At 25.1% G+C, this 126469-nt stretch overlaps 4 protein-coding genes across 6 annotated transcripts; 1 reads left to right on the forward strand and 3 right to left on the reverse strand.

Annotated features, from left to right (window-relative positions):
* Positions 1-9792: 9792 nt before the first annotated feature.
* Positions 9793-71257, forward strand: LOC112603892 (ly6/PLAUR domain-containing protein 6B-like). 2 transcript variants are annotated; one of them, XM_025352699.1, is made up of 5 exons: positions 9793-10096; positions 62023-62171; positions 65405-65488; positions 65543-65673; positions 70358-71257. In XM_025352699.1, exons 2-5 carry the CDS (start codon positions 62048-62050, stop codon positions 70568-70570), a joined length of 552 nt encoding a protein of 183 aa, XP_025208484.1. In that variant the 5' UTR covers positions 9793-10096; positions 62023-62047; the 3' UTR covers positions 70571-71257. The 2 variants fall into 2 exon arrangements, with proteins under 2 accessions (XP_025208484.1, XP_025208485.1); XM_025352700.1 differs by lacking the exon at positions 9793-10096 and adding an exon at positions 42414-42499.
* LOC112603891 (aminopeptidase N-like) lies at positions 14722-21782 on the reverse strand. The gene is made up of 12 exons (XM_025352698.1): positions 21319-21782; positions 21022-21177; positions 18703-18990; positions 18418-18598; positions 18082-18320; positions 17759-17942; positions 17357-17564; positions 17009-17286; positions 16726-16910; positions 16490-16660; positions 15703-15931; positions 14722-15089 (listed from the first exon to the last, which is right to left on the reverse strand). Exons 1-12 carry the CDS (start codon positions 21780-21782, stop codon positions 14763-14765), a joined length of 2910 nt encoding a protein of 969 aa, XP_025208483.1. The 3' UTR covers positions 14722-14762.
* An 8101-nt stretch (positions 71258-79358) lies between the features above and the next one.
* Positions 79359-108840, reverse strand: LOC112603894 (uncharacterized protein KIAA1109). Of its 2 annotated transcripts, XM_025352702.1 has the most exons (75): positions 108518-108840; positions 106666-106940; positions 106391-106534; positions 106119-106262; positions 105930-106030; positions 105707-105853; positions 105526-105649; positions 105365-105453; positions 104998-105096; positions 104810-104917; positions 103836-103973; positions 103622-103772; positions 103383-103538; positions 103012-103273; positions 102754-102943; positions 102578-102700; positions 102298-102498; positions 102046-102243; positions 101843-101962; positions 101363-101611; positions 99348-99520; positions 99128-99262; positions 98866-99057; positions 98627-98780; positions 97109-97254; positions 96772-97045; positions 96436-96680; positions 96250-96376; positions 96086-96187; positions 95747-96026; positions 95494-95682; positions 95318-95438; positions 94973-95249; positions 94603-94746; positions 93970-94177; positions 92713-92954; positions 92491-92641; positions 92309-92408; positions 92107-92235; positions 91864-92044; positions 91609-91767; positions 91412-91543; positions 90749-90887; positions 89580-90010; positions 89293-89509; positions 88727-88882; positions 88451-88665; positions 88200-88341; positions 87633-88136; positions 87147-87562; positions 86858-87070; positions 86658-86804; positions 86480-86597; positions 86288-86409; positions 86095-86223; positions 85728-85977; positions 85260-85585; positions 84905-85199; positions 84433-84832; positions 84225-84377; positions 83921-84145; positions 83705-83860; positions 83211-83644; positions 82915-83146; positions 82719-82840; positions 82461-82649; positions 82197-82380; positions 81897-82139; positions 81676-81833; positions 81167-81613; positions 80830-81096; positions 80562-80762; positions 80178-80494; positions 79968-80110; positions 79359-79860 (listed from the first exon to the last, which is right to left on the reverse strand). In XM_025352702.1, exons 2-75 carry the CDS (start codon positions 106907-106909, stop codon positions 79650-79652), a joined length of 14751 nt encoding a protein of 4916 aa, XP_025208487.1. In that variant the 5' UTR covers positions 106910-106940; positions 108518-108840; the 3' UTR covers positions 79359-79649. The 2 variants fall into 2 exon arrangements, with proteins under 2 accessions (XP_025208487.1, XP_025208488.1); XM_025352703.1 differs by lacking the exon at positions 108518-108840 and having other exon boundaries at positions 79650-79860; positions 90758-90887; positions 106666-106909.
* A 9562-nt stretch (positions 108841-118402) lies between these two features.
* Positions 118403-118940, reverse strand: LOC112603913 (bladder cancer-associated protein). The gene has a single exon (XM_025352734.1). The coding sequence runs from the start codon at positions 118801-118803 to the stop codon at positions 118561-118563; it is 243 nt and encodes an 80-aa protein (XP_025208519.1). The 5' UTR covers positions 118804-118940; the 3' UTR covers positions 118403-118560.
* Positions 118941-126469: the final 7529 nt, after the last annotated feature.

The following is a 126469-nucleotide window of genomic DNA, read 5'->3' on the forward strand; positions in this document are numbered from 1 at the left end:
AAAAATTAAAAATTCTTTAGAAAAATCAAAAAATTGATGGGAAATTTATAATCTCTTTGGGAAATATATAAAATCTCTGAAAAATATTAAACTCTTTAAGAATTTTATGAGATCTATGAAAAAAATTAAAAATCCTTCAAGAATTTCATAATCTCTTTGGAAAAAATTAAATATTCTTTGGGAAATATATAAAAGGTGATGGGACATAAGAGTTTGATGACCCGGGAGATGTCAATATTAGTATTGAAATACCTCTAAGAGGCCTTGGTGTATTACGAAATTGTTCTGAATGCGTCTTGTAGCTAGTAATATGGTATTTTTTTTCCTTATTAGACTTAAATGAGGGGTATGAGAAATGTTGTGTATGTCGGAGAATTATAATTTACATTCTTTAGCATATATTTTAAAATTTATAGCAAAAATTTTGTTCTTAGTAGTACCTAATCTGTACCTAAGTCAATTAATCATTGGTTAATATCATTAAACCTACTATTATATCATATATATGATTTTATGATTATACCTTTAGCTTCTTTGGTGAGCTTTTAGTTTGTTTTTATGTCACCTCTCCCTTTCTCCATAAGATATGTCATGATCCTCAAAAAACTATTAGCATACAAACTTTCATATTGCGCGTACAAATGCGTACAAATAAAGCGCAAAATATTTGCAAATAAAATTTTATATTTCTCAAATAAATGGAGGGCTGATAAGAGTGATAAAACGTCACGCCAACCCTCCCCCTCACCATCCTCGAAGGATTTTTGATATAACTTAGCCTCTTTGGTCATACAAATTCTGGGTCACTGTATTTGTACAAATGACATATTAAATTATAAAATAATAAAATTTCCATATTTTTAAAAAAGAGGCTAGTGTAACATACGAGTCTTGATTCTGTGTGACGACGATCGTACAACGTAAAAGTTACTGCAATTGACGCAGGAGTAGGGGTGGTTATAAAGATATGTGTGTACAGGTACGACAAAAAACTCGCGTCCCTACGCAAATACACAAAAAACTAAATATCTTTAAACACAATTTAATTAATAAATTTCAGAATTTTCTCATTAAATGGTTTAATTTGGACACCGAGCACTTACATAAAAAAAAAAAAAAAATCATGAAAATCGATCCATTAGAACTTAAGATATGATTTAAAAAAAAAATTGTCTTACGTTTTAATAATATATATAGACTATTATGCATACTCATGAATTTATTTAGCAATCGGGGTAATAATATAATTGTAATAATATAAATATATAATATTTCAACGTTATTCATTAACATGAATCAATAGTTAAAATCCAATTTAATGTTATCTAAAATTCTTAGCTTGCTATTTCAGTCAGTTATTATCAATGAATAAATATTAAATAACTGGTAAATATTAAATTGAATCTCAGTATAATTTAACTATTAACATCTAATTTTATTAAAACAATATAGCTTCAAACTATCACATATAAATCATACGCAGTCTATTAGGTAAATATTAGATGGACAAAGAAAATAATTACTAAATTTAGCTAAATATCCAAATTATTATGTTTTAATCATTATTTTGTCTAAGCCAAAATATTTTTTAAATCCAAGTGCTATTTATTAATTTTAACTTCGTGTCAATTACATAGGTAGACTCAAAATGTTAATTATAATGTATAATTATCATTATACATTTCTTAATATCTAATCATTGTTTTTGTGCTGTTTCTGAATTTATTTAAAAGAGGTAAACACAATATTATATAAAAATTAAAATATATGATTAATATAATAATCATAACGGTATTAAATATATTGCATATTAGTCCATAAAATGCAAATTATATAATTACAAATTTAATATTCACCATAATATGTCAAACACATTTATCAAACAGTTAAAAATTAGTTAGTTAGCAGGCATTCATTAAAATACAAACATAATAATGTCAATATTGTTTGGGTGAATTTTCTTTTCAATTTATTATTAACCAACTGTGAGTAGTTTTTTAATACAAAATAATGAAAGTTTTTTTCATTAATCCTGTATTAATGTTCTAAAGGTAAAAATGCAATATTGACAGTTTTGTTGTTTCAAAATCTATTATTTAAAATTTATTGCTATATAAATATACACATACTAAGGTTAACATGTCTCCCTATATTATGTTTATCCATATGTTTGAAAAATAAATCAATTAAAAGAAAAATTACTATAAATTAGTTTCACGATTTCAAAATAGACAACAATCTAAACGGTAGGTAACTACAATAATAGACTGTTGTCAAACTAATTTAAATGTTGACCTTGTTTCAGTATTTTGTTTGAAGTTTTTTCAATTTTTTTGCAATTATGATCGAATTTATGGTGTTTTATAAGTTGTAAGCAATTTATAATAATCAAATTTGTCGTTTTTGCTAATTTTTTTCTCTTATGTTTGACTTTTTGAAATATTTTAGTTTTTTTAAAAATATATTAAATATTAATAATATAGGTGATTGATTTCTCTCCATAAATAGTATTACCACATAGTACTATTTATTATTTTAATTTTAATGCATCATTTGTTACAAAGTTAAATTAGTTTACATTTTCTATATCGCGGTTGAATTATTTTCATTTATACATTTATGCAGGATAATTTTTTTTTAATAAACAACATTCATTAGTTCAAAATTTATAAACGTTTTTGAAAATATTTATTGTATTTAATTTTCAATTGAAATAAAACAAATTGTTTTAAATTTTTACGTAATATATTTTTAAGGTTTTTATTTAAACATAAAATGTATAACACACATTTTTTACGAAATTTTTACTGTGAATCAAACTAAATTTTATTTTGAAAATAAGCCTTAAACACAGAGAAAAAAGTTTGGAGCTTAATAAGTGTTCAATTTACCATATAACTTACAATTTTAGAAAATGTGAAACTAAATTTATTTATTTTAAAAACCATTCTAGAAGATTTTAAACTTTATACATTGTTTTTTTCTTTTAGTAGACATAACATTTATAATCACAAATAAAAATAAATTTCTCTCTTCACAATTTTATTTTAAATTTAAGATTAATAAATATCATCATAAAAACAAATATAATTTAAATAATACTAACCTTTATAAATAATATTTTTATTTTTTTTTTTAAGGGGTAGATGATACTTTAAAACACCACATATACTTATCAATGTACTATCTTTAAAAAAACAAAATTTTCATTTTTTTTTTGTCTATAAATCATTTATAGTTATGTTAACCATTACAATTATTTTATCTACATCATGTAAAATGAATTTCATAGTTATATGAGTTGTATTAAAACTACTGAAGTTCGGTGTTACAGAACTTGATTACAAACAATTATATTTTGAATGAGCAGACTGTTATTAGTGTTATTTATATTATTTTGTACCTTTTTTTTTTTTTAATTTCAATAAATTTGATGATTATTTCGTAAGCTTTCCAAACATATTAATAGAAAAACAATGAAAATTATTTTTTTTATACATTTCAACAATAAAAGTCATTTTTAATGAACTTTTTTTACGTTTAGATTTTTCTTTTATTTTTGTTAAACCATCCGCTTATCATTTTATGTTGATTTTATTTGTAAAAATTACACGCTATTTACAACAATGCTACTTTTTAATGATCACTTAATATTGATTTTAATTGTAATATGCAATTATGGGGAAATGCAAAAAAGTCTAATATAAACAAAATACAAACTTTCCAAATCTTAGTGCTTAGAAAATTATTAAATGTCCCTCCTTACGTATCTAATCATACTATTCATTCAGATTTAAAAACGCCCCTAGTGCACAATGAAGCAAAACGTTATTACAAACGTTTCCACCTCCACTTATTATATCACCCCAATCCGTTTGCTAGAAATCTTTCTACCCCAACAATCTCCGGAAACCCTCCAAGAAGGTTAAAACGTAAATGATGCCGTGACTTGCTGTTATATAAATTAAGTTCTAAATAAATAAGTGTATTAAAAAAAAATACAAAAATATACATTTACATATTTTAAAAAAACAAACGAAAGTGTCATTAATGGGTGGCTGCTCTCCTCAAACGTAACATGTACTATGTAATTTATTGTAAACTTTCATTATTATTAATATTAATATGTTTTGATACCTATTCTGTATCACATTTACTCATTGTGCCTAAAGTATAGATTATAAATTTTATACATAAAAAAAAAAATTATAATATACGCTTAGTCTTTGTATTATTTCAATTAAGGTTTATTACAATTTAATGGTTAAAAAAAATGTCTCTTTGACTTGAATTTAATTATTCTAGGTGGGTACTGCCTATACCTAAAGTGGACGTAAAAATTGCTAAAAAAAATACTTTATACTCGTATCATCTAAAAGAATTACATTTTATGTAATAAAAAAACTCGTTCACAGTTGTGCATAGTAAAGTATAAAATATAAAAATTACAAACTTCATAATATATTATATAAAATTATTTCTGATAGTATATTTACGAGTGTAATATATATTATACTTTATAGCACTTATTTGCTGTAGATATTTATAAAAATACAGTTTTAAAAATTAAATTTATAAAAAATATTTATAATATCAAAATATATTTAATAAATTCAAAATGAACGCACATATTATGCAAACAAATACATTTAAGATATAATTTTAATAAAATATATAGATTAAGTTTTTTATCAAAACCTTAAAATTTTTTTTTAGATGTTACTAGTTATAATAACATCAAATCCCTAGTAATTGGATTAAGTATTATATTCAATTAAAAACATTTATTTTTATAACAATTAAAATTAAAATAGTATTAACTAAGAAGTATGTGGTTAAGAATTTATTTTTACGTTTTTTTTTTTATTTTAAAATAATACTTAATATTAAATTTACATTTATTTTTAAATTATTAAAACTAAAATTAATTTTTTACGAAATTGATCAAATATTCAATTTGAAAATACAACAAAAATTAAATTAATTTTAATGCGTCTTTATTTTGAATATTTGAATTTAATAGGTATATATTAAAAAAAAAAAGTAAATAAAGTTTTTTTCTACAATTTCCTTACATCAACTAAATTTAAGAAATCCCATTATGTTCCTTTCAATTAGTGTCTACCTTTATGTAGATAGTTTTAAACTGAATTTTGTAATATACTACAAATTACAATATTCACATTAGATTTTTTAACACTTGTTTTTAATTGGTAATATTTGTGTGAAATATCTCAAATATCCTTGTTTTTTAAAACATTGTTTTATCTCCTCTTAACGTTGTAGGAGACATGGTATTAAATGACACATTTGTTTTGATTTGGTGGAGTTTATTTATTGTTTACCCTTCTTATATTCTTATAAGCCATTTTATCCCGTTGCTAGGTGATTGTTAACACGATATTCCGTGATAATATTATGTTTCATTGATAAAAGTATACTACTATAATATGAGGACTGATCAGGTAAATCGATTAACAATTAAATATATAAAATAAACAAATTATGTTTAGTTCATTAAACATTCATAAAAGTATTACATATTGTATAATTACAATAATTATATTTAATTAAACAGGAATTCGCTTATAAAATACCATACCAGCATAATATATATTTTTTAGATCATAAAATGAAAATCCAATATCGGTACTTATTTTAAATAAGACTGTAAATAATTGAATTCGTTTAATTTTTCATATATTTTATTCTATACCTACCTATTAATTATTTTTTTATAATACTTAACATCCCAGCAGTATGAATGAGATATTGCTAGTTTACTTTAATAAAAAATATTTTGGATGTTCAGCACATACTTTATCAGAATACACCTTTAATGGTACATCTACTAGTGAAATATAAGATTAATAATTTCTCTTTACAATACCAGCTCATATTACTTTTAAGGGTATATTAAGACAGTATACCTATCATTAGGTTTATGCGAGATGTTGTTAATTAATTACTCACTGCTCTTGCTATTATTTATTATGTACCTATGTACGTACTCTAATGTTATTGATGATAAGAAGTAAATTCAATTTTATGGCTGATGATTTATTTTTCATGTTTTAATATAATTTACTAGAATATTTTAACCTAGTGTATCCATATAGGTAAACAAATTATTAGTTTGTTACTATATTTATTGCATATAGTATACTTATTTATCACAATATTAAAGTGCCAAAAACAATAATATATTCAAAACGTCTTCACTACTTTGTATGAAATAAGTTAACCAATTTTTTTATAAATTGCAATATTAAATGACTAGGTATAGTATAACATATAATTTTTGAATTACACTAAACTAAAAAATTAGTACTATTAATTATAACTTATAAAGTTTTGATAAGCTATCAATTTAAAAATTTGAATAGAATGTAATATACTGTAAAAAAAAAAAAAAAAATGTGAATTACTCTAAATACTCTAATACATGCTTTAAAATTACTTAATTTAACAACAATTCAACATTATTAGAAAATTGTAATAAAATTACACTACTTATTAAGCTATTATACATAGAAATAATAATTATTTTTAGGAATAAAAAATCTATTATAGTATAAGTTCAAAATATTCATACCAAATTTAGATAAAAAAATGTGAAAATTTAGAGAATATTATCATAAATAAATAACAATTAATGTTCATAATTTTATAATGTTGTAGATGTTGTCATTTTTAAAAGTGTTTAAATATAAAATAGTAAATATAATCATCTCAAAACTTTTGAAATGTAAACAATACAATTTTAATCAGTACAAATTTAAACCATAATATTAACTTTGAAATTTAATAATTGTTAATTTAGTAAACTATTAAAAAATAATTAGTTATGTAACTCAAACACATATTGGTACATTTTTTAAACATGTTACATAAATAAGTTACAGTATTAATACAAAATGAATGTATTTAAATTAATAAACAATGGTATATAAAAAATTAATTAGGTAGATAATTCACACTTAACGCTTTGGTAAATTCATTATTCAGTTAATAGTAAATATCACCAACGTAAAAAAGAAATCAACAGAAATAAAACGTGTCATGAGAAAAATATCTGTGTATTAAAAGTCTTAAGACTAAAATCTTTATAATATTAATAATTACTAAAAAAAAAAACCTTTTCGTTAAAAATATATAAAAAGTTCAATAATTTAAATATATTAAATAAATTATAAAATTAAAAATAAAATATAATTAAGTAAGCGAGGCTAGTAAAACATATAAGCAATATTATAAAATTAAATTTGTAGATAATTTCGTAATTTAGCAATATGGATTTGTGAAAGAAATTACATTTTTATTTTATTTGAATTTAATTAAATATCATTGTATTACAAAACACTTTATACTTAAAGATGATAAAAATGTATAATCAATAATAATAAAAAACCAACTAAACAAGAATTAAGATAATATTTGTCTTTAATCCAAATTGCCTTATGGAATATATGTATACAATTTAATGCTCCACTTCTAGTATAATATTAAAGAATATAAATTTATGGAGATTATAGCTTGAGATAAATGTCTTAGATTTCAGGTATATTAATGTATTTATTACTACATTTAGATATATACGAGTAACTATAATCCATTAAAAATATATTATATATCTTCTTGAGAGTTAAGACAATAATATCGGTACATTATTAATTAAACTAACAGTTTTCATCATATATCTTTCACACGTCATAATGATAATAGATTTTAGTTTAACTATTAGGTACTTATATATTTCTAATATAATACCATCATAAAAATCAACTTCGAATTTTTTTGACTTATTTACAAGATTAAATTAAAATAACGTTATGAATTATAATTTAAGAATTAAGTTATTTATTCTGAGAATATTGGAATATTTTATTTTATGTATCAACATTTTTTCTAAAGTTGTGTAGGATATGTAATTTTTTTAATATATTTTTAAGAATTATACATAAATATTTTTTTATTTTGTTATATTTTTCTGTTATGTTAAATATAAAATAGCATTTGCGAGTTAGAAATATTATCCACCGTTGATAATACATATAGTAGTATTAAAGTTATTTAAAATATAATATCAACGAATTAGTTATTTGGTATGAAAATATAAATATTACATAAATTAATAATACTATTACTTATTATTAAGTTGTTAAAATAATTGTATAAAGAGGCTGCATATTTTTTACACGTATAATTTACAAGTATAATAGTTTAACATAAAATGTATTATATTTTAAAAAAGTCGTAATATTTTATTAGTACCTTTTACAATGTATTTCCGTACAACATCCTTAAAAAATTAATCTTAAAGAATTTGTTTTTTTTTTTTTTACTAAAACCTTTGCTTTCACTGTATTTTGAAAATTGCCAACTAAAGATATTTATGATATATTTTTTAAGAAAATAATATGCATATTACCATAATATAGACTATAGAGCATCTCTACCCATACTCAAATACTATCCCTCACTGTAATGATCGTATAAAACCATTGGATTTCTCTACAGTCATAAATTATAAAATCGGACAGGATACAGAAATTGTGTGTTTAGTACTTCGTCTTGTTGCTTGAAAAGTGTTATATTATTATTATTTTATATCAATGATAAATCAACACATTCAAATAATTGTCTGTCCCTAGATGAACTTAGTTTACTTAAGCATTACTTTTTATTTTTATATTTTAAATATTACCAAATTTTCAACATTGTAGTATTTATTTATTTGTTTAAAATTAATTTACAATAACAATTGAATAATAATACGTCTTTTAAATATTAAAATTAAGTAAGTTATAAATAAAAATAGAAAAAAAAATAATATTTTTATTATTATGAAAAATTTTAAATTCGATCTAGATCCAATTTTTAAATATAATGTATTATATACTACTTAAAAGTTTTGGAGTTTTTTATTACCTATACAAAGTGTTTTCCAAAAAAAAGCTACATTATTGCAATAAATAGTTTTTCTCCTCCTCAGAATTTCAAATTGAACATTCTCTCAAACGGATAATAAACTTTTTTATTTATAATGTTATATTTTTTACACTTAATTCTTAATATTTGAAAACAACACTACGGGGAATTTTAACGAAAAATCAACATTTAAATAATAAATGATATCACGTAACAAATATTTCCGGGAAATGTAGTACTTGTGATCAAAACAGAGGCGGAAGGATAAGGTGAACGCAAGAAAATGAAAGTTTTTGATGTATAGGATTTTCCGGACAAGTTAATATTTGGTATCAAGGTGGTGATGGTAACGGCGATGGATATATTTGGCGAACCGAGACAGCTGAAGTTTAACTTTTCAATATTTGCGTTGCTCCGTAGTCTTTCTTAAAAATAATAATAATATATAAATAATAATAAAACAATTTCGAAACCGCCGCAGAGTATAAGAGATGACAGCTAATCTCGTCTCAATTTATCTTCTGCTATAGGCTTAAAAGATCGGTTTGACCCAAAAAACATTCGGATCACGTGCGTATTATATTTGTGTGTGGATGTGTGTGTGGATGTGTGTGTGTACGGGAAAGGATGTGGTCCGTGGAGTAGTTGGTTGGCGGAGTGACGGCGGTGGTGGCAGTGGCGGAAAACCAAAACGAGTGGTGATAAGGTGCGGCCGCGGTAGATAGGTTCATGGTGCGGTAGCGGTTGGTGGTAGGTGACCGTGGCGGCGCACCGAGGGGGGTTGCGTCGCGGATGGCTAGCGAGGGTGTAGCGGTAAATTTCTCGCTTTTCCAGGGCTCCGTACATCGCAGTCGCCGACCACGTCCGCGTCAAAGCGGTCCTGTAGTGCGTTACAACCACCACGTTTGCGCATCCGCTGGAATAATATAATACTTGAGCGTAAGTATATATCATCAAAATATTATACGCTTTACAAGCGTATACGACAATAAAATTGTGGAAATCGTGACGAAATACTGGCTATACTAATACACACTGTGGACCGCGATCTGTCGTAGTATTTATCAAAAATTATTATTTTGCTGTCTGTCACAGCAGTCGTGTGTATTTTCGTCGTCGTCGTCCGACCGGAAACATCGACGGCCTCACAAAAATCAACGAAACAGTGAGTATAACAATCACAACATTATAACAACATAATCAAAATATGATAACATATTTTTACATTTCATAGAGCCTTTGAACAAAAAAATAATAGTTATTATTATAATATTAATTACACTCCAATACTACGTGAATTGTTTTCAATTTCTATGTACTATTATTTATTATTATATTTTAAAATCGAATTATGATATCGTTGTATACATAGATACTCGAAAATACAATAACTTTATAGTCACGTACTTATTATTATGTTAATAATATCATTATTACACTTAGTTGACGCGTGTTTTCTTAACTAGGTGAGTGATCATGATCATGATACTTACCCGGATCTATTATACCGACTAATTAATTATTATAATCGATGTATTTATGTTGGGTAAACATAAACGAGACGTCGTCACCGATAATGTTTGTCACGATGAACCTCTGTAATGTATGCATATAACGTAGCAGCGGCTTATCAAGTATCGACAAAACGCGTGTTTACACGTACAATACATATTATTATTATAATTATTATGTATGTAGGAATACACCGTACTTTCTCCGATATATGCAAATGGAATTTGAGTTTCGCAAATGATCACCTCTACCCCTATACTATCGATGGTTTTGAACTCATCACTGTTAGTGTTCTGCTTGCAATATTGTCTAATTAAACACCTTAACGTATATTCACCAAACCACGAATATGAAATACATTTTACAATATTGTGATCTAATTTTGTTATGATACACAGCCAAATAGGTAATAATACATAAAATATATTATAATAATAAATTGTTTACGTTTCGTGACAACAATAATAAATAATAATATCATTGTGTCCTACATTGTTGAATATTTTTCTTTCCGAGCGGCAAAATAGATTATTAAATTTTTTTTAAATAATTAATTGTTTTTTTTTTTTTTAATTTTGCGAAGTCGGGATATAACCGTTGTTATGAGTACTAAATCTCATTGTGTAAACGTTTAGAAAAATATTCCTTTATGTTGAATCCAGTTCGCTAAGATTTTGCGTCTCTGTTTGTTGCTTTTATCACTTTTGAGTAAAATATTTGTAATTTAAAAACACCGCAGATACCTAAATTCAATAAAAAAAAATTTTAAATCTGTACATATACCATTTTTATTCTATTTTAAGATTACTGTCTTTTAGGTTGTTATAATAATACGATATATGGAGAAGAACCAACAATAAATACATAAATATTATACTACTTATGTTAAATAAGTAAATAATATAATTTTATGTGTCATGGATGTAAAAAAAAAATTATAAAAATATGAAATAATTTCAATCAATATATTAAAAAATAATAAAAATAGGAGTATAAATAGATTATTATAAATTCAGTTAGAATATATTTTTTATATATAAATATTTTGTACATCTTCTTCCGTATCTAACACAAGCCAAAGATATTTTTATGAAGATAGATAATAGTCTACGATGAAAAAAAATGATTACAATACTTAATAATACCATAAAAATACATATGTTAAATATATCATAACTTTTATTTTTTTATATAATAATTCTTTATTATAATTTAAATAATTTTTTCTCTTTTTTTCGTATGCTGTCAAACATATTATTTCATCCTTATTTCAATGGTATAATTTCAATTTTAATGAATTGATAATTAATATTTCTAAAATAACAATAATTAACGCAAATGAACAAATAACGATAATTGATAAATTATTATGTAATTAACTTGAAGTTAAAAATTTAATATTATTATCCAACAGGTTTACAAAGTTTTTATTTACAATAGGTATATCTTATTAGATTATTTCTAAACTTTTAAGGAATATGGAAGAATTCTAAAAATCTCTAAATTATCAATATAAACATCATTCATTTTTTTTTTTTTTATAAAACAACAGAAAAAATGTCTTTAGAACTTGATGAATGCACAAGGACATTTTTTTTTAGTGTAAGTACACAATATAAATCAGGAATATAGCTGCTTTTGAAAGTATTGATTTACTACAAATCCCCTTGTAAGATCTTAATTTATTAGTTTTTGGAACATTTATAAAGACTAAAAGCACAGCTAAAAGAGATTATAAGCTAGTAGTAGTTATTATAAATACGTTAAAATGATAAAGTCCATTATAAATTATTAATGCTGGATACAGAATATTGTATTTTATAAATATAAACTATAGTCTATAATTTAAATTTTATTCACTATTCAAAAATGTTGTAACTATTTCATTATTAATTACCAGTAATCTACTAAATTGCAAAAATTATTAAAATGTATGATAATATTACAATATTACATTATTTTCATTTTACTTATATTTAGCCATTCAATGCATTCATGTTTTGTAATTTGACAAACCACAAACTTATAAATCACGGAAAAGCTGACTTCCGTATCCAGTGAAAATTCACAACGGCGTATGATCATAATATTGAATACTGTTACGTTGCATATTATTATATCTGCATAATAATATTACACAAGGTAGGTACTGGGAAACCGACCACACGACTGTGGTGTACCTATTTAGCCTGCACATAACGCCGTGTGATTATTATTTTATTAGCAAAATAAGTACAATATTATACATATCAGTATTTAATTAACACTAACTAAAATTAACTATGAATGGATATTACACAAGAAAATGTACTAAATGATTGTATTTAGTTTTTAAATATTGACATTTATAATGTACATCACTCCAATGAAAACGTAATTTGAATTTGATTGTTTAGGCGCAATTCGTACATGCCAATATGACATAATCAGTATGTCATTGAACCGTTCTTTTATAACACTCAGTTGCAACTATATTAATTAATCTGTATTTGATTTAATAGGAAAAACATCAATATGAATTTTATTTTTCTATCTAAATCGTACTTAGACAGACGTCACAAATATAACAAGTTAGATATTTTTCTACCAAATTAATTTTTAGTTATCTACAATATTCAAATTAAATGTTTCATTTATAAGTGATTTTTATTTTATTGTTTACTCATTTAAACTGAAATCAATAAAATAGTTACTAAATCATAGTATTATGAAATCATAGAGCGTTTTTTAAAAATACATGTTTTATAAAATACGTATAAAATTATTCAAATGCAAAAACTAGTTGTTTATACACCTAATAAAATTTTATTAGAACATATTAATCGTAGTTTTTTAATTTTTATTCAATATTGTATTTCATAGAAAGAGTTACTATTTTTCACTTTTTTCACAAATGTATTACCATTTTGTAAGTAATATATTTAAAAATTTTAATTGCTTTATACAGATTAAAAATCTTATAATATAGTATTAATTAAATTTATTGTGATATACATTTTAAAAAGACTTTAATAAAATACATAATATTAGCATTTACTATTCACTAAAATTTTGAGTTATAAAACGTATTTTAAATATTATAGTATTCTACTGTACAGGTATATTTTAATAAGATTAAATTTATTTGAAATATCATAAAACTAAAATTAATATTCATGGTTCTAAAAAACTGTTATCGAATAAAATGTATTGTGTCTTCAGTATTTCAAACACTCTGTTAAAAATAGTTGTGTTATATTATATAGTATCTACACACAAAATTAAAAATAATAAAAATATTTTTGAAAGAATTGATTTTTTTCCAATAAATTTACATAGCCAATCCACTATCATTAATAGTGGATTTTATATTGACGGAACAAAATTAACTTTATGAAAATATAAATACGCATTTCAAATTATTCATTTTAACCTCATCTTTAAATAAACATTCTATATATTTTAAATAATCGCTATTAATACATGAAGTATTTTACACTAGAACGGCCAATTGCTAAAAATATTGGGAGTAATATTATTGTGTTATATATTGCCTAAAATTAATAGTTATAGTTAGCTCGTAAAGGTTATAGGTTGAAAGATTTTCCATCAAACACAAGACGAAAACCGTTTTTCTTTATTCCTCAATTGCTTCTATTTCTATCAACTCAATTCATTGTTTATTTTTTTAAATAATATTATGTTCACTTTCAAGTATACTACAAGATTTTTTTTTAATCGAGTAGTGTAAGAGTTTATACTCGAAAAAACCATAATAAATATCAATATTTTTTTTAGTTAAGAGTACGTATTGAATATAAAAATTATAATTAATTAAAATCTGGAATGGTTTAGTACACACATATATTATTATATGTACTTTATAAAATATATACATTGAATAATAATTTTACTGCATTAATGTATGTTTGAAATTTGAATTGAATGATTAACCGTAGCATATGAATAAACGATTCTGAGCAGAGACAGGCCATCAGTCTTTACTAATTACATATGATTATTTATTAATAAAATAATTTATACAATAGCATATTTTTATATAATTATCATATTATAATTATTTATTTTACTATTAATAATAAAGTATGAATACTTATTAAAAATAGGAAATAATTTAAAATCAGTTTAAATTTATCGTAAAATTTAATAATACACGAAAACATTTCAAGAATTCATAATTTAATACCTATCACATTTATTAAATACAATTTCATCGACTGAAAATATTTAAAATGTTAGGTTTAAAAAATATTTATAATTATTATAAATATAATTTTTTTGTAATTTGTAATACAACTTTAGGATCATATAATTTAATTTTATAAAATCAACGTTTTAGTTAATAATGTTAAGATTATAAGTTGTACAATCACAAAACTACTATACGTGTTCAAAGTTGCACCAGACGGTTGTTGAGTCGTTACAGGAGAAATAGTAGTGCTTGAGCCAACTGGAATGACCGTCGCGGACTTTGATGTGGAGGTTTCTATCACGGTTTCCTTTATTCCATACTGAGTCGTCCATTCTCTAATTCCAACAGAATAACTATCAAACCATGCCAAATTGTGGTCGACCTTTTTGTATGATTCTTCAAACGACGATCGTACGGAAGCTCGAAGTGTTGAATTGTTCTTCAATTTTTTGATCTGAAAGTATAATAAAATAATTACCAGATTTATATGGTCTAAATTTATAGCTGTTTGTTATCAGAAATCTACTACCAACTGATATCTGTATTTTATCTACAACTAAGAGTTCAGAGTTAATAATTTTTCGTTATTCGATTCATCAGATAATAAGTTACATCATCTCATATATCAAGATCTCTTTTCTGTTAATTCTACCCGTTATGTATTAACCTGTGATATAATATATGCCTAACCATTAAAAACAGAAATACCTAGCCACTTAGTATTTTAATTATTTATTAATCGATATTTTGTCGCATCCGTTTACCTATTAACGAAATCACCGCGCAGGATGGACCATGTTAAGATGGTTAAAGAGAGAACATTAAATAAAATTAAATAATTCATGACAGATATACATAATACTGACTAAGTTTTTTTAATATTAATCAAGCTATTTATATTAGATTTCTGTAAGAATCGCTTAGACACATAATATCAGAAAATCTTGATTATATTTCTCGTCATTAACACAAGTTTGTCTGTTTTTAATACAAACCTACTTGCGGTGCATAATATTTCAGTACTGATGTTAGTCATGTACACATTTTTTATGATTTTTAAGACTCACTTTTTCGATCTCATCATTTTTTGTCATCTTAGAAGCAAGAGTAGAATAAATATATGTAACAATTTCTTCACCATTGGATAGTTGATCTAAAGTTTTGTTTATGTTGATTGACAAAAATTCATATAACACATCGAGACCCAATGAAGTCGCTGATATTGTAGATACGACAGATTTAATTCCGTTTTTCTTGATTGGTCCTTTGGGTCCGTCTAAAATATGGTTTATAAACCTAAAATCAAATCTCAAAATTAATTATTTACGTAGTTAAGAGAAAATATTAAAATAAAAAAAAAAATAATGTTAAAATAATGATACGGAACACAATTAAAGTTAAATCTTATTGATTTATGATTGCTACTCTAATATATGTCAATATTGAAAATCATTATTTTTTTTTTTTTAAGTGGCCAACCCTGCCGTATTCTAAACTAATATGTAAAAACTTTAAATGTAGTAAATATTAAATATTTTTTGTCATTTTAAAAGTGAAATAATTTATGAGTAATTAACACCAAGGACATTATTTTCGTTTTTCATTATGATTTACGTTAATATTGTTCTATACTCGTATAATCAAATATTCATAAAGAATGCAGAGTCAGGCGTATTAAAAGTAAATTTGACACATAAAACATGTGCATTATAGATTCAAGTAACAAATCATTGTAAAACGTCACTTGAAGTTATTAATACAAAACAGGGACTTTATTGAGACAGACAGTTTGAGGCATTAAATTTTTGTCACTCAAAGGTAAATGATATTGACGGCAATAAGTTAATAACGTACTCAGATAATTGTGTCCTGTTAGTAGAACATCCTAAAGCGAACTCAGCGGAAGATTTTTCTGAGATTGACTTTGTGTTGTTGTACAACGCAAACATCTTGTTAAATACCGATGGACCGTTGCTGTTCTTTACTCCGACGCAGAACGCCGCGTCCTTGATATCGGCCGGTATTCTGTGCGGTATAATAATTTAAGTTAGGTATTTAGACGATCAAAGTGCTAGTATAAAGTTACTGACTTCTCTCCTGCTTGCCATTTGTTGAAATATTCCTGTGCTTTTTCTGTACAATATTTGTTCTCCAACCTACACGCCCACTTGGAAAACGTTTCCCAAGCACTCAACACTTTATACTCAGCATTATTATTCGACACGAGATTTTCTAGCTTATTATATATGGTCCCAGCCAAGCTACTAACGTGAGACTGTACGCAAAAAGTTAAAATTTCTTATTTCATTAATACTCGTTTACTAATTTATTATCATTACACACACAAAGTTTATAATTTAAATACGTGCGTACCTTAAAGTCTGCGTATCCTTCGTCACTACGAGGCATGCGCTCTAACAAGTACGCGAAACCGTTCATCGCCGAATACCACGGCGTAATATTGTATTCGTTCCTCAGATATTTGGACAAGTGCAACGGAACTGAATAGTCTAGTTGGCCAGATTTTGCCAAATTGAACGCGTCGTCTATGAGCTGAGCGCGATTGAGCACATGGATATCGGCGGGTGTGTTGTTCAGCTGCTTTATCAGCGCCATCCAATTGTCCAAATCGTAGTTTACTCGGTACAAACCTGATCAATAGGCAAATAATTTTGATATCGATTATTTTTTTTGCTTTAAACGTGCCACATTAACACTTACCGATTGATTGTATGTTGAATATGTACCAATCTATATCTACGAGTATATCAGGAGTTGGTATAACGGTCAACGCCGATGTTTTGTTCGTCCAAATGGGCGGTTGAAAATAACTGAAATTTTTGTCCGCACTGGTGGTGAACGTGAGACCAATGTGCCATGCCGCCGTTTTGTTAACGATTCCATCGGTTTTATTAATGTAAAATTGGCTCTGTACAAAATTTAAAAAATAAATACAAATACAAAATTTGTCTACGTATAAATACATTATTATGGCGTAAATATATTTACGGGGTTGTTTTGTTTGAGCGAAACAGAATATTATCACTGTCGTATTGAGTTACAATCTGTGATTGAAACTTATTTTAAAATTATATAAAAATATAATGGTTTTTGCTTTATTACTTGAGTCGCTAAAAATGTATTTGTAGTTGCATTTCTAGTGATATTTAGAACCGGGTACCCTGATTGCAACGTCCAATTTGACATGAATTCATTGACTGTCAAATCATTTCCGAGGAAATAATCGGCTTCATATAAAACATTATCGAATGATGCAAACAAATCTGAAGGCTCTGCTACATTTTGACTATAAATATAATCGAACAATTTTAAAAATTATTATGTAATTAAATATTGATATATTATTATACAATAAAATACGCAACGAAATTTTTACAATCAAGAAAGTGGGTGTTGAAGTTAAATCGTATACAATTATTATTTACCTGAATGTGTTCAAATAATATTGAAGGGATGATTTAAATAGATCTTCAGTCACCAAGTACTTCAACATTCTCAGAACCGACGCCGCTTTACTATACGATATGATGTCAAACACGTTTTCGATCTCTTCGGGAGTGTTCACAGTCGCGGTTATTGGATGTCGAGGTGTCTGGTCGTATGCTAATGAATTCTGAAACGCTTCGACCACGAACAGTTCATCCATCGACCAACTGGTCCTCACCTATACCAATAATAACATCAGACGGAATTTAATCATTTCATTATACAACATAAACCAAAATTGTGGAATTATGAACCTTATATTAATTGTACATTACCATGCCGGTTGCGAAGTATTGGAAGTACCGTGCGAAACCTTCGTTCAGCCACAAATAGTCCCACCATTTGCAAGTTACCAAGTCACCGAACCATTGATGAGTGAACTCGTGTTGCACAACTGCTGACGACCGAATTTTCATGTTTGCTTTCGAATCACTTGACATCAACAGATAGCTCTCTCTGTGCAAAAACACGACATAATTATAAAAAAAATAAGAAGTGTTTAACGATAACGAGATAAATTGATAAGCGCCTTCGTCGATGTCGATTCAATTCCACTTTACCGGTAAGTATTGATTCCCCAATTTTCCATCGCTCCAGCCTGGAAATCGGGTATCGCCAACAGATCCATTTTAGGAAGCATGTAATCGATGTTCGTGTATTTTTCCAGTACTTTGAGGTGTTTTGGAGCTTCGGTTGCTATATATTCAGTTTGATCTTGCATTTCTTTATGTGTGTAAATTTTTATGTTTGAATTTTTTTTGTCTGGCACGAATTCACCTACGTAAATAGCCGTCAAGTAAGTAGACATCGCCGGAGTTTTACTAAAGTAAACCGTGTCGTTTTCTGGACTAAAATTCAAATAAGAGTAATTTTATTTTTTTTTATATAACTATAATTAAATTTAAAAACATTTACTGTTTAATATAATACTTTAAATTTTATCTTATCCAACAAAGTATATTTTTTTACTCATTCGTATATTATAGCAATGTTATAGTTTTTACTATATCTCTTAACAAATAAGTATTAGTATAAATATTACATGCAAACATCACGTCATCTCTTTTCAGTTTTTATTTTTGTTGTTACTTGTTATATAAGAACCTTTTAAACTTGTAAGGCTAACTAGACAACGTGAATCATATCAAAACTACAATACTTTAATTCTAATTAAAATTCAAAATAATTGTTGATGTTGTTCAGTAATGTTTGATGGCACTTAATAACTATTTATGTGTAATCTCGATAATTTGTTTGAGTATACATTTTTTTTATACAAATAATTGCTTGCTATAATATTTCATCATTACGTAAAATAAAGAAGTGCTACTCTTTGAAAATAATAGAATATTTTTATCAAAAGTGTCAACTAAAATCATTATATTGATTTAATTAAGACTGCTACAATGAATGACAATGAGTATTAATGTTTATTAATATGTTCGATTGACAAAAAAAAACATGAAAGCGTTTTTTTCTCTATGAACTGTTTACTTCTAGATGTACTGAGTACCGCAGCTAAATGTTTGAAGGCCTGTATGCAAGAGTTTAACCAGAGGTCTTTAACCAACTATTACCAAATTATTATAGTTTATAAATTAACTTTTGAACTATGCATATATAATATACAATAAATATACTGATTATTCTTTAATAAAAAGTAGAAAAAGTGACCAAAATATTTAAAAAATTGAGAAAAGTGCATTTTTATTTTGTAATAAAGTAAACTACACATTTTTTTTTAAATTGTCCTTAACTCTAGGAATCATCAATTTATTAAGTGAAACTCTTTAAATATAGCTATCATAAACTATGTTAATAGATTTTTTATCATGTTTTTATTTCTACATCAATAATTTCGCTTACTAAATAATAGGTAACTAAAATATTTTTTATATAAGTGTCCCATGAGGAGTTACCTATTACTTGCAGTAGAGGAGTGTAAACAAGACAAAAATTGATTTTTTCAATTTTTTAGAAACTAGAAAACTATTAAAAATCATGTGATTAATAAAAATTAAATTAAATTAAATTTTTTTTTTAAAACTATATTTTAATTCAAAATTGTTCGCTCTAATAATAGTAATAACAATAATAATAATTAAAATTTAAATCTGTTATATTTCTATTTTGTTTTTTTCAGTAATTACATTATAATAGTTATCATATTTTTATTATCTAGTAAGCATATAAGCAGTCAATAGATATTATTTATTCAATACATTCATGTATTACTCATAGAACACTTGAAAAACATACTGTTTTAGAGTAAATCGCATAAGCACCTATCTTTTACGTTTCTATGTGGCTTCCGCCTATCTTGCAAATAAATAATAAGTGTCTCGCATAGTAATAATTTATCTTTGTATTAAATTATTAAAACCATTAACTTTTTATAAATAATTATGACTGCAATGTAATATTATAGTATGCATAGGTGCTACATTAATTTTTCAAGTATATTCTTAGCGATTATTTGCAACAAAACTTCTAATTCTAAGAATATCGAAAAAATACATTTTCGAGCCATATAAAGTATTTAAAATATTTTTGTTGAATAATTCATTAATAAACAAAAGTGATATATTAGTATTTTATATATTCACGTACAGAATAATAGTCACTACATTATTAATTGTGTATTAAAAAAAAAAAATCGAAAAAATAATTTAAATTTGTAAACTCAACTGGTAAGATCATATTTTTGATATGTTCTTTCAAAAAACCCATTTTAATATTAATTGTAATTCAAAACATTAAATGCATCTTGAATGTAATAAAGGTCTATGTACTAAATTCATTTTTCATTTATACATTATGTAATAATACGTATATAATATGAAATATGCATTTGACATATATTTAAAAAGGATCCTTACCCACTCTCTACTTTCATGATAGGCATATTCGACAATGCCGTCAGACCCTTTCGTACCACCACTGATATGTTGAACGGAACCTTGTATTTGGGTTCATCGAAGCACGGGAACGCTCTTCTCGCGTACGTCGGTTCAAATTGCGTCACGGCCAACCACCTGTTGACAGACAGATTGAGTATAGACTTAAGTCAAAAAAAAAAAAAAAAATGAATTCCCGTTCAAAGTTTATTATTGTGTGATAATTTACTCGAAGAGTTTTCTCTTAAAAATCAAATTTCAACATTTAGAGGTGCTCACTTGATCAATCCGTTTTCAATGTATGAGCTTTTGTACAGACCGGTCATATCGTCTCGAATATATCCCTTGTAATTAATACTTAAGAGCAATATTTTATCCTTGGGTATACTATTTTGTAATCGAATTTCAAATTGTTCATTTTTTGTTAGGTTCACGTATTCTTTGATCGGCTCATTTCTGTAGGACCCGGAATTCATGTGTAACGAAGCCGACACGCCAGTCACGTTTAAATCCTTGAGGTTTAATGTTATCCTGTTAGTGATATCATTTATTTTTACCGTTATATTGGTCACACCCGTGACCGTCCAGTCACTCAAATTTGGAGCGAACCACAAGACATACGAAAGGGGACTTGTGTTTTCTGGCAACCGGAATACGTCCATCTTCTCGACAACAGGATCTCCTTGCCCATGAACCAGGGCGCACAGAAGCGCCGCTGATAGGACTACAACGAGTTTGAACATAATTACCGGCGACAACAATATCTATGATGGATTTTGCGTAACACACGTATTGACGACAGTAACGAATATCATGTAGGGAAATTTCTGATACGACTCGGCCGCGGCCTGAACGAATATGAACACAAACCATCGTCTCCCTAGTGTTGTTTCGTCACTGTATGTAGTAGTCTTTCTTATCTTATCTTTTCGAGTGTGGTGCGATAGCGATGTTTTAAGAGGATGTCGTACCCACAAGTGTAGTCTTCATCTTATAAACAGAAAACATATCAAATTAGCGTTCACCAGTTCAAATTTTATGTTATTATAGAATTTTAACATTGAATTGAAAATTAAAATTATTATTTGTATTTTCTTGTTGAATTTTTACGATATTTTAATTTTTAAACGAATTATGTATATATGTAAAACAGTAATAACTAAAAATGCTCATTATTTAATTAAGACTTAAAATATTGTAAAAAACCCATGAAATAATACAGTTAATGTCTTTGTATTTAAGTTTTATGAAAAGTAAATTTATCTTAAATTATAGCTAATCAAATACAAAATTATAAATGTTAGTATGCAATGCGTTAGTTAAATAAAGACGTTATACATACGTTTACGACGTCCTCCGACAATCCGATAAATTTAACTCAAAACCGCAAAAACGCGTTGATGATAATTACTAATACTAAGAGCTTGTCCTTGCAGTATGGCAGCTATGGAAAAGTGGGATAATTCTGTATAAGAGTCAGAATCATATGATACAATTTTCTCAACATTAAGTCACTAAACAAAAAAAATAATTTTTTCATGACCTTATTTAATAATTATTGTTATACTCACTTATCGATAACTATTAATCATATTCATAATACATTTTTGCTCAAGTATCCTATATCACCAAATACGTTTAATCATTAAACTCTTTTGATATTTTTATGTTAAATATAAACATGCTTAAATCATTTGAAATAAATACAAACTATTATAATTTAACAAAATTAAAGAATAGATAAATTTGCTATACTATTTAATAAAATATATAAGAATGTTGAAACTTGAAAATTCGTCGGACAATTTACGATATAATTTTTTTGCTATTATTAATTAAAATGATAAACAGATTTGATGCAAGCGTATTTGAAACATATTATCGTCGTTTATTTCAACCAATGGATCTATGCTCGAAATATTCTGATATTCTTGATATTTGGTAAAATATAATAAATTTAGTACCATCAAATCCACAAAAATTATGTTTTTAATTTTTGAAATATATTAATTTTGAACGTCCATTACTAATATTACTAATGAATAGAACTCGATAATTTTGAGTTAAATTTTTTAGAAAATTTACCATTCTATTTAGTATTTTATACTAAAATGCAAATACTGATGAAATTAAAAAAAAAAAAAAAGTTAGAAAGCAGTTAAATTAAGCAATTTTAAGAATTATTACAAGTAAATAAATCAAATATGATGTTTCAACTGTAATATTATAGTATGCAGAAATTAAATAGAAATATTATCTTAGAAACAATTTCTAAGAAATCCTAAAATACTAATATCTGACGATTTAATAACCTTCAGCTATATCGATGTTCTTTTATTTCGAATAAAGCACGTTTACTGATTAATTTTTAGTTTTTACTTGCCAAGTTTTGGTGTAATTACAAAATTAACTGAATAAAAAGAATTAAAAATTTTTATATTCCTAATAAATTTTAATTTTACTATATAAAATTGAGAATTTACTCTCATTATATTATTTAAAAAATTATAATATCAATGTAAAAATAAACACATATATCTATAAACATAATTTACAAAACTATTAATAAATAAAATATTATATCATAAACTTCGACACTTAAAATAAAAATTACTATAAATTTAAAAACATCAAAAAATTAATGTACATAAATTGACCAAAATCAACTATATTAGATTATTTTATTCACAAGTTCTTACAATTCTTTGACACATAATTCACACTAATTTTTAAGGTAAACTTTATATAATTTACATATTTTTTATAATGAACAAATAGTATATCATACTTATTATACTTTTTAGTTTTTATAATAAATGATTTGGTTTTTTTTTATGAAAAAATGCTTTTTAGATTGTTAGTGTAAGTAAATAATTCTTTAATGTGTATAAACAAACAGAAATATTTTAAATATTTTAAATTGTATAGTAATTTTAACTTTAAATTTTGTTCCTTTATTAGTTTTAAAAAATTATATTTACACAAAAATTAGTACGTTAAAGTTTAATCATTTTAAATTTAGATATATTTTATACTCATAATTACAAAAAATAGTTCTCAGTTTTAACGTACGTGTCTCTCTGTAACTTTTAGGCATAATCAAGTTAGCTTGTATTTTGTACAACTGTCTGTCTTACAAACGGCAATATTTTATCATGTATACATAAACGACGACAACTATACTTAATTATAAGCAAATTTACAAAATAAATAAATAATGTTATACTTCTAAAACTTTAATTTAAAATATCGTTTTAATGCAACGTGTATATAAAGGACTATTTTCTAAAATTACTTCCGGAGAATGAATAAACTTAAGACTCTTGTTTTCAAATTATTTATTTATTTAATTTTTTTTTTTTTTTGAGTTCTTTAATTTTATAATATACAAAACTTTTTATCTTAAACAAGACGTTTTGCAGGCTTGACTATTTTTGGTACAAAGCATTTTGATGATACTATTTAGAATCGTTTAATGTTCACAAAAGTTTAAAACAAGTAAATTTAAACATTCCATGTTTTAAATCGTCCAGGTCTTATATAGTTAAAACAGTTAAAATTGAATTTGTAAACGTTTAATACAATTATAAATAGATAAAAGGATACCTATAATGTATACAATTTTAGATGTAAATAACTACTATTAAGTTTATAATCTCTATGGAATGCGATTTTTTTCATCATAAAATATATGACTAAGTAGTAAGTACCTACTTAATACTCATATGATATCTAAAGCCTATTAATACAATATCAAAACTAATTTAAAATATTTCACGATTATTATTGTTTAAAACTATAGATAATTTTAAAATAACCATCATATGTATAACATTATAGTATAGTAATTATTATATAACTTACAACTAAAAAAAAATAAAATGTTTAATAGTTACCAATTCGCACAGATACACAACATATTAATACCTAGTACTATTATTTATTCGGTCAGACAATTGTACATGAATATAAGATGATTGATTTTTTATGATATTATTGATGCGTAAATGAATATAAACATCACATATAATATATATGTATATGAAGATCAAGATTTATACAGATTTTTAACGATGAAATTTTTTTTTTTTAATATCTTAGTTGTAAAAAAGTTTTTCAAAAACTTTTGTATTCCATGACATTAGATACCTAATTGGATGCAAATTGAACGTTTAATTTTTTTCAACAATATATTATATCCATTGACCATTATCAATGTCAGTTTAATCACGATTACTCGTCTTAGTTTTAATACATTTTTCTCAAAAAATTAAATAAAACTACTACTTTTCATCATAATATTTTTTTCTATTTGCTTATTTAAAAAAAAATTGTTTTTAAGAATAATCAACAATACTCAAGTAATATTTTATGTTAATTAATATTGTAAACAATAATATTGTTTTTATTATCTCTTTCTCAGTATCTTAATAACTAAAAAAATTCTCTATCCAATTCAAACAAAATTAAAAAATACTGATAATGGCCATTAATAATTAAAATTACTTTATTTCATAAAATAATTATAAATTGTAAAATAAAAAAATGTTATTTTCTTATTATAATATTATATTGATTAAATTCGGAATAAAATAATTACAAAAACAAAAATTAATTAAAAATAAAGCTTTTAATAAGATACAACTAAAATTAATACATAAAACTTATTTAACTATATTATGTATTTATATATATATTATACCATAACTTAAATATGTTAAGCAATATATTTTTTTTTTTATTTATGTCAAGTTATTTAATAACAATAACTATTTTTGCATTATAATATATTATAATCTACTTTATCTAACATTGTCGGTTAAAAAAAGAATAATTAAAATGTATGAAAATAAGAATATAGATCCATTTCACTTCTTTAAAGACGTAAAACTTTTAAGATAAATATTTAGATAACACAATTTAATGTTACCTACTCAAAGTTGGTATTTTTAATTGAGATGATTTAAATTTAAAAGTTTATTAAAAAATAAACCAATATTAATTAACATTAAAATACCACGTAATTTTTTTTTTAATATAATAATTACATTTATGAAAATATAATATACATTTAATTTGGCAAAATAATAGATTCTTTTCTAATAAATTATCATCAGTAATGTTGCATCAGTTGAATCAGAGTATCACTATTGTCTTATCTAAATTATAGCGTCACTCGTCAGTTGTGAATATGTATAAAACCACTTTAAGACTATAAATACGTGCAAATGAATTAGGTTATTATATTTGAATCAAAACATCATAAAATAATGGTATTATAGATAAACAAGTGATTTTTTTTCTAATATACTTCATTATTCTTGATAGTTTATAATATATGTTATGTTTAAGCATAGATGCTTATAGCGTTATAACTATTATAATTTATGATATCGAAAATATTCCACACTTGAATTTTATCGAATTATAAAATACTCAATAATCGTACATGGCATCGCCCGTAAAAAATTTAATTCTCGTGAATTTCCCTTTTTAAATTTTTTTAAATGTAAACTACCCGAATTTTCAAAATAATCATTTGAGATGATCTGATCAAATAAAAAATACAAATTTAAAGTTATATCAAATAATGATCTATTATTATAAAAATAACTTTTTTATTTTATGAAACAATCATAAAAACAAAAAATGTATTCGTTTTTCGTTAGTTTACAAATCCTTGTGTGACCTTCCTCCATTAAAACACTTATAATTAAAAAATTAACTTCATTGTGCATATCTTTGAGTATAATATGTATTAACTATGTACTAAATTTCAGAATTATGACTGCAATAGACTTGGTTGTCGCTTACACACACACTTAAAAATTTCAATTTATTATTATAGATATAGATCAATTATATCATACTACATTTTTGTAAATTAAAAAAATAACATTAATGAGTATAATGATAGTAATGACTATATCGATTAGGTAATCATGAATATATTTCCTATAAAATTAGACTATATATGATATAGACTAGAGAATAACATTAAGTTCCATTGTTTTTAAGCAATATTGCTTTTAACAATAATAATTCTTAGGTAATATCCCAATCCTTATTTGATAAAAATATTTATTGAATATGTTTTTTGAATTAGAAACGGATTTTCGTTGTAAATCGATTTATCTTCTCATTTATGACAATAAACTTCTTCCAAACTGCAATATGTCACAGATCATACATTTTTATGTAAAAAAACTGTCCATTGGATACATATATACAGTAAGTATACAATATATATCACGAAAATAAACCACTAGTTTTGATTTTTATAATATTGCTTATATTGTCTGTTAACACCTGACAAAGGATTGATGGCAATATACGAACATAAATATATTTGAAATAACGAAGATACGCATATTATAAAAGACCGCCGTGAAATAATATAACGTAACATAGTAAAAATCGTATCCGAACCATTAATAAATTATAAATTATATGTATTCATTAAAAAGATTTACTCACGTGTTCGACTTCAAGTTGGCAATGTCTTATATAAAACCAAGGAGGATAGAGATACAAAACACATCCGAAACAAATCACATATGTCTAACAATAATTAGTGTTTTCGGGGCTGAATGCCAAAATATCGGGCGTCAAAGCCACTTAGAAATATCGTTTATACATATATATATATGTATACACAAGTGTATGCCGACTTGGCGCAAAATACCGAACAATAAACATCGACGTTAATCGCGGTACCGGAGTCCAAACGAGGGTGTGATAGTCTTAGAAGTCTGCATGCAACTTTTTCTTCTTCTTCCGGTCTATTTTTTCTTCACCCCCATTCCACTGCATACTCCAACTCATACAAATACACACCGCACGCACTTGCGTGTCCTATCACACACGAAAATTTTTCTACGTTTCGATATTGCTGTAATATTCCTTGGAATTATTATGATACCGTCCTCGAGAATATGAAATCATCACCAACAATTCTTTTCATTTTGTTTTCTTGTATGCTTATATTTTTCTTTTTACTCTATTTCATGTTGGAACAAATGAACAACTCAGTTTTCATATAAAAGTAGCGCATAAAAAAGTCTTTGTATAATATATATATATATATATATATATATTAATGTGTGTGTGTGTGTGTACAAAAATAAAATATCAAGAAAACACAGTCTGAATGATAATAATAATAATATAATAGAACGAAAAAACTGGTAAAAAAAATAATATTTCGAAATTTTTAAAATATCAAACCATACCGTGGTTTCTGTGTTCTACTGCTACCATTACTGTCAAAAAGTTATTTACGGAATAATATAAACGACGACACTGTTTATTATTACAGGACGACCAACAACAATGACAAGAATGGATTCTTAACAATAGCGTACACCATACGCTTATGTATACAATTATAATATATCGTTATAATTCGCGTGTAAGTTACTAAACGGGTATGAAACAAACGGTTGATATCTTAGGATTTGTCAAAGTCAACCTGCGTTAGATTATGTAGTGAGGTCGATTGTCCCGGCGAATATGAATACAAATCGCAGAACGCCCGCCGATATGGTTTACCGAAACAATACGTCCCATAGGCATTGTTGATGAGCAGTAGCCGATCCCGAAGACGATTTTTCCTTTTTCTTTAACTCTACCGTAAGAAGAGTATGTATTACCCTGCTCGCCCCTCCCCCACCTCTCCAGTCTCTGAACTTTTAGTGAACAATACACCTGCCGAGAACAGTGATTGTGATTGTATTCGTTGAGAAAAATACAACTTGCACAGTATTTGTAGTGAATAATATTTTGGAGTTAATGATACACATCTATCTTTCAAAATGTTATAAGTACAATATGAAGTGATAGCTACCTACGTAAAAAGTAAAAAAAAACGTTTTTTTGCGCCTTAAATAGTAAATATACTTAATATGTAGGTACATTCAAAAAATAATGTGCCATTTTCTCCAAAATATTCTCTTCCGGGATTCATAATAAATGTCGTGGTCCCAAAAACGCACTTAAACGGTAATATCCAATTCGCATCAAAATGCTCTTAATAAATACTATATAATTTCGTAATTAATTGTGCAATAATCAACAACGATGGCAGTGACATAGAATAGTCTACTCGTATAAAATATTTACATGCAATTGGTAAATATACTTTAATTTTTCTCACAACGTCGTTAAAATATTTAATCTCTAAAAAAACACTGGTAAAACTTCCGACTTTAAAAGCCGTTTTTGTTGCGGTATTATGCACACGTTACTAAATACTTACCCGAACAGATGTTTATACGAGATCTGAACCTGATTATTCCGCGGTCGTCTGACCGCTGCCACGCTGATTAACTCGGAAACAAACTTATACATTAAACATTTACAAAAATATACGAGTTACAGATGTGTATTATTGTTTGTAATACTGATACTGTCATGTCCGAGTGCGTGTTGCGAGTGAGTTATTGTTATCTACAATTATTCGTTGCAAAGTACAATACTGTGCTTGTATATTTATTATACTTGGTTAACGATTCGAAGTACGCCGTCCTTGTTATATAAAGCTCGTCTTTGAAAAATGTACGTACAATCCCAATCGAAAGATCTCTGATGTCTGCATTCTATATAGTTTGTTTTTTTTTTATATATATATAAATGCAATTTCTTTCTGACGCGATTTTAATTTGTTCGTGCCACAATGTGGCTAAACGACGTTTTATGCACACCTCACCATTTCATGGATAACAAAACTTTAACTTTTTTCCGAAGTCTGTGCGTAATATCATATTCAAAAATATTAAGCTCCATAATATACGGTGATAAACATTATTTAAATTGTATAAAAACGAATTGTAGTGTGAAAAATTCTAAACCTGCGTAAAATCAAGATTAAAAAGGATAGACTGTGGCGCAAAAATAATGAATGGATGGTGATCACGCAATCTGTAGATGCGATATGCAAAATGATTACATTTCATAATTTAAAAAGATTTTTAAATAATACCTAGTGAATATTTTAATTATTTCACCCCTAATTACATTTATAAAACTGGCTTACATTAATATAACTATTATAATGTAGGCATTATAATTTATAATTATACCTAATATAATATTTAGCCATTATAAAAAACAACTATTATTCATTGTTATGAGGTTTAAGATTCTTAATTTGTTTTAATTAAATACATAATTTAAACGTAACTAGTTTGTACGTTTAAATTATACAATGTTGGTATTAGTTATATCATAATTAGTACCCATAATAAACAGTTTAATTATTTTTCTCCAAGCACATTAACATATTAATTTGTACAATATAGTGATAACATCAACAAAACAAAATTGTTAATGTCACGTTAATTACAATTAAAATGTAACTTTATATTTACTTACACTTAACAATTAAAATTCACATTCAAACGTTAAAAAAATCACTGATTTACAATTTATTAATGAAATGTAAAACACATGGTTTATTTATAAAATCTACTTTAAACATCAATTTCACACACGATTTCATGAACTTTAAATGAAAGGTGCTGTGTTTTTTTTAATAACTTACAATGAAAAAGTACCAATTTTAAAATATTATGTACAAAAAATATTTTTTATTTTTAAAAGAGCTGTTATTTTCATCACGTTAATACAAAAATGTATACATTAAAATATTTTTTAGATCATTATTATTTATTACTTTTATCATTTATATGTTTTTTTAAAGCAATTATTGTATTAAACTCACTTTAATAGGAATGCACGAGGGTTTAAGTTTGTATTCAATCATTATACTATCTACTACATTTAATATTTAAATATTCTTAGAAATTTGTAAATATTAATTTAATGATATAAAAATATAATTTACTTTATTGTTATATTGATCAAAATTCAACAAAGAAATAATGAAACATATAAACTCGTTAAATATCGTTTTCTTCGTCAGAGATGGTATTGATTTTTCATATTTTTTCTACTTTTTTTACAACTCAGCCACAATAATGTTCTCTATTCTAGTTTTTTCTATTAAAATATCGTTTGATTTTACTAATAATTTTATTTTATACATATTTGTTAAATTTTCTTGGATTATATTTTTAAAATTAAAAGCTCTATTTAAAGATTTATAAATTACATTTTTCATTTTCGCGGTTACTAATAATTTAAAATAGTGTTATAAAAATAAAAATAAATACTCCATTTTTCATCCAGTTTCAATAATATTAGATTTTTTTAATTCATAAAGATAATTTTTATGAAAAATAAAGTACAAAGACAATTAATTAAGATCATAATGATAATGAGACCATGAGTCTATTATAAAATGTATTTGGTATATATTATAACTGTTAAATGCGAAAAATACTATCTCTATAATTTAAAAAAAAATTTAATTATTATTAAATATTTATTATTTATTATTTATTAATTACTGTCATACATTTGTACCAGTAGTTTATCATAATTAATTGAAAATCAATAATTTTATTTTTATATTAAGTAATAAAAAAAAAATTCATCAAACAAAAGATAAAATATCTAAAAAAAGATAAAAATTCTCTATTCCTCATCTTTTTATTTTAGCTTTATAATTAAATAAGGAATTACCTCTTTACTTCATTAGTTTTACAACGCTCTAGTTCATTGGTTAAAAAGAAATTTCACACATTTAACATTGTTCTATAAAATAGTCATATCTTAAATTTACTATAAGAGATTTTTTTTGTGAACTTTAATATTAATCTTAACCTCCTCATAACACATTTTAACAATATTCAATACATTCCATTAATCGTTGTTCCAATTTTTTTTTTTAAATAAAAAAAAAAAAAATACTATACTATACTTATAATAAATTAATCTTTACTCAGAGTAGCTTTAAAAATGTGAAAGTTTATCAAATTTTACCACTGCGATTTTAAAATGTTAAATAATATAATATAATATATTATTATAGTAATTATCAATATAATATCATAAACATTACAATAATAACTACGTTTTTTTTTTATAAAATATCCAAACGACCGATTATAAGTTATTGATTATATAGTATGAAATGTTATTATCTACATCTAATTCTTTGACGTAAGATTAGCCAATAAGAGCTTGCCTAAGAAAAAACCAAAATAATAATAGAAAATCACACAAGAAATTAAAATTTTTACCCGTTATTCGTGTTAACAATAATGTTTTATACAAACATTATGATTTTTTTAGTTGTGTGCAATAATATGATAATTAAAAATAGTGAATTATCTTCAATAATACTTATACATCATGTTATTATTCGTCAATTATTCAATATAATCCAAGCTTCTAAGAAATCTTCAAGTACCCAGATGGTACATAGGAATACGTCAAAAAGGATGATTGAAGATTTACGACTGTTCAATATATTATTATGTATTTTATTTAAAATATTCAAAGATTTTGTATTCACAATAATCTTATGAATGATTGATATTTGTCTTCATTGTTATTGAAGATAAAAAAATAAACAATAAACATATATTCAAACGAAGAAAATCACAGTAACAGTGTAGGTAATACTTTATATTCAATCAAATGTACGACTTTCACACGAAAAATCAACTAATAAGACCAGATATACCTACGTCCTACATACATATTGTATAGTATGAAAAGTGCTACATTTCGTTTATTTCCCACGGGAATCTATATACATTTGTCTTTGTCTGTGTATAGATACGCTTTAGCAATGGCTATATAAAACAAATCAAAATTAGTTTATCCCTTGAGCACAATACTAAAATGAAATTTGATGGTATTTATCCAAACATCTAATAATTTAAATATTTATGAAACATTGATATGATAACTATTAAAAAATAAATATGTAGAAACAGTTGTTTTTTATTGAATTTGTAAATCTAATAAAAACAGAAAAAATATTTTCATTAAACTTAACAATTGTTTTTTAAACTAGATGTTTCACTTTTATAAATTATTCCAAGCTTTGTATAGTATTACCGGTTTTCCAGTAAACTGATACAATTACAGTATATAGGTATTTCAATTATATTGCTTCCATACTTTCTAAAACTGAATCAAATAATAAGCTGTAGTCAATCTTACAAGTATTTTTGATTTTGAAAGCAAACTAAAATTTGAAATTTAATTATTGAGTATTAAATTATAACAAAAAATTACGAACCTAAGATCTATTTTGGCATATGAGAAACTTGACGTACTTTGTTTAGATCTGAGTAATTTAGAATTTTAAGACTAATTTTTAGTTTAAATAAAGATATACATCGTTACTTTAAAATAAAATATTATACTAAGTAGACTTGATTAACTATTTGTTTTTGTGTTATAACTTTAAGTTAACGTCGTAATAATAAATGATCAAAATTGGTTTATTTAGGTAGTGACTAAGCACATTAAACCGATGTTCAACGTCAGTAAGATATGTATTTGTTAATTTCAATTTAAATCTAGAAAATAAGATAGATTTCGCGATTATATAGAATTATTCAACGAAAAAAACGTACAAAATTATAAAAGCATGCACAACTTCCGTCGTTTTTTTTTTTTTTTTTTTTAACAATATTGTTCATTAAAACTATTAGGTATAATTCGAAAATGTAATTTTAAAAAAGCAATTTATGAAATAGTCTCCACCTACACCTCTTTTAAATGATATCAATAAAGTCCCCTTGATGTTTATATTCTACCTAAGTACTATGATATATCAAATGCTTGTGAAAATTAATTTTTAATATAAATAAAATTTAAAAAAAGACGTAATACCTCGTTTCTTTATTCATTAACAAGTATAAAAAGCAATTTAAAATAAATAAGAATATACCTATCAAATCTAATACGTTCTAAAAAACAAAGGAGTTTAATAATATATTTTTAATTTACTTGCAAGACAATAAAATAAATGTATACCATGCGAATATTTGAATATAAATTCAATGTATATTAGAATAAAAGTTAACATAATATATTATAATTTTTAAATAAAAAAAAATGATTTAAATAAATAATATTATTTGCATTTATATGAAAATTATACGTGAAAATTCAATCTATATTATTATTTTAAAAAAAAAATGATTTATTTAATAAACAATATAAAATAATTAAAATTAATTATATCAATTTATTCTATAGATCTATACTATTTTCTTTTTAAAACTTTTAAATACTTAATTATGTATATTCATTAAAAGTTAATGAAAATAAATTTATTTGTTACAACTCTAAATACTTCCCAATTTTTTAATGCGATGTATAATATTCTAATATATATACACATAGTTTTATTTTATTTAATTAAATATTTATAATATTAATATTCTTAATTTTGTATAGAAGAATATAATGTGTTTTTCCTTATTTTCGGTTAATCGTTCAAGTTATTATGTGACTTTTGAGTAAACAGCCTGCAATGGTTAGAGTACTCCAAAAGTTTTATTTAGACCTACATAAAAATATAAATTGAAAAGTTTTATCAAGTCAGTACTTTGAAAAACACATTTTTCAGTTTCCACATTAGTGTTTTTAAGTGCAGATAAATGCAACCAATAAATTTATGAAGTAAAAATCTAATTAAAAAAAAAATGTCTATGTACCAGAGTTATAGTATGATAATTCAAAAATAATAATCTTAAATACTAATTGTGTAGGTATATATTATATTCACGCTAGAAATCGATGTATACTGTATAGTGTACATGTCACCTAATCACTATTGATTTTTACTTTAAAAAAATGTGTTATTTTTATGTCGATTAGAATTTTTTCTTTAAAAGTATCTTTTTTCTTTGGTATACTTGTATGATAAAGTATCAACGCCAAAAATCCAGTGTTCGGGTAAAACACTTAACATACATTTTTCTGTCTAAAAAATCCTACAACGTTATTTCATATTTTTAAACACAATATAAAAAGGCCTACTTAAGTTTTCATCAAAAATTGTATATCAAGCCGATAGTTGTTTTATCTGTTAATGTATACTACAGTTAGCTGAAAATTCTTTAATTTTTGGCATGTTACATTACATGCACTTTCAAAATATTTATTTTTCAAACTGGAACATTACTGTATGATTACTCGGACAAAATCTTTGTGTTAGTACTTGGCAATACCCCATGTTTCTGAAGTAATTCAGCAAAATCTTTTTTCTACATTTACAGGTAACTGCCAACTTTTAGAATGGTTGTAGTACAAGTTCTAAGGTTTTTTTTTATATAATGGAATTTAATAATTCTTAAATTAAACATTTTTATTTTTAAGTTAATAGATAATAAAAATAGCATAGTTTTTTTAACAAAACAGCATGATAGTCGATATAATTTGTAAATATATTTACATACCTATACAATTTTCTACGATATTCAGCTCTTAATCATTCAAAAAAGTCATTAACCATCTAAGTTAAGTCACTGACACACAAATTACACCAACAAAATTGAATTTTTATTGCTACAATAAAATGAAAGATATTCAAACAGATACAAAAAAAACACTGCGGACAATAAAAAATTTTATATTACAATTTACATTTAACAATTTAAGATTCTTATAAGTGTTATTCATAAGATTAATAACATAACATCGATTTATTTTTGTACTCAAAAAAATTATCATTAGCCCATAAATTAATAAAATCAATAATATACCAAACTTTGTTTTGGAATTCATACAAAATAAAAAATAAATAAATAATTGCAGTGAATCCAATATAAATGTGTCACATTATTATTTTACATAAAATGTAACCAAAAATATCAGCTAGAGATATTAAACATTACAACTTACATTTTTAAGTATCCATTTAATTATATAGAATACATAAATATTAAATAAGAATAATTTGTAATAAAAAATATGTAAAATATGTCAATAACAGATAACTTATTTCTAATCATCATAGAAATTATATCAAAATAATATCTAATTTATTAATATAACCTATTAGTTTTTTGAAATCCTGTCAAAAATGTTTGTATATTTTGTGTCATATAATATACTTCATAATTCGTTTGGACTTATTCGGTGATTGGTTGAGAAACACTGATTTAAAAAAAAATTAATCCCCCCCCCCCCCCCCAAAAAAAAACTTTTGTTTTCTACGCAATTTTTTTTATTTTTCTATTAATTTACTATTTATTACTAATTTGATTTGAACATTTTTTTTTTATTTAATTCACTAACAATCAATAATGTACAACACTAAATTACATAAACCATTTAAGTATTAAAAATATAATTTTAAATACGAATGAAATAAGAATGATAGTTTAAGCTCTAATATAAGTTAAGAAATTTTATCGAAATTACTAAGCTATTTTTAAAAAGATACATTATATTTATATGGACATTATAATTATGTATACTAATATAATATAATAAAATTGAATTCATCTGATTATTTGCAAAACATAATACCTACACTTATAAACGAAATACTTTTTTATTCATAACAAATGATGTTTAATGTCATCAAAATCGTATATATACAGTTAAATAAATAAAAAATAAAATAGCTTGTAACCTTATTTCTTTTTTTATATTAACCTCTAAATCGATAATTAGTTTCTCTGCTTTCAAGTGTTTTAGAATAATATTTTTTTAGATGATTATTACATCTTTAATTCACACAAACAATCATTATTTTGATAAGTAAATTGTTAAAATTATATCATGTTTAATTTAATAACTAAAATATGTAATTTAATTTAATAAATAATATGAATAGTGCAAAAAATGTTGATCATTGAGAAAATAAGATGGATGTTTCTAATGATGTATAAAAAAAGGAGGTATAATATAGATTAAAAATGGGTATTATAATAGACCCACTAATGGCCATTAGTAAAATGTTAGACTTATAAGAAACTATATTTATTCTGTTATAAAATATTATTGTATTTTCAAATATTATTATAATTTATAATATTTTAAGCTTTTACTAAAGGTAAGTCTCATTATGTACATCATATGTATTTATAAAAAGGTAAACGTATAATTAGTAAATTACATTTTAAAATTGTTTTATTTTCTGTACAATACATTTTGTGATGTAAGATAAATATTAAATACTTAGCACATTTAATTTAATATTCTGAAACAAAACTAAATGGTTGCTTTAAAAATAACAATAATACCCATAATAATTTGAAATCGAACGATTTTCTTTTGCCACAATATTCATTCAAAAATATTAAAATACTAAAAATAAAATGATGTTTTAAAGAAAATAGAAATGTTTAATAAGAAGAATATAATATAATGCATGTAATTTTATAGAGACATTTCTATACATATAACCCTGTATAAAAATTATTTTCAAAAAAAGCATTAAACCATGTATTTTCAACACACAATAATTTTTTTTTAAATTGCATATCATCCATACATTTCCGTTGTAGTTTTATATTGTCTTTTTTTTTACATGAGATATATAACAAGGATAGAAAAAAATAGATGTATAATAATATAGTATTTGATAAACAAATAAAATCATATGACAAAAAAAAAAAATCACACTAAAAGCTATACCAAACTGACAAAGAACTCTATATGTATATATATAAATGTAATTTATTTGATGTATTTGTATAATTTAGAAGTTGATCAAAGATAACCATAATACTTTGAACGTATGACCACAACTACAGCATGATATAATATACATAGTTTTGTACCAGCATGTAAAAGAATTAAGACTTATAGCTACCCACTTAATTTGATTTTTAACCAGATAATATTAAAATACTTACGTTTATTTTGACAGATAGTAATTTAAGCTTACAACAAATAAAATTTACTTGATTCATAAAAATAATTTAAATAATCTTTATAGAAGACCAGGATACGAGTATTCTAAAATGTTCACTCTTAAAGAACATGAAACTTTTATTGCAAAACTTAAGTGTGTCTAAAGGTTACTATTTTATGCTGCTTTAAAAACAATTATTACGTTATAAATACCTACTGTAAGTATTCGCAGTATATAAAACAAAATATAGCTGAAATTCTTTTATTTTATGACTAATATAATCTAAAGAATAGTAGTACATAAAAATAGCATTAGCCTCAAAAAGTCAATTCATACAGCATTTTTATATTTTTCTAAAACTAATAACAAAAACATTTTATCCTCCTTGAACATAAATCGAATAATTATATTTGGTTTGTACTTACATAATAATAAAAATAAATAATCTTAATTTATGTTGTTTGAGTTTCAAAAAAAATATAATTTACATTTATTTAAATAATTCAATGTGACTAAAATAAAAAAAGTAAAATTATTATTCGTACTACAATTATATATAATTAACTATAACTAGCAAATGTATTATATATACATAAATTAAATACATATTTATACACATATTGTATATCTCACATACATGTAGCGTAATTGTACATTTCGCGAAATGGACAAAGTTTATATCCATTTCGCAAAATGGAAACGCTTTTTTTCATCTCGAGTAATTCTGCTATGTCGACAACATTTCACGAAATGTATACCTAGACTACATATTATAGCGAAACTAACTTCGTCATATGGACGAACACTTAGCGTAACAATATTTATATTGTAATTTATATTTATATATTAATAAATAAATAATTATATTTGGAATTTAAAATATAATTTGTATTGCTTATTGTTGTATTTATTTATACAAAATTTACATTAACCAAGTAAACTGATTTCAGTATTGATGTTTGTTTATAATTAAAAGTTAATTGAATTTAATCATTAAACTGTAATTAAAAAATATTTTTGCTTATGGATAATGTAAAAAGCTTATTTTTAATTTTTATAAGATAAATAACTAATTTGTATAATTTCGACTAATAATTCTTTCATAGAATTTTTATTTGAAATAACATTAATTCATTAGAATAATATTTATAAGTTTATAAAAAAAAGTATACATATTTTATATACTACTAATAATCATGTGAAAAGTAATACTTAATTAGAAAACTATTTCAAATATTTAACAATCCGTAATTTAACAATTAATTATATTTTAACTTTATTTTAAATGACGACAATACTGCTTGAAATATTGTACAATTTTACAACTTACCAATTAATCAATAATATGGCAACTATATTTATAGTCTATAATTCAAATTACTGGATTATTGAATTATTATTGTGTATATTAACTTGGTGTTTATATTTTATCTCAATGAATTATTACATTTCACATTTAATAATCAATTTGAATCTAACCGTTTATTCAATTTATTTTTCATTTAATTCAAGAATGAATCAGTACTAAACATTTCTCATAAAAACATTTTTAATGGCTTTAATTAACATAATAAAGCATAATAAAAATTATTAATAAAAATATGAAATTATATTCAATGTTAAGGTTCTTTTAGCAATAGTATGTCGGACTGAAAATAGGAAATAAATTGTTTTTCTCCGGTAGTGTATAACATTTTAATTTCAAACGAGATTTTAGAAATAAATAGTTTCACAATATTTCAGGAGGCAGACATTTGTATTAGTCATATTTAATTATTTATTAACAGTCGATATTGTAACCAGATCCTTTATATCCATTATTTGTAATTATTGAGCTATCATAGTATTGTGTACTAGTAGCTATAAAAAAAAAGTAGCCAAATACATTCATAAGACTCTTTTATTGGGGGAAAAAAAAATTGTATAACTATTACGAGTATAATATATTTGGTGCTTGAGTTATAAAAAGCACTAATTTCAACTATGTATTATATTTCATTTGAGTTAAGTTGAGTGTATAAACATATTCAACTCTGTATAATGAGTAGAGAGAATGAAAAGAGTATGATGAATTATGGTAAGAAGCACAAATTGTAATTGATTAAGTTATTGCAGGGGTTATTGAAACAAGTTTTAGTTCTATTCAAGTGTATACAATATACATGTATAGTGTTTAAAATAAAATTTTAAAATTACCCAACAGAGAATTAAGAATTAAAGTATAAATACTTAATGATAAGCGTTAATATTAACAAGAGGAATTTAAAAAAAAAAAACATTCAAGTACAGTATCTAATCAATGTTCATAAACCAAATTAAAATAGGAAATATTATAACATCAAATAAACTTAAGTATCACAATAATGAAATCAAACATAAATTTTTCTTTATAGAAAACCTTGGATTTTTAACAAAAAAATATTAATTTATTTTTATTTAATTTTTCAGATATTATAAAATTAAACTCAAAACCCAATATTAGTTATATATAAATTATATAAGTTTTACTATACAATTTTATAACATCATCTTAACATATTATGTAAAAATAATTTTACCTTCCACCATATCATACACTATTTATTTCAATAGTTTTACCATTATTATTAGATTGATTAAAATTATCAAAATTAATTTGAATTGATAATACAAGAAAATTATATTTGTAGACTCATGTGATTATCTACGTATATATAAAAAAATAATTTTTATTCAATATTAATTAAATACTTATTAATACAAACATGTTAATACTAAACCTTACATTTTTACATTAAGTTGAATCCTTGTATCTTATTATAATTTAACACTCTTGTATAATTTAATTCTTATCTTATTGTTTAATATTCTGTTTGTTTCCATATTTTTATGAATTATGTAATAAATTATCATCTGTATCACTATGCGCTCTCTTCTATGTATCATGTAATTGGGTTATTTAACCTGTGTAACTATTTAAATAAATGAATAATATATTTAAGTTTTACCATAAATGGTTCTATACCAACACTTAATAGTACTTAGGTTGAATAATATAAAAGATAGTGACACAATTCCTAAAGACTATTTAAAACACTCGTCCACCATCGCTCACTTATGCACGTCTGCTAATTATTTAAAATCTTGAAGTATCTAGTAATAGATTTGAACAATAAATAAACGTTCTACAATAAAATTTGATTTATTATATTATCGTAACTATGATAGTTTTTAGTTTTTAGATTTGAGGTAGATAAGTGAATATAACAAACATTTTTTTCTAGGAAATTTAAATAGCATGTTATAATAAAAGTTATAGTTTTCATAAAACTAATTTTAAAAGAAATATAATAAATAATTAACTGTGCATTTTATTGAATTTTATATCAACATGACGTATTAAATTACAAAATACATAGTAAATAATATTTTAGATAAACTAAACATTTCTAATACTATTTATAATTTATTGTTTTGGGATTTAAAAAAATATAACTTCTAAAACACAACAGTTTTATTATATATCTAAAGAAGGGTCATTATAATTTATAAATATTAGAATATTAATTGAATATTTAAAACTATTATAGCACTTTATTAAGTTTATAAATTGTAAGCTCATATTTTTTTTTAAATATTTGTTTGTTTACAATTATATTTTATATTTGTTTTAATAATACATAACAATCCAAAATGTCAATATTAATATAAAAATAAATAAATATTCTAGATTATAGTTCATTGAATTTTCATATTTTTTTTTTTTTTTTTTAAATTGTGATAAAATAAATAATTAATAAAATAAATTTTGTCGTACCTGTTGTTTTTTCAATAGTTATCGTTTAATAATATATAATATGAATTTGTTATAACATTTTTTTTTAACATTCAGTACTTGTTTACGCATAAAATATCTAATCAGTAAATATAATGTATCTATGTACTCATATAAATTTTTAAAACGCTTTTGAATTTAACTACCAGAGTTGACAAAAAAAACATATGTTTTTTAAAATATCATTATAACAATAAATTATTATAAACTCAACATTTATTCCTGTTACCATTCAAAATCTAAAATATCAAATGTATTTTTAAATTTATATTTTAATCTTGACCTAATAAATAACTTAAATTATTTTTTAAATTTATTTTGTTTCTAGGTTTTTAATATAAGTACTTCTTGTTTTTAAATTTGTAATTTAAGTTCAAAAATAAAATTGAATACGAATTAAAATAATATATACATAAATACTATAGAGACTTATATTAAAAAAAATATTGTTTCTAAAGGTTCTCGTTCATCAAACAAACACACAGTGCTAAAAACTAATCAACGGTAAATATTTTAAGTATTTTATAACTTTCATTTTATTAAATTTTAATTTTCAGAATGCTTGTAAGAAATTATGAAAATATATAAATTATATACATTATAACAGTAGAGAATACTTGGCTTATATCAATACTGATGTATAAACTATACTTTATGAAAGATTATATAGACAGTAAAAGTAGGTTATACTAATAAGTGGGAATATTTAATGATAATTCTAATTTACAAGTACTTATCAAATTAATTCAAATATTCATATATCACAAACAAGTAAGCTCAAAATATTCGTAGTTTCAATAAAATCAATGCTATAGTATATCAGATACCATATTGTTAGTACATAACTCATCACGGCCACCTTCAAGCGCTACTTGTCAGTTCAATAATAAAGAAGGTTTTTACAACAGTGGGTAAGTGCTCGTAAATCTTAATTCGTGATATTATTAAACAATAAAATATTATATTATCGGTTACCTTTTTAATCGACTTAAGTAACCGAAAAGTACCATATTGTTAAAAATGTATCAACAACGACGAATACATTTAACAAATATTAAACACATGTATACAATTTACATCTTACCCTAATTTATAACTTTAGATATGTATCTAAACGAAAACGATTTAAATACTACTAATATTATAACATTGCACACGATAACGTGATATATATATATATATATATAATAGTAAATGAAAACATAATTATATTAAAATATTGAATGTTTGACAAAATCTAATTTCAAGACTGTTTGGTATTCATACTAATATATCTGGAAATATTAAAATGTATTGAAAGTAAAATAAATTATAAAAAAGAATTTTAAAAAGATTCAATATTTTCTTCGAGATTTGTAAAGTTTGTGAATAATTATTATATTAGTAAAAACTAAATTATTCTAAAAAGAGCTTTATCTTATCCCATCCATAAGTTTTCATATTATAATTTAAAAATTTAATTTTACAGATGTTATGAAATAATGATTGATTGGGGTAAAATCGGTTGTCATTGGCGCACTGAAAGACATGGGAGGCACCTTTCAAAATATTCTTCCCGATGTATGGCAGATGGATTTGTTGAAATTGGTTTTGATAAACGAGTTTGAATTTGTTTTCACAAGTTTAGATACGATTTTTCATATATGAACCATGTTTAGAACATTTTTTTTTTTTTTTTAAGGCAAATCGATAAACATATTTTGGTGACATTGCCATGGTATTAGTGGTTGTGGTTATGGTGATGGTAGTATCAACGCGTGTTCTATATTATATTATGGTTGAACTATAAATTAACGTGACCCGTGGATATATTATATACCTACCCGTTTTTTATTATTTTAAATTAGCCTGGAATGGAGGGACAAGTGAAAAAAGCTACGGCCGTATAAAAAAAATACAAATTGGGTGTGTACAATACAAAACGCGAGAAGAGTGCGCAGAAATTTCAATTCTATTGTTGTTCGTGATTTGAATGCATAGGTTTGTTTGAGCTCTACACTGGTGATGATTGCAATCGAAAACTTCCACAATCACCTAAAAGCGAGGATTATTTCTGCTGGCATCGCAGTCGTTTTCTAGAATTAACTTCAGAGAATGCTCGATTATTATTGTAAATACAGAAAAAAACATCGTTAACGAATCAAATCTATTATTATTTTTCTTTTTAATAAATAAATATTATGATCAGCGGCTTTAAGGTGAAAACCTATAGTTAAAAGACATTCAAAAATTTAATTTAATTAATTAATGCTAGAAAGGTTGACAAGAAATCAATTGTTAAATCTTTGTATCCTGATTAGATTTCTAAATATTTTTTTAATATTTTGTATATAATTCTGATTTTAAGCATAATATAAATAAAATGATACAAAAAAATAATACAATTATATTATATTTCAATCAATTTTATTCCTCTCCACATAGCTGAATTGTATATTCACAACAGCGTATGATTGAAAATTTATTATTTAGGTGTATTAAAAATAAAACAATAACTGGAAAAGTAGCTACAATGTAAATTAGATGTCGATACATCTCATCGTTAAATCACTTTAATGAATGTTTTAAATTTAAGTTCAATAACAAATCATTGCATTCAAAAACAACTTTGGTGTGATATAAAAAGCTTGAAATTCATCTAATTATATTTAAAATTATATTGTGTGTTGTAAATAATAATATTAAATGACAAAAAGTTTCATGATTCTGCAAATAATAATATAATAATATACGAACCTTGTATTTAATTCTTAAGCCTTATTTCTTAAGATTTAAAATTTTATGGATTTTTATCTAAAAAATAATTTCCAAATTTTTATGATTTTGAGGTATTTCTTTTAAAATTTAAACTTGTAATGGTTATAAAAACATTGAGACTTGGTTTAACTTTTGATGACTACCAAAAAAACTCGCGTAAGAATTTAAATATTATAGTTTTCATAATAAATGTACTTGAATTTAGCCTAAATATTATGAATATTTAAATTATATAAAATGAATACAATCAACACTCTATTCAGAATTTAAAAATTATTATTATTTTCTATGATTCATCAGTAAAATAAACTCAATTATATAGTGGTAAAATGTGAACAAAATAAAGTAAAAGTCGTATCGAAGCGTATTTACATCAAGTAAACCATATTAATTAAATACAAGTTCTTATAAAATTACAAGTTTTATTAAACATACAAAAAAATAATACATTATATTTGATATGTCATAAAAAATCCATGTGCATTATTGCGTGTACTTGTGTAAGTAGTTGTATCTACTATACTTATTATATTAATTTATGTCATACATCAACTACACAATAGCTCAATCTTCATAATATTTTTCAAATCTTAAGCCCCCTTCCTCGTGAAATTTTAGACCTACCTTAGTTATTAAAAATAATTATTTCACAATAAATTAAAATATAATGCTAAATTTTATTTCATCTCACCTTACTTACACAAAACTATTTTTTCGTTATCTTTGTACTATTTTATTTTTATTTAATTCTTGATGAATATTCCTGATTTTAATCTGAAATTAAGTAATATTAAACATTAAAATAAAATAAATATTTTGATATTGATATAGTATGAAATTTGTTGAAATTTGCATTGTTATTTCAAAATATGAATACAATAGTAAACTTATAGTGGTTGTCTGTTTCTACGTAGAAAATACTTAGCTTAACGAATAATAAAATTAAAAAAAAAAAAAAACAAACTAATAAACATACCAAACATCCTTTGTAAATACATTAAACGACAGTTGTTCAAGTGATTTCAGTTTTCGTTAGAGTAAACTTAAGTCATTCAAACTTTATGTAAAGTAAATAATTGAATAATCCTTGAAAATTCAAATAATTCTTTACTTATATAATGTGTTTATTATATTTAGTCCTGGTACTTTTAGCTTCAAAGAATATATTTTATGCGTAATTTAACTATTAATCATTGATTATAATTATATTTGTTTTAAATTATTTTCATTTAGATAAATATTTAAACAAAACAAAATATAAAATAAATGTTTATATTTTAGTTTACGATATAGCATTAATAAAAACTATAAAGTAATATAAACTTGAAAGTTAAAACCAATAGTTAAAATTTTAAGTAGTCCATTGTGTATATTATATAATGACAAACTATAACAATACTATATTCTATATAGATACTCAAATGTTTATTTTATAAAATATGTTATATTATAACAATTTTAATATATTAATAGGAATATAATATTCATTCCTCGGTGTTTAAAATTTGTTATTGTAGGTTTTTTTAATTTATACTTATATTTTACTGCACTTAAATACACATTAATAAATATTTTATATCTTATTAATATGAAATATGGTATAAGTATATAAGTAAACACGAAACGTAGAATTAAGTAAAATACAAATTTATTTTATACATACGATTAATTTCGTATAATTTATGGAGAATCACGAATATGGTAATTGTATTTGTATAAAACAATAACTTTTAAGTTTTGCATGTTTTTATTAAGTTAGCTTGAACGTGGATAAAATGTTGATAATATAATAATAGTATGAATTCAATATTTTTGAAAATACTATCTTAACAATAATAAATACTTATATATTCTTAATCTATATTAATTTATCTTATAAATTTAAAAAAATAATAATATCACGCAAGTCACATAAAATTTCAATCAAACATATAAAAATGTATAATACTACATTCTTTTTAGAATTTCGTGAGTTTGAAACAACTTACAAAAATAATTTTTTAACTATTTTTAAATGTATTTGCATATCAAATTAATTATTTTGATTAAAATTCACATTTGCATCATAACGTATAATGTATGCATAACATAGTGTATTCTAAGAACCATTAAACTTAAATTAAAGATAAAGTGTCTTCTTATCATATCAGTATTATTGTTATTATAATTTTTAAATATTTTTGGTTACGTTGCATAATTTTCAAATAAAAATTATTTAATTTGTTTATTAAACAAATTTAATCCATTCTATATCATATTTACCACTAATACACAATACGAAGAGTAATTAATGTATTATATTAAATATAACAATAATGATTACGGTAATAGATAAAATGTGAAACGTGTTTAGTATGTTTCTTATAAAATAAAATAGAGCATAACTTATAAGTCATGGCATTCAAAAAACATTTTATTTGAAGCTTAGTAAACTACATAATATGGCTATTTCAAAATTAGAAATAAAAATGCTTATTTTATTATTGAAAATTTTAAATACATTTTATAAAATACAATGGTGAATACTAAATAACTCATCAATAATACAATATGTATTAACATTTTAAATTTAAATACTTAATGTTACGAGTTAAATTTAAAAACTATATTAATATTAAACATATTGGTTATTATCTATTTAATTTTGAAATAATTTTCATAATATCTTTATATCTTTATCAGATAATAATATAATATTATGATTCGGTTTAGTAATGATATATCATTACGTTTAAAAAAGATTATGAGTAGAAGTTCAGTCAACAAACAGTGTTTTTCTTCTAACATTTTCAACGGTCGTCGGTAGTTTTTATTTATGTTCAGATATAGGTGCCTAGTATTGAGAACATCGAAAAATGATCCCATAAAATATCATGATAAAACCAAACCAATACATCTCAAACAGTTATAATATTTATTTTATAGGATTTAAAAATGTTTAACCATGAATATAAATAATAAATATTATTATACATTGGAATAACTATTTATTTTAAAAAGCGATAACAAAGTTGGTTTTTAATGTGGACCGTGACAAAGAATGCTTTTTATTTTTTTTTTTTTTTTATTCTATTTTATTATATTTTTGTGTGAATTTATTTTTCGGAGTTGAAGTGCTCAATATGTACTATTCATCAGAAATCGAGTCATTATTCCATTTTATTAATAGATAATGTTTCTAAATATAATAAAACCACTTAAAACTATTGAAGTATTTTTAAGTATTGTCAGAAAGTGCATTTTTAACCTTCATTCAAACAATTTTTTTCTTAATTTTATGAATCATTATTGATTTCTAATTATTTAATATCACAGTTCACTTCTATTCTGCACTGTAGTAAAGGGATTTAAGAAAAAATAGTATACGAGTATATTAAATAGTATCTATATACTGTTTTGTTTTGTTTAATTTTACAAACGGCTATTATAATGAAAAATATTTCCACTATATAGTCTTATTTAGTATATTTATAGTTATTTTATTTTATTCAATTTATTTAGATAAACACTGGTTTTTTGCCTATCAACTACTCGTAAACAGATAGAAAAATATGACTAAACAATGAATCTTTCAAACAGATACAAACAACGTGTTTGACATATTCAATTACATTAATTTTAACAGAAAAATATAAGCTTTAATAATTTATTCAAATATCTCATTTTTAATGAAAATATATTGTGACAAAGGTTACTAGTTACATTTGTAAATTACTGAATTTTTTTAACATTCAACATTATAACATTTGACATCTTAAGCATTTGAGCATAGAATTATTCATGTGAAACCGAGTAAAACCCGTGGGGTATACTTTTAAGACCTATACCTTCGTGAATATAGATGTGAAATACTTGTAGGTACACCAATTATATCATATCACATTTGATCCTTTTTTTTCACTGGGTACAATGTTTTTATGGTACTTACGTACTATGGATGGGCTCTGAATGGCCCGGTAGTGGCTCATAAATATTTTTGAAGAGCCAAAATATATTCTAGGTAGACGCGTAATATCAAGCCAATAACAAAACACCACAATTGCGCACTTATTTTACCTTTTCATATAAGACGATCACAACATGATTCACGAATCATGATTGCCAGCCGGCAACCATACAAAGCACTTAACCGAAATACATTTTAGTTTTCACAGAGTTACCTCTATCATCGTGTCAGTATTGTTTTTACTAATGTAAAGTTATAAACAAATGTTTATAGAGAAAAACCATAAATATCGTTAAAACGTTACACAAGAATTTCAAATCAAATGTATATTCAATCTTTTAATATGTATAAATCGATTTATTTGATAGCCATTATTATTTTATTGTAGTAAAAAGCTTATAAATATATGATTTATCCTGGTGGTTTTAGAAAGACTAGGGTTAGTCGGACTATTTTCACTGTTCCACCTGGCCTTTCCGCCTTTGAATTAAGCAACTATACACGTATTTGTCTATCATATATTATAAAATCGTTACCAATAAGCCAACATTTTAAAAATAGTTCACAAATAAATTGCATTTACAAGATTTATTTATTAAAAAAAAAAAAACAATTTTAGTTATAATTTTAGAATCTGGTTAAAATATGCATAATATTTATTGTATTTTACTGTAAAATTACTATTTTAAGGGATAGATTTTAACAGTAAAAGTTAATTTTAAGAGAAAAACTGCTACAGATGTGTGAATTTTTTCTTTGATGTATAAATTATATTCATAGTATTAACCATAAGGCGAAAGTTAACCATTTTTAATTTGAAATTATAATATTATAATACGCATATATATATAATATATAATATGTTAAAATTGTATTGTACCTATACAATACTATACACACCATATAATCTCATAAAAAAATTATTATTCATTTCTATTTTTGTCGTCACACCGGTTATTAGTGGTAAATTAATAATTCTTATGAATAATGACTGACGAAATAGAGTTCCACAATTTTATTATTGTTATCTAAATACAGAATATTATTGATCTAAATTATCCGTATTGAGTCAAATATTTAAGTCGGCATTCATATTTAACTTAATACTATACAATAATTATTCTTTTTAGTTCGTAAAATAGATGATAATCATCATTGTGCAAACTGCCAAGTAAGACAAGTATTTCAATAAGTAAAGCGTTTTCATGATCCCCAGACCACTTCCTCTCTACCACATGACACCTAATAAATAATGCAAATAAGTATATCAGTAAAATGTATTCTTGAAGGTTGAAGCTTTTACAACATCGATAACATAATATTGTTTTTATCATATTATTGTTATTTACTAATAATATTATGATAAACTACAAACTCCTAAACAATAATTGAAAATAATCAAATTATGTTAATAAAAAATATAAAACAAAATAATTTTTACATACTTAAAGTTATGTAATATAATAAATAATTTTAAAATGATAATTTTTCAGAAACGTAAGTGGCGTGAAAAATGTTACTCATTATAGTAATACATAATTTAATTATTTATTCGTTAATTAAAAATAGCTATATCAGTTGCATTTTAGCCAACGAAGAGTAATGTCAAAAATATAAAGGAAGCGCACATTTAATATTAAAAACATAGAATTGGAGATCAATTTAGAATAAAAAATATTTTAAAATTGTAATAAAATTTATCGAAATCATTAACAGTCATAATATGTAGATCGTAAGTAATATTACGTTAGTTAAATAATATGGAGGAATAGTCATAATAGTTTGCAAAGTTTTAATTTGATGAATTTTAAATAATTTGATTGGGCTCTTCACTAATACAATGTATGACCAAATAAATCTGATCACAGCTTTATGCAAAAAGTAGTTTATTTCCTTGATTTAATTTGAATTTTAAACTTTAAAAGATAATGAAAAATATCCAGTTTTAAGTTGGGTTTCTTCTAGGTTATACATTTATAAACAGTTATTCAAAGATATTTCTTTTTGTTTTGTATAGGAAGTATATTTGAAGTAATTAAGTGAAATTTCAAGACATTTCATCAAAAAAAAAATCAAAAATAATTTGAACTGATAAATTTTCGTTGATTTTTAATCACCATCAGTTTTTAGATCAAATTTTGATATAACGAAAAATTTTATATCTTAAAATGTTTGTTTAATGATTACTAGTAATAGGCTACCAATGTAAAACTTACTAATTTATCTTGATTGTGATCATAAATCACCTACAACAAATTTATAACTCTCTGTGAAATTATGTTATTTTTTATAAAGAATTTCATTATACGTGTTCTAAAAGGTTTATAAATAATGGAAAAAATCATGAACTTTATAATATTCTATACCCAATGTCTATGAATGGATAAATAAAAAATCATCACATGAATTTCGATTACTTTGAACCAACTAAAATCACACGTATATATTATATAAAGCTGGTTATGAAATATTATCATAAATAAAGCGGTAATACTACACACAGCAGATGTTTGAAAAAATCGTTGACATATTTTGACATAATTTATGGAATAACTTATTGTATTTAGTATTGATGTAATAACATTTTAGCGCATGAACATTATGTTTAACTACACAACTGTACATTGTGATGTCACTTTTTAGTAGTTAATGATTATATTATAAAGGCTTAACTATACAACTATACCTAAGAAATATTAGATAAATACCATGAGTGTACAATATGTTTTAATAAATTAATATTTTAAAGTAATAAATATGTATTGATAAAAATCATAAATAATAATAAACTTACATACTTTTGAATATTTTCGTGAAAAAAAGCCAAACATTTTTTATCTTTAATTTATATCACTTGAAATTAAATTGTAATAAACAATTCCCAATCTCAGCAATAAAAAAGTAATTTACTATTGTTAATAAAAAATCGATTTCAATACTTCTTATTATATACTGAAAAATTATTCAAAAGTTTCAAATTTATCAACTTTTACGAGAATTAGATTGTACTTCTCTTTTTGTCTCCTCGTTCACAACTAATACTTTTTTAACTAGACTTGAACTGTGATATTTGTTTCCATCTATTAAGTATAAATTAATTACAATTTACAATATGGTCCCAATTTTTTTATTTTAAAAAAGTGAAAATAAATAAAGTTTGTACTTACAAATATGATGTAAATACCAGCATGAACACTCATTTCTATAACTCTTCTGTCATAAGTAAGACGCTAGTATTTTATTATTATTATTATTATTATTATTATTATTATTATTATATCATTGGAATCTTTAACTTAAAAAATCTTGATACTTATTCACCACTTTTTACTACTATAGGACAAACATTTAAAAATTTTAAATTTTAAAGGTGTTTCTCGATCACATTTTGTGCCATAATTGGCATAGATATAGAAAAATAAAGTAATTTTTTCAAGTTTGCAAAACGTAAAAAAATTGGTTCTTTTATGTTTTATTCTAACTTCTAATATCTTATTAGAATTCGCTATTTTACTTAAAACTTTAAAACTTAAGTCATAAAAATTCTAAAAATTAATTTACTATTATACTAAACAATTCACTACACCTTCAAGAACCAGTGAATACTATTTTTATCTGCTCATTGTCAGTTAATTTTTCCCCATTAAATAAAAAACAATCATAAAAATGTGAAAACATTTTAAAAGCAAAAATTAAAATAATATGTTATTCAGTTTAAAAACTACATAACTGTACAACGCCAGTCTCCTGGCATAAAAATTGTATCAAATATTCACTACGAATCGTGATCGAAGACACTTGAACATCTCCAAATGGAATGGTTTATATTTTTGAAGCGCTGGGAATTTAATTTAAAAAAAATGCAAAATACTAATGTTAAATATATTTATTTACACGCCTTTTTGAGAAACTCTATACTTCTTGTACTTTATTAAAACTTATAGTCGTTCCGTTGTCTGAATAAAAATACACTTGAGCGATATTATAAGCACGCTCGCTGCAGCATACGTGTTTTGTAAGAATTTCTTTTTTGGTAGAACAATAGTTGGTAAATAAATATAAAACGGTTTGAAAAACAAAATAACAGTTAATAAATAGTATACGGACATAAATGGAGGGTGAATAAAAACGTGTACGGTCGAGCTTTAAACGGACAGGTGCAGCCGGGAAGCTTTAAGCGCCAATCACAATTCACAATACGCAGATTATTATCGATAGACCGGAATGATGGCAGTTTGTGATTTCAATCTCCGTTTGTATATATGTATGGATATCCACATAACACTTTCCCGCTATGTACAATAACATTAGGTCAAACTACCTGATGGAAGTATGAATCGAGTTTAAATGGAAAACACCGTGAATTCCTTTCCCTCTTGACCACCACCGATCACCTACCCAAATTTCTATTTTATGCACAACCGATTTAATAAACGTCGGATATAGATATAACTGCAATGAGGCGTATTGCGACATAAGGCAGCGTCACAGATGTAACTATAATATTATATTTATTGTACATTAAAACATAACACACAATGTCTTTTCAACGGATATTACCTATTATATTTGTGATACGAATAATACGACATTACTTCTACTATTAAAATATAACGTACAATAATGTGTACAAACCGTATATACATAATATATCTATATACTTTATAGGTATATACGTATAACACATACACATCGTAGCACATATTATCCGTATTATGAAGTCGTTAATATTTCAACAAGAACTAAAAAAACATCGTAAAATATTGATCAGACTCACGAAAACTATACATATTCTGCGTGAAATTTTTAAAGTAACCGTACACCATTTATCCCAAAGCAATAGAAGTACAACATTAAATTGGTGTGAGTATTAACAAAAAAATACATTTTGATTTCAAAAATTTAAAAGATTTGAGATTATTATTATTTTTATTTTATTTTTTCATTTTTTTATTGAATACAAAGTTTTTTTCAGACTGATAGTAACTTTATAAATGTGTATTTGTTGTGAAAAATGCATAGAAATATGAAATGGTAATTTTAAGACGAAAAGTACAATATGTGTATTTAAACTTGTTAAAATTTTGACAAAACATTTTTAAGTTTATTGAAAAATAATACAAAAAATACCCTAATTTTTATATTTTACATACAACCTTAAATATTATAAATAATTCGTGTAATTACTATACAACAATGTATAGGAGTAAAATATGTTTGATTAGTTATGATTAATTTATAAGCAATATTATTATTTTTTGTTAATATATCTCCTATTTTTCACAAAATAAATTTTAATATTGTATAAGTAGTAATAAAGGATTAGAATCGTAAAAATTAATTACATTGCACCGTGAAATGATTGAATCTAAGTCTTAACAGTAAAACTCCTAAATAGGTACAATCAATTTACGTTCGATAAGAAAGCGATTTTACTGTTATACAACGTCTAAAAGATTTATTCGTATGCATTTGGCCTTTTCTATCGAATTTTATACATCGGACATACTTAATACGGATTTGTACATTACTGGGATATTGATTATATAATAAATTATGTTTTTGGTTTATTTATTTTAAGACTCTTTATTTTATGACGAATTTGATTAAACGACGAAACAGTTTTACTAGCATTTGAATATTCTTAAAAATTATCATAAAATAGAAAAGAGTAAGCAAATGAGTTTTTTTTTTTTAATTTAAAAGAGTAAACTTTTTTTACATAATCTGTTAAACGTAATATTATAATTGATTATTTTCAATTTTTAAAACCTTTAAAACTCTATCATTGATCAATACTACCATCTATTTTTTTTTTTAAATAGTTTAAATATGCAATGAATAATTAATGGTATTCGATGTCTATCAATGAAAAAGATTTTTTATAATTTTGATAAGATAAAATTAATCAACTTAAATAATATTTTAAACTTATACATGAAAAATTTTAAATAATTTATACACTTCACTAATATTAAGTTTGTAATACAACAAGTAAGTAATAAATGATAAACAATCAATGAATTACTTACTTCTTAATAATTAAAATTTAAATATACAACTAGTATTATTAGATTGAAAAAACAAATATTATTTTCTATTTCTCAAATAATATTTACTTAGTATTTTTAGTAAGTAGCTAAAAATTGTCTGGAACTATACACGAATATCATTAAAAAGAAGAGGATAATATATACTTTAAATGATTACTTTAATCCATTAAAATATAAAGTAGTTAAATAGAACAAATATTTCTAATGGAGTTATACATATAATTTTTTTTTTTTTTAGTTTATGTTATTATACGATATTTATTGTATTTCCTTTATCTCTATATTTATTAAACCTAACGATTTTATACAAACTTTCGTTTCACCATAAAACCCTTTATCCTTATTCATTACATGAGAGGTTAAATACTTTATAGGTACACATTATTAATCATAAATTGAGGTAAAGAACTTTCATAATTTATACTACTTTGTTTTTACTATATTATCTATCTTATTTTTAATGTATATTGTATTTTAGTTTGATTAAATACTTTAGACATAATGAAAAAAAACCTAAAAAAAAGTACCTAAATTTAATATTTTACGCATTGTTTATAAGATTTATTTTTAAAAATTAATTTAAAGTCCAACAAGGTTTGAAATTATTAAATGAAAATTATACCTAATATTGTAATAGATGCAACATTTATTTATCAGTAGTAAGTTATAAAATTCGTATAATATAAAAACTATTTTAAATATCATTGACTTTTTTTATACAATTTTCTATAATATTCAATAAATTTACTTAGAAATTAATCTTTAAAATCGTCTCATTCGGCCATGTCATAATAATGATACAAAGACAATAAATTGATGCAAACATCAATAAATGAAAAAAGTAAAATTTTAACTTTCTAAAACGTTGACTGAAAATTAATGACTAAACATTGTTTTCAAATAAATTAAACATTTCAAGTATTTTTTAATATATGAATGAAACTTGGTTTAAAATCATAAAATATGGAACATTTCATTTGATTGATCAAACTATTCATTTTTTATATTTTATAATTATAAATTAATTGCATCAATCAAATTTCATTTGATTTAAAAAACCATAAAACTTTGTTTAATTGTAAGGTTTTTAGTATCGAAATAATCCAATAAAACCTATTGAAATGTAAAAAAAAATTATTATATTTACGGTAATAAATAAACTAAAATTATTATCTCTTAACACTCAAAAACATAACATTTTAAGCGCAAAATGATATAAACTCAAAAATTAAATAGCAGTCATTTGTTGAATACTACATTTGATGGATGATATTAGTGTTTTCAAAATGCCATTTTACTCTAACAGTTGATTTTTGCTTGTTTCTTTTGAAATGTAATGACGCTTAAAAAGATGAGTGGAAATATTTTAATATTTAGAAACTGAAAAAGTTGTTATGATGAAACTTTTCGAAGTACTTCTAGTGTATTTGTATTTTAGAGTGATAATTTGCTTGACACATATAAATTATTAACATAATAGACAACTAAAGTGTAAATTTTAATATGTGCAAAAATAAAGAAATACGTTATATTTTAAAGATACATTAGTTAGTTAACTGATATAATAGAACTAAACCTTGAAGATCATATTTTGTATAATATTTAAATAATTGATTATTCAACATTAAATATCACCATATCATAAAAAAACAATTAATAATAATAATATTTTTCATTTAGCAACAACCACAATTCATAGATACCTATAAAAATAGTATCATGAAAATAGATGAATTGCAAGCTCAATCAATAAGCAAAACATGCTTGTGACAGTTAAACTGAGTTATTGAAAAAAATAAATACTATAAGAAAAACAAAACTGACAAAATACTAAGACTTATTCAAACTGAATATTAAACGCGATTTACCTATATATTTTTTATTCTTTAAATATTTGTTTTTTATTCCTAATAAGTTACTAAAACAACTTACAATTTATTATTTATTATGGTAACTACAATTCTAATAATTAATTCTTGAATAAATTTTAAGGTTATAAGTATATAATCGTATTTTGTAAAATAAAAGATATCTTAAGTATATTGATGTTTATAATAATAATTGATGCAAGTATTGTAATTTTTAAAGCTAAAAAGGCGATTTTTAAAACCACTAACAATTTTTTACTATTGACTGTCCTAAGGACCAAATAGGTTTCATTTTTTACTATAAAAATGTTGAAGTTTAACATAAAAATAGAAATAAAAAAATAAAAACAAATATCCTTGTAAAATCAAAACATTTATTGTTCTATTAAAAACCTAAATTGTTAGATAAATTAACATTTTATATGATACGCAATTTAAATTACTAACAAAAAATATTCTAAATGTTTATAAATTTTAATGTATTATTTATTTTGGACGACGAATACTTTTTTTTTTAATAAAAATATTATAAATTAAATATTTATTATTTTATTACTCAGTTATATTATTGTATCAAATAAAAATTCTATATAAAAACAAATTATAAGATTAAGTACTTATTTGTGATTGATAATAAGAGGTAGATATACGTAATTAGGTAAACATCATTAAGTTTTACATTGAACATACTTTTAAAACAAATATGAGAATTAGGTGATTAACTGAGATAGGTGTCTGTATTTTTAAAGAAGTAGGTATTATATTATTTTGTTTGAAAAAGATAAGTGAAGGACGAATTGATTTTAATAATCGTGTTTTCTAACATTTCTTTACCCATTATTTTGAAAATTTTTCGTAATGATAAATCTGAAAGTTAGCTCCATAGAATTGTCTGTGTTTAATAATTATTCATAATCCATAAAAGTAGGTACTATCAAATAATATTTTTAACTATTTTACAAACTCAAAAATTTTTTTTTTTTAAATACTTATTTATTTTTATGAAATTAAAATATTTTAAAGAATTTTATGATGTCAATTTAACAACATATTTCTTTTTTATTACATCATATATAAGTATATTTAATATTTATCTAAATTTTACACTAAAATGACTTTTAAAATTATAACTTTTTTCATATTTCATAACTTTCTAGTTATAAATAAATATATTACGCAAAAATATAATATATGCATATATATAATAATAAATTAGTAGATCACTTATGTTGTATATGTAAATATCACCATACCCCTATTATCTTATTGGTCCATCAAATTTTAAGCAAACAAAACTTCACTTCATCAATTTTTTCACTTTATGAGCTATTGGGCAAAATACTAATTTTAAATTAGGCAAATTTAGCAACATGTCCTTGCTAAAGGTAATAATAAATTAATAATGACTATTTCTTTAATATATTAAGTTGTTTAAACATATGAAAAATCGTACGTAAAACACTAAATAAATACTTTCTTGGTAATTTTAGTTTTGAAATAGTCTATATTTACTTAAATTAAACAACTTGGCTATAAAATGAATAGAGTAGTAAATCCATAAAACTGTGTGATTGATATAAACAGATAATGTTACTAACATGTTTTTAAATATATATATATATAAATTAATGTTTGCACATCTATAAAATATTTATCTGACTGCAATAAAAATCGAACGGAAAACTAACTACACTAGAAATCGAATTGTTATATTCTGCAGTATTGTATATCAAAATATATTACTGAAAGATATAGTTTATTACAAAACAATATTTATTCATACACTTATTAGTTTAAAAGTAGATATAACTCACCAAAATATGCGTGTTGGTGTAGATACAAAATAGCACATATCGTATGTACCTAAATCTATTTGCATAATTCGTGCATGATTCTAAATAAAATCTAGGATAGCTAGTTTTAAAAATGAATAAAACTCCTATACTAAAATGTTCGCTTTTAATAGGAATTATTGAAGAAACAATTTAAAAAAAAATTTATTAGTGAACACTTAGATTTTGGAAACTATCAGTACATATAATATATTATCTATATATTATACTTTATAATTGGAATAGACACTTTAAAACTGTATTGACAATAACCGTCATTGCAGATATTTGTCTAGCATACGTCATCATAATATTAAAGTATACACAATATTGTCTGTCGTCTGGTAAAATGTTAGCAACACGTTCATGAATAATAAATAATAAATATTAAGTGTACAGCAAATTTTGCATCATAACAAAGGCTCGAGATTAGATTTTACACCTCTACGCGACAATAATTTAATGCACGCTACCTATACCTATACCTGTCTGTACGGGTTTACCTATATAATTGGGTTGAGGTTAGTAAAGATTTACATAATAAAACGATAAAACGGGAGGTGGCTTTAACGGGGCAATAAATAATTCACCGACAACAGATGACCCGATTAATACACAAAGTTTGAAACGTTTAAAGATGACCTGCAAGTCGGCCGGGAAGTGTGGGACAGATTAAAATGTTATGGCTATCATCGCATAATAAACAACAAAAGAAAAGCGACGACCATGTGTTTTCATTATCCCGACCTGGCGAACGCGTATGCTCGTATAGCAGAAACACGGTACTATGCCACAGTAGGTATTATTAATATTATAATCAGATACAATGCTCTCTTACAATACGCGATATTATACTGTACGCACTGAGATAACAGCTTTATATTGTTCTGTAGACATTTTCAACAATAAACCGAGCTTTTTAAATGGCGATGGCACCAACCCTCAAGAGTATGCTCCCGTAAATGTGTATGTACATTGCACACACTTACGTGTGTATCCGTACGCATAAGTTGTATACAAAAACCCGTCCTCTCGCGCGTGGTCAAAAGTTACCCTCTAAAGTCTAAGGTAATAACTAATAACGACGTGTAACTGTTAGCAAACTGTCGCCGAAATCCTTCCATTCACTTTTACTTCACATTATACCTTTAAATTATTGAGAAGTTAGTTTTCCTCGACGACCTATTATACAAGGAGGTTATTCTGCTGAAAACTTTTCAGCGATGGTGACAACAACGATAGTTAATCTTCACGAAACATTCAAGACCAAGACTTTCGTTTCGTATCCATAGCCCTTCGATAGGAAATGTTTGATTACATTAACAGAAAACAAATTTGAAAAAAATTGACGCGTCAGAAAATTTTTATTATCGTTGAAAAATATCAATATTTTCAAAATACAAAGATACCTATATCCAAATATTGCTCATTTTTCATAAATGTCTCTTCGTTACGTTATAAGAAAATAATACGTATTATAAATATATATATTTTTTTTAAATTCCATATCCTTAATAAATCATCATACATTTCATTTGGAAAGCAATAAAAATCCAAACAAAGCCGAGTTTATAACATGATTTATATTTCAATGTGAGTGTTTTAATAAAAAAAAATATATGAACTTTTGTCTGCATTATAAGTATAACAATAAAATTAATTTTATTTGAAATGAATTTCTTGTAACTTTCACAATATTTTGCATTGGATTTATTTTTAATGTAAAAGCCGACTAACATTCAAAAAATCACTTTTTATTCAACTAAATACGGTCTACGAGTATATAGTTTTAATTCGATAAAGGACGAAATTACTACTTTATTTTTTTTGAATACTTACTGTAGTTAGTTTTTACCAAAAAGCAAACACATATAAGTCAAGTATCTTTGGCTCTAAAAGCAATCAAAAATCATTACATTTGAAATCAATTCTTAGCTGTCCAAATATTTAAAATAGTCAAGGCATACGTTGATTGGCTTATAAGTATTTTACTTTTTAGAACTTTTCAAAATAGACTGACCTTTGAAAATGTTAAGTAGGTTTTATTTTTGTGTTTCATTTTATAATCTGAAGATATTTGACCAAAGTATGAAACTGTTTAAGCTTTTTAAGTAATATTTTAAAAATAAAAAAAGTGCACGTTATAAAATCAATAGCTTCTTTGGTACATGTTTTTTTTCGGAATTTACTTAATATAACCATATTTTATGAAATTAAACAAAAAAACAATGTCTATGAAAAGTGAAAACATTTATTAAATATAACTTTGTTAGAAAAATAGTATACTTAATAAACAATTAAACACTTCATTCAATTTTGGATCCATTAAAATGTTGGATACAACACTACAAGTCTATAGTCAACTAACTTATTAAGGAATTCTTGAAAAAAAATGCATAGTTTTCTACAATAATTCATTGCGTGTTTATTAATTATCATATCATCTAAGGATATGATAAAATTATTTAATTTTATAAAAAAAAAAAAATACTAATAGTTTCAACGTAATTCCCATTCTTATAAAAACAAAATAGCATACTTCTAATGACTTCCTTGTAGTTTTTTTTTTTTTTATTTCGTTATTCAAATAAAAATATTAATGTAGCCTGATGTTACGTGGTGGTTGACCTCAGTCACTAACATATTCTCTTAAGTCAAGCATGAGCCGATGTCGATAATTCTCGAATGAGAGACTACCACATTTCTTAGCGATGAATCAATGGCACACACATAAATGCACATGTCCCATAACTCTACAAAAAACTCTCAAACTTACCTATAGTATCCTCTCAAAGCTAATGCCCTTAGTTGCTAAAGCTTAAAAAACACAAAAATATTAACAAAGTTAAGTTATATATTTTAAATTTTAAAATATTATTTTATTTTGATTATTAAAATTGCCTACCATGGATCAGAGGTCACCAACGGCGACCAGTCAATGCATTTAATCTAACCTGCAGTCAAAAAACAAATATTTTTTATAGTAAATTAAACTAGGTTTTCATTAGTTTTCAATTTAGTTTTTAAAAGGTCATATCACTATATGGTTATAAGTATGTTTTTAAATATTTATAAAAATATACACAGATAATATATTTTGGTATAAAAAACAAAAAAATTTAACTACTTTTAAAACTATAAATTATAATGTTAAAATAAGTGTCTGAATGATATTTATTTGATATTTGAAAAAACAATATTTTTTTCCTAAAATAAATAACCTAACTACAACAATATTCTAGTGAATTGCATGATTAATTGAATGATATTGAGTTTAAACACTATCGCATGAATAATTCCAAACATTATGCGGACATAGCACTATGCCCAACGTATTGGTTATTGAACAATTTTAATTTAAAAGAGATAAATAAACACAAATATTTAGATAATACATTTTACTTATAAACTACATGATAATATATTTCATTATAACATTATTATTTTATTATTGAATTAATAAATGTGAATACATTTAATCAATAAAATTAGTTTTTAAACTTTTTTTTTATTTGATTTAAATAAAATATTAAACTAATACAGCATGCTTTAAATATCACTATTAGGACATCACTAGTGTAATAAGAAAATATAAAGCATTAAATTACATATTTTATATGGAACATTTATTTTGGTCGATAATCAGACCACTTATTTCAAACTATATTTTTAAAAATTTTTAACATATAATATATGGTTAAAAACGCATACTCGTTTTATCCGAAATTGTTTGTAATTTGTTTAACTACAAGCTTTTATTAATATCGAATCCATATTAATATGTTATGATCATTTAAATAATTAACTAATAAAATTTATAATATTAAATATACTTTATATTTTATAACTTTCAGAACACTTATTTCTATACAAAAAAACATTCGGATAAATTGATAAAAATATATGATTGAAAATCTAAATAAATACTTTACTTTAATTATGCTGAAAATCTAAAAATAATTTTCTTGATTGTTTTAGGTAATGTTTGGGGTCATACAGAGGTATGCCTCATGGTTGCCCGTGGATGGTACCACTATTTAGATGGGCCTTGTTATCTGGATGCGTAGCCAGACCGCTGAGTCCCGATACCAAAATGTCCGAAGTTTTCACACAAAACATGACAGAAGGTAATTCACTGGTAAACAATGTAAATCCATTTTGAAATATCTAGCTGTAGATAATGGCAGGTTATTAACAAAAAATTACAAACCCTAATCAAACATTCAAATAAGCATTCTCTAAAATCTGTCACACACTCACACTTAATCCGAGGAAAACACGATACACAACGCACAATGTGTAATGACAATTTTAAATCAATATATTTTTAACGAATCGCATAGAAAATTGTTTAACATAAAATTCAATAAAAAAAACCTTAAATATTTTTGACATCATAGGAATTATTATATTTTAATACACTGATAATTCTATATGCTTGTACAAACATACAACTTTTCCGGTAATTTATGTTTGATTTGATTGCTTTAAACAACTTAAATATTCCATTTAATTTTATGTTTATGCCGTAAAAAAATAAGCAATGATAATATGCGCACATGATTTACATGAAAAACATCACATAAGAAATGCATTAAATACACATTTGATTAGAGACATTAAAGCAATGCTTTATTTGTTTTAAATGTAACTTAACTTTTATGTATTTTGTACAGTATATTGTGTATTATTGTAATGATACACATTTTTTATATATTTTACAAGCTATAACACAAAATATATTTGTATACACCATAGTTTAAATGAACAAACATACTTTTAAAGATTTTAAGTCTTCATCATGTTGTTAACTTATTACCTTATTACATTACGCGAGAAGAAAGTAAATATACAAAAATAACAAATGCGCAAATATTTGTAAATTTAAACTATTTCTTTTTCAAAAAAAATACACATTTTTTACCATGCAACTTCTTTTAAATTCCAAACGACAGATATGTTAAACGAAACTTTTGAAAAGTCTTACTACCCTAAAAACTTTTTCCCAAAAACTTAAGTCAAAACATATGGTTGTCAAACCAATTCTCTCGCGACTAAGAATCTTAAGATGGAATACGGAATCCTACACAATGTTTTTACAATAATTTATTAAAATACGAGTATACAATAAATTTAAACAATTCATTAAACTTTTTTTTTAGACTCAAAAATAATTTAATGATTAAGATAAAATATTTTCAATATCATAATAGTTTTAAATCATAAAGTTTAATTTGAAACAAATTCTAAAATAAATACTTTTAGTTTGTATTTTCTTCAACTGGTGTACTCGAAAGACAATAAAAGCATAGTGAAAATATATGTAAACATTTTCTTAAAATTTATAATCAATTATCTGTTTTTAAAACAATAATAAAACATGAAATATTTATTATTTTATTAATTTTTTAATGAAAACAAAACCCATATAGAGTGTGTGTGACACATCTGTGAAGAATTATTTATATATAGTAAATCGATTTTTAAATTTATTTTGAGCTTTATTTCTTCATTTATAATGTAAAATAATAGGTTCATTTAGAAAAACTTTAAATTTTCTTAGTGTGATGGTATTCTTTATACCAATCAGCCCTCAAATACATCACGGTTAAAAACTAACAATACGTACTAGTATGATAAAATTTAATATAATAATATTTTTTCTAACATCAGAATTGATGTCTTATTTTACTTAGGGGCGCCATTTTAAGTTTTAAATAGAGATGTCGTCATTTAAAGCTAGCGAAATATTTTTTTCACCAGACTTCTTTTAGTATAAACTACAAAATTAAAGTTAAATATTTGATGCAGAATATTTAAGCAATTATTTAGCACTAATGGTGATAATAAAATAATAATTATAAGTAATAAGTAATAACTATCATTTACCAGTAAGATGTATGTATGTAAAATATGTAAAAAATCTTAGTTATTAAATAATACAACAATCAATAAATCAAATAAACTAAAAGTTAAATTTAAATAAGAGAAAATTCCTTTATTCTTAATTTTAGCAAACGTATCAACAGCCTTTTATTAAGTTTATTTGACTTGCTTCATGTTTCCAATATCTAGAGCTCGTCGAGTTGTCTCGTATTTGTTTTTATACAATAGGTATAAAAATTAAGATGTTTACTGGAAATTAGAAGAACCTGCCACGTCGGGCATCGCCAGCTATAATAAGTCCATTCTAAAAACATTCTTACCGATAATAGAATATTCTACACATTTTAATTTTAATATACTTAATAGTTAATAGTGTTAATAATTTAATTTCTACTTATAACAAATATGTTTTATTGTGTTATTCATACTTTTATATGAAATTAATAATTTTACTTCGGACCTTTAATTTACCAACCGGGCCAATTTCTCGGATTTTGTAAGCCCAAACCATATTAAGGTATAGGAAAAAAAATCGGCAAAAGACACCCCGCACCTCCCCCCACCACCACCACCATAATACGGCGCCCCTGGTAATACTGTCCATATTTAAATTCACAAATTGTTATATTTAAATGAACATAGAAAACTTTAAGCTTGCCAATTTAAATGCCATCAGTTATAAAAAATAAACTCTAAAAATATTTTTTTTTGCAGAACTTATAATGACTGTTTAAATCTATCAACAACTAAGTTAATGGTAAAAAATGCCACAATGATGCCAATATTTTTATTAATTATTTTCTTTTCAATTATTATTATAATTATTATGGTATATAATTTTTTCACGCTATATTTGATGGATCACATCGTTAGGTTTTCATAAAACATTCTATTAAAATACACTGTCAGATTTTTTTTTTTTAATTCTCAATTTATGCTTGAATTTTGATACTTTATGTACAAACAAGTAAACATCCTTCACACAGACTTAATTAATATGCTTTAACTATGAGGTTTATGCTTTACAATTAAATTTTGATGAGATAAAATAAACTTACAATAAACAGACTGTAGGTCATATTTTTTAAGATACTATCAAATTTACAAAACAAAATAAAACACATTTTATATATACTATGCATCTACCACATATTGTTTTCAAATCTAATTTAAATATAATTTGGCCAATTTGAGTCCTAGCCAATTACATACTATGAAATAGAATTGCAACATGCATTATATTAGGTTTATTATGTATACCGAGTTATAAAACATATACATCAGCTTCTCCGACCCGATGCACTTTATTTAAAGGCATACAATTACTAAATAAATAAATAGTGATAACAATAATATTGAATGTTCAATAATATTGTACAGAATACTGACTGATATTAAAGTAACTGATATGAAAAGATATATTATTTAAAGATCTTGTACTTACATATTTCATAGATTGCTTTAATTATTTCAGAAAATTTAACTTGCTACACTTGCGTAAACGTATCAGACAATTTGACATGCAACCAATATGCCATTGATAAACCATGTGCTCGAGGTATGTATCAGTTATAATTATAAACTTCAATGGAAATAATTTATGTGTTCGTAGATCTTGACTACTGCCAAACATTGCACATAATGGATTCGACTGGAACTAGTGTTATTGTGAACAAAAAATGTGCTAACCGAACAGAATGTCATCCGTCCACTGTCGGTTGTCTAAGCATTGACAGGCAGACTGTAAGTTAAACTACTATAATATATATTCTATCGAGTATTAGTTACGTATTATCAAATGCGTCAGCGTCGTTGGTATATTTTTTTACATCGTATACTTTTAAAAAATAAAATATTTAAGAATATACATGATATAGAATGTTTCCATAATTAATGTACTTAGGTGAGAAAAAGCCTATTAGTTCGTTAACACTTTTTTTATTATGTAATACTTAATAATAATCAAATATTTAAATTGTGTAATTTATCATTAGCATTGTGTCTTATTTAATTTATCATTAAATAAGACAAATTTTTGAATTTTTAAAGTGTTGGGAACAATTGAGAAAAATCGAACGATTTTCCTAGAATTTTGAATTTAACTGAAGAATTATTCTGTCAACAGTGGTGGATCTAAGTGACGTAGGAGGAGAGAAGATAATTCTCAATATCATTACAATTAATTATATTGATTTAGTAATTAGTAAGCTAAATACCCACCATACTAATGTAACAATTTTCTAATGAACTACCAATGTAAATGTTATCGTATCCTATTAATTTATTGATTAAAAACAGATATGGGTGAAGGAACAAATGGTTGGTAGGGTGGTAAATACTAAATACCAACTACTAAAAGCTAGTTATATTACGTATGCATTATGGTCAGTGACTTAAAATAATGCTTGTATATTGATAAAATAGTCATTACTTTCTTATATAAATATAACAGGTAAAAATAAACGATGGCAGTAGCATAAACAGCTGCTTTCGAATTGATCTCCATACCTGAAGATTGACATCTAAATCGATTACCGACATTTCAAGATACACATCCGGATTGGTTCCCGATAAAGACTTAAGAAAAAAACGAAATACGATTCAATATTTATTATTATAACATATTTTCCATGATTATAAACACATACAAAATATTTTATCATTTTGATAAAAACCATAATAAAATCAATAATCATTATCAATATTGACGGATATCTATGGTCGTTACTCGTTAGTCGATACGACATTCAGACATTCAGTAACGCGTCGCAATAACCACTAAGTGTGCATATAGTGATTGAATTATTACGGACCCTGTAATAACGCTAATAATTTATATCACAAGCCCTGTAATAATATTGAATATTTTATTGTAATACTTATACATTCCGGGACTATGTAATAATATCGATAATTTATAACACATGTATTCACATAACGAGGTGACACATGATCCGCGTAGCGAATGACACAGACAATGAAAGGCCAGAACGGATGGTTTGAGCATTGGATTATTTAATTAAGCAATTAAAACACAACTACACTCCGCGGACTTCTCAGAAAACATCGCTTCTGGGGAGAATACAAGAGCTATCACTTACTAAAACACTGATCACGAATCGAGGGTGCACGTGTCATTGTAAGTCACCACCTCGCCGCCAATTCTCATTATGTGAAAACCATTTATAAAGGCAACATGAGCCAGAGCTCATCAGACAGAGATATCCAAGACGCCTAAAGGCACATCGTAACACCACTCACTGTCTTGGTTATCAGTATTTCTGAGGCCAATCGTAACACCACTCACACTCTTGTCTTAGCAATAATTTCAGAGTCAGGTCGGAACACCGCTCACCAAGCATCTTGTACTTACATTAGTGTATTTTTATATTTTTATAAATTAAATAAAGATTTTTTATGTACTTAATATATCAGTATTATCATTTTCGCGTGGACATATGAATCGGCTTTGTTCAACGGAACGCAACATAATTTACGTTTTTGTTTGCGTTAAAAACTCCTAGAATATAGAATTTATTAACAGTGATAAAAATAAATAAATTAACGACTTATCGTATTAAAATGTTATAAATTTGGATTAAAAAAAAAAAATTAGTAGATGAAAATATTATGTCAGATAAAAACTGTGTTTATTGACGGTAGTTTTAAAAGTTGTCCAAAAAATGTTTACCAAGTTTTTCAATTTATGGTGTTAAAAATCACTACTATAACCTTCTAATTTTCTTTTTTCTTCAAATGAAACTTAGCAATACGTATACAAAAGCTTTTCGTTTAATTAAAAATTATTTAAGCTAGGATAAAATATATGCAGACTTTAAAATAACCATTCATATAACGATCTCTAAAGTATGACCTTTAGTTCAATTAAGAGGTTATCAATTTCACTTGGGCCAAGCATGGTTAAGGAAGATACAGGCATACAGAAATTAAATTAAGGCTTTCAAAGAAATTTAAAAATAACGATTTCGAAATAGGACAACATTAAAATTGTTTTTAGACGTATCCTTATTATCGCCCAAAAAAGTTAACGATTGAAATACTAATATGATTTTATGTCATTAAAACCTCGAAGAATTCTCTAAGATTATATATTAGAAAATTAAATTAAAAAAGATAACTCATATCCACCGACAATATAGATTGAATATACAAGTAGCATAGAACGGACAACTAATTACTGTGAATTATTTCACAAGTTCAATAGTTGCTTATCTATTCTGCACATCTGAACATCTTTTAATTCATCGATATACTAAAATAAATTAAAATTAAAACATATAGAACTGTGAAATACAAACAGATTACAGAATCTAAGTCTAAAAATAAGGAAATATTTAAAAACAGAAATAGACAAATATAAAAATAATGAAATTAATAGATTAAAATGTATACAAAATGTTGTTAATATTTTTTTACCTCACATAATACTTATAAAAAAAGAGAAATGTATGAATTAAAAAAAAAAAAAAGGATATTATGTTTATTCATGTTTATTGTATATTTTTTAATTAAAATAAAAATAACAAAAGCTGCAATTTTTAACAACCCAGGAACCAATTTGTAGGTACGTTTCGGAACTAATTCGAACGTTTCGGCATAAACCGTAGAGTACTATAAACGTAGATGAAAAACCGTTTGTGTTGATAAAAATTAATATGGTCTAGACATTCAGTGGGCGTTGAATGGAAACTAAGCGTGATACATTTGATTTAAAGAGACAAAAATAATAATAAATCGATGTAATGTCAAGAGATAAAATAAAATGGAAAGGTAAGATGTTGTGGATGGGATTTAAACATTAAATAGATGGCCGGAAGAAATACAAAAAAAAAAACTCCATTGTGATGTTTGTCCATTGTTCATTTTAATCAATCACTATTCACTATAATATACACTTCTTAAATTCTACATCAGATACATTTCGACTGTTGATACAATTTAACTAATAAAGTGCTACTAAAAATAATTTTACATATTCTTATCAATCAAGAATTCTTTTTTTTGATATTTAAAATTCACAATGTAAAACTGCTGCACTATAAACAAAGAATAAAAAAACAATAAACAACAATTAATGATGTATTATATATATATATTTATATTTTATATTACTTAATGTGAATATCTGTATTATCATGTATGAACTGTTATTACCTGACTAAACCTTTATAGGTACATTGAATTTAAATGTTATAAAATAATAAAGGTTAAGTAATCCTCTTAAACTCTATAAATTAACATGCTATATATTATTTACCTACCTATTTATTTATTGTTTAAGAACTTTTTATTTTAATAATAACTAATTTAAATTTAAAAAATATGATAGTTTATTTACGTACATAATAGGTAAGTAATAATAATAAACTGCAATATAATAAATGCTTAATTTAAAAAAAAAAAAGTAGGTACCTATAATTAAATTAAATAATTGATAAGGAAAAATTATTTAATATCCTCTTCTTTAAATTATATACATAAACCATAAGGTCCACAATATATTACCTATTTTAATATAAATACGAGTCTAAATTATTTTACAAAGTTTATGTTTAATAAAAATTTTCACAGTTGCCCATGTATATAATTATAATATTATGATTTCACCTTATTTTTGTCATCAATACGGCAATACCTTAATTCCATTAAAAGTATATCTATCTATATGCATATATATAATTTTTTCTTAAATAATCCAGTGAAAGTCTTATTTAAATTATGTTTTTTTACTCATTCAAAGAAGACATACAGGTACTATAACGTACTTTTTACATACAGGCGCTGTTAAAACTAATTTTCTCTATAAAATATAAATCTTACTGTACGTACATTATATACATATTTAAAATACCATAGATATAGGCAAAATCTGGGGGTTGTAAGATCTTGCACTTGAATGTTCTGCAAATTTAAGGTCAAACTATGTACGTAGTATCGTAGCACCGCGGACACGCCCGAAACATTTTTCATTTTATTATGATAGTTAGCACAGTTTTCCAACGTATAAGGGCGACACGCGTGACTATCGTCCATTGATCACCACTTGGTTAGTCAATGCTAGTTGTCGTTTTATTATTTATTTTAAATTAATTTAATGATGTGTATTTCGAACAAATATAAAAGTATCAGTAGCTTCATTTTGGTAAAAAACAATAAAAGGTACCTCAAGCGAACAAGTGATTTCGTATAGATATAGGTATTTTACTTTCTTCGAGTATAATTTGAAAAAAAATACTTGCGACCAAAGATTTTCCAGTTTTCCTGCAGTTAACATTCAACGAAATCACGCCTATGGCTAAAACCATCATTTCGCGATGTTAAAATGTGATAGCAATTATTTTATTTTAATCAAAATTTTGTGAACAATACATTTAAAAACTCATTAAACACAGTAATTTATTTACAGGTGTGCGTATCCTGCTGCGATGACATGTACTGCAACATGACCGTGCCAACAAACCAAACGAATGCAGTGGTAACGATCACCCGCAAACATCACACGAATCCTACGAAAGGGCCGAAAACAAAATCCGCTGGTGACATACCATGCACACAACTGACGTTCGCGTCATATTTATTATTGTTTCTTATGTTATTGACCACAATTTTACAATGCTAGATCGTTATAAGTTTATAAAAAAATATTATATCTTAACCGTTACCTCAATAATTATTATATTATATGTAGTTGAGTTTAGATTTAGCTGTGATATATGTATAGGTTATACACAAACACAATGAAAACAAACTTCAAACTTGTGTAGTTATTAATCATTTAAACTACGCTAAGTACACACTTGTGTATAGCCAATTCACAGTTGAACACCAACAGATAATACTCGTTGGAAACATTACGACCTTAAATGTAGGTGGGCAGAGCGAAATAGGACGATCAAAAATACATTATTTGAGAACTAAAAGTAATTTCTTGTTACTTGAATATCAAAGTTAAATCGTTGTAAAAACTTTTTAGAGCTTGTATTAATAAAAGAAATTATAAAAATAATGGATAGATTACGCTGCACAATATATCAAAGTACGGGTAAATTGTTTTATAAGAAAGGTTTGTAAGTCCCTTAGGAAACAAAGTAATCAATCGTTTTGACATTAGTTAAATTACCATATAAATATGCAATACAAAATAAATTAAGAAGAGATATATTTCATTAAGTGTTTATAAAAAAAAAAAAAAATACTCATAGAAACCCCATCCATAATGCTTTATTTTTCTCGCTCTGTCCATACTTATTCAATATGAACGAAAAATGCATCATTTTATTTACTTTTAAAATTAAAATATTTTTAATCCAACTACATTTTGTGTTTATTTTTTAACCTTCTTGTTACAACATAAAATAAACGATACTATATAATAAGCTTATCACTTTTTGTATTTATTTATTTTTAATATTTAAAATACCGCGTCGTATTCAAATATAAAAATACTAACCGAAATAAAACGAAAATAAAAATAAAAAAATTGGTTAATTTTGTTTAAATTACATCGATATTCATATTAATATACCTATAAATAATTCAACAATTGTAGTTAATCACTTAAACTAACAGTGATTACTTACAATCTAAAATTTAAAACGCACAACAAATCATCGCATTTAAAAAATAAAAACAATTTAATCTTCATATTTTTGAAAATTATTACTTGATGAGAAAATCCCGGGCTAGTAAGTCTATAAAATATTAAAATGTATAAAAAATTTTTAGTTTAGGTACCTAAACTCTAAACAGTAATCAAACAATTCCAATAATTGATAAAGACATAATTTTTATTATAACTTCAAAAGCTGTATTAGGTTTTTGTTAACAATATTATTCGATTGACATTATATGTAAGTTTTAACTTGAAACAGAATACTGCAAATATTCAAATCATTATATTAGAGTATATTAAAATATAATTGACAGGGAATAACGTTGTATACCTGAAAAAACAAATAGGATGAAACACCCTGTACACTGTACAGTATAATATATCAAAGAATGAGCGATTTAATAATAACTTATAACTATGATGATAATAGTGAATCATATAATTATTAATGTGGTATGCCTATCTGAAACATGCTTAGTATACGATTTAGTGCCCCTTAACTTTATAGGGTTATAAATAATAAAGCTAAATAGTTTCATTATGTAATTATTATATACCTTCAGTATATGTATTAAAAGCAGATTTTAGAAGCATACAAGAGTTATGTCACGTTTCTATAACTTGCAAGTTATAATATTAAATAATGAGGTGGACAGCGTCACAATAAAATGGTTGAAGTCCCAAGAGAATGTTGACCCAAGTCATACATGTGAATAACTGTGTATGAAATTATGGACATTGCTCAAGCAACTGTGTGACGCGAGAATTGATTTTTTCGACGTACTGAAATTCGGCCAGTACACAACATTGAACACAGTCATTATCATAAAGGAGCAGTATTTTGTTCGTTTGATTAAATTTTTAAAGATTAGGCCACAACGAATCGACACAATTATTATAATATGTTATGATTGAGCAAAATATATTTTTGGAGGTTTCTTCATTCTATAGTCAGTAAAAAAAAAACTTCCATACCAATGTAACGCAATAAAACATATTATTATGAAAAATCGAGTTTAACAATCATTTTTCCGGTATTATTAAACGAATTTAAATAATCTGAAATCGGTTTTTACGATACGGATTTGTGTTCAAAAATTTATTTCGACTCGTGTCATCGCCGCTGCCCGCTGCAGGCCGATGGTCATCGATCATGCGACGCGTACCTAATAAAACATAAGCCTGTTACGGATAAAAACAAAATTACCATCACTAGATAATAATTCATTTTACTACTGTCAATGTTTGTCTGCACAAAATTTAACCTTTATACTGGTATACTCCCGCGATATAGAAAACACAGTGGACAACAGTCTCTGCGGCGTACGTTGTACGGACGAAACGCGCGCTTTGACAGATCTGTCTACCTCTGCGTAATCAAATCGAACAAAAAACTTATATTGAATAGATGTTCGAAGAGTTCACGGCGAGGAATGAAAACGTCCGTAGGGGCCGCGAAATAATAATTCATCGACACGCATTACTAAAATATTAAATAGGTAATAGTAAAATAATATTAAAATTTACAATATTATCGAAAAAATGATGTGATCACAATAGGCACGTCGCACGGGGTTGTGGAATGTTGGCGGACTATATTTAGAATAATCACAGTGAGTATATAAGGTATACCTACGTAAATCTGTTAGATATTTCATGATTCATGTTTTTTATTTTTATTTTTAATGTTTCAAAAATAAATTATTATTTATCAGTCGGGACGTTTTAAATTGAAAATATCCTTCGATTTTTTTGTCACGTATATCGATATCGTAAGACAGAATACATTTATCAAAGGTCAACAGAAATCACCATTGAAACATATTTTACACTGTGAATATTATATCATGATAACATTATTATCACAACTTTATTATTATATTTTATACTAATTATTTAATAGATATCTTAGCCAGTATCTAAATGAAGTATTTAAATACAAATCGCTCCAAAATTATATTAATAAACTATTATTAATTTTCGATCTGATGTTTAAATTAATACATGCTTAAGAAAATTTGTACACAAATATATATCATAATTGGGTTAACATTATTGAATTTTAATTTATTAAAGTTAATTAATCTAAGTTCTTTTATTATAAATAATATTTCATATCGTATTATTACAATTAAAATGTTCGATGCACAAAGACACAATTCTCTCTTTTTTTTTATTGTTTAATTTTGATCGATTAAAAAAAAAGTTACATTAAATTTTGTTTTTTACTTATAAATAAACAAGATATATAATGTCGAAACATTTGAATATCTAATTAAAATACCCCATTAATTATTAATTATCAATAAATAATAATTTATTCTCTTGAATTGTTCAATATTTCCAGAAATGTTTACCAAGTTACGTTCCCGGAAATTGCTCAATTCTAATCTAGACATTAAATCCACGGATCGCCGTTCATACACAACGTTATAGTTATATTATAAAAACCGATGATAAAAAAATTAAACAACTTCAAAACCTTTTTTTTTAAATTTGTTTGTTGAATTAATTTGGGATAATCCTTCCGGTAGATCGACCATCACTGCATATAATCCTGTTTTACATTGACCTCACACGTAATCCTTCAGCAAACCCCGTTAATCGTTTCGGTGTGTGTGCGCGTGTGTAAGCACAATAAATCAAGAACATTATTAAAACATTATCTTTCATGAGTTTTTAAATTTAGTAACTGTAGATTTATACCTTATACTATTTATTATTAGTGATTTTATACTTAACTAGTTAGTTTACCTGCAAAACTGCAAATATCAGACACGTTTATCTATATACTATATAGTATCTAGTAAGTATACAGAGAACATTATGATGTATAGTATAAACGTAACTACTAACTTGATACACAAAAGTCTGCCTGAAACTTTCCAGAAAAAAAAAAGGTTCACGTTTTACTAAATAAAAATATTATATTGTATTATGTGGATCTGTTTTATTATGATTATATAAAAATAATAACAAGGTTGACATTCGAACAAAGTTATTTATTATTATCTAAAAATAAAAATATAGATAGGTATAGTTACCGACAGTGTGTTTGTAAAAATTCTATTCGGTTACTGAATTATTATTAACTCCCGTGTACAGACTGCAGATATTACTTTTCAACCATAAAAACTTCTAACATTATTTGCACCAAATTACTCTCGACCCAGTAAGCAGAGCACAAACACACACACACATATATAAATAAAGGGTATAAATCCACAGAGCTAAAAAAAAACCATCTGCCGTTCAATATTACATTATTCTATTATAAAATCACAATATTCTCATATGATTGTATATTTTATAGTTTGCAGCATGTACTTACTAGTTACTACGCACTTTTAATAATATTGAACTTTATGAAATCGTTAAACTAACACGAAACCGTTTTAAACGTGATATTTTTAAAATTCTGTAAGGTAAAGTTTAAAAGAGGTACCGTAAAAAAGAGAGGTATAATACTTAATATATTTTTGATTAATAATATTAATATAAATTGTAGAGTTATAAGTTATAACATTACAATACAAAAACCTAAATTCTTATTTATCAATTTATTTACAAGTAATTCAAGTGTTTAAAAACTTACATTTAATTTCCAAGTCTAAACTCTAAAGTATAAAAATAGAAAATTTAATGAATGTATTTTTAACTACCAAAAAAATTATTTTATAAACTTTTATTTGCTTTAACGTGTACAATAAATAAGGATAAAACAGAAAAAAACAAAAATACTTTTTTAAAAAATAATTATTAATAAATAAATTCCGTGCTTAGACAAAAATCTAGAATACAATTTGCATACGAGATACTACATTAATTAATGTAGGAAACTCCATATAATACTTTATTTTTAAACCAAAAATTTTTTGAAAAAAAATGTTAAGACATTATATTTTTTATTCTTTAAATCGACAATGTTAAACGATTAGTAAACTATTGCACAAATACGTATAAAAGCTACTTCAATGTTAAATTAGTTTGCGAATGATATTGGTTAATAGTACGTTAATAAAATAGTACAATAATACCTAACCAAATTGTATATGATTATGAAATATAAATGAAATTTGTTAAATAGTATGTTTAAATGATGTTCACAATTCCCCTGCAAATGAATGGGGATAAATGAATATTCTGAATGCTAATAAATGTAAACCTTTCTCAAAGGACTAAGTCCCAAGTGAACAGAATAATGTATTACAAAATTATTTACCCTACCACACTATAATACCTACTCAATTTATATAACATTATTAAAAATATACCAAATATCGATTAGAATAATTAATAGAGCTTTCAAAACCCAAAAAAAAAAAAATGTTATAATACAACCGAAAATTAGTCTTTTTAAATTATAACGAGAGACTAATAACATCGATAACATATATTAAATATTATTATAACTAGTTAAAAAAATAATTAAAATATAACCGAGAAAATCGCTATGATAATTAGTATGTTTCGCCTTTAGAATGTATCTCGTATCGGGTAACTCGATCTAATGAAGCGTAGATACAATATAGATTGACACGCGCAAAATTCTAGAAGAGAAATCTCTTTAGGGAACCAAATTACGAGGTCATCAAACTATTAAAATTAGTGAATTACAAAATCAGATACAAAAAGAAATATAATGACATTGCTGATAGACACGAAAAAGAAAATTATTTTAAAATTGTAAGTTAATGGTGACAGTTCATTACCTATGTGCCGGGTTGGCGACTTACTGCAGGATAATGGTGTAAACTACAGGTTTATGCGTTATAAATAAATTTAAAATTAGTCTAAAAATTTTACAAATTTTATTCTGAAAATAATAATTTACCTAATGACAGTCAAAAAATTTCAAGTTCTTGCGGATTAAAATTTAAAACAAATATAAATATCTTTTTATTTTTAGCGATTGACTAATTTCAGAAATTATATCTATAAATCATATTAATTTCTATATATCATTAAAATGTTATAAATGTTTTAGACTTTAAGCAATAAATTTGAAATGACGCATAATATGTTTATTGTTGTACCTATTACTCTTATTAGTCTTATTACAATTACTACATAGATACAACAATTTGAAAATCTGAAAATTTTATTATAACTCATGGTTGGATGTTACCTATCTAAGATACGATTATATCTTTAATTTCAATGAAGTACATTTATAGGAAGTATCGAGTATTTTGCACTTCAATAAATTAAAACAATACTTTTACGTTTTTCTTTTGTTTATTTTTTTTTTTTTTCTATAGATTAACAATTTTTATTAATAAGAATATTAGGTGTTTGGTACCTATTATTTTAGAGTTTTTAGACATAATAATTATTATATATTTTCATCTTTAATGTTGTTATATTATAAATACCTTAACCTGGTCCCATACGAGTGCACGACTACCACAAGTGCTCGTTGAAAATATTCGTCAATCGTGCTTTACCAGTCATACGAAAAATAGAAGATATTTAATCATAAAGCTTAACGATTATTTTCATTCGTTGTTTTAATTCTGTTGTACCAGTTTTTTACTTGGCCATAATACGCGCCAACAGCTTATTGAAAAACCTTAAAAAAACAGCGTGCTGCTTTCGTTTAAAACATGATAATAACATTATTAATGAATATGGAGAACAGAAACGACAGATGCGTCCCGCACAAAACCAGGAACAAGCTAGATTTGACACATTGACACCAAATACTTTTAGTCGTCTTTTACCCATTGATACCTTTCACTAAGGTAGGACTTAACTAGGACAATAAAGGTTAACCAAAACAGGATGCTTTAAGAATACGAATGAGAGCTTATTTATGATCTATAGCATCAAAAGCTTTGTTGAGGTTGGTATAAATTATATACGTCTACGATCCGACACTGACACAGAAAATAATCATAAATAAAGTTGCTAAACAAATATTACGAAAATAACACTCTGAACGATAACCGTGCCGATCTTTTATAAGGAAACAATTAATTTGAGGGTTAAATGGTATTTAAAATCAAGAATTTTAAAATTTTAAAAACATAGAATCAACTGACGAGACGTTACGCAGAGAAAATAAACAACAAAAAACGTCAAAATTAACTCCGGTTCCCTTTCACAACGAAAAAAAAAAAACGTCAAAATTCAAAATTAAATAATTAGCTAAATTAAAATAGGAATTCTCAAGTTGATCTACGTCAGTGTCGTTCCGCTAAGTCAAGGAAAAATAATTAGCAAAATATATATATATTAGTGGACTCGAATTCTTCAAATGAGATAACTTACAATTTAAAGACTTAACGCATAAGTGGTTGAATAGAAACTGATGTAAGAAGTTATAATTTTAATAAACTGGTTATATTTTTAAGAATTAAATTACAGACTACAGTAGAACCTCTATAATTCGTCACCTTCGGGACTGGGGGTGTGGTCGGAACGCGAAAAAAGTCAGATTATCAGAATATACAGAATATTTTTTTATTTACATATTATATACAAGATAATATCAGAAATGTATTATATTTTACATTACTTAGAAAAAAGCCAGTTATAGATTTTTGTCTAACAAATGACATTCTAGACTTAACTGCAATATTCCAAAATACGCACACCGATAGAAACGATACGAGAGAGGTCGGAGTACTAAAGCGGACAAGCGATAAGGGAAATATTAAACTAGCAATCAATTTTATATAATATCTTCTATAAAGTAGAAAATCCAAATTGTATTTTTAAATTACATAGTATTCATATCGATTATACTATTGTCGGATCAATCGGAACGGCGGACCAGCCGAGAGCGAATGAGAGGAGTTCTACTGTAATCTTTATTACATTTAGTATTTACAAATTTCTATCTAGTATCGCGGCACTCATTTTTAAGTTTTTTTTCCATTCCTATGTAATAAATGGTGAAAAGTAGTCCTTAAAAATATTTATTTTTTGAATAACAACAAAATAAATACCTAATAACTATAATCATTTTTTTTTTACTAAAATATCCCAATTTCTCAAAGTTTGAACTTCATATGTTTATCATAACATAGTGTACATAATATTTATTTTTGATATTTTTAAGATGTTTTAAGAATTTGTAAAGAACTTTGTATTGTATTCCTTAGTTATCTTCTCACAAACTAAAATTTTATCATATTTCAAAGCGAAAAAAAAAGAAGAAAATTATCATGTCAAAAAATAGTACCTAATATAAGTATTTTGTGCAAAATTCTAATAACTTCTAATAAACCTGTAAAAGGTAATATTTCATTGAATATTAATTTAAATTTAAAACTTAACTGATTTTAACAAATTTACCCAAACTAAATGATGAAAATTACATTTATATAATATTAATACCACAACTTTTCTTTATGAACATAATTCGTACATAAATCTAATAGATAAATAAATAAAAAATTAACATCAACGTATTGTAGATATTGTAATATAAAAAACGTTTAAAATATTAATTTATATAAACCTAATCTAGATAATTCCCTTTTAATTTTAATTTATGATATTTTCATCTAAATCGATGCAATCTAATAAGTAATAACCAATAGTTATGTGTAAAAATTACAGAATAGCAATTGAAACTATTCTATAATTTGTATTTAAATTTTTTTCATTATAAATTCTCACAACAAAATACCATAAAAATATACACATATATTCATTTTATTATTTTATTATGTATGTATAAATAACAAAATAAAATAAAAAATACATTTTAATAATTCATATACTAAACAATTTTTAAGAATTATCCAAATGTAAAAGAGGAAAGAAATATTTTATTATACAATAATTTTGTTTATAGATAATAATATGTTAATTATCTTAAATATTGTTAATTCAATGCAGCCTTTAATTTGCGCGTGAATAATAAAAAATATAACTAATCTTTGGTTTGTATAAAACACTTAGTAAATAACTGCCTTGACCATAATGAATAGGACAAAGACAAGCTTAAGTAGATAGAATCACTTTTCCTGTAAAAAATATAATATTATTTTTTCAGTATAATATTTTAATATGATAAAAGAATGCAATTGTCACATCCAATGGAATAATTTTATTTTAAATTTAATGTTTAGTCTTATATAGGATCATCCCTTCGGACAACATCTTCTTCTCGTGCTATTGCTATCATTCGTAACATAAGCACTGATAATACTTTGTCCAAAGGATCCATGAATCCTCTTTGCATCCATTTTGGTATGGTCGTTCGAGCATGTGAAAAACCAAGCTTTTGTAATATATAGTCTACGCCATAAGGCTCAATACTTTTACCTCCCCAAGACAACAATCTAAAATAAAAAAAATATTCAAAATTTATTTAAATATATTATTTTTTAAGTCATAAAACACATTGTCTTCTGTTAAAAATTATTTAAATATTGTTATTTTTCTATACCTGACAGTTGGTTCTAAATGCCAAGTGGTACAATTATAATCCCTCCAATCATTAGTAAATGATTGAGGCGATTCCATCGTAGGCTGACTAGTATTTCCAGTATTTGATGATTCTGGACTTTGAGGCCGATTAGTCATAGAAGACTAAATTAAAAAAATTAATTAATTAACAAAAAATAACAACAATAAACATTAACTCTCAAGAACTTACTACTTTATCTTTTTCTAATATATAAGACGTAATGAGATCATGTAGAAAGAAAAAAGCTTCTGCATCTACAGTAACAAAAATATGATCTTCAAACTCTGTTATAAAACTACACTCAACTATAGGTTTGATATCATATGGAGAAGGTAACTTGACAGGCTGTGTGTGGTTGCTTTTTAGATTCAATTGTAAAGTAGGTAATGCAAATATGACTTCACGCGTATGAGTTAAGTTCTCTTGAGGTTTTGGTGTACGTGAGCGTGGTGCTGACTCGGATGTATCTTGTTTCTCACGTTCTAAGCTTGGGAAACGGTCAACTTCTACATATTTTGAATAAAATATTTTATTAAGTTTAATAGTTATAAAACAGTAATACAAAATATTTACCATCTATTTCACTTAATGCAAAGGCATAATTAAACCATTCTTGGATAGTTTTAAATTGAGGTGGAAAAAGGACATTACGACTAAACTTACACACAGTTGCCATACTGTGTTGTGGCCGTACAGTACCCTCCATACCCAAGCTAAAAGTGAGATTTTGTACTATATTTATGTCCAAGTCATCTCTACATAATGGTCCAGAATCTATGTATATAAAATAAAAATACAATTTAGATGAAAATTCTTATAAATAATACTTGAAACCTCATACCTTCAAAATTAAACACTTCATGAGCTTCAGTAGCAAATGATATACATGGTTCTTTTAAGGAAAATAATGCCCATGACTTTGATTTAAAATTAATGCCATGAAAGCATGCTAAAGATATATTGACACCATGTAAATCCATTTTTCCACCTAAAACAGTACCCCAATGTGGCAAAGGGTACTTTAATGTGGATAATCTTAATCCAGAAACTGCTTCTAATGCACGTTGCCAATGTCGATGGTGATGTTTACATTCATCTGAACTTATATCTAAAAATAATTATAGTAAACAAAAATTAATTAAATAAAAGTCATTTTAAACTTATATAATAGTACATACTATCTGGACTTGAAGTTGAGATCAATAAACGTCTTCTCACTGTTTTCTTTTTTGAACTTTTCTCATTGTTAATTGATTCTCTGTGGTCTTGTAGACTTGAAAAAACTCGTTTGCTGGATTTAAACTGCTGTGAGAAGAATTCTTCCAATTTATAGAACATTTTCATTATATCTGAGGATGTGCTTTTAGATATCATCATCTGTAATTGATCCCAACCAAGATCACCATGCATAAACACGATTCCTGGACGTTTGCTAGAGTCATGTATACTATCAGTTGATATGGTTTTATTCAACACCTTCCATTCATCCTTTAAAACCACTTCAAGTGAGCTAACTCTAGACATTAATACTGCTGTGCCCATATAATCTAAACGAAGTTCAAGGGCTGATAATTTTAAACCAAGAGTATGACGAGGCTCTGAACCAGGATCTTCTCTAATCAAAACTATAAACAATAAAAACATAAAAAAATATTAAAAGAAAAATATAATTTGTACCAAAGCATACCATATGTGTTAATTTTATTCAATTCGATTGTGCCACCGACAATACCGCCTTTAGCATCAAGTCCGGAACCACCAAGACCTAATCCAATGTACATGTTTTTATGACCAGTACTTCCAATTGATAATCGGCCTTCGGAATGAAATTGTTTAGATAACCAACTGAACAAATATTATAATTACAAATTGTAATACCAAAATAATTAATGAAATGAATATCCTTACGTAACATTTCCCATTACATTTCCCATATTCATATGTACATTAAGTCTTTTAAAATTTACTGCAAATATCACTAATGTTTCCCATGCAGCTGCACCAACACTACTAGATTTTTGGTCTGGACTTGAATCATGGCTCGAGTTATTTTTTTTCTTCTCTAAAGGCAAGTGTTTATCACCTTTAATATTCAAGTGAAGTTTATCACGAGAAGGTTTCACTTTAGTATCAGTTACAAAATTTCCATACCTAAAAAAAAAAAAAACAATTTAACAAACATTCAATATTAATTTTTTATTAACTAACGAATCTTCAGCATCCACGTTATTACTGTGGTCACTATACACGCTGCTTGGAACAGTTCTGGTAAGATCACCTAAGAAAAGTCTGCGCACAATGCTACGTCTATACCAAGCACGGGGAAATGCTAAAATTTCAGTCAACCGCCTCATATCATATTTGAATGAAGCAGATCCTATATCAACAATGGCTAAAAAAATATTAAAATTGTTAGTTTGTTAAAAAAAAATAAAAAATAATAATTAAACAGACAAAAAAAAAAATACTCACTAGAAAATCTAATAGTGGCATGACTTTGATCGGATGTGGTCTTAGGGCCAGGCACAGATTCAAAATTAAGCTTCCTACTTCTGGATAAATGAAATTTAATAAATTCAACATTAACACTTAAAGAATCTTTGCGTTCGCCGTCAGCTAATGGTGACCATGTATGAGTATGAGGCTCTTTAAGATTGGCTGCTATGAAAAAGTAACAATACATATAAATATGTAGAATATGTATATATTTTAAATTAATAGTTTATTTACATGATTTTTTCCCTCCATATGGATGAAAAATATACATAGAAAAGTCTGCCATTACTCCAGTGATACTTAAACCTCCAACTGCAACTGGTAGACTATTGGAATCTTCATAATAATCTTCAAGTCTAATAATCAAAGATGTGCAAGAAAAAATGAATTAATAAATATTTAATAATAAATAAATTAATTTGTATATTACTCATTAGAAGAATCAGTTCTCTTAGAAGAAAATACAATATCCAATGATGGCAACTTCAGCATACACTCAACTCTTGATACTGGCAAACATGAAAATCGAAATGTTGATGTTTGAACATGAAGATAAACAATTACATCCACAGGAAATGAAGTATAAGCATATTGTCCAGGTGTCAAATATGGTGCAAACAAATCATCATCATTGTCAGTAGTAAACATTGTATCAAATGTACCTACAAAAAAAGAAAGATAACATTTTTTCATTTTATTATAAAAATAAAAATATGAAAAAAATACCTGTATCGGCAAACTGTTGTGCTGGTATAGGAGCTAAAGTTTGCTCTAGGAATTCGAGTATATGTGGTGATATAATAGTCTCTTCTGGTATGCTCTGGAGTGTAGCCCAACAATAAAGACTGGCTTTTTTTGTACTTGTTTTTCTACTAATTACTCCACTTGAATCAATTGAGTACATGAGGGATTGACCTTCGTCAGACACCATTTTTGATGCGTAATGTACTTTGAAATCCAGTCCAGGAATATGAAATATAGTTAGTTCAGATAACTGAGATAATGTATTGGTGACTGTCTGGTGATGTCTTAATCGAGAACTTGATGTACTATTTGCACCTAATTTATCTTTATAAGAACGCCTAGGTAAATTTGGACTTCCAGGTACATATTCAAATACACCACCAGAAGAACTACGCTCTTTTTTCATTCTAGACATCCTTAAAAATAAATCAAAGTCACTAAATGTTTTAAAAATTAATAATTCTTAAAATACTTACAATTTGATTTCATCTTCTTTAACAGAATCTTTAGTATGTAATACACATTTTCCACTGTTAATGAAAACTTTTACATCTAATTCAAAATCAATATTTGGTTCTTGTGGTTTTTGAGTAGCGCCCGACACAAATAATGGATTAACCAAAAAGTCATCCCTATCAAAACAATATTGGATTTGATGAATAAATATAACTTCAAAGTTCAAAAACAATTACCTTGAATCCATATGTCTACTATAATCTGTGTTTGGCCAACTATCATCACCTTCTGTAGTTAAACTTTGTTCGGAACTAGCACTAGGTAATGAACTTTGTCGGAATATTTCTTTAGTGTTACTGAATGTTACATGACCCGGGTGTGTCACTCTGAAAGATGTTGAACGTTGTGGTCCAGCTTGAGGAGAATTTTCCACACTACTCAAACTAGTTACTTCGTCAGGACTTAACACATTTATTATTTATTAAATTTTTAATATATTGAATTAATTGGTTTGAATACAATTTTTAAATATTACTTTACCTTTGAGTTTCTTTAAATTCTGATACTTCTTGTGTAGGTGAAACAATAAATGACTTTGACCTATATGTAGAACTTTTGTTACTAAGTCCAAATTTACCTTTTAAACTAGATTTGCCTTTTACGCTTTGTCTTCTTAGTTTCTGAATCATATCTCTAAAAGTCGAATTGCTTAACATTAAATGCTAATGAATTTTAAACCAAATCTTACCTTCTGAATCCTTTGAAAACCATTGCTTCTAATTCTCGTAAACGCTTTACTTCATGTTCAATAGTCCCTTGAGATGCTCCCAATGAACGTAAATCATTTATAGCTTTAGCTTGTTCATACATTTCTTTCTCAATTATCTTTGATCTAGTCTTAGCACTCATAGTGGGATCAATGGCTAAAGATGCTAATATATCACCTTCCATATTTGATTTGTGTCTAATAATATCACTGTCTTGAGATATAGGGTCACTATCTGATAATGGATCATCAGTATCTTGTACTCCAGTCAAAGCAGTTAAAGTATGTCCTAATGCACTAAGCTGTTTTCCTATATTTACATCTAAATGCATGTCAACACCTTCCATTTGCCATTTTACATTTAAGAACCATTTTGCATTTTCTATAATACATAATTAAATTAATTTAGCAGTAAAAATATTTATTATGATATTAACTATAAAAACCTACATACCTGTAACAGAGTCTAATTTTTGAGAAGTTGTACGACTACATACTTCATATGTTCCTTCTGACACTATGCACAAATTCATGGCAGTGGACACAAGTTCATTAGTTATATCAGGCTTCCAATCATCGAGAGATGAATCAAAATCATCAGCAAATCTCAAACATAGGCCAATGAAACGACCCTTACTGACAAGAGACCCAGAACTACATGCTGATATACTAGTTGATTCTAGTGTAACAACCACTGCAGAACATGACTCAAAGTCCATAAAAATCGACCGATTTAAACCCCATGTTGTCTTAAAAATAAATTATAAAATTAAAATTTTAAAATGTAATTTATAAACATAAATACATACCTGGGGAAGTGGATTTAAAGGCACACAAATACCCATATCCTCAACAGTTAATTGTAAGAAAATAGTACCCAAATTTGGTGATACTGGTATTTTATCAGATGGTAATTTTTCTATTAATGGTTGAGTAGCTGTCAAAACCTCTTTATTTAAACTTGCCCTTTGTTCATTCCAATATTCGTATGCATTTTTATAGTTTAACCATACTAATATTGCCTTATCTACAGCCAAGGGTTGAATATAGATTAAAGGTCTTCGTAGTGTAATGAGTATTACTTCTTTGTCTTCGCCTTCACCAACCATTTCTCCTTGGAAAGCATTCCGTAACTCTAAAAATTAAAAAATATATTAAGGAGTGTATATTAAAAATATTAAATTTTATAAATTAAAAAGTTAATTTAATTAAAATTATTAGAATATAATTATATAATTGTTTCATATACAAAATGTAAATATAATTGCAACTTTTACCTATTCTTGTTTTGAAAAAAGCAAAACTTTGAAATTCAGGATCAGCCTCTTCAAACAATGGGTTCCGTATTACCTGACCAAGTGATAGATTTACATCAATATGGGCTTTAACAAAAATTTTAACTTGTTCAGATGTTTGATAAGATGAGCCTGATACATTTTGTACTCTATTTGATAGCTGAAAGTCTGCTGAACCTGTTTCCAATCGAACAGCACAATTTGTTGGGGTAGTAGCTGTAAGTTCTATACGCTACAATCATAAATATATTAATATAAACAAATTACTTTAGCTTTCAATTTTAAACTATTTAGTTTAACAATTTTAAAATTATTACAAATATTATATCAAAAACGTAAAAAAATTTACCCTCATTTTCACAGTCAATGAAAATAATATTCTTTTGACAGGAGAAGAACGATTAGTGTCATTATCTTCTAACCATATAGGTACAGGTTTTTCACCTCCGTATACTTTTTGAACAACTTCATTAACTTCCTACAAATATAATGTGTTAGATATTTAAATAATATAAATTACAGTTAATAATAAAATAACTAACTTTCATGAATACTTTTTGAACAAACACTAAATGGTTTAACAAATCTGTTGTAAGCGATTGTTCAAATACACCAATATCAGCCACAGCACTCAAATAATTTCCTTGACGTAGTACAGCACCGTCTTACAAATAAAAAAATTAATTTATTGAAATAAAATATCTATGTATAATTTTAAGTTTTAAAAACCTTACCTGTTCCAGAAAATTGATTTTCCCCAGTTTTTAAGCCTCCATCAAGTATATATTCAGCTGATACATGTACTTTTGGAAGTTCTATACTAGCTTCTGATGGTAAATTTGTCTCAGTCACCTATTTATTTTAAAATGCAATGTAAATAATGTACATTTTATAATAATTTAAAATTCAAACCGGGATTTTAGTTGAAAATGATAAAGTATGTTGAGGCAAATCAATTATAAATTTTGCTTTATTTCCTGTATATCCAGTGCTGGTAACTTGGTCCATTTTATATTGTGCTCTTAAAGAAGGCAATAAAGCAGCAGTGACAGTTAAACACTGAGAAAAAAAATAAATAAATAATAATCACAGTCCTAATTTACTTATATTACTTGAATGACGGCAGTGAAATGCATAACTAATGGCTGTAGCAAAACATTAGGTTCAAGAACAGGAACCTTATTAATTTCTTCTTTATGCATTCTCTGCACCATAGGACTTTGTTGGGCTGTCACACTTGGTAGTCCCATAGATCCTTGTGCATCACTTTCATCGATTGTAGGGACACGCCCCATTCGACTAGATGTTCGAGCCACACGAAGTTCCTTTATAATAATAATTACCATAGTATTGTTAAAAAGAAAATTATGATGTATTAATTAATACTAATTGATAGTTTACTTGTAAGGTAGATGAAAGTTGCTTGCTTCCTCTTGTCATCATTCCATGTAGGGCAACAGGATGTTGAGGAATATCAATATTTACAACACCAATTGTTAGTAAACCAGAATTTTGATCCTTTGTTCGACGACTCATACTTGAATATAAAGTCTGTGATTTACCCACAGTAACCTTAACAACAGTCTGTTGATTAGGCGCCACACCTTCTAAGAGTACTATCATAGTACGACCAATATGTCCAGTCAAAGAACACTCTAAACTTGGAGGACGTGTTTTCTTTCGAAAAGTTGAACTAGTATGTAAATTAGTAATCTCTGCTTCTAATTTCAAGCCACTTAATGTAGCCAATAGTCTAGTTCGATGAATACGAACTACAACAAATACCATAAGTCTTGTACGTTCTTCTTTTGCTATTCCTATAATATATGATTACAAATTTATAATTACAAGAAAATTAAAAACGTCATAAATAAAAAAATTATTTACGCTGATTTAGATGTGAAACAGGTGGTACTGGAGTACTTGTAGACCCGTCTTTATCAATATCATCACAAGATTTGGCCTCTGAAAGAATATCATATTTTCTAGTACCCTTGTATCCTTCTGATACATCTACACCAAATGATATCCTCTGTGTCACAGTTTTAGTTTCAGGCATCGTAGCGTATAATTCTAATAAATGGTAAACAGTCTTCCAACATCTAGGTGTCATTGACACAATATTGGAATCCACCTCATCAATAGGTTTCATTGGTGTGATGCGTTCAAATTCTGATAAGCTTGGAGTTAAACATTCGCTTACTAATGGAGTTTCACTCAAATTCATATAGCCTTTAACGCTTTTACCAGTTGATCTTAGTTTTTGTGCTAATGTTTGGTGTTTTGAACGTATTGATGGAGAAGGTGATACAATTGGTTTCAATTCGCTTGTTGAACGAGGCAAAAATCGTTTAATAGGTGGTGGTGTGGGAACTGGTACTTCTGATTGATCTAAAATATTCAACCAACCTATAACTAAATGTATTTTAGATGAAATAAAAAATATGTATTTACCTGATTGTGATGCTGATGGCTTAGCATTAGTACGTGTAACATATGGATGAGGCTGTTGTTCACGAAGCTCTATTTGTGTATCTTTTACATTTTGGTACATATTAGTTATTTGATTAAGAAGTCTTAACAAAGGCATATTAACCTACAAATTTAATTTATATAGTTAGAGAATAGGAATACATAGAAACAAAATCAGAGATATATATTGTATGAGTATAAGTATTATATATAATATTATCTATACATCTCACCTGTTGAGAAATATATCTAACAGAAACACAAATATTAAATGAGGTATTTGAATGTTTCTTTAACTGGCCTCGTGATAAGTATAACATATTGCGTCTTTGTCGTCGAATATCATCAACAACTGTCATATCAGCTGATCGGCGTACATCACATTCAATACTAACACGATCACATAAAAATGCAGGTACTTCAGGTAATAAATCTAACCATGGAGTTTCTAAAATATATAATTAACATTTTATGATAAGTATAAAGATCTAATGAGTCTAATCATATACCTGATTTTGATTTGTTTTTAAAGGTTTTTGATTTCTTTCCTGTTTCCGAAACTTTTCCATACTCACTGACAACAATGTCTATACGCATTGTTTCAAGACTTCCAACAAGTGATAAATTAGACCCCCAAGAGTCAAGTGCAGCCATACCATTATTACCTATATTATAATGCAAAATTAATGTAAATTGTATTACATAACAAATTTATGATAAAATATAAGTGTACAGAAGACAAAACTGTTATTTTTTTATAGAATAATATCTAAAAATCTCTAAATGGTTTTAAACTTTGAGAATTAAAAATGTTTGTAGTTAAATTTAATTTAACATCGAAAGGAAAAAAAAATATAACTATAGTAGAGAAAGAGATATAATTATAATTAATACAAATATGAAAAAAATATAGAATAATAAGTTCCATTAACAATTAAATGTGTTTAATTTAATCACCGTATAACTTATATTTTCTTTAAATGTTTTGCTGCTATTCAATATTATGTTTGAGTAATAAAAACATTTTTTTTATTATTATTAATTAGTAAACTAAACATAATTAACACAAAATTACTTGAATTAGGGTTAACCATTTGTTGAGGCATAACTCCAAGACTAGATAATAATGGTTCAAAAATGAGGTGTGCGTCCAATAATCGTAGTGAATCATATTTAGGAAAAATATTAAAACGTAATGAATCTGATTCTGCAAAATCAGCTGATGATTGATTATCAGATGTAAGAGGTACATTTTTTGATTCAGATATACGTAATGGTCTTTTACGTAGCCGCTGAAAAATAAAAATATATTATATAATTAGATAAATAACTAAATAATTACTTCATCATAAATCTACAAACCCAATTTCGTATTTTTTTAGCTTTAACCAATCTATTAGATACTCGAGGTTCAGGGTTAATAAAATCTTGTTTGGCCATCCAAGTATAAAGATCTTCATTTCGATCTGATTTTTGAGGAGACATGTTTATAGCTTCAACACTTCCAGCTAAATTTTCACCATCTACTGGAACCTGATAGTTATTGTCACCTAATGGAACTTCAACGATATTTTTGTATGTATGCTGCACTGTATCATCTAATATTGGAAACATCACACTAGCTCTAGATGAAGCTGGCATTTGTGTAGGCAACAGTGATTTATTGTTTTTCGGTTGATCACAAGAAGAATTATGAGAACTAATTGCAACACTGTCATTTGGCTGATCTATCACACCAGTCGGAGAAAATGGATCATAATAATGAGACTCGTTACCATAATTTCCTTTTGGCCCTATTATAATAAATAATGAGGTATCATAATGTATTTTTAATTTTAATTTCAGCGATTAATTACCAAAGCTTTAAACATAATAATTAGTAAATAAAATCCAATTTAAAACAATAAGTTTAAAAAAAAATAACAGAATATAATAAATAAATCAATGCTAATTAAAAGAAAAATACAAAACAAAAAACTGCAGGATGAACATTGGTCATCTATTATCTTAAAATATGTAATAAATTAATCATCTACAATGACCAATAAAACTAAAATAAAATGTATTTAAAATCTTAGTGGATTACTATTGACTAAAAATATAGTGATCTTATTATTATTATTATTTTTATTTTATTAAACATGCACTTATTATTTCAAATCAGTTTTTATATTATATATATAAGTTGTACTGAATCTATCATTAGACATAGCACTAAATATATAACAATTATATTAAAAATATTAGTATTTTTAGCAAGTATAAGCTGTTACAAAATTATAAACAAATTTATTTTATTTTTTAAATATTATTGATATGATACACTATATTTTTTAATTAGAATTAAAGAAATAAAAGATAATTACCAATACATAAAAACATGAAACCAAATAAGTTCACTCCAAGATATTTCATTTAAAATAATAAATATAAAAAGTGGCATGCAAGAATGTATAAATTTATACTATTTATAATTTATACCAAATAAAAAATTATTTTATTTTGTATAATATTAAATTTTTAACATTTACATGTCGTACCACATTTGTTTGTATGCGATTTGAGTACCCGTTGTAATGTAGACACATGCGAATGACGTTCACTAGTCAGCAGCATAGCACACTCGTCCGTTATTCCTTCTCCGCCTTCTTCCCCAGAAGCCTCCCCATCCTTTAGCATATGACCAAAAAATACATATTTACAAATGATACCCAAGGCAAAAAATTACAAATAATCATGATTATATCCATAAAATATACAATAAACATGTAATTACAAATTATTATTACATTATTAATGTGTAACTATTATTAATATTAGCAAACCATAAAGCACCCTTAGAATAACACTAATAGTGACAATGAATAACGTATTACACAATGAGGCACCTAATGAACCATGTAAAGCATTACACCAAGTGATTGTATGTTTTTTTTTTTTTTTAATAATGATAATCAAATATTTGGATACTAATTTTTGCTTACATATAAATAAATCGGGATTGTATGATGTATTTGCACTTCGATGTGAATTTAAATAGCCACAATCATAAAACACCTGTTTTAGAAAAGGATACTAATTTGAAATTTTATTTTTACTAGTAAATTATCCCAAGTATATCTGAACTACATTTGTTTTTAATATTTTTAATTAAAAAATAAAAAATAATAATAACTGGTCAATAAAGAACATACCTCTTCAGCATCTGAAACTGCAAAAGTTACATTTAATGGTTTTAAGTTATGATGTCGACTTTTAAAATTATGTTCAAGTAATAATGGGGTATATAAGATATTTTTCCACTGACGACTCAAAACAATTACACCCTGTAAAATATTTAAATTTAATTAATTTAATTCTTTAAAATTGTAAATTCTTAAAATAAATTTACTTGTCTTAAAATTGATAAATTAGGCAAAAATGGATCTTTTAAGTTAATATCAATGGCTACATCACTTTGGAGAAGATATTTTTGCAATATATTACACAGTTGACATGAAGGATCTTCCTGTAGAGTTTTAGCCAAAGGTGTAGTATGTCTATAACGACTCTATAAAATAAATGTAATTAAAATTTGAATTATTTATTATGTTATCACTTATTATTGATTATTATATAATCAAAACTGTAATAGAAATAAATATACTTTAAGAGGTATATGAAGACTTTGAACATCTAATGCCTCAGCCATTAAACAAGTTACAACAGCTGTACATCGTCTATATCTAGTACGTAGCATTTGCACAAGACGCATTGCAAAACGATTACTAGGATTCATCCATGCATTAATAGCTGGTGATGCTGTACTGAGTAAATTCCAGTCATGTCTACATATATGATAAAATTAAAAACATATTATTCCAATTAACTGAGATAAAATAACATATACCTTGTATAATCTATTTTACGAGTAATTGGTGTTAATGGAGGCGCAGCAAAGTTAAACCAAACTTGACATACTTCCATGACACAAGATGATGCATTCTTATCAATTCCTACTTTTGCAATTGTATTATCACTACACAAAAGCCCAATTCAATTAGGAACATAATATAATTCTTTTATATATTAAGTAAAATATAGAAACTTACGCTGTATCTTCATTATTAATAAACGTTTCTGAGGGAGTTTTAATTTGCTTAGGTGTAGCCATTGGTGTTGATCCACCACCTACATCTTGTTTGCTAGAGGCTAAGAACAATAAAAATTAATTCATTTTCATTCAATTATAATGAATAAAAATATATAATTAGATCACTATCATAATATTTACTATTTGCTTTAGATTCTATATTATCTTCATTTTTAGGTCGAATTTCAGAATGAGACATTTTCCCAACTGTGGATTCAGGCACTGGTGAAGGTGATGGAAGATCTCTAATTTCTCGATCATTCTCTTTCTCAAAGTTAGATCTTTTTACAACCTAATTATAAACAATTGAACATAATTATAATTAACATATTTAACATTAGATTCATTATACAAAATACAAACTTTAAAAGCAATGCCTTCAAAACCACATTCCATCATAATAAATCCCATTTTTTCATCCGAAATATTTGTGAGCACTATTTCATCATTATCGCTGTTTACACTGTTCTGAATCTCTGTAGATTTTCCTTTAGAACAAGTCTTAAACATTACTTTTGAACAATGAGCGGGTATAGCTGTTATAACTGCTTCTTTCAATATTGAACACTCATTATGCAGTCTACGCAGTTGAGCATGTGCCCTATCTATAAATAAATAATAAATAAAACATTAAAATATTTAGTAACTATTCGATTCATTCTATTCTATACTTCTATACAACATCAAATGATAACACATATTATTTAGTCTAACATTATATTTAAAATAAACAAATATCTATACTGATACCAAGCCTATGTGCAAGGCCCCCTTCCCCTCCCCCCAATTACCAAAAAAATATAAATAATGTTTTATATTTTTGATTGATTATATTAAATATTTTATAATCTTATTTGTAATAATGCATAACATAATGAAATTTGACAAAAAAGAAAATTAGATAAAAATTATTTGAAACACCTTTTAAGCTTTCAACATTTGTAATGCAGATGTATTTCTAAACGTTCATAAAATATTAAATGTAATACCAATTTTGCTTACGATTATAGGAACTATAGGATCACTTTAAAGAACTGGCATCATTGAACATATATTGTGATATAAAAATGGATATTAAATGAACATTGAATTAATTCTTTTCTACCCCTTGTTAGGTAAATTTTTTACAACAATGATTAATATTTTATAAAATTGATAAAAAATAACATGTTTAATATACTTATAAATTTAATAATAAATATAAATATATAATACTAATTACTAATTATTGATATATCTATTTTAAACATATTTACCCCTCCCCCTCACCATTATAAAATCCTACACATAGGCTTAAGTGATACTATTAACAGTTAAACATGATCGTAGAAACAGATTAAATATATATCAAGTATATTTAATCTAGGGTAGAAATAAATAATATAGAATAAATCACTGAACAAACTAAGCTTACAGTACCAATCAGAAATAAAATCTATGGATGGTAATCTAATGTCCTATACATTCTATGTTAAATTCTCAGTATTAATTAGTTTTGAAATATGATAGAAACAAAGATTTGGATTTTATTGACATTTGTTATTAATTAATTAAATTAATATCATAATAAAAAATTATTATTATTATCACTTTTCTATTTAAATAAAAACAAATAATTACTTATGTGCAGTGTGATAACAGTTTCTTCTTGCTGTTTTTCAGAAGTCTCAATATAAACTGGTTCACCATGGGTACTCTCTGGATCAACTTCAGATGTAATATTCAATCCAAGTAAAAATGCTTTTCCAGCAGCTCTACTTAAAACACCTTTCTTTTGACCACTTGGTGCTACAGCTGGTGGATGATATGTTTGTACAATTTCTCTTGCCTTTAAATAGAAATCATATAAATTTAAAACATGATGAAAAAAAACTAATTTAACAATAATAAATATTAAGTATTGGAAAATTAGAATGGAGAGTTTTTAATTTTAGTAAAATATTATAGTATTAATAAATATGCTTTTCAATAGATAATTCTATCAAATTATTTGTCATAAAAGTAAAGTAATAGATTAAATATTTTTGAATACATTTCACACCACAATAATTCAAAACCAAACCTAACATGGGACCAATATACATTTCTTTTAAAAATACATGAAATATCTTGAAATTATTCAAATAGTTATACCAACTTTTCAATAAAAATCTTTTGAAACAATTATGGATTGAACTCTTCAATACTTATTCATTTTATTATTAAATATATTATACAAAATGCAAAATATTTATTTACCTATTGAATACTAACCTGTTTACTAAAATGAAACTTAGTAGTAAGTTCTTCAAGACATATGGCTAATAATGATACACATGTCAAATCTCTAATATTATCTAGTGCTGAAAAAGATATAACTTCTTCAACAATAGATGCTTGTAATACACAAATGTTAATCTGAAATTCATTAAAAATATTTAAGAGTATTTTAATTATCAGTTAATTATAAAGTTAAAAAACAGATAACATTTTTTAAACATATTAATTCAATATTTAAAGAACTCTTTTTAATAATATTGATTAAAAACTAAATTATCAACAATCAAAAATGTTTTTAAACAATTTATAGGATCTATTAAATCACATAAATTATATTCAAACAGTATAAAATTTGTAGACATACTTTAGGTAAAATGACAGTTCCTTGAATTTGAGAAGCAATAAATTCTTCATAAACACGGTTTGGTTGTTGTAAATCAGGTTGAGCATCTTTATTTAAATTTGGTTTTACTCTTTCCACAGTACTCCTTTTACTTCCTCCACCCTGCATTTGACTTAAATATTTATCACGTTTAAGTATATTAGCGGCTTCAACACGACTAATACAACTGGAATGTAAATGATTTAAGACGGTGAGCGGATGAAGATTACTAAATGTTGGAATTAAACTATCAACAAATCTGTGAAGTAAAAAAACATTTTAAATATTTTTCAAAATAAATTAAGTAGTTTGAAATATTTTAAGCACTTTTGTAGTGATTCTAAGGCTAATGGTGTGATCATTAAATCAATATCTCCTTTGAGTTTGATCACAACTGTGGTTCTTGTTCCAGTTTCACTTCGTAAAGATACCATTTCTTCTTCACAATCTAAAAAATATATATTATTTAACAATAATAAATGCAATACTGTATATGAACATACCAATTTCAAATGTTTCTTTTGCATTCTGAGTAAAATCAAACTGTGATTGATCCCATGTATATTTCTTTGAAGGTTGTGTTTGTACATTAAGTGGACTAGGTTCTTTTTCTGTGAAATCTGTTCTAGACACCATCTTTAAGCTTGTAAAGCCTTCAGCTGTAGTTTCAAATTTAGGTAAATACCTACTACCTATAATATATTTAAGTATAAAATAGTAATAACAAATTAATTAATTCAATTAAATAAAGCTTACCAATAAATACAAGTCGATCATCTATTGTATGCTGATAAATTGGAACAGTAAACACATCAGATCCTGCTGGTAATGATGTCTGAGACCAATTACTACAACTTATTTGTGATAAATGATTCGTATAAGTGGTAAGTAATAATGGAGAATCAACAATAGGCTTATTTATATGCATGTGCAAATTTATAAGTGCCAAGTCTTCTTGAGATGATACCGCAGACATAAAAGATGTACTAGATATTGAGCGGGAATCAGATGAATCTATAATTCCGTCATCATGTTCCTAAAAAGGTATTATAATAATTTATTTACATTTAATAACAATTTTTAATAAGAATATACATTATCAATTAAATTATGTTTAGATTTCAATAATGGATTTTGATTGACTTCTCTAGTCATGTCCACAGCAAGTAATGTTTTTTCATCGTCAGCTAAATCACACTACACATAAAATAGTATTAATTAAATAAATGAATTTGACTAAAACTTGGTATTGTTTTTACTTCTAATGTGTCTATATTTAATATAGTATGATCTTGATGATCTATTGCTGCGTCATCAGAAACAGTAATATTACTTAATAATGCTGGACTACTGGGTATGATGGTGGTTTCACTTCCAAAATGATTCCTTAAACATGTCATACATAAAATATAGACATTTAAACTTTTTTGCATTAAAATACTTACTTAATAAAAGATTCATTTTGACCAATTCCACTGCTATTTAAAGAACTTTTTAGTGAAGAGCATCTAGCTGATCCCAATGTAATTCTATCATTACTATTGAGATTACTAGTTAAAGTAAGATCTTCTTCAGCCGAAAAAAATACTTCAGATGGATTATCACTAGTTATAGATAATGTTCGTGAATACGGATGTTTTGAACTAGTTTGGTGCAAAGAATGTATGGAATCAGCATTGGCTGCACTGATCTAAACACAAAATAGAAAAATTAAGCCCAATTTGGTATTTTAAAAATACCAGTCACTTCACCAGCCATTTGGGACAGATGAAAATACGTACTGAATTATTCTGGGCACTTGTAACTAGTGCATTATATTGTAGAGCTGTTGTGTTAAAATAGTCAACAGCAAGTCTAGAATCTGAAACACTATATTTTGGACAAGCACCATTGTCTACAGCTAATGTGTTTTCAGGCACACTCAATATGGACCTAGTAGTATTAAACCTGTGAGGTGATGGTGGTCGTGAATCCATTTTAAGTACAGGGATTGGACTGGCATCAATTAGGCGTGAATACGGCACTTCTCGACTTATTGTTTGTACTCCATTTAGTCTAGAAAATGGTAATAAGAGATATTTTGCAATTGATATTGCTGAAAAATAGATCCAAACAAACCTGCTGGCAGCAGAAGAATAAGAGAAACGTCTAGATAATGGGTGTGTGGGTAAAGGAGAAGGTATGTCTTCACTGTCTATTGTGTATGGCATATTTGTCGGGGCATTAGAACTGTTCTTGCTTCCCTCAGACTGATCTTGGTATACCTATCAGGAACCGATTATACATTTTAAACAAAAATTACATATTTGATTTTCTTAAACAGATAGTTATTTGTTGTTTTTTTATTATTATTTCTTAGATAATATGTAACATTCATGTAGCATAGTTTATTAAAGCAGAAATAAAATGGGATGTTTTAAGTCCCAAATAGCTGGATTTTTAAAAACACAAGCATTTAATTAATAAAAAAAATGTATTAAAAACATTTTTTTTTTTATTTATATTTTTTAAAGTATAGAAATAAATTGAATAATTGTATATAATATGTATAATAATTAATAAGTAATAGGTAAATAATAAGTGTTGCATATTCAGCATTTATGTATACCACATGTTGTGTTTATATTAATAATAATTATAAGTATCATGTTACATGATCAGTGGGGACTAAGTACTATTTATCGGTCTTTAGTAAGTAGATACATTTAATATAAAGTCATTAAAATTTAGAGAGTTAATAATAAAGGACTATAAAATATGTTTGTTATAATTCATATTAATACTACACAACAATAAATAATAAAATTATGAAAATTAAATTATTTAAATGCTGTCAATTTATATTACAAACATGATTGTTATTAAATTTTAAATTGACATAAACTTTTAAAATTAAATTTACTTAGAATTAAAACATGTTAAAAAAAAAAAAAAAAAATTGTATTAAGAAAATAAATATGGTGCAAATATCAAAATATCATAGTTTGAGAATATCCTCACTGCAATTTATGGTATACTTTAAAAACCAATATTAATAACAGAAAATGGTGTCTAAAAGAAAATTGTTAAGAAGTTATTAAACACCTTTTTACTCTACATAATTTTTTATATAGTAGATACATTTAATATAGTTGACACATGTTTTAATTTATGTAATCTAACTCATAAATTAATGTCTAGTAGTTTATCGATAACAGTGATTGAATAATAAGAAAATATTCCTAGTATATATATGTAGTGTTAACTCAAAAATATAAATAAATATAAAAGACATTTTTAATTTTTTAGGTGCGACTAGAATGTATTTCTGACAAAAACTCAAAAATACTTCTAAATATTTTAAAATTTGAGTTCTATATATTTTATTAAATAAGCAAATATTTACAGACAAAATTTTCACTTTAAATGGCATAAAAATACATTTCTTTCAATAACCGAAATAACTAAACATTACAGAGAATGCCATTATTATTTAGAAATATTTAAGATAATTTTAGTTATTATATTATATTTTTGATAAAAATAAATCTTAACAAAATTGATAATTCTAAAAAACCAGAACTAAATTAGTAAACTAATAAACATAAATCATAAGCTTTTAATCTTATTTTAAACAAAATGTAAACTATTTTTTACCTTATTTACAAGACGAATGTTTGGCCATTGCGGCACTGGATGATCATGTATAACAACACCACTACCAATATTGTACGGTGGTGTATGAAATATTAATTGACAATCATGTAAAATACTTTGGCCAAATCCTGGATCTTTTCCACTTTCATTCACTCTACAAAATAATAATTTAAAAAGTGAACAATAACCTATAACTTAAAACTGTATACTTTAAATAAAAATAATAAAAATGTATAAACCTTAAAGCTGCTATATTGATGCCATCTTGAATATCATTTTTAGATGGTTTAAAAAAACGTTGGCCATTTTGATTACGCCCAAAAAAGGCACATCCACCAACACAACCACATTTTCCGGTCACAAGAGATCTACTGTCACTAGGCCACAAAAACCATAATCGTTTGTAACGATCATCGTGCAGTTTAAGATATCTATACAATATTAACGAAAAAATATAAATAAATAGATATATAATATATAATTTAAATACTTGAAACATACTTATGTTGAACAAGATGTAAGTTTTTATCAGAGTCAGATAAAGAAGAAGCCAACTCAAGTATAAAAGGACCTAATGATGCAGAACCAATTTCTAGCCACATTTCCTGAATTTCATTAGAGGTACCACTAATATTTCTAAAAATATAAATCATTCAATGAATCAATATGCTTTAAAAATAAGTAAATTCTTAGAATAAAAAAAATTAAATACATATTATACCTTTGCTGAGATCGATTACTTCCAGTAGTGTTTGTGTTACTATTAAGTCCGAGTGTATTTTGTGCACCAGCACAAATAAATTGTTTGAGTTTAACAGCTGGAATAACCAGTGTAATACCAGACTTGAGATGATTACTATGTAAATTACAATGTGATAGTCGTAACGGGGAAGCCTAAAAAAATATAATAATTATAATAATAAGTTAATTAAATACATTATTTTCATTTACATCATATATTATATTGCTTAATAGAAAAACAAATGCAATGTTTAATACATTCAAATAAAAGTAAAACATAATGATGTTTTAATAATCTAATATATAAAAATCTCGTGTCACAAAGTTTGGTAACAAACTCCTCCGAAACGGCTGGACCGATTTTCATGAAATCTTTTGTGTATATTAAGTAGGTCTCAGAGAGTGATGTAAACTTTTTTTCATACCCCTAGGTGTAAAGGGTGGCTCACCACAAATATTTATAACAACTGTTGGATATCGGCGATGGAAAATAAAAAAATAAAAAATAAAATATAAAAATAATAAATAAAATAAGATACAACAGTTGTTGCCAAGGAACTATATGCAATAAATACGCGGTTGTTTAATATTATGAAAAAAGATGGAAATGTAATCTACATAAATAATTGTACATAAGTACATAGAGCATTTACATCCAATTCATTCCTTCGTCTAGCATTCGAGTATGGGCCCAATATTAAATATTACGCTCATTCGAAAGTAGAGATTGGTGCTATGGACTGTTATTGGTGCTAGGAATGTCCGTATTGTAATGCGTGTAAGTTCAAAAATGAGCCAGCCGATATGTGTTGCGTGTCAGGAAAAGTGCAACTACCGGAAATTGAAACACCACCTGACATTGAACGGTTTACTTATCGGTACGGATCCAGATTCTAACCTGTTCCTGAAGTCAATTCGAACATTCAATTCATGTTTCCAAATGACATCGTTCGGAGCAACAGAAATAATTAAAAATAATGCTACAAATGGTCAACAATTTAATTCAACATTCAAAATCAAAGGCCAAGTTAATCATAGAGTGGGTTCATTGCTACAAATGCCAAACGAACCACATACATTTTTACAAATTTACTTTATGGGCGGTGAGGATATTTGGTGTTTTGTTATTTTTATGGGCCGTCATCATTCACAATGCTCCATTCATCTCAGTCATATACCAGTATACGAAATTCCCTCTCACTTACAATAATTTAATTATTTTTTATTAGAATACCAAAATATTCATTAGATATAATTAATATGGCAAAACAACGTTTGCCGGGTCAGCTTGTTCTTTATATTATTTTACATTATAAATAATATTAATAACATATTTTTGAAAATTAGATCATTAATATTATAAAAATAAATACATAAGATAAAATCAAAAAGTGTTGTTTATAAACTAGTAAAATTTATATTATATTACTATAGTGATACATAAAATGTATCTTATTGCATTAGAACCTTAGTTATTTAAATAAATGTAGATAAAAATATTAAATTTCAAATAAAAAATAAAAATATATTTATTTTTTATTTATTACATGGAATTTTTTTTTATATCAAATACAAATTTTGAAAAATGTAGTTGTTTAAATAACAAAGTAAAATTAGTTTATTTTAATATGTTTAACTATTCTGTTAATCTATTCTAATAATGCTTAATAATCAATTTTGATTTGCTAATTTAGTGATAGTGACCCATTAAAAATTAGTAGATTTATTAATAGTTTTGATTGAACAAACTTAAAAACATGGGTGGTATGTAATATCAATATAAATTATGCATGTAAGCTGTAGTTTACGTATTCTTAGTATAATTTATATTCAAAACCCATCAATCATTATAATATAATATTAAACTAATTTTTAAATATTAAATACCTACTTATCAAATTATCTTAAAATAAATTTTTTCAATCATTTTTAAGTTCATTAATTGTAATTATAATTAAAAACTTAAATATATATAATCATCATTGAATATATTACCCATAAATTAATAGCTGTGCCAGACTCAACTAGATAAATATCAATAGCATCAATAGCTACACGAGTCATTCGGTATTTTATCTCATCAGCCGTGGGACATCTATAACAGACCTGTGGATCATTATGAGGACATGTTGATGGAGGTGAACCGTGATGACATTCTAATGGTAAATGAGCTGGTTTGAGCTGATTTTCCGAATCAAACATGAGTAAAAACATAGTCTCTAAACCAGTCACTACATGAAACAACTGGAAAATTTATTATTATTATTATTATTATTATTATTATTATTATAAATTATACACATCCAAAATTAAGATACAAACAAAAACAAGTACAGAAAAGCATTATTTGCAAGCAGATTTAGTTTATTTATAGATAATATATATATAAAATGTAAAAAAAAACTTTATTAAGTATTGAAATAATTACTTTTTTGAAACTATGAAAAATTAAATAATGTATAATACAAATCTTACTTGAGGCGCAGTAGCTTTACCGCTAAGCTTTCCCAATTGAATTTCTAATAACCAAGCATATTCTAATGTGTCTTGGTTAAGATTCCTTTCAGCATCACTAAACATAGCATGACCTCGAATCTAAATAAAAACATATATAATATTAATTATCAATACATTTAGTAAAAGTTAAGTATTTATAAATTATTAATTATTGTGCATACTTGTAAAGCAGAAAGCATTAAATGTCCTTGATTTAAATGATGATCTTTTACTGGTCGATTTCCTAATTTATCACTAGATATAAGTAAACTAGGTGATAACAATAATTGTAACTGAGTGTCCCTATAAGATTTTTTCATTTCCAATCCGAAACGTTCAATTATTATTACTGGACAAGGAGGATCATTATCATTACAATTCTGAAATGATACACAATGTTACATTCTATAATAAAAATATTTTATTCAACTTACTTTAATAAGATGGGCCTGTAAATCATGCATAGTAATAGAAATAACTACTTCCAATGGTCTATATTCTCGTGGATCTACTTGAATTTTTATATCTGATAAAGAATTACTATCTTGATCAATAACTTTATCTGTATTTGCATTTTTTGGGTTTAATTTATCATTCATGTCTGTAAAAATTTGATCTTCACCAAATATGCTTTCCTAAACCACAATATAAATTAATGTTTTACAATTAAAACACTATAAAAATATAAGTTATTAATAAATAAAAATAATTTACCTTCAAATGAAAGAAATGCCTAAGCCAAGATCCGTACAAAAACATAATTGATGAACCAATTTCTAACTCTAAACTGACTTTATCAGCTGGTAGTGTAGTTGGGTCAAATTTTTGTCCTTCATCCTATTAAAATTTAATTTAAATGTATTTGTTTTGATAAAAAATATTATACTTACTAGAGTCCAGTGAATAGGAACATTTTGTGTTTTATGATGTTGCATTCTCATTGGTGAAAGCAATTTTTCTTCTTTTTCAGGTGTAGTTATGTCAGCTTGAGGTGGTGGTCCATACATTGGCATTGGATGATAAATAAAATTAATTGATAAAGCAACAATTGGCATGGTCCAACAATCTACCCATCCAAGACTAAATTAAAATTTTTAAATATTATTACAATAACATATTTTGGATTTATTAAAAAAATTTTCCTATACCTTTTTTGACAAACATTTCTCCATTTACGTCCATTATCATCTAGTTTTGACTTATATACTTTTCCATCACGTCCAAGTAATTTAGCATTCTGATTTAATGACAGTAAAACACTTCGGCTAGTATAAACTTCTGGTAAATACATAGATAAATCTATACTTTCACCTTGAATCCAAAATCGAAGAGGTAATGTATCAGGTAAAAACTCCGTAAATGGAAGATCGAATGAAAAATCAAATAAATCACCACTAGCCGCAATAAGAGCTATATATCACCATAAAATGGTAAATAAAATTAGAAAAATTTTAATTATATTGTAGCTATTTTCACATATTTCAATAAAAAACTATTAGATATTATAAATTATAATTACCATTTTCTTGATTTTGAGATGAACAATCAATCCAATTATATTCATTACTAATAGTTATTAATTCAAATTCTTTCATAAGAACTGAAAATTTCCATGTATATGGCACAAAATGTAAAATATCTGGCCTACTTTTACTGGCCCAATCATTTATCATTTCTATTTATAAAAAAAAAAAATTGAATAATTTAAAAATATTTGAAAATTGAATAGGTAACAATAATTATTAATTTAAGACTTACCTTGAAAAAAACCTTTGTGAGCATAAGTAAACCATCCTGTTGCTTTACAACCAGTTAAATTAAACAACCATTCTTGATGATCATTCCACTGAATTGGATAATGGCAATGAGCAGTAAATTCTAATGTTTCAGACTCTAATAAGCTGCGAAACTTTAAACACAATTACATTAAATAAACAATACAAATTGAATATATAAAAATAAAATATTTTACTTGTAAACTTGTAGTAGCTTCTAAATGAAGTAGCTGACCAGTAATTTTGGTAGTATAACCATCATGTGCTACCAGCCACGGTAAGGTAATTTCCATATATGAACCAGGTCCAACATTAATATGAATCGCATTAGTTTCCTAAAAATAAAGTTATGGTATTGATTAACATATATACATATATATATATATATTCCATAAAGCAGTGGCGTAGCCAGGATTTTTGTTTGGGGGGGGGGCTGATCAATTTTTTACATAGCTGTAGTTTACTTAGGTTCTTCCATAATTTGAACATGCAGATGCTGAAGTTGTTTTATTTTAAATTTTTGTTTCTATAACTTTTAACATATATTGATTTAATATACTTGTATACTTTAAATACTTTGGATATTTTATTTTAATAGTAATATACAATAATTTTTAAATTTTTTTAAAATTTCAGGAGGGGGGGACTACAGCCCCCTCAGCCCTCCCCCTGGCTAAGCCACTGCCATAAAGTAATTCATGTTTAAAAATATTCATTTCATTGCCATTTTTAATCGGTGGGAATATGCATAAAAATAAACTAAAATAATATTGAATTGATCAGACAAGATTAATAAATGTCTATTTGAACTCGATATTAATTACATTATTCAAAATAACTGGACATTATTGAAGTTTTCACACTAGTTTTGTAAATCGAAAGCCAAGTAAAAAATAAGTTTCAAATTTTATTTTAGAAATTAAATTCATAATACATTTCATGATTATAATTGTTTCCTACTGTTAATAAAATTTTGGTATTCTAGAAGTTCTTTAGTATTTATTATAAGGTGAATCCCAGTAAAATGTGACTAGAGATTAATTTCCATTAAATTAATACTATTCATACAAAGTAATTTTTTTGTTCTTTTGTAGAATAAATAAATAATAGTAAGTGTGATTAATTAACAATAAATAAATCATAATTAAAATAATTGAGACACAAAGCTTACTTTATTTTTAGAAAACAAAATGTCAATAGTAGACTCATATAGTGTATTTAGACGAATGTCAAATGCTTGTACTTGACGTTTTTCACCAGGTAATGGTGGATCACTAACCTAAAATATAATATACATCAAAATAAATGGTTTAATTTTAATTTTAGATAAATGAGGAAAATGAGAGAATTTATATTAACCTTAAGGGCCTGATAATCTTGAGGAAAGAACAACTTAAATAAATGTTCTCTTTGTCGGTCTGCCCAAGGACCATAACTGAAGTCTGTTCCTTTGCCACACTAAAAAAAATATTATTAATTATTAAAAAATTATATGGTTTAATATGTTAAATTAAAATATTTACGTTAAATAATAATCAATTAACTGCTATAAAAATAAAAACATGAACAAATATAAAATTATAAGTTATACCTTGACATATCTTTAGTGAATTATGAGACAAACTAGATAAAATGTGCACAAAACCCGACAATATCTCAGTTTGTTACCATAATATCTTGTTATTTTAAAATAAAATATCAAATCTTAAGTTGCAATTGGAAATACCTTTATGTCAATTCCCCAAATGGGTGGAGCAGATTCAACTATATCTCCATTTGCTAATTGTAACATTTCAGGTTCTTCAGGTACAACCCCTATAAAATGTATAAATATAAATTTTGTAACTAATAATTAATAATTTAAGATATTTTTATAAAATATTTTACCTGGTTCGTCCATGTAGTAATAAAGTTCTATATTATTTGATGAAAATACAACAAAACCAGCACCCATGTATCGAGGAGGATCATCTGCCATGCCAGTATATTTAGGACTTGGTGCTAATATCACCTATAATATTAAATGTAATTTTACATTCATAATTTATGTAATATAAAAATATTTTACTTTAAAATTTTCTGCTTTGCATTTAACAAAATGCATAAAATGGTCCAATTTTGAAGCAGCTGGTTTAGTAGAGTATACAAAATGGGCTTCTTCGACATTGACTAGTAAAGTGGTAGGTATAAGTCGATTCCCAAACACTACTCGACCCTTCATTTTAAATTATAACATTTATAATAAAATTACAAAAAAAATGTAATGAAATAAAACAAATAATGAAACTTACAGATGACACTTCCATTTTTATCACTGGTATAAGGTCTCTCCAACTTTTGCCAAGCACTGCTTCTTGTTTTTTATCTTTATTATTTTTCGCTTCCTCTTCTTCTAAAAATTATAACTATAATAAGTATCATTTATATAAATAAAATTAACTAATAGCTAATAATAAATAATTTCTTTATTTTGTACTCACTGACATTTAATTCATCCCAAGGAATAATTGACGGATCTAAATTGAATACTTTTTCTAAATTACTATACATTTTACAACGGTTATATACATGGAGTTCAAACCCATTTAACATAACGGACAACCTAGTATCAGAATGTGACAAATCTAAAAATATAAATACAAAAATCTAATAACATAGTTAGGTACCTAAATAATAAATAAATATTTCAATATAAAATAATAGACTAATCCTTAAAATATTAATATAAATAATTATTAAAAGATTTGCCAACCTTCTGATACATCTTTAGGAACATAAGATCGCCACCAACGAAATATCAACCAGCCATCTTGTACTCTAATGGTATAATCTTCAGTGATATAAATAATATCTCTGAACATAATTTTACCAGAAAGAGCACAAACTGTAAAAGAACCTGGAAAATATTTTGTTTTAAATTAATTATAACACTAAAATAATTTTTAACTTATTTCAAAATATTTAATTTGAGCAAATAATGAAATAAAACTAAATTTCAAATAATAAATATAAAATATAAACATTTACCTATACTAAGATATCCTTTAGTAGCATAGAACCGAGTCAAAAGTCTAGTGACAATATATGCTGTCACTCTAGAATTATAGTAAGTAATATAAATTACCCACACCATTCCAGATATCAGTGAAAACAACATCCAGGCAAAATTACTGTCCATTTTAATGTCGTCAAGATGAACATCGGTCAAATTCCATGAAGAATCCTCCATACGATTGGCCGGTTGATACAAAAGTATTGTTTCTTTATCCATTTTGAAGTTATTTAGCCAATATACTTTACATCTATAATCAAAAAGATTTTAAACTTAAAAAAATTACAGGAACTATAAAGATATAAGTATGTTAAGAAATATTATTAACCATTTTAAATCATTAATCATTTACAATCTAGTAAACAAAAAATTATACTCATAACATTTTTTTTTTCATCAAAAATAAAAATAATAAATATTAATTTGAAGGATTATTAGTATAAGATATTATTTATGTTTAACCTTCATACATTAAAATGGTATGATTAAAAAAATTTTAAGTACCTACCGTATAGTTATAAAGTAGCCAGTATATACCTAAATAAATGTAATTACTAATTAACAACTTCTTAATAACATTTCACATGCAAATAAAATGTAATAAACATTTTTTTTTTTATTATTATTAAAGATTCTTAATTGAGTTACCTATAAGAAATAGAAAATTACTAATATCATAAATAATACTGGAATCAAATTAAAGTACACCTAATCATTAATCTGTCAACAATTAAATTAGTCACTATTGTAATAATAACATATTATTTTAATCTAAATAGTAAATTAAATTAATAGTTTGATAAGCATGTAGCTAATAAATATATTTCTATAGTTGTATATTTTTTAGTTGTAAATTTTATATTTTATTTTTTTTAAATTTTACTAAAAATAAAATATGATTTTTCTTTATAAATTAAAATATGATTAAAAATTTATACTTATTTACTATCTATAGAAAAACCACAATAAATTTATTGTCCTTGTCTGTCTCTCTCACTAATAGAATATTATTTTTTTACTTTATTTAGAAAATATAAATCCCATTTTCTAGGATAATATTAAACAAAACTAATGATTAGAATGTTTATTTTTTTTTATGAAATAAAACTAGTTATAAATACCCACTTTATAAAATTAGAATTATTTAATTGTTTGAATAATAATATTTAAATAATATTACGTACATACTGATGATTTTCTAACATTACATAGGTAAACTCAATTGATACAATAAAGTTTGATTAATCCTGTATTAACTTGCCAAACAACTGTTGAATTGGTATATCTGACAATAAAAATTGAAGAATTTAAATGTTACAAATCTGTCTTATTTTGATGAAATACTACAATGTAACATCTTGTTTGACAAAATATGTTAGTCTAAAAAACATTTTAATGTGATAATCTGGCAGTAACTATAAGACACTAGTATTAACTGACAATATAATAAATAACTAAAATACATATATTTATAGTTTAGCTACTTCGCCACACTGATTTATGTAAAAACAATTTTTTTTTTTTTAAGGACTATAACAATCGAGAAAAACAAGTTGTACTGTATATAAGGACATTTGAGTTACCTATTTCATCAAACCTGATATTAAACGTTTTGAAAATTACTATAAAAACAAGACAAACCAGAATTCTAAAAACCCTTATTCATGGGAGAACTATATAGTCCGTAAAATGTAACAGCAGCATTAGTAGTAGTGACAATAACAGTGGTTAGTAGTTACTAGTTATCCTTGCGGCGCACAGGCACAACAAGTGGCGATTCCACAACGCGCGCGAGTGTACACGGCAAAAACGTTACCGGAAACAAACCTTCAAAAAGGTCCAATACTTTCGTCACCGGAAGGACGAGAATTCTGTGGAGGTGCAGACTTGAACGCACTCGGACAGTATCATAGTATTATGATGATGTTGGTCACATAATGACAATAAAATTGTTGCGTTTGTAATTATTGGTACGCGTTTCATACGACTGAGGAAAAACGGATATTCGGCCAGATGAAAACCATCGTATAGTAATTTGTAAAATATAAACAATAAATTAAAATATCGTCGGACGAGAAATCGCGGAGCTCGTCGGGAACACTTATCCAACGGCCAACAGCAGCTCGTCGGGATTGTCGACGGTGTTTTGAACGAGATTGTGTAGTGAATAGTGACGAGTGATTAAAACAAGACACGCCCCTTTCAGTCGATAACAAGCCGCCGAATCGAGGGACCTCTCCCCACCAACTGACATAACTAAAAAGCATACGCACAACAGCTTTCCTATCACACCACCGTCAATGATTCCCAAAGTCGGCACTCCGCACCGCCATCCCCCCCCCCCACACACACACACACGAATAGTCTGCGTCACTGAACTATTATATACGTTCGAGTGTCTAACTGTAGAATAATTCAGATAATCAGATGATATTTAATGATAATAAATTAAAAATTACATTATAGCCAATATAAGTAATAAACATACTAGGTATTCTAGATACTGTCTGTAAACCGCATGACACGGCAAAATGCCTTTCCATAATAATATTTTAATAATATATAATCTCATCTCGATTACATCTAAGGGTAGGTAAAAATGTAAAATGTAAATAGTCATGAATTAAAATATAGCAATATGTAGGTACCTTGGTACTTTAATTCATGATAGATAAGAACGCGTACCTATTTGAGGGGTTTACGACTCGCGTGACTGTACATGAAAATTAAAATAGCTTTTGCAATCGATTTTGTACCTCGTTTTTGAAATGTGATGCTTTATAGGCTATAGTAAATATACCTACACATGCCAAGACATTTGAATAATATACTTACACACATATACTTACATGCTTCAATGCTTGTGTCTAAATAGGTTAATATAACAATCGTTATTATGATGTGAATACATTATACAAGCAATATAAGTATAAGCATTAGAATTAACAGCATAGTATGCATATAAAGTATATTATATAATATAACTATGTTATAACTTATCTACCTACCTATTACACAAAAGGAATAGTCCAAGACCTATGTAGTAATGGCAACGCGTCAGGGTTAGATAATTGTCTCTTAACTGTGAAGGATGTAGGTGGGTAAGTAGATACCTAGAGGATACTGAGAAAGTATTTAGTAATTTAAGTATTTTTTATTCACGAGATAATATTATTTAAGTTTAAATTAGAATTTCGAGAATAATTTATTTTTTACATAACTTTTAATACTAAACTATTACAGTTTGACAATTAAATTGATAATAATTAATACCAATATTTAATGACACAGTAAAAGCCATTATTATCAATATCAATAATAATATCGATATAGATTCAGAATCGGTTGTTATCAAGACTCATTTTTAGATTCACAAAAAAACAAAAAGACTTAAAGAACTAAGCAGAAGTTTATAGAATAAAAATATAAATTCAGAAATCAAGTTTTTTGACACACAAACATTTTATCATCTATAATTCAAGAAAAAAGTTAAAAAGCTAAAAAAAATATAATACCTAAAAAAGGTTATAAAAATATAATAGCACAAAAAGAGCCTAAATTTAAAAATGATAGTGTCTGGAGAATATTAAAATTAAAAAAATATTTGGTGAAAAATGTAAGTCTTTACTGAGAAACCAAGTTGATAATTTAAAACATTTTTACTGCTTTAAAAGGTGGAAACAGACTAAAACAGAACATACACAAAATCGATACATTCAACGCTCCACTCAAAATCGGAAACTGACAAATTCTTAAACATTTTTAAATTCAGTACCTATCTACCTTAAATCGCATATTTTGAGGAAAAAAATGTTTAAATTAGAATGAGTATATAGATACTTATTACTACATTTACCTATACTTAAATGTATAATTATGTTTTAAAATTAATATTGATGTAATAGTCTCTATGGCAACTTGTCTAGCTATAGCATTAATAATATAAATACTTACATACATAATGAATGCGTAAATAGGTAGTCGAAAGCTATTGAAATATTCATTATTTGATTTTTTTTTTTTTTTTAATGATTAAGACTTTAAAAGATAACAATATTTATAATTTAAACGATTATTCAAAATGATTTCTATTAAAGTAAGTATAATAAAAATTTTCTAGGGAATCGTGTTATGCTGTGTGCTCCCCCTACGGTGGGTACTATATGCAAATAAAATATGCGAGTAGTGCAACTGAAATTTTCTTGTCTCATTAACAAAAAAATTTAACATCACTACTGATCCATAGTTATACATAATAGGTACATATTATGACACATCAAAACCTAGTATATATAACTGTATCATTTATAAAAGCGCGTCATAGTTTATAATTAATATATTACCTATAATCCATAACGCCCTCACATAAATCTGTAAGAGGAAGTTAAAATTGTTAAAATTCTTTGCTTAAAATTATTGTTTCCTCACATACTCTTTATCTATAAAAATTTATTTAATTTATTATATTAAAACTTACTAGGTACAAAGCAGAAGCTATCATTCTGATTTTTAGAAATTATTTTGAAAATAATGACAGTCCTTTACAGAAAATAAGAAAATATTTTTCGGTTAAAATATACTTATTACTTAGAAAATATTTTGTTTTATTAAGTAAACTTTTCTACGCTGAACATTTTCGACAATATTTACAAAAAAAAAAAAATATCATAATTACCTATCTATTTAAATGTTTTTAGAGGGCTTTAATAAATACTTGAAGGGACTAAGTCCTCTAAATCCCTCCTCTATTACCACAAATGATTTTACCAACCTACCTACTTATACTTTATACTCTATATCGTTAATATAAGTAATTTTGATATATCTATACTAAAATTTTATAAGTTAATAATGTTTGGAAGGTATTGCAATTTGTAATATTAAAGTATAAAACAAATATGTATTTAATCGCTGAAAGTATACTGAAAGGCAAAAACCGTGTTAAATTAATATATAGAATGTTGTACCTATATATTATTATTTAGGTAATGTTTTCGAACTGATGTGTGTGTTTATCCGCCCATCATAAAAAGAACAACAATAAAACACCAACACTGAATAAACAAGTAGGTACACAACAGTCAAAAATATATTATGATAATCTACATGATATTAATATTATATATATATATATATATATATTGCACTACTATTGCAGTATTAATAGTATTTTACAATATGATATTTTGTATAGGTAGGTACCTAGATAAGCACTTATTATTGTAAAATTGTATGTAGGTACTCAACAATTCCATTATTAATGTTACAATTAATAATGTAATTACTCTCCCACTAAACTCGTATTATTAAAGTTAATAACAAAATGTTCTTTATTATTATTTTTTTCTGTTAAAAAATAATATAATAATAATTTTTCTGTTAAAATGTTAACAAATTGTATCTACTTACAGAATACGCTATAATCTCGTGGTAAAAAAAAAAAAGTTAAATTCGTAGTTATAGTTATAAATATAATTTACAATTTATTGATATATATATATCCATTATTCAAGTATATAAATTCTACTGTTGAGTTAACATTAAACAAAAATTAACCGTTAAAATATGTATTATAAAATAACATAGTTAATGAGTACATAATATATTAGGAAATAAAAATAAATTGTGAAGTAAAAATACTTAGATAAGTTGTCTTTTAGTTTATCTACTATGCTGTTAGCAGTGATGCAAACAAAATTGCCAATTTAGATATCTAGGTAGTAGGTAGGTTCTTATTGGCTACTAGGTGTACACTTTTTAGCTACAACCTACAGTATTATCTATTATCTACACTAACAATATATTATACCTACCAATTTTAAGTAGCGACTCATCAGTTAATACTATTAAATTATAAATATTATGCACATTTTAACTATGGAAATGATTATTATATTTAAACTATATTAATCATACGTTTAATATAACCTACAAATATACCTATTACCTATAATTACACTATTATTGTAAAATTAGAAAAAACGAATATCCTGCTTAAAATATAATTTTTTTAAATTGTATTAACTTATACATATGTCATGCATATACCCACCTTATATAGTTATATCACTCATACATAATATTTATGCATTTTTATCATACAGTCTATATTGACTATTTTTAAAATTAAAGTACCTATATATAAATATACATACGCAATACTTTGAGTATATCTATTAAGTACTATTACAGTTGGTACAGTACCTACCTATATGAAGGCACAAACATATTATTTAGATTCGATTTATAAAAATAAATATTTTACATTAAACTTCAATAAAACTTTACATACTTATATTTCTATAATTCTATATACCTAGTCAAACCGCTAATATCTTCATTGTATGCTAATTTATATTGACTATGTATAACTATTATTATTAAACTATACTTTGTAAAAAAAAAAAAAAAATGATAAAGCTAAGTAAATATATTATACATTTATATATTATCTGATTATCAAATAATATATTGTAATACATATACATGGTTACAGTAAAATCTGTCTTATACAGAGCCTTAATAAGACGGAATCCTGTTCTGAGTGGAAATTTATCATGGTCCCGTCAGATTTTTATAATTTAACTTAGGATTAAACCCTTAATAAAACGGAACTTGTCTAACGTAAAACGGAAAGCTTTTTTTGGTCCTGTAAATCATATTATATACAATATACCTTTAACAAACGGAAAAACATATTATAAAATGAATAAAAATATTTTTGATACCCACATTTATTTTGTTATTAAACAATTATTAAGGTCTGCAGCAATATTAATACGCGTCGATAGATAACTACATTTTATCTTGAATCTATATCATCAGTGCTCAATACTCATTATTGTCACACTGTATAGGTTATTCGTATATTCGTAGTTTTTCTGTCTTTCGTCTTGTCTTACTTATTCTCACAATGTCTTCAAATATTTGTTTAATTTTAAATGAAATAATGAAAGTTATAAAAAAAAGTTGTTAAAAGAAAAAAATGAACAAAACCTTTACACGAATTTTGGAATTTTTAATTGTATTTTAATCTGCTAACTTTATTTTATTATATTATTATTTGATTAATACCCATTAAATATTATGTTCTTCAAATTTTGGAATTGAAATTTATTATTATTTTGAAATATCTAATTAATACATAATTAAGTAATTATTTAACAAGAATTAGAATTTATTATAGCCTATGATATTTATTAATTGTCAACATTTTAATTATTATTATTGGCGGAAAATTTTACAACCTTAAATCTTAATCATGCAGAATATTTTAACTCTATACCTAGCACGGAATTTCTCTTTTTATTCAGTTACATGGAAACCCGCTCAAAACGGAAATTTTTATTGGTCCCATGCAATTTCGTACAGGACGGATTTTAATGTAATAAATTCAAAATAATAATTGATAACATGTACAAGACAGCAATCATTATGTCGTTCATAAATTATGACTTATATCTATTATAAATTATAACCGTCTAAACTTTTAACTTTTCTACTGTCTTGCAAATTAGCAATACATTAATCACTTTATGTATAGTATATTAGTATGTATAATTATAGTTTGTTTGTTATTTATCAAAAACTATGATTAGCTACATAAATCTATGATTTATTTATTTAAACTTATAAATAGGATATATCTAGTTGGTTATTGTAGGTATAGGTACAGCAATAGTGTATTATAATGCAATATAATAGTATGCACAAGCTAGGTTACTAGGTACCTATTGACGTACTTGATATTAGTAATAACTAATAAATAACTAATAATGTAGAAATATAGTATTAAGTAAAAAAAGTAATAATTATACATCATATTTTTATACACATGCATGGTTGTTAATTTAGTTTATAGGTAAATCAAAAGTATTACAAACAATTTTACAATTTTAAAATATTAATGACTCATTACTACCTATTATTAGTAATTTACGTTCTTACCTCCCTACATATGAATTAATAATTCATTTACAATTTTTTTATTTTTACTAATATCAATAATATTATCTATTAATATAATTAGGTAACAGAAAAATTAACTATACGAAACGTCTTAGGAATGCTAATCTAGGTGACAAAGGTTTGGAAATGGTCAACAATTCAACACCAAAGAAGAATGGGAAACTGTCCTATAGTTGGAATTTGCTGATATGGTCATGATGGTGAAGGAAGAAGTGTAAAAAAGGTTGAGTAAAGTAATATGTAGTGTAAGTTTTTGTTGTATTTTGGAATAAAAGTTAAAAAGCTAGTCATTTTTTATTGTATAATATTTTGTTCAGAATAAATTTGAAATAAATTGTACTTAGAACCCTTAAGCAATTAATTAATTAATTTAATAAACTACAATTTACCAGTAATGTTCTTGCAATTAACTTTGGGGGTTGTTCATACAATAAACATTAAAAAAGATCATGCCAAGGTCATGTTAGTTTAGGACAGTGATGTCCCAACAACTTTTTATGGGGAACTTATAGGCCACCAGAGGTCAACATAAAATCCTTCCCGCTGCAATTTATATATTAAATGCTTATATATTATTTATACTTCAAAAGTGGTCAGTTAAAAAAGCTTAATTATATGAATAAAAAATTAAACAAAACCGTTTGTGATGAATGGATTACATATTTTTAGCTCATTCTAAAGAGGACTACAATATTTAAATAAGTTGACCTAGCGGCTAGCGCTGTAATAATACCTATATCATGATAAATGACAATATTCGTATTTTGCTATTTTAGAGCATTTCTATTCAAGAACAATAGACAATACCTTTACAGCTTTACTTCCATTTCAAATAATAGCTACTTCATGCCCCATTGTAATAAATGGTAAAAAATTTCAGGCAAATTTAAAAAAAAAAGTATTATTCACCATTAGCATAACTGTTATTAGGTACTTATATAATTTTCCAGTTAAAATTTTAATTCGTAGTACCTATAAACTAAAAAAAAAAGTAATTAAAATAAACGTTAGTATCATATTTTATTATCAATTATTCATATTTTAGAATGTTTTAGTCTCACTAATTACTATAATGTCTGTATGGCTATATACTTTAAATTAATTAGCTAGAGACAGCTTTACTCAACATTTTTTTAAAATTTGGGTTATTGCCAGTTGCTACATAGATGTACCTACCTATATAGGTATCATGAATATATTATTTTAAATTTATATTCTGGAAATTGTTTACAAACATACCTATGTCATAAGAGTAAAAATAAATGTATCCGTGACTACTGTTTATTATTTACTCCAAGAAAAAATTGAATGTACTTTACAAAAAAAGTATTTTGCATGAAAAATTTGGTAAGAGTAATTTTGAGTAAACGACTATTCCCAGGTTTAGGCGTGAATCCAGGAATATTTTTTTGGACGGGCCGTAAATTTAACCACACAAGATAATATAATAAAATTATGATTTAATTAAGAATAATTTTTATTTAGTCATAAATATATCAATAAATAGTCCAGTACTAATGATAGTAAAAAAAAAAAAAAAATAAAATAAAAAATATTGAAATACAGTTACGTGGAAAAATGTAATCTCCTTAACTTATCACGTACAAATTTATTTAAAACTTCGTCTAGATTTTGTATTAACTCTTCATTGCTTTGCTATTAAAATAAAATATAGGTATTTAATTAGGTATGCCTTAATAAATAGCTAAAAAAATAAAATAAAGCCAACCTATTTGGTTAATATACTAATAAAAATTCAAAAATAACAACTTGAATGGCAATATTCAAAATTAAAATTAGGTATTGTTTTTAAGAATTTTGGGTGAGCCCGGGCCTACCCTCTGGAATCGAGCCTGCCCAGGCTACTCGTAAAATAATTTAATTTAATTTAAAAATAAAATGTTTTTAACACGTACCAAAAACATAAAACTTTGGTTTATAAATTTTGAATAAAAATGTTTGAATATTTTCTACGGACTAAAATCGTATACGATTATGTTATGCTTATCATTATCATAATGGTAAATGCATAGTTATTATTAATAGGTATTGATATGTTATGTACAAATAATTTTTCTTTTTACGGACCTTTTATATAAATGTAAACATTTTATATGCATAGGTATTAGTTATTACTGAAACTCAACCTTAACAGTAATCAGGAATTATGATATTTTTTAATTATTTAACCTAACCGGCAATAGCACGGATTTAATATGAATTAACTAAAATTATTAACATTTCTTAAAAAAATGTAGGTAATTAAATAAAAATAATTCAAATGGGTTTAAAACTTGATATTTTGCAGAGACTGTTGATTGTTCTTTATTAAGTACTTTGAAGTTTGAACACACTGCACAGTTCAAAGATTATAAATACATTTTTATTATCAGTTTTAAATGAATTATAGGTAGATAGGTACTAAGAAAAAACTATTGCATATTTTTATACCAGCTACTTACATGTTATGTAAGTAGGGTACCTATCACACTTATATTATCATAATTGTTAATGCATTACACAACAAGATTTTACTTGTAGGCATCAGTTATATTCATAAACATTAAAATAATGAAATACAAATAAGTAAAAAAAAAAAATGATATAGGTAACATTTTAGCATTAATGCATCATACTATAATTAAAAAAAGAATGCATTTTATTTTTATATTTATAACCTTTTAAGAAATATAATTTCACTACCAGATTTTTCATCAAAAAATATTTTTATAGATTTCAGTTTTTGTTCAAGACGCTTTAAACACCATTCATTTATCAAACTTCATTAAAAAACATTAGAATACTTTTTTTTTTTGATTTTAAATATAGGTACTAAATGTCTTAATATAGTAATGAAAAACTAATATTAATTTAAAATTAACTAATATACTTTATAATATATTGATTAAAGTTAAAGATCTCTTGAAGATAGCTTGAATATTTCTAACATGATCGTCCAAAAAATTAAAAGAAAAACAAATCCAAAAAATGTATTAGCAACTGATTTTGTTTTGTGTTTAATAACTTACCATTTATGAAATGACTAATTATTAAAAAATATATATCAAATATCATAATTATTGTAGGTGCTTAATAGTAAGTTGATTCTGTACAATTGTTCTCTTTAAATACAATTGCAAAATTTCTTTTTCTAAACTATAAACCATTATCACATTAGCTAAATTGTATTTACTTTAGATAATAGATATCATTTTGACATCAAACAAGTCATTTATTAAGAACTAAACATTTTATAATATTAAACTGGTTATTTTTTATATTTAAATAATTACCTATAAATTGAACTATCTAAATAAAAATCATAAATCATACATTTTGATAATTAATTGTTTACATAAGTATTTGAAATTTAATAGTTTATTCTATTGTAGCTAACTAAAATATGAAAATTTATTTTTTAGAAAAAAATTATATTTATATTTAAATATGTAAATACCTTTTTACCGAGTTTCTTACAACTTAATATGTTATAAGTTATAACTTATAACACTAATCTGTCCCTTTTGTAAGCTACATAATGTTCAGTTTATTGATGGTAAAAGGATTATACTTATATATTGAGCTTATCAACTGCAAATTTAGTACATCAGTTATTTTGAAAATAAAACAAATACTTAAAAAAATATTTAAAATGATATATACAAGTCTATATTTCAATAAATCAAACAGTAAAAAGTGCCAAAATCCACTTATTACTAGCTACACAAACAAAATGTGGCAAGATATTTGAGTTGTACATTTATTTTTTACATAAACTTAATTTTGGTTAACTTAAGTAATTGATTTCATAAGAAAAAAAAAATATGAAAAAAATAATTAAAATAAATAAATATTCCTAAACACTTGAGTATGGTACATGAGCTGCTTTCAACGTCTTCTCCTTAACCGTTATCACACTGCACGGAATCACAGTTGCTGCTGAAGAATATACAATTGCCATACCCACTATAACATATCAGGAACACTGCTACTAGGAACACTATGCTGCATATGGTACATGGCTTCCGTTCCAAAAAGAATCCTGTCAAGTATAAAACCATGAACATGACATGAGTCTGCAATAGCGCAGGATTCAGTGGTTTTGGTATGAGCAACACGGGTATCAACCATTGAAGACAGTACATGCTGGATTTGTGCGTATATTGAAGCTACGACAGTACGAAACTGAAGTATAAGACTAAGATTAATTGAAACAAAGAAATTAAATATTTGTTTAAGAAGATGTTTATTGTTTAATGAAAATAATAATTTTTAATTTTTTATAATAATAATTGATAACGTGATCGAGATAATATTCATGATTAGGCCATTGATTTTTCAGTGTCTCCTAAATGGCTAAATATGAGTTTAATTTTTTGTTTCATATTTAATCCACAAGAGAGAAGCACGCAATATTTTCAAAAGATAATAATATCATTAAACGTATGAAGAAAATACACATTTGTATTTATCATACTATAAGACTTTAGAAGTTATTCGATAACATAAATCACAACTTAAATTCATAAATGAAAAAATATTAAGTACAAATATACCGATAAGATTTATTGTGACAGTATCAATAAATTTAAGTATTTAATAATATTGTTACGTAGGTTAGGACATTGTTATGTAATCCTATCTTCAAAATGAGATTGAATAGCTCGAATTACTAATGAATATAGTTAGGGGGAGGCTTAGGTTAGGTTAGGTTAGATTTTGTTTTGATTGTAAATAAATAATTTATTTTTAAAGTAGGTACTTATATTAATTAAACCCTCATATTCTGAAAGAAAAAAGATTGTATTGATTTTATAAGCTTTTTATTTAAATTATTATATAGGTAAGATCTAGTTTCAGCAGGTTCCATATTTTAGAATTTTACATTTATTTAATAAATCAATATAATACACATGATTGATTATTGTTCTATATTTTTTCACTCATAAGACAATTATCAGCTATGTTAAGGAGATATTAATAGTTATTGTAATTTAAAAATTAGTCAAATGAATGTGAAAAATTTTTAAGCATGAAAAATTTATAAAAAATTAAAACTTTTTTATTTATTCATGAAAAATGTACTGTCAATGCAGTACAATAAGTAAAAAATAAAAATCTTAATATACCTATACCGGCTATACTTTGTCTAAACAATAAATTAACAATTATTTATACCTTTTACATAAAGATGAAGGAGATTTCAAGTCATGTAATAAAAAAAAAAATATTTATATAAGGCTTATATATAACACTTAACCATGCTTTCAACACTTTACAGCTAGTTACCACAATATTTTATTATAAATATTATATAAAAATATGGTATCTTTTAGAAGTCTTTAGTTCTAGTTAAACCCTGATAAGGAAGACCCTAGGGCACGGTTCTAAGTTCAATTATTTTAAGAGCTCATCTTTTTCCTCAAAATATTTTTTTATGCACACGTTCAAAATAAATTTCGAAAAATAAACTAAACATTTTTCTTAATGTTATGAAAAATTTCTAAATGATGAATTTACAGTAAATTTATGTTTGATAAATTATATTATCTATATTATGAATTGTTATATTTAAATTTCTTAATTCTTGGTTGTCGAATTAAAATAAAATATGTTTTATGTGCATTTTATCGTATGATTAAGTTAAAAATTATCCTGTAAATAAATTAACGAACACTAACCTAGTTAATGATTTTGATAGGTAAGTAGGTACATTGATTTATTCTATAACAATAATAATGTTTCTTTTAATGTACTTTTATCTCAACATAATATTTAATTATTAATTAATGTTAGGTGTTTTTAACCTTTTCGCATGAGCTAACAATATTTTTCATCAGTAGCTAATGCTGGAAATATAATTTATTTCTACGGTGGTTGTGACGTGTTTGTATATGATCTCTGTTAAAAAAAATTATAATTGTGTATTATATACAATGGTATACTATAATACTAAATAGTTGTTTTGCTAATATATTTTTTTTTTCTAATAGTAAAAATTATAAAATTGTATACAATCGTAAAAAATGATAGGTTAAAATTTGTTTGGAGTAAGAATAAGTATGAGTTTAAGCATAGAATATCGAAAGAGAGGCCCAGTAGGTATCTGGTACTTTAAAACCCGATTGTCTTTAATTCTGACTTAGTCATCGTTCATCACCATAGGCGTAGGGTGGTCAAATTTTTTTTTTTGACGGTGGGGAGGCCGGAGGGGAAGGCTGTAGCCCTCTAAGGTAGACATGCACTAATTTGTGGAGAGTTCCGTCTGCATTTTGGGGGACTATTTCCCAAAATATTGTGGTAACTAGCTGTAAAGTGTTGAAAGTATGGTTAAGTGTTATATATAAGCCTTATATAAATATTTTTTTTTTATTACATGACTTGAAATCTCCTTCATCTTTATGTAAAAGGTATAAATAATTGTTAATTTATTGTTTAGACAAAGTATAGCCGGTATAGGTATATTAAGATTTTTATTTTTTACTTATTGTACTGCATTGACAGTACATTTTTTCATGAATAAATAAAAAAGTTTTAATTTTTTATAAATTTTTCATGCTTAAAAATTTTTCACATTCATTTGACTAATTTTTAAATTACAATAACTATTAATATCTCCTTAACATAGCTGATAATTGTCTTATGAGTGAAAAAATATAGAACAATAATCAATCATGTGTATTATATTGATTTATTAAATAAATGTAAAATTCTAAAATATGGAACCTGCTGAAACTAAATCTTACCTATATAATAATTTAAATAAAAGGCTTATAAAATCAATACAATCTTTTTTCTTTCAGAATATGAGGGTTTAATTAATATAAGTACCTACTTTAAAAATAAATTATTTATTTACAATCAAAACAAAATCTAATGCATTATACAAGTATTTAGTAATTTTATTTTTTTTAAGTATATTTAGAAGTTTTTTAGGGTATAAAATCCCAAGACTACCATTGATTATAGAATAGACTATGATTCTATAATATCAATGGTACTACTCGTTTATTAATTTCTAATTTTAGTAAAATATATTATCAGTTAAGGACGAACTTTAATGTACTTAAAAACTATATTATAATCTTACTTCTTATTTATTTTGTTTAATTAAAATATTTACGCAATTTTAGTCCATTAAAGTTGTTGGAGGCCGCCATATTATGTGGTTATAGACTAATAATTGGAAGATTTGATTATTAAGTTGTATTTTTCGATGCCTGATTACCATTTTGAATTCATATATGAATTTATTAATTTCTTTTCTGGGTTATGAAGGAAACATTTATTTTTATATTTTTAATTCAAAATGTTTGAAACCAATAAATAAAAAATATAATTATTTTTTCAATTTTATACACACACACACACACACACACACTAATAGTAAGTACTTGATAAAATATTTCGTTCTAAACAGTTTAGATTAGTAAATTAGTAGGTTTAAGGAGAAATTTTAAGAAGCATTCGAAATAATATAGAATTTTAAGTCATTTTCTGCTCTGACGGCCTTAATTTATCACTTTTACTACACAACTATATAGTTACTTTAATACTATATTATTCATAAATTGTCACATTATTGGAATTTTCTTATCACTCATTATAATTAATAATATTTACTTATTTTGGGATATCATAATGTCGTTTTTGAATGATAATATACTACATTCATATTTGCAGAATTAAATTGTAAATCAGTGAGTAATATTTTCAATAATAATGTTTAAATTTACCATAGATTTGAAATATTTGTTGTAGATTTATGTTTGTATAAACAGTTATGCCAATTCCGCAGGAAGTAAGAAAAAAACATTTTGTTAAATAAAAATAAAACTTGTATTACTATATTAAGTAATACATACATTTAGTCGTAGTAAGCAGTAATATATTTGACGTTTTTGTTGTATAATATATAGATATACTCTTAAGTCTTTATAATATAATATGTACCTATTTATGTCTAAGTGATATAACTGTGGCATGTAATTATTTATTTTTATTTTTATTTAGGAAATTGGGTGATTTACAAAATTGAATTGAATTATTCATTTGTTTGTGTATTAAAAATATTTAATAACTATAAATATATTGTTTAGATTTAATTTTTGTTTATATTTGTAAGAAAAATGTAGTCTATTGTAAAAATGTGTGTGTTATTATTTTTTTTTTAATGTTACATCATATTTTGAAGTATTAAGTCACTAATAAATCGCTACACCTAATTATTAATGTATTTAATTACCTATTAGTCTAATCGCTTTATTACTTATATTCCTAGTCACGTTATAATATTTTCTTTATTTATTCTTGCGCCCTTACATGACGCAACTAAAGGAAGTACCTACACATAATATTATTATGTGTATTCACCTAACCTTTTATATGAATGTATTTTTATAAGCTTATAATTTTGGATGACATAATTTTATTTATAAATTTAACTATAGGCTATAATATAGATGTAAATTATGTTTAATGTACCTACATCATACACAGCTTATATACTTATATACTTAATGATTGCGCCTTTCTATAAATAGTTTTTGTTTAATGTTTAAATGTTTAAGGAAAATATATTTTGAGTGTTAATAATGTTAAGAAGGAAAATTTAGCAACATTTAGTATAACTTTCTACTGATGAGTATTTTTTTAAAATCATTCTGCAGCACAGTATTATTATATTTTTAAATATAATATATGATACTTCCTAAATTATTACAAATGAGGTATCTTAAATTATCATGGCGTCTATGCGTATATAGACACAAGTATTAAAATAATATTGTTCTATAGGGATAAACAATTTTATTTTTTATCTTAAGATTAAATATCATAATAATATAATTAAATGTTTTATTATTATGATTAGGTAGGTATAGGTACATGTACCTAGTTTTGTAGATTTATTACTTTAAAAGTGTAATATACTTGAACTAAAATTAATACAAGATAATAATAAGTATTAAGAATTACAACTGTCGTTAAGATGTACAAAATAAAAATGTTTTCATGTTAAAAATAATTTGTTTCATCATAACTTAACCCATGAGGTGTTTAAAAATGAAATATTGGTTAAAATATTTTAGGTTCTGAATAAAATTATGACTAATATAAATAATTTTAGTGAAATGGATTTAAATTAACTAAGTTCACATAAGAATAACTATCCTAATATTATGTTCGACAATGATTTTAGAACCTTAACCAGTAATAAATAATGTCATCTATAGTAACAAACTATATAAACTAGATAGGTATAGCTACTGTAGTGTCATATGTATACCTATAATCAGACATACTTTTCAAAATAAATTATAATTTATAGGACATAGGTATATAATATTATAAAATAAACAAAATCGAACTCTCAAAATAATATCTAATATAAATAAACTTCGAAAAATTAAGAACTTTGATGATTTAAAAAAATAAATAATTTCCTGCTATAAATGCTACTAGTATTTTTTTTCATAGAGTATTTATCTAATAAAATGCATTGATCATTGTTATGAGGTTTTAGTTCTCTAAGTAGAATGTTACACATACTAACGCTATTGTTAGGTATATTATCGGTTTTGACATCGTAAAGTATCAAAAATCGTATTGTAAACTAAAGAATTCTAACTTAATATATTCTTTGTGTATCAATTCATTATCATATCATTTATTGTATAGAAAACTTATAAATATTATGTCATCATCATTAGGATCCAAGATTTAGCCTACACCACACAGCAGACATTTTGTGTACTACATGTCCACCACGTCGGCAAAGCATGTTTTATGTTTTCCGAACGTTAGACGTCGACGCGGTGCATTCGTTGTTCTAAGCCTGGACCAGGTAAAATTACCTGTGATTGTTATGGTAATGCCTTTACGCTGCTGCAGCACCATACTTCATAATGTCGTATACTTTCAGAAAATTTAGTTCCCCAACATAATTAATGCACTAAATCACACCACATTGTAGGTATAATATATATATGTCTACTTAAAAAAATAATATTACCTATTAAATTAAATAAAGTGAATATAATATAATTGAGTGGCCGTTATAAGTAAGGTTAGTTGCGATCTAAATCCAGGAGCGATTCTTGCAGGTAAGTTCCGAGAGAGAAGAGAGCGAAAATATTCAACGTTTCTATACACACATATTTAACATTTTTCCGTTTATATAGGTACACGAGAAGTAATTTTACTTTCTATAGACTTAATACATATTTATAAAATAATTTTTGTTTATAATAAATTTTAAATATAATAATATAAAAAATATAACCTAACAATTATATTCCATAGTGAGTGAGAGGTATAAGAAGTATCTGATGATAATATATTATTGACTATTGTGTGAGAATTCAATTTATGATATGCAAGATAGACGTAATAAATAATATAAATTAAATTATCTAGCTAGTTGATAGTTATATATAAGTAATAGGTATAAAATAAATATTTAATAAGAAATATTATGCGAACAAAGAAGAAAATAATTAAAATTATATATTCATATACTAATCAAAAATCAAAAATCTAGGATTAAATCAGTAAAAGCTAAGCTGATATTTTAATTCATATTTATGTACCTATACAATCTATAAATTATTATAACTGTCAAAAGTTGGTAACAGTTTTATGTCATTGTTATTGTTTGAGAACAAATAAGAAACTTCTGCTCAAATTATACTTCTGAAAACTAATTTAAATTACTTTAAAGACAAACGAATTCATTATGTAAAATCGATTTGTATTTTAAACCTTAACATACATTTTAACAATGTATAACTTTGAAATTTTCATTAAACAAAATATTTGTACGTTCAACACAAATAACGAGTAATCGTTTGTAAAATACTAAAATAAAAACATCATTACAATTATTCTTAATAAAAGTAATAATACAATTCTAATAAAGTAACAATAATTTTAAAAACAGTTAAATAGGTATCTATTTAGACTAATATTAAATCCTTTAATTCATTAAACTCACATAATTTAAGATGAGTTAAGTGCTAAAATGTTGTACAGGCGTACAGTCGTCAATCGTCATAATATAATATATATTTTTCAGTATTTCCATTATTCAGATTCTATCTGTCTTAAATATTACACCGATGATACGTATTATGTTAAAACACGACAAAATATCAACAGAGAGACAAAAATATTGAATACAATACCATAGCTCAAAGAAATTATTGAAAATTTTTTTTTTTCAAACTGCAGTATTCATTAAAATAAATATGAAAAATCAAATTAATTATCTATTAGGGATTGTACAAATTAATAATTTTTTCTCGATGTTCGTGGTATTTGACATCTCTTTACTGCATCTAAAATCTTGTCAGACGTAGCTATTTTTAATACAAATTAACTTGAGATTTATTATTGTTTGTCAATGGTTATATTCGTACACATTGATAAGTCCCTACTACACTAAACATTGAAATAATTTTTTTTACACGCAAGCTTAACGATTTCATAAAAACTATCATGTCAACAACCTCGTTGAATCGGTTTTTTTTAAATTTGTATCAAATTTTTGTTTTCGGTTAATTTTCCAATGAAAAACCAAGTCGAGGTCTGCCCGTTATTGACTCGCACGACTTGATGGGTTTTGCAGTTAGGTCGACTCTTATAACTGCGTATGTAGGTACTACCCATCGCGTCTATAAGCACATTACATAAACATACACAAGACGATGATGTTGTACACGTTTCCAAGGAAATGCGCCGAAGAAAAAGAAAAATACGAACAAGACGAAGACGAAGACGAAGACAAAGACGAAGAAGAAGAAGAAGAAGAAG

The sequence above is a fragment of the Melanaphis sacchari genome, unplaced genomic scaffold (assembly GCF_002803265.2).
Source record: "Melanaphis sacchari strain LSU unplaced genomic scaffold, SCAv2.0 Contig113_pilon_pilon, whole genome shotgun sequence".
In the NCBI taxonomy this organism is placed as follows: domain Eukaryota; kingdom Metazoa; phylum Arthropoda; class Insecta; order Hemiptera; family Aphididae; genus Melanaphis; species Melanaphis sacchari.

What these genes read in the sequence shown, in the direction of transcription:
- LOC112603891 (XM_025352698.1), bottom strand. Translation starts at nt 21,782, where the DNA reads ATGTTCAAACTCGTTGTAGTCCTATCAGCGGCGCTTCTGTGCGCCCTG. An exon ending in AATACTTCGCAACCGGCATG is followed by an intron (nt 18,321 to 18,417) that starts GTAATGTACAAT and finishes TTATTGGTATAG; the next exon opens with GTGAGGACCAGTTGGTCGAT. An exon ending in AAGGATACGCAGACTTTAAG is followed by an intron (nt 16,911 to 17,008) that starts GTACGCACGTAT and finishes TTTTGCGTACAG; the next exon opens with TCTCACGTTAGTAGCTTGGC.
- LOC112603892 (XM_025352699.1), top strand. Translation starts at nt 62,048, where the DNA reads ATGCCTCATGGTTGCCCGTGGATGGTACCACTATTTAGATGGGCCTTG. An exon ending in TGATAAACCATGTGCTCGAG is followed by an intron (nt 65,489 to 65,542) that starts GTATGTATCAGT and finishes ATGTGTTCGTAG; the next exon opens with ATCTTGACTACTGCCAAACA. An exon ending in TAAGCATTGACAGGCAGACT is followed by an intron (nt 65,674 to 70,357) that starts GTAAGTTAAACT and finishes ATTTATTTACAG; the next exon opens with GTGTGCGTATCCTGCTGCGA.
- LOC112603894 (XM_025352702.1), bottom strand. Translation starts at nt 106,909, where the DNA reads ATGGATAAAGAAACAATACTTTTGTATCAACCGGCCAATCGTATGGAG. An exon ending in CATTGACTGTGAAAATGAGG is followed by an intron (nt 85,978 to 86,094) that starts GTAAATTTTTTT and finishes TTATGATTGTAG; the next exon opens with CGTATAGAACTTACAGCTAC. An exon ending in AAAGAAGATGAAATCAAATT is followed by an intron (nt 83,645 to 83,704) that starts GTAAGTATTTTA and finishes TTTATTTTTAAG; the next exon opens with GATGTCTAGAATGAAAAAAG.
- LOC112603913 (XM_025352734.1), bottom strand. Translation starts at nt 118,803, where the DNA reads ATGTACTGTCTTCAATGGTTGATACCCGTGTTGCTCATACCAAAACCA.